This window comes from Somniosus microcephalus, chromosome 19, assembly GCF_052327205.1.
Source record: "Somniosus microcephalus isolate GS21.2 chromosome 19, FLI_Smic_1.0, whole genome shotgun sequence".
Taxonomy (NCBI): domain Eukaryota; kingdom Metazoa; phylum Chordata; class Chondrichthyes; order Squaliformes; family Somniosidae; genus Somniosus; species Somniosus microcephalus.
Window position 1 is genome coordinate 29,534,639 of NC_141005.1, and position 144,179 is coordinate 29,678,817.

Consider the following 144,179-nt stretch of genomic DNA (forward strand, 5'->3'; position numbering starts at 1 on the left):
GCTGGCCTTGTCAGCGATGCCCACATCCCTTGAATGAATAAAAATATAAAAATTTTAAAAATAGATTCTGAACAATTGTGACAGTTTGACAGTGGATATGGGGATCGGGCGGGAAAGTGGAGTTGAGGTAGAAGATCAGCCATGCTCTTTCTGAATGGCAGAGCAGGCTTGAGGGGCCGAATGGCCTACTCCTGCTCCTACTTCTTATGTACAGGAGTTGATGGGAAAAACAGGAATATATTTTGTGGTTACAGTTTCAAACTTTGTCACATGGCTTTCAGGACTATATGAGCTGCTCCCAGTCATATTCAGAAGAACAAATAGTGTGTGTGGAGCAGGGGGTAAAAATTCCTGCTTGTATGATGCCATCGCTCTGTGATTGTATGCCACTTGTGACTAGGATTTCCAGAATTTGAGTACAGCTACTGTTTGTTGCATTAGACACAACGCCTATGTAGTAGGCTGGATACAATGCAGCCCACTATGTACAGGCTTCCAAGAAGGAACCTGCATGCCTCATTTCAGATTTAGTCTGATTTTGGATATGGCCACTTGGGTTTTAGTAAAAAATACAAAGGCTAAATACTGCGGATGAAGGAAATCAGAAATAAAAACAGAGAATGCTGGAAATACTCAGCAGGTCAGGCAGCGTCTGCAGAGAGAGAGAAACAGAGTTCACGTTTCAGGTAGATGACCTTTCGTCAGAACTGGAAAAAGTTCTGACAAAAGGTCATCGACCTGAAACGTGAACTCAGTTTCTCTCTCCACAGATGCTGCCTGACCTGCTGAGTATTTCCAGCATTTTCTGTTTTTATTTTAGGTTTTAGTAAATGCTGGCTGTTTGAGGAGCTCAAAGCATTGAGTGTCAGTTTGTGAAGCTGACTGCAATGCTCACCATCTATGCTGCTGGCACCTTTTCAGATCCCAACAGTGAATTGGTAATCAGCAATGTACATGCCTATACTCTCAAGTCAATTGAGCTGTATTGTCTTCACAGCATGTCCGATCCAGAGGCCTTCACTGCCTTTGCTGACTTCCACGTATCATGTTTATCTATCATTCTTCTAAAAGCCCAAACAGTAACCATATGGGCCAGATTACCCACCCTTCCAGCTGGCAGGATGGATGCTGGAGTTTACAAGCATTTTCAAAAGCCATCAGTAACCAACTGAAGATATGATCCAATGTAAAACCGCTTGTATTGTACCTTTATTGCAGCAATGCACGTTAAAGCTTCAACAAAGGAGGTTGTAGCAAAGTGGAGGGGTTTATGAAGAAAACTCTTGGTGACTGAAGGTTTAGCCACTGATGAAAGGGCAGATGCACAGTCGTCTGGAGTTAGAAGAGCGAAGGATGCATTTGGCATGTGGAGCTGTAGCAGGTTCCAGAGGCAGGCGCAGCAAGGCTGAAGTGGGATTTGTGGATAAGGATTTTGAAATCGTTGCGATCAGCAAGGCCAAGTGTTAATAGCTGAGCAGGTTTTCAGTACAGGATAGGATGTGGGCAATTAATTCTGCATGAATTGGAGATTGGGAGAAGAGCATTGTAGAATTTGAACCTGGCGGGGGCCAAAGCATGTGTTAGGGTTCCAGGGGCGAGGAAGGAATGGAGATGGGCAGTAGTGTGGAAGTGGAGGCTCTGGATGGGATGTGGAGTTTGAAGCTCAGTTCTGGGTTGAACAGACACCGGTACCTGCTAGTACGATAGCAAAATACTGCAGATGTTGGAAATCCGAAATAACAACAGAAAATGCTGGAAAAACTCAGCAGGTCAGGCAACATCCGTGGAGAGAAATTTGAGTTGACGTTTCAGGTCGAACCCTTCTTCAAAACTGGAAAGAAAAGAAAATAGATCGAAGGCAGGGCTGCGATCGGACAAAAGAAGTGAAAGAAACAAAAGAAGTAAAAGAGACAATAAAAGGTATTAGAAGCTAGACGAGATGGTAATAGGCTGAGATTAGGTGTAAAGTGTACTGGCAGGGCAAGAGATAGCTGCCATGTGTGAGAGAGAAACAAAAGGAAAGGCGGGGGGGGGGGAAGGAGTGGAAAAATTACAAGAAAAAATGTAATAGGGGCCGAGGTTATGATCTGAAATTGTTGAACTCGATATTGAGTCCGGAAGGCTGCAGAGTGCCTAATTGGAAGATGAGGTGCTATTCCTCGAGTTTACGTTGAGCTTCCGTGGAACAATACAAGAGGCCAAGGACGGTGAGGTCCGAGTGGGAATGGAGCGGTGAATTAAAATGACAGGCGACCGGAAGCTCGGGGTCACCCTGCCTTTTCGTGGGCTATGTGGAACAATCTTTGTTTTAATCCTACTCGGGTCCCCTCCCTCACCTCTTCTTCCGATACATTGATGACTGTATCGGTGCCGTTTCCTGCACTCGCCCCAAACTTGACAATTTCATTCACTTTGCCTCCAATTTCCACCCTTCCCTCACCTTCACATGGTCCATCTCTGACTCTTCCCTTCCTTTCCTCAACTTCTCCATCTCCATCTCTGGGGATAGGTTATCGACCAATATTCACTACAAGCCCACTGACTCCCACAGCTACCTGGACTACACTTCCTCCCACCCCGCTTCCTGTGAGGACTCTATTCCATTCTCCCAGTTTCTCCGTCTCTGCCGTATCTGCTCTGACGATGCCACCTTCCACACCTGTGCTTCAGACATGTCTTCCTTTTTCCACAACCGAGGATTCCCCTCTCCCGTGGTTGACACTGCCCTCGACCGTGTCAGTTCTATCTCCCGCACTTCTGCCCTCACCCCTGCCCCTCCCTCCTGGAACCACGATAGGGTTCCCCTTGTCCTCACCTTTCACCCCACCAGCCTCCACATTCAACGGATCATCCTCCGCCATTTCCGCTACCTCCAAAGTGATCCCACCACCAAACGTATCTTCCCCTCCCCTCCCCTTTCAGCATTCCGTAGGGACCGCTCCCTCCGAGACACCCTAGTCCACTCCTCTATCACCCCAAACAGCCCTTCCCCTTTGCCTGGCACCTTCCTGTGCAAGCGGAGGAGATGTAACACCTGCCCCTATACCTCCCCCCTTCCCACTGTCCAGGGCCCCAAACACCCCTTCCAGGTGAAACAGCGATTTACTTGTACTTCTCGCAATCTAGTATACTGTATTCGCTGCTCACGATGTGGTCTCCTCTACATTGGGGAGACCAAACGCAGATTGGGTGACCGCTTTGCGGAACACCTCCGTTCAGTCCATAGGGGTGACCCCGAGCTTCCGGTCGCCTGTCATTTTAATTCACCGCTCCATTCCCACTCGGACCTCACCGTCCTTGGCCTCTTGTATTGTTCCACGGAAGCTCAACGTAAACTCGAGGAACAGCACCTCATCTTCCGATTAGGCACTCTGCAGCCTTACGGTCTCAATATCGAGTTCAACTATTTCAGATCATAACCTCGGCCCCTATTACATTTTTTCTTGTAATTTTTCCACTCCTTTCCCCCCCCCCCCCCGCCTTTCCTTTTGTTTCTCTCTCACACATGGCAGCTATCTCTTGCCCTGCCAGTACACTTTACACCTAATCTCAGCCTATTACCATCTCGTCTAGCTTCTAATACCTTTTATTGTCTCTTTTACTTCTTTTGTTTCTTTCACTTCTTTTGTCCGATCGCAGCCCTGCCTTCGATCTATTTTCCTTTCCAGTTTTGAAGAAGGGTTCGACCCGAAACGTCAACTCAAATTGCTCTCCATGGATGTTGCCTGACCTGCTGAGTTTTTCCAGCATTTTCTGTTGTTATTTCTGGTACCTGCTATCTGAGTCAGCCTGAGAAATCAGCTGTTTTGACAAAGTAATTTCTCTACTCATCTCTCCAGCCCTAAAAATGATTAAGTCCATTCAAATCTCTATTTGAAGTCTGGCTAAGAACCTTCAAAACCATTGGGGTAAGCAAGTTTGGACAACTTTGGGTCTTTGACGCAGTAATCCATCTTCTGGATGGGAGTCCAGCCTTCTCATATATCTTCCTCTTGCTGGGTATGTGTTGAAGCTGCAAAATGAAATAAATGAGATAAACCCTCCTCCGTGCTTCCAAAGCCCTGCTGTAAAATGGCACTGCCACATACAATATTCTAGATGTTCTGGAAGTTGTCAACTACACCCGCAATCTGAGCTGATGGAAGTCTTGAGCTTAAATGTTGAAATATTCTTGCAATAGAGCAGGACAGAGTTGGGAGCTTAGTAAAGCAGAATGGCATGTGAACCTTTTTGTACTTTGTCCACTTCAATTGTGTAAAACATAGGCACATTTGTAGATTCTGCCCTTACAGAACTGGGTTGTGAGGAGAGTGCCTTTGAGCTATATAACAGGGCGAAGTACTGGTGGTTACAGGTCTTGCTGGCAGGGCTGGAGCAATTCCAGGTCATGAATTGAAGAGCAAAGTATATTGGCTTTTCTCCTATAACTTATGACTAACAATATGCTACATCAACCTAGTGATAACACGTACAAGCTCTACGGGATAACTAGACTATTTTTTGGAAGGGAAAAGGGTCACATTCTAGTTCAACTCTGAATGGGCTTTCGACTCTTGTGAACTGGAAGTATTTATAGGAAAAGTGACTAATCTTAGTTTATAGGACAGTGTAACTGAGCATTTTATGTCAATTTTAAACTTGCTCAACCCTTTTGATTTTTACAAGTAGACTAACCACATTACTTTTGTTAAACTTGTGATTTTAAGCTGTGTGAGCAAATGGTTTTCTAAACCTAATTTGGCTGTTCCATTGACAGACAGTGGGAGCAAGAGAGGATGGCGCACATACTCTGTGCTTTGAGCATCTTGCTTGTGAGCTTCGGCTTATTTTAAATTTGGATTCATAAAATTCCTTTTCATGTTCAACCTCCTGGTAATGACACTGGGCATTTTCTACACTGTGGCACAGCTGAAGGGGAACCTGACATTCAGCAGATTCACCATACTTGCATCATGGTGCTCCTGCAAGAGCAATGGTGTCCATTGGGAAACTCAAAAGATAGAGGACCGCTGCTGCTAATGGCGTTGTGGAGGTTGGTAAGTTTATAGTTACCATTTGCAGTTGACTAAGTGAGACCTGCTGCATTTTGGAACTCGAGCACGCCATATAAAAGCACCTACTTTCACAGGACTAGTTTTTGCTGCTAATTCACTTTATTTTCTACATAGGAAGGACATGTTTTTCAGTTAAAGCAGCAAGTTGTTGTTGTGCAGTGACTGATAGTTTTCTGTCACTGCTTGTTTTAAGATAAGGAAATGTTGATGCAGAGCTTTTAAACTTCATAAGCACTGATTTTGTTGGCAGGTTTTCTACTGAAGAACAATTTTAAAGAACCCCTAGGTTTGTGTGACATTTCAATCTGATTGACGTCCTCGCCACACTAATCAGTGGTCGCTTCCAAAAATATTCACTATTGATTCTATTTCCCTGTGTAGATAGAATGAAAATGAACTTGAGCTTGGTATAGGAGTGGTGCGCTGTGTTAAATACAAGCTGTGTTGGAGCCTGTGTTTTCTTTTAATCCTTATTCTACTAAACAAATGGGAATTTCAGGTTACTAATGCTATGATTCCCTGCCCCTCCCAAATAGGGCCATTATCTTTTTGGTGATTACACACTAGTTCTCGTGATTGTCCGGATAACTGCAGAAGATCAGCAGAGACATGGGGCATTGATATAAGTGGCTGTTTCTCAGACGTTCTAATGATTAGAACCTAATTGAAGATATGGTGGAAGATTGGGGAAAGTCTGTGGAAATTCTACCCCATATTTCACTGTGGCAGGACTTGCAGCCATCATGTCCTTGCACTGCCATTCTCTTCTTTAAATGACTCTATTGGGGCGCTAACATCGCCTGGGCGCGAACTTTAGCACCTGATGCTAATTAGCGCCGGTGACCGCAAAATTGTGTTTTAGCACCCCAAGAGGGAAGTGGAGTGCTAAATCAAGTGCTCCACTTCCTTCTTAAGGCGCTAACGTCGGAGATCGGGGTGGAGACTTCAGCAGCGCTGCACACTGGGCCATGCAGCACTGCCGCGTTCAAAGGCTCCTTCCCTCCCTTAAAGGGAAGGGCCATCACTGCAAGCTCTGCAATTTAAAAAGTACATACCTGGACCACCAAGGCAGCCGCGATCCTGCGCGATCAGCTCAAGCAGAGTCCCGGGCTGATTGATCGCCGGCAGGAACCCGCGGAAAAAGACGGGATCAAGAAAGGTAAGGTTTTTTTAACTTACCTCGGCCACCTCACCTTTAATCATCGCCCCCGAAGCGGCCGGCCGCTCGCTGCACGCCTCCTGCAGCTGTCGGTGTTTTCGACCGGCACTGCTGTGGGGCGGAAGTCAACTTCGGGTCCGGGGCGCTACAGGGGCAATGTGCACGGCGATGACATCACGATCTCCGGGCAAAGGAGATCCGGGCACAGCACGGTAGCGTCGCCGCAAACCTCCCACCGAATATGGCGGGAGACGATGTCAGCACCGTGCCCGGTCGCAAAGCCATTTGCACCCCGTTAGCGCCAAGGCACCCAATTTCACCCCCTTTATTTTAAAACCTCATTTCCCATCCCCCCCCCCCAAACTATCTAAAAAAGGTGCTCTATTACTTCCCACTCCCTTAATTCTTCTAATCCTTGGTGTCAGATCTTCTTGCCCTCTTCCCCCCTTTTGTGAAGCACCTTGGGACACTTTGTTACATTGAAGATACTGATATAGTCAGGGTTTGAAGTTCCTTGTAGTTTTCCTCTCTTTTCCTTCCAGGACATGCTTTGTTTGCCATATACTTTTGTTTTCTATGGGTTACAGTAAGGAAACACTCTAATTTTTTTTAATAGTTTGAGCAAAATCCATTTTTCTATTTAAGCTTGGAGACAGAACCTTGGCTGGGCGATTAAGGATCCAACACAGCTTCTGATACAGTAAACTGTGTAGATTGCAAGAGTGGAAAGCAGTCATCAAAATCCCAAGAGCTTATCAGCTTTGAACACACTTCCAGTTTTGTTCAGCTTTTCCTTTGCGAGCTTCTGCGTATCTATTAGCATTATGAACAATATCGCCTGATGGGAGACGAAGATTATAACGGAGGTTGGGTGAGGATAATTGTGTTTTTGTTGGAAAAGTACACTCCTGAACAAATACTTTTTTTTTGTAGGTATGAATTTGATAGCCACTTGGAGGTTGTGGTTAAAAAAGTCGTTCTTGCAGATGAATAAATTGTACAAATGAACGGAATAATGCACTTTAACACCCACCGTCATCAAGTTTTATTGATTCTGGATTGATCTGTCAAGTTTCTGGATTTTTTGACTTTTTTCCACAGAAAAGAATCGAGGGGAAAAAGTTACTTTTAATGGTATTTTTTTTTATTTTTTTAAGTGTTCACAGAACCACAGAAACCCCACAGTGCAGATAGAGGCCATTTCGGCCCATCGAGCCTGCACCGACACATATCCCACCCGATCCCCGTAACCCCTACACCAACACATATCCCACCCTATCCCCGTAACCCCACGTATTTAATCCCCCTAACACTAAGGGTCAATTTATCATAGCCAATCAACCTAACCCGCACATCTTTGGACTGTGGGAGGAAACCGGAGCACCCGGCGGAAACCCACGCAAACACGGGGAGAATGTGCAAACTCCACACAGTCACCCGAGGCCGGATTCAAACCCGGGTCCCTGGCACTGTGATGTGTATTTGCACAAGTTTTAAAAAGGAAGCACCTAAACAAAAGATGGTTAATATGATAATTGGAAGTTGCTTCTCCTAGAGATTTAAACAATGAGTGATTGTGTTAATTTGTCAGTATATCTGGAAAGACTGCACTGTTTTGAAAAACTTCGCTCTCTGATCTGATGGACAGGCTTTTTGATGGAGTGAAGCTTTTCAGAACAGAATGCAGGCACCAAGCAAAGCATTTGGGCTAACAGAGCACTGCTTAAGTGAGCAGAAACAAGTTGTGGAGGATGAGGGACTGCAGGGAGAGTGCTTGGGCTCTGGGCTGTAGGATAGGATGTAGAGGAATTATTCTACTTAAGACGACCCACCAAAGTGGGAATAGCATTAGCTTTTCCTTATTTTGCATCATTACACAAAAATTCAGGCCCCTGAGCCTACTAATCTATTCTACTAGATTATGGTTGATCTGTACCTCAACTCCATTTCCCACCTTTGCTTCATATCCCTTAAATCCCTTAGGACCCCAGTTATTCACAATATATATTAATGATCTAGACGAGGGAACTAGATGTAATATCTCCAAGTTTGCAGACAACACAAAGCTTGGTGGGAATGTGTGCTGTGAGGAGGATGCAGAGAAACTCCAGTATGATTTGGACAGGTTGGGTGATTGGGCAGATGCATGGCAGACGCAGTATAATGTGGATAAATGCAAGGTTATCCACTTTGGTGGCAAAAGCAGGAAGGCAGATTATTATCTGAATGGCAATAGATTGGGAGAAGGGGAAGTGCAACAAGACCTGGGTGTCCTTGTGCACCAGTCGCTGAAGGTAAGCATGCAGGTGCAGCAGGCGGTTAAGAAGGCAAATGGTATGTTGGCCTTCATAGCGAGAGGGTTTGAGTACAGGAACAAGGATGTCTTGCTGCTGTTGTACAGGGCCTTGGTGAGACCACACCTTGAGTATTGTGTGCAGTTTTGGTCATCTTATCTGAGGAAGGATGTTTTTGCCATGGAGGGAGTGCAGCAAAGATTCACCAGACTGATACCTCAGATGGCAGGAATGACGTATGAGAGATTGGGTCGACTGGGCTTATATTCGCTGGAGTTTAGAAGAATGAGAGGGGATCTCATTGAAACTTATAACATTCTAACAGGACTAGACAGACTAGATGCAGGAAGGATGTTCCCGATGGCGGGGGAGTCCAGAACCAGGGGTCACAGTCTAAGGATAAGGGGTAAGGCATTTAGGACTGAGTTGAGGAGGAATTTCTTCACCCAGGGAGTGCTGAACCTGTGGAATTCTCTACCACAGAAGACAGTTGAGGCCAATTCATTAAATATATTCAAGAAGGAGTTGGATATATTTCTTAAGGCTAAAGGGATCAAGGGATATGGGGAGAAAGCAGGGACAGGGTACTGAATTTGGATGATCAGCCATGATCTCATTGAATGGCAGAGCAGGCTCGAGGGGCCAAATGGCCTACTCCTGCTCCTATCTTATATGTTTCTTAGAGAACAAAAATGAATCTAGCTTGATCTTGAAATTTTCAATTGACCCAGCACCCACAGCCTTTTGGAGGAGTGTATTCCACATTTCCACTAGTGTGAAGAAGTGGTCCTGATTTCACTCCTAACTGACCCAGCTCTAATTTTAAGATTATGCCCCTTTGTTTTGGATTCACTCGCCATGAGGAAATGATTCTCTGTATCTACCCTATCACATCCGTTTTATCATTTTAAACAGCTTAATTAGATCATCCCTTGACTTTTTAACTCAAGGGAATACTCCAGATGGGATACTCCAAAGCTGAATGCGGTACTCCAGATGTGGTCAGATCAAGGGTTTGTACAGCTGAAGCTTCACTTCAGTTTTTGTATTCCAACCCCCGTGAGATAAAGCCAATATTCCATTAGTCTTTCTGATATGGCACCCCATCCACCACCTTAAACATTCACTCCCTCCACCACTGGCGTATCATGCCTGCAGTGTGTACCAGCTACAAGATGCACTGCAGCAACTCGCCAAGGCTTCTTCGGCAGCACCTCCCAAACCCGCGACCTCTTCCACCGAGCAGGACAAGGGCAGCAGGTGCATGGGAACACCACCACCTCCAAGTTCCCCTCCAGGTCACACACCAGCCTGACTTAGAAGTATATCGTCGATGGGTCAAAATCCTGGAACTCCCTCCCTACCCACACTGTGGGAGTAGCTTCACCACACTGACTGCAGCGGTTCAAGAAGGCAGCTCACCACCACATTCTCAAGGGCAATTAAGGATGGGCAATAAATGCTGGCATTGCCAGCGACGCCCACATCCCAGAAAATGAATAAATTTTAAATTTACATTTTATACCTGTGCACTAGTTTTAGTGATTTGTGTACATGTGTAGGGTTCGAAAATCCACAACCACGTTTTACCAAAAATTGGATTGCCCTATACAGTTTAAAACCAACATTTTCGGCCAAGGCAGAGGTCCCGACAAGCAGGCTGGGATATGCCTGGGACATCCGAATACAGGGGACTGTGGCTCAGAGGCAAGCCATAGATGTCGGCCAATCGAAGCAGAGTGCATTCTCAAAGGCCAATCAGGGGACCGAGTCAGACCTGAAGCGAGGAAACCCCCGGCCAATGGAGACAACCCGGTCCGGGTTTGAATATGTGACTCACCCCTAATCAGGCTATGAATACAAGCCATCATCACCTTAATCAACTTGGACTAGGGACAATAGTCTTGGGATCACTGCAGTTAAGAGGTGGCCCAAACTAATCAAGTCCCAGGACTGACACAATGGGGCAGCAGACTTGGAGGAGCCGATGTGCACTCAAAACAATACCCCTGTCCTCACACCTACCTGTATAAATATGGAACACAAGAAGGACCAACGCTGAGAGAACTATTACCAGAAGAATGAACAGGAGAGCAAGTTAAGACACTGAGGGAAAAGACGAGCCCGGGAGGGACGAGCCGGGGCGAACTAACATCTAAAGAACTCCAACCGCGCTGAGGAGAAGATCCACCATCAGGCCCCAGGCTCAATCGGTATACTGAAGGTTTACTCCGCCACCAGACGGCGCAACATCACCGCAAGAAGCCGTACCGTATACCGACTCCCGTTCCGGGGACCTCGACAAGAAGACACCAACGACCGAAGTGGCTGTGGAAGACGGCATTCACTCCAGTAATTTCGGGAACCTTTTCCATCAAGCACAAACCAACCAACGACAACCGACCGAAAGCGCAATCAACAAAACCAAACTTCGAGAAAACCCGACTAGACGCAGCAAGGTCCTCTCCGAGGTTCGGGGTACGGCGAACCCCGAGGCACAGGTCGAATTCCGACGATGACAGCAACAACAACAACCCAACAACCACACTCAAAATTCCATCTGTCAAGGGAGGAGGCTGTGAGTATAATCCAAGGGCCTGCAACTGTCAGTCTAGTTTAGGTAGGAAAGTGGGTTGGTGGGATTGGACTTGGTAAAGATAAAACTGTGTAAACATTCTCGTTGTGTCCGTTCTCTCTCATTTTATTTATAGTTATAAATGTGTGTGTGTGTTTATTACGTTTGTGGTAGAACTTACCTTGGCAAATAAAATTGGTTGTCACCTGTTCTTTTTTTCCAAGGACTACTTGTCTCCGAGTGTCTATTTAAAGTGCATCGTTCTCCACCCAAATTCTGGAGTTAGAACCAGATAGGGGCATTAGGGCGCTTCGAATCTGCCAAACAAGGGAACAGCAGACTAGGGAAAAGAGAGAGGACTCCAGGAGCACTTGGGCTCAGGAGTACCCCACAGATTAGGTATAAACTGTGCGGGTCGCCACCGTATTTTAGTCCTCCTCTATAAGCTGCTGTTCTCTATCTCCGTAGAGGGTGTTTAGTGACACCCGACCTGCAGGCTAACATAAGCTGCAAGGGTATAAAGGAGACGGAGGCCCAATACATCAACAGGCACTAAAGACCCCTGCAATTGGGCAGAGCAGTGCCCCATCCCCCTACACAATGGCGACCGCGGCAGGACTCCAGTGGGAGAATGAATGCACGACCTTGGAAACAGTGGTTTTTGGTAAATCTAAGATGGAGAAGAGAATCTCCGCCTACGCTATTTCCAAGGTAAGGTTCACAAAAGAGTGGGTACAGAACCTAAGCAGGGCACCACGTCCCGTTGACGCGACGGCCCAGTGGACGGCAGGATCAAAGCATAATAGGAAGATAGAAAAGGCAATCTGGCTCATATGCCTGACAAGGCAGGTCCGGGCATCAGACTGCGAGATAGCCAGGATTAGTGAGGAGCTGCGAGAGGCGCTGCTCACCTCAGAAGCTAGGGAAGCCACAGGTCAGAGGATCATGTTAGAGCTGTTTGAGGAAAGGGAAAAAAAGGCTAAAGAGGAGGAAGCCTCCCGCAGCCAGTAACAATACCTGCAGGGGCAGGTGACCGAGGCTAAGGCTGGGGAGCGCAAGGTTAAGAAGTTGAACATTACTTATGCGCAGAAAATCGAAGAGCTGGAAGGCCAGCTGAAAGATTTGCAGGCGGCATATAGAGTTAACTGCAAGGAGGGTTTCGAGAAAACAGATCATGGGCCTTGCAGAGAACGGGTTCAGTCGCTGCTCCAATCTCTTGCTCAGGCGAAGGGCACGATCTGTTTGTTAGAGCCAAAGAGGGCTGACAACAGATCGGAGCATTAGGGAATAGTAGAGGACCCGGCTGCGAAGGACAGCCAACCGCCTCCCGAAGCACCGGTAGGTCCGGTCGAGCCACGGGGGGAACCAAGGGTGCAGACCAGGGAGCCCACAGGGCTGGGGACCGAACAGGGAGGCCCGGCCCAACCCAAGGGGTATGGGTCACCCACGGAAGGAGTTGGGCCTGTAGGATCGGAATCCGAGGCAGAGGAAGAGGAGGTAGAGGAAATAGGGACCCCAGCTACGGAGTCTGCGGTGGGACCTATGTGTCCAGTGGTCCAGAAAAAGCACGGGCCTCCACAAGGTGCACAGGCCCGTGGGCCACTGGACAGTGAGTTTGTAGTCCCGCACGCAGCTCCAGCTCTGAAGGCCATGATTGCACATATCCCCACGCTCACCAGAGCGGGGAGAGATCCATCTGTACATTTCTCTAACATTGCACAGGCGGTGGAAATGAACAATTGTGACGACCAAGAAGCAGTAAAGATGCTGCTGTTCTCAATAGAGGGGAGGGTGTACCAGGCCCTCCCAACAGCCTGTAGAAAGGGGCAGGTCACCCCAGAGCGGTTACAACGGGCCATCTTAGAAGCCCTGGGCTGTAACGATGGGAACCCCCTTGACAGGCTCAACAAGACCAGCCAGTTACCTGGGGAAGCCCCGCAGGTATACGTGGACAGGCTGTGGACGGTGTACCGTGCAGCCTGTGGCAATATCCTGGATAGAGAGGCTCTTACAGCGGACCAGCGTGAAGCATGGTTCCGGATGATTATCGCAAACAGTCTGCCCTGTATTAAGACCCGGGCAGACCTCTGGTTCAACCCCAGAGACCCTAACCTCACCGAAGAGGCGGTGGCGGAAAGGATGTCGGTTACCCAGCGTAACGGGGAAACCCCAGATGAAAAGCTGGATAAACCCACAAAGGGGCGAGTGCACGAAGTGCACTCAAACCCTAATCCAAAAAGGGAATGGTATCAGGAGGGCAAGCACCCGTCCGATAAGAGGGGAGTGTGTTACGGGTGTGGGAAGCCCGGCCACTACCGAAGTAGTTGTAGGAGCAATCCACCTCAGGCGCAGGGAGGAAGGAACCCTCCCGCGACTGCCCCGTCCGGAGGAAAGAAAGGACAGGCAAACGAAGTTTTTGAAAACGCAGTGGTAGCACTCCGACAGCTGATGGCAGGGACGGGACGGGACGCATAGATGTAGCCGTAGGAAGGGAAATCCCCACGGCTCCACAACCACGGGAACAATGACTACAGCTCACGCAGCCTGCTTACTTGTGCCCACTAGATTATGACTCATGGGGTAGACCGTGGGTGAAGATGGAGGTGGAGGGAGCACGGGGAACCTACCTGTTGGACACGAGTGCTTCCAACACCATCGTCCATGCGGAGGATCCGGGGGCTTCGCCTCTATCCAGCGGGGTGCCCCATGAACTAGTGGGATTCACGGGGAATGAGAAGACAGGGTACTTCTCACTCCCACTTACGCTTCAGTTAGGCGCACTTACTGCGAAGTGGAAGTGTGTCCTGATGAAGTGGGAGCAGGCTGGCAAGGGGATACTGGGGGCTGACTTTGTAATCGCCCACCAGATCCTGGTGGACTTGCGGAACCATTGTCTGTGGGGAACCGTAGACCCGGGGACCAAGAAGGGAGTTATGATGATTGACAAGGTGCAGGATAAGGGGACTCCCTGTACAGTGAAGCCAAAGGGTGGCTACGACCTGGAGCTTCTGGCCAGTGGCACCCCAGCCGAGTACAGGGCCTATGTGCGAGTCAATCTCGCAGCATTTGCCACCCACAAGCACGACTGTGGGAGAGTCACAGGTGTGGAGGTCAGAATAGATGGGGATCCCATGTCTAGGCCCCAAAGACAATACAACTTCCCGAGAGAGGCGGAAGCCGATTTAGAGGTGGCGCTGGGTTCGCTAGTCGAGGCCCATAGCCACCCACATAAACTCTACCCTTTGGCCGGTCAGGAAACCGGACAACTTGTGGAGAGCCACGGTGGACTATCGGGTGCTCAATAAGAACATCCCGGCTTGCGCTCTCACGGTGGCGGCGGTTGCAGACCTGATCCGAGAGATCCCTGCTTCAGCCACCACGTTTACGGTGCTAGACATTTCAAAAGGCTTCTGGTCAATCCCTGTGAGGAGAGAGGACCAATACAAGTTTGCTTTCACGTTCAGGGAGCAACAGTATACTTGGACCTGCCTCCCACAGGGATTCCACAATAGCCCTAGCATCTTCCACCAGTGCATGGCCAATTGTGTAAAGGGTTTCAGCCAGCCAGGACAGCTGGTGCAGTACGTAGACGACCTGCTGCTCTTCACAGAGAGCAGGGAACAACACGGTCCACTGCTGGCTGAGCTGTTGGCTGCGCTGAAAGACGGCGGGTTTAAAATAAACCCCAAAAAGGCCCAGATAGGGTTGAGGGAAGTCAAGTTCCTGGGTTTAACCTTAAGGGCAGGAGAAAGGGGCATTGATGAGGCCTGAAGGCGGACAGTGCAGGAACTCCCGATACCAACCAACGTGTCCGGAGTTCGATCCTTTCTGGGGATCACGGGCTATTGCAGGGACTTCATCGAGGATTATGCAGCCACGGCAGCCCCCCTGCTCAGGCTCCTCCACAAGGGGGTTGAGTGGGAATGGGACGACGGCTGTCAGGCTGCATTCCTTCGATTGAAGCAAGATTTGCAAAAAGCACCTGCACTGGGGGCAATTGATGGGGGTGAGGATTTCTTTTTGGAAGTGGCAGTCAGCGGGGACAGCCTGAGTGCCGTGCTTTTACAGGAAAGGCACGGACGGCTGAGACCGGTGGTGTACTCCTCTAGGGTCCTCATGGATGTGGAGAAAGGGTACTCAAACTGTGAGAGACATCTGTTGGCTACTCACTGGGGAGTGAAGAGGTCACAAGTCTTCACAGGAGTATCCCCTATCACACTCCTCACCCATCATACCCCGACCCAGATGCTGCTTGATGGGAGGATAAAAGATGGGACGGTCAGCAGTGCAAGGATCACTCGCTGGACCCTCCTCCTCTCCCAGATGGCGATCAGGGTCAGAGGCCTCTATGAGCCAAAGCTCGCAGCCAACCTTACTTATGCAGGGGAACCACATAGATGCTCAGTAGAGGGGATGTGGGACGTCGACTTCGGATTTCGGACAGGGATACATCCCACAGGCCGCGAGATCTACGTCGATGGGTCAAGTTCAGTGTCCGCTGGTACAAGACAAGGGTTGCGGAGTTTGGGACCCTAAGGCAGGCATAGCCTTGGCACTTAAACTCCCCAGCACCCTGAGCGCCCAGCAGGCTGAACTCTCGGCGGTGATATACGTGGTTACTCACCCCGAGGAATTCCCCACCCCGTACATGATTTGCTCGGACAGTATGTTCACATGCAATTCGTGTACAGAGTATCTGGCGATTTGGTCCCGCAGGGGGTACACCTCCGCGGATGGGAGACCCCTGGTCACCAAGCCCCTGCTAGTGAGGATAGTGGCAGCCCTAGGGCGTAGTAGGGACGTCTACATCCATAAAGTAAAAGCCCACTCTAAGACCGAGCCACGGGCAGAGGGTAACCAGCGAGCCGACCTGCTAGCCAGAGAGGGAGCACAGACCGGTCGCTTCTGGGACCCGTACGAGAAAGGCAGTGTAGTAGCTGTCAGAGGCCAGCCGAGGGCACCAGGGAGCGCAGGGGTAGGATTGGCCCTGGACCTGAGAATGGTCCAGGCGCAGGATCCCGTCCTCAAGGCGGCCATAACAACCATCCTCGATGGAGGAAAAGCAGAGGGCCCGTATGATATTGCGGATGTAGCTGTGAAGGAAGGGATGCTGTTCAAGGGGGACAAGTGGGTGGTCCCAGTGCAACACCAGCGGGAGTTCCTACAACTGGCCCATGAGGGCCCAGGTGCAGGACATCCCGGGCCAGAGTCCACCTGGCAGAAGGTGGAACAGGCAGCGTGGTGGCCAGATCTCCGGACTGACGTCCGCGACTTCTGTGCAGCCTGCCTGGTGTGTGCAGCAAACAACCCAGACCCCCAGAAAAGAAAGGCATCCATGGGGCACATAAGGCGGGTAGAGGGACCATGGCAGTCAATCCAGATCGATTACATAGGACCCCTACCGACCACCCAGGGAGGATACAAGTACTGCCTGGTGTTGGTAGACGTATTCTCCAAGTGGGTGGAGGCCTTCCCCTGCCGAACAGCCACCGCAATAGGGACGGCCAGGATCTTGGTCAGGGAGGTGTTTTCAAGGTGGGGATTGCCACAGTTTGTGGAATCCGACCAGGGGAGTCACTTCACTGGCCAGGTGATGCAGGCCACCCTAAAGGTACTGGGAATTAGGGCAAAATGGCATGTTGCTTACAACCCCCAGTCCTCAGGTCCAGTGGAACGCCTGAACCGCACCATTAAAGAAAGACTCTGCAAGGAGACGGGGGACTCACTGAACAAATGGGTAGAGGTCTTGCCTCTGGTCCTCATGGGAATTCGAGCCAGTCGATCGAAGAGCACAGGGTACTCGCCCCATGAGCTGATGACCGGACGGCCCATGAGGACCCCGGTACACGTATTGGTGCCCGGCCTCACCGAAGGACAGCTTCGGGAAACAGACCGGGACCACTTTGCTGGAAATCTGCTGGAACGACTGCAGCAGATTCACTGGCAAGCGGCCCCCAATATGGGGAAACAGCACCGCAGCAACAAACTGCTGCTGGAACCCCGCAAGCAGCAGGACTGGGAAGTCGGCGACCAGGTCATGGTCTGCAGCTTCGCCAGCGTGGGGGTGTTCGAACCATTGTACATGGGTCCTTATAGTATCGTCGATAAGGCCAGCCCAATGGTTTATGCGGTCCAATTACCCCGCCGGGTGAAGTGGTACCACATCAACCAATGTAAGCGGTTTGACCCCACTAGGGCAGGAAGGAAGAAGGTCCCCAAACCCAGAGAACCCCCAGAAGTGACAGAGGACGCCCCGGTGGAGGTGGCAACTTTGACAGAGGTCGATGTCGGCCCGAAGGCTGTGCCGCCCGGGATGGTCCTCTGCCACTGTGGAGACATCACACAACTTGACAGACAGGCAGGAAGGATAGGACAGGAAGCTCAAAGTCAAGGTCACAGGGAGGCTGGAGCTCAGTGTGAAACCGACGCGCAGCCGAGGGAAGCCCTGCGGCCCGCAGCAGAGAAGGGAATCGTGTTACGCATAGCAACCGGAAAAGCAAAGGAAGGGGAGGATCAGTGGGAGGACGAAGGGATACTGCCCATGATGTGGGACTTTGTGCCGCCGGTGAGGCGTAGTTCCCGGGCGGTCTGACCCAGGGTGACTTGGTCCCCCATGTATCCTTCCCCAAATACAAGGGTTCAAAAGCAGAGGAAGCGCCAGAAGGGTAAACTCTGTACTGTGAGGGGTAAGTCCCCATCACAATCCCCAAAACGAGCACCAGAAACAGGGGGACAGTTGAAGGAGGTCCTCCTGCAAGCCCTACGGAAGGGGGTATCTCGATCCCCTGGACAAGGTCAACAGGATGACCAGGAAAGGGGAGGCAGTTACAGAGACTGACCTGGCCACCCGGAGACGGGTGGCGTTGTACATAGCACCTTTTTGATAGTTGGGGTGATTTTGCAGTGAGGTGATGGTGTTTTGGTTAAGCAAGGAAAACAAAACTTGGTGCTACTCCAGTCGAGCCTGAAGAAGTCTCAGGCAAGACTGTGTTTTTCAATTTGTGTTCCAGAAGATGCTCCGGACCATCGTGATGATACTCACCTACATGGGGACCTGCACCGGACGCTGAGGGGACACCGAGAAGTCCCTGGTGTACGGGTGTTCCGGGGGCAGGGCGCCAACCGTAACCACGGGAGAAGGGATCATGGAGGCAGAAGACCAGGCCACCTACTTCCACGAAGGAAGATGGCCTGGGTGGTTGGGCTCGAATTCCACCCGGTATTTGAGCCACAAGAGCTTTACTTATGGAGAGGCCTCCATCCCCTGTCCGAACATCGAGGTGGCCACTTCCCGGGTTAGGGTGACAGAGGGGAAAAGGGTGTGTTTGACGTGTAAGGGGGGCGTACCTTTACGACGCTGGTGGTGGCTCAGGAAATTGAGCATGGACATCGAGGACAGGAGCTCAGACTGGGAACGTCTGAGCAATGATACCTACCGGACCATCACGGGGTCACCGGGGGAAGTCACTGTGTGTTGGGAAAAATGGTGGGCCTACGACGAAGGGATGTATGTATGCCTATGGGGATCAGCCCAAGTATGCCCAGCGGGGCTGTCCATCGCCTTTGCCAGGTGGTGGCAGGACATGGGGTACGGGATGGAGTGGGATAGAAGCGGGGAAGCTTGCGTCACCCCTCGTATCCGAGTGCCCATCAATGCCACCGAGCTCCTGGCTCAGGTGAGGAAACCCCTACCCACACCCAAACACACTGACGCCCACGGATGTCCGACCACCACTAGGGGCCTGGGAATGGGTTGGTATTAGTACCGACGGGTAAGTTGGTGTACCAGGGAGTGCACTACGCAGTTGCATCTGTGGTCCTTAACCTAACAGAAGTTCGCCTACCTGTGTTCTGCCCCCGGAAAACCAAGTTGCTGTATCGGGCTCTGCTGAGGGAGATGTTCCGAAGCTTCTATGAGCTGGATTTCGGGGACATCAGTGTGGCAGACCTGTACACAAAAGAAGACACGACCGAGAGGGGCAGACAGCGCAGGGGGGTTATGAACGATGTTTTCACTGGGTTTAATATCGGGGCCTCAGTTATGAACAGCCTGGATGATGTGCAGCTGGCCCTACAGATTAATGGGCTAAAGTCTCAGCTGCGCAGCATCCTAGGGAAGGAGAATGATGTTTTGGGCTCCACGCTTCACGAGGGGGTGGCTATGACTGTGCACCTGAAGGAGATTGTCGCCCAGCTAGAGGCTCATGCTCAGACGATAAACACCTTGATTGAGGACCGGCTGGCCTCCGATCAGGCGGCACAGAATGAGGTGTGTGTGCTCTATGGGGCCTGGTTGCTGGGAGAGGGTCGCAGTAACTTGGAAGACCTTAGGCAAGGTCGGGTCCCCTCCTGGATCAGCAACCGGCACCTGGAGGCACTACACCCCTATAGCCGCACCCTCAGCCCATGCCAGCTCCGAGTGGCGTCGGAGGCCTATCCTGTCCCGGTTGACTGTGGGAAATCCAACCACACGATTATGGGTGTGGTTGTGCGAATGCCAGTGATGGGGTCATCCGCCAGACCAGCACCCCTGTATCGTGTGGAGAATGTCGGGGTCATTCGTGGGGGGTTCACGTCCATTTCACAACGGTCCCACCCTATGTCATTGTGCGGGAGCACACAGTGACAGGTACTGAGCTGTCTGGTTGCCGTAGCCGGGGAGCACAGGTGATACTGTGTCCCCAGCACTTGAACGCCTTCAGGAGGTCACAATGCGGGTTTAGCGCTGCTGGGGCAGAACCTATAAATTGCACGATGGAGGTAATGGCGCCTGGCCATGTGCCTCCACAGATAGCATATGTAGGTGGTGGGACATATTGTGTCGCCACGACTGCCCACCGGTATAGGCACGGCCCGAGTGAGTGGTGTGATATACCGGACGGCAGCTTTTGCTTTAAACCTAGGGCAGAAGTTCAAGTGGCCCAGGAAAGGATCATTCCAATCCCAGAACCCTCCACAATTCACCTCACGGTACAGCACAATGTAAGTGACTTGCAGAACTATGTTGCCCGGTTTGGGTACTCTATACCACTCTTACCTGAGAAACTCACTGCCTTATTGAAGGCAGTGGACCTCAGTCAAAAACATTACTTCACCCTTGAACAGAAAAACAAAGACATAGCTCTTGGGATTGCAGACATACAGTCACCCGCGTGGTGGGAATGGGGAACAAGGGTAGATATCCCTGTCTGGCTTCGCGTGGCCTCCCACACGCTGGTAATTGTACAACTGGTCATTGTAGTGTATCTCATTATAAACACCTGCAAAGCCAGAAGAGTCCTCAAAGCACACCGGTATCTGAAATTATTCAACAAGCAGTAACAGAAGGACAGCCTAGTATAACCATGAGAAGAATGCCATTTTGTTTCCAGGCATTCTTTCCTTGTCGGAAACAAAGAGGACCATTCTGATGCACTGTATCACAGCAATACTCGCACCCGGAGCTGGCTAATACCATACACTACGTAAGCTGTCAAAACTTATGTACGGCAGATCACACAGTACGAACTTACGCCATCACAGATATATATCTTATACTGTATGGATATGGTGAAAGCTGTACAACTTTGCAGGAAAGGACACAAGGAACACACGCGGCATGGGGTATTTTGTTATATTCTATGTAACGGAAAAATGTAATACCTTGTTTTGATGTATACCTGAAAGGGAATATGATTATTTTTTGTTTTTTTTGTTTTTACACTAACTTTGTAAGGGTTATTAGTTAGAGTAAACAACGGGGATGACTGACACTTGGTAGGCCTTTGGATTTTCTTACTTGCCAATTGACACATCCCAGCTATACCCAGTTGTGTCAAGATGGGAGACTGTAGGGTTCGAAAATCCACAACCACATTTTACCAAAAATTGGATTGCCCTATACAGTTTAAAACCAACATTTTCGGCCAAGGCAGAGGTCCCGACAAGCAGGCTGGGACATGCCTGGGACATCCGAATACAGGGGACTGTGGCTCAGAGGCGAGCCATAGATGTTGGCCAATCGAAGCAGAGTGCATTCTCAAAGGCCAATCAGGGGACTGAGTCAGACCTGAAGCGAGGAAACCCCCGGCCAATGGGGACCACCCGGTCCGGGTTTGAATATGTGACTCACCCCTAATCGGGCTATGAATACAAGCCATCATCACCTTAATCAACTCGGACTAGGGACAATAGTCTTGGGATCACTACAGTTAAGAGGTGGCCCAAACTAATCAAGTCCCAGGGCTGACACAATGGGGCAGCAGACTTGGAGGAGCCGATGTGCACTCAAAACAATACCCCTGTCCTCACACCTACCTGTATAAATATGGAACACAAGAAGGACCAATGCTGAGAGAGAACTATTACCAGAAGAACGAACAGGAGAGCGAGTTAAGACGCTGAGGGAAAAGACGAGCCCGGGAGGGACGAGCCGGGGCGAACTAACATCTAAAGAACTCCAACCGCGCTGAGGAGAAGATCCACCATCAGGCCCCAGGCTCAATCGGTATACTGAAGGTTTACTCCGCCACCAGACGGCGCAACATCGCCGCAAGAAGCCGTACCGTATACCGACTCCCGTTCCGGGGACCTCGACAAGAAGACACCAACAACCGAAGTGGCTGTGGAAGATGGCATTCACTCCAGTAATTTCAGGAACCTTTTCCATCAAGCACAAACCAACCAACGACAACCGACTGAAAGCGCAATCAACAAAACCAAACTTTGAGAAAACCCGACCAGAGGCAGCAAGGTCCTCTCCGAGGTCCGGGGTACGGCGAACCCCGAGGCACAGGTCGAATTCCGACGATGACAGCAACAACAACAACCCAACAACTGCACTCAAAATTCCATCTGTCAAGGGAGGAGGCTGTGAGTATAATCCAAGGGCCTGCAACTGTCAGTCTAGTTTAGGTAGGAAAGTGGGTTGGTGGGATTGGACTTGGTAAAGATAAAACTGTGTAAACATTCTCGTTGTGTCCGTTTTCTCTCATATTTTATTTATAGTTATAAATGTGTGTGTGTGTTTATTACGTTTGTGGTAGAACTTACCTTGGCAAATAAAATTGGTTGTCACCTGTTCTTTTTTTCCAAGGACTACTTGTCTCCGAGTGTCTATTTAAAGTGCATCGTTCTCCACCCAAATTCTGGAGTTAGAACCAGATAGGGGAATTAGGGCAATTCGAACCCGCCAAACAAGGGAACAGCAGACTAGGGAAAAGAGAGAGGACTCCAGGAGCACTTGGGCTCAGGAGTACCCCACAGATTAGGTATAAACTGGGTGGGTCGCCACCGTATTTTAGTCCTCCTCTATAAGCTGCTGTTCTCTATCTCCTTAGAGGGTGTTTAGTGACACCCGACCTGCAGGCTAACATAAGCTGCAAGGGTATAAAGGAGACGGAGGCCCAATACATCAACAGGCACTAAAGACCCCTGCAATTGGGCAGAGCAGAGCCCCATCCCCTTAAGCATGGACACCTAAATCCCTTTGATCCTCCACAGCTCCTAGTCTCTCACCACTAGAAAATATTCTGATTTGTCTTTCTCGGATCAGTGAATGATCTCACACTTCCCCACGTTGGACTCAAATTGACATAGTTTTGCCCCCTCACTTAGTCTGTCTATGTCCCTTTGTAACTTTCTGTTCCCATTCACACAACTTACTGTGCCTCCCAACTCGGTGTTAGCTGCAACTTTGCACATACAAATCTCTCCTCCTTCATCGAAGTAATCAACGAATATGGTGAAAAGCTGTGGCCCCGGTACAGATCCCTGGGGAACACCACTTGTCACATCCCAACAATCTCACCAACCTCGGCTGATTTTTGCTGCCCAGTGGGAGTGAAAGAAGCAAAAGATCCATTTATAACATTCAGAATTGTGCGACTTGAGCAGAATGCAATTCCGTTTTAAGTGGCGAGCCGCCCTTGACTGATTTTCAGTGTGGAAATGTCTAAATGAACAGTGTTGCGTTCAGGATTTGAGTTGGAGGGGGTGCACTGTGGCTGTCAGTAGAGAATTTTTTTCCTCTTGTATTCTGTTTGGTAATGTCGCCCGGAATTTGCGGTCGGGATGACGGTGAACTGGCAGTGTCCGCCGTCATTCCGCCTTTGAAACTGACTGTAACTTCGGGATTTGGCGCACGTGCCAAAATCCTGAAATGACGGTCTGCCATTGACAGCTCCAAAACAGGCTGCACTGTGCCGCGTCCCGCTTCCCCCCACAGAGCCGGCAATCTGTGTAATCATCCCAAATCAGGGAAAATGACAAGAACTTCGGCTCTTCCGCAGAAAGTACGTTGTTAAATTCCCCACTAAAAGTTAGACCCAAAGGGATTGGGTGTAACTGGAGTTTTGACAGCGTTATTACTGCTAAACAAATGTTAAGGGCCTAGAAAACTAATTTAAATTTTGTGCATATATGTTATTGGAAAAATGTCAGTGGCCATTAAATTGAAGCGCTCACCTGAGATTTTGTGGGGGGGATGGAAAGATGTTTAACAAATCAGTTCGCTAACTGGGAGCTTGAGACCGGAGCACCTGGTTTAAAAATACATGGTGCATGGTGAGCTAACACATTGTCACCTCAGTTCAAGTTCAGCCCAGACTGACGGTGTTTGACAAACACGGCGGTGGGGGGGTGGTTGTTACACCCTCCTCTTGCAGTAGGAGGAACTGTGCCGAGACTGGCTGGAGCAGTGTTCAGAGAGCTTTACGCTGCTAGTATATCTTCCATACTTTACTCGGGTCAGCTACAGCACAGGCAGGTGCAAAGCTTCCCTACACTCTCAGGCTCTCCCAGGTTGAGAAGTGACAAGTGCCCCTATTCTCCAGCGCTGTTAGTGAATCACGTTGAGCACAACATTTAATGGGACAATAAACCATTTCTGTTACTTCAAGTGAAAAGTCTTGGCTGTTTCATGCGCAGCGGCCTTTGAGACTTTGATTTGCTGTGAAGTGGTTTCTGCTTGTTGGAATTATTGAATTGAATATAGAAACATAGAAGATAGAAGATAGGAATTATGCACCTTGTGTTTTTTTTTAATCAACTAACGGTATTGTAAGTACTTTTTGTGTTTGAAGTCTGCAAAATGTTTCTTTTTTAGTGCTTGTTCCATTTACTACAGTCACTCCGATGAGTGGTTGCATTAACTAACTTCATTTGATTCTGCGATAATAGTAAATGTACGAACATTTCTGCTGCTGATTATCTATGTGCATTTCGGCCAGTTGTGTGTAAGGTTGTTCCTACAGCATGCCACAGACTGCAGAAGGATCAGGTTGACCAACCACTTTTTAGCTGAGTCCAAGTATTCCCTTAACCCTTACTGCCGCATTCCTCCCTATTCCTTGCGTTATTAACGTTGCGGCGCCTGCGTGGGCAGATGCAGTTTGTATTCCGCTCTCTACTAGTGCAACTCTTGCCCTCTGCTAGGAGTTGCTAAGGAGTGCTCTGGGGTTATTGTCCCATCTGCTCGTTCCTTTTACCCCTATATAAAGAGGCGACTGGCCTTTGCTTGGCACTTTAGTCTACTGGAGATCAGCAACTTGTCATGGGGAATTTGGTTGCAAGTGTTATTCCCGTTTATAATGTGTATATTTTGGCAAAATGGCCTCGTGAGGGGTGAAAGCTGGCTCGTATTTACGTTTTTGTTTTACTCACAGCTGTTGCTGATTGTGTTGCGTATTGACTCTAAAACGGTTCCAGATAAATGAAATTCATCGCCGCTTGAAAGAGTTCCATTTTTTAATCTTTCCATATTTGGTTGTATTTGCAATTACTTTTTTTATTGTATCAATGACAGCAATAATGTCCTCACTAGGTTAGAAATAATTAATAGCAAGTGAGGATCACCAATGTTTGAGTCGATAGTATGAAAGATCAGATAAAAATAATGTTGCTCTATATATAGGATTCGTTACCTGTTCTGTCACTGCAGTAAACTGGACAGCAAACCTATTGAATACCAACATGATTAGCAAATAGGTTGTAAAGAGCTGTGGGATGTGAATTGTAACCCACAAGTGGGCTGATTTGATATTTAGCAAACCATTGCAAGCAAGTTGTCAGTGGGTTATAATTCATTGTGCATAATGTGTTCTGTCAAGATAATAGTGTAGAAAATTGGATTAAAATTAATTTTAATGCTGCGGTGTCCCTTTTGTGTTGTAATTCCAGTGGAAATTCCGGCAATGTGAATATTAGTTTTGAACGTTTGTACTAGAAACATCTTCAAATGAGAGAAGGAAAAATAGAATTTGGATGATACTGGAAATAAATGGGTTAATCAGCATCTTGAAGGGGTGAACATTTCAGGTGTAGCCCTTCATTATAACAGATTTGAAAAGTATCAGTTTTGGTCTACTTACCTTCTTGGTCGAAGTGAATAAGCTTTCTGTAAAGTCAGCCTGTCTTGTATAAAATCTGATGGAGATGTGACTTATCTTTTTAATGCTTCTTGTACTCCACTATAGCACTTTTTATTTTTTAATGCTGAATGAATATCTGAAGGAAAATGTATTCATTCAAATTGAGATTTGGGCAATACGGAAAACGTAAGTGTGTTTCCACCCAGAAGGAGCCTTGGGAGGGATAGGATACGAAGAAGGGCATGTGTAATGGGTTGCAGAATTTCTCGGTGATCTGACTGCAAATTATATCTGGATAAAGCTGCAGTGATCAACTAATGAAGTTTGTGGCAGCCTGGCACTGGATCAGCTTATCCAACTTTTAAAGCAGTTTGCTTTAGCAATTAAATTTTTCTATGCAAAGGTTCATGCGTATGAACTGGTTAAGTACTGAAGGATTTTCAGCTTTTCAAACGGGTGCCTTTTCCTTTCGAAGTGCCGTATTTTGGATTCAGTCGCTTCCCTTGAAGTCTAATATCGCCCTTTATAATGTGGTGTGTCTGATCCTCTAAATGTTCTGGTCACCGTTATATTTGAAAGCTTACGCTCAATTTGCATTGTCCCTCTAGCAATTTCTGAAATTCTGATTTGAACATTTTTGAACCCACTTGGGCTTCAGTTGGTGTCAGTTATTGTAGTTCTCGCTCTGTGTGGCTCATGATTCCTTGTGTTTAAACCGTGGGATTCAGTGACGCCTCTGCATTCCTGCAGGTTGTGTTACATCATCTTAAAGATAAAGCAACAGATGGGTGCTGCTATTTTAAACCGTCGGTGGCTATCCCTGGCTTTGTTTAGCCAGATCAGTTGCTGCTGTTTTGAAGTGAATGTATTTTTACAGGCAGCAATTTTTTGTAGTTGGCAGCAGATGCCTTTTATCAAAAAAATAAGAGGGCTAAACTTCAATTCAGACAACTGAACTTGTAGAAATAAAGAATTGGCACCTGCCCACAGGAAACAGACTGAATTATAGTTTGCCCTCTAACTGTTAGAGACGTCCTTGATGATGAGTATTACCAGTGGAACTGATGTGGCTTGAGTCCAGATGCACTGAGCAATCTGCTGTCGGTACTGTGCCTAGGGAGGGAGGGAGGAGGGATAGTTTAAAATGGTGGGAGCAGAGATTGCTGAATAAGGTGACAGGCCATGTGGGAGGGGCTGTGCACAGATGTTGAACAGTAAATTGCAATGTGCTTGCGCATAAAGGGTAGTCCCAAGGGTAACCGTTTCAGAAAAGTATCAAGTCTGTGGAACCAGGCTCCCTTGCTCATCTTGCTTTGGCCGGGAGTGTGCCACTGTTAACACCGAGACCCAGAGAGCAAGCACCGAGACCCAGAGAGCAACCACTGGATTGGCTCCGAATCTTCACATGACAAGAACCCAGCAGCCTTATCCCGATAGAAGATTCTCGTGCGTATAACATAGCAAAATGTCACTGATGTTTCAGAGTTGAAGGCCAGACCCTAGCGGGAGGAAAATTTAGGCCTGCATTTTCATAGGTTTACAATACCATCCATTCCTGGAACCTCTGCTTATTTACATTAAGAACTATAGCTGACAGAGGCACACATTAGCAGTTGGCTGCTCCTCCTTAGGGTAAAACTGCCAAACTTGCACTTGTATAGGTGGGACTTACTGAGTACTGAAGGCTTGCACTTCCATGATCGTAGTTTCATCTGTATATAGTTGTATGGAGAAGTGGGGCGATGACCACCCTCGGGTCAGTAGACTTTGTGTGAGGATGTTAAGATTTTTCAGCCACTGATACTGTATTGCATGCATTTTATTTTCAGGTGAAGGAAGCAAGAAGCAAGCAAAGAGGGCAGCTGCCACTAAGAACCCACAACTGCCAAATAAAAACTTGTCACAATCTGGACCTTGATGGAAGAGTCGCTCCCCTGATGTTTTGTTGGTAAAAGCATTGGCCAGTGTGTAACAGACTCGGAGAATGGCCCACATTCCATGTCTGGTCTGTGCTGGTTAGCTGATCTCGGCTAGGGCATTTGGATATTACAGTAGAGGAAGGGAAAAATAGCCAGGGTTCCCACTTGTGATCACTATCCAAAGACCCCTACTGGACAGTGTATGTGATGTGGATGTTCAAAGAATCCTAGAATGTTACAGCTTAGAAACAAAACACTTGACCCAGCAAGTCTGTGCTGTTGTCTTTCTCTGAGTCACCGAGTGTAATCTCACCTACCCGCGCACACCCCTCTCTAACTCCCTTTTAAATGAATTTATATATTCTGCTTCTACTCTTTGAGGACAAAATTAAGGATTGGCAATAATGCCTCCACAGCTAGCAATCGGCATCTGGCTCGTGTTTGCAAAATCACTAGTTGAACTGGTTGAACAGCACATGAGAAAACTGGCGAGGGAGCGTACAATGAGGTGTTCACAATGGGGGTTCGGGTGACCTGAAGGGTGAAGCTGGAACCTTGGTCGTCAGAGCCCGAAGACTGAGTGTTGTAAAGATGTATATAGTCTTATACCATCTGTTTTTGAGCTTCACCATATGTGCTTGTACCTTGTGTTTTAGGTGCACAAATTGGATCCAGAGACATAGGAGTGTGGATGTGGTTCATATTGACATCGCAGATCGGAGCCATGTAGAGCCTACAGTGAGTACATTTCAGCTTTAAAAAAAACCCGCTAGCTCAGTTCCTTGGTCTCGCTGCAGCATAAGGTATTGGGGGTGGCGGGTAGAGGGGAGATGTGGGTATAACGCGTCATTTACTTAGCGACGGATTTATTTATAATAATTATTAAGGGCAGTCGAAAGAAACAAACGTGCAGCTCCCGGTACATTGGCAAGTGACAAGACGTTGAAATGTATTAATATCTTGATGTTTCTGCTCCAGAATGTTCATAGAATCATGGAAATGTTATCACAGGCCCATCCACCTCTGAAGTGTCAGCCTAGATTATGGGCTCGTTTCTGGAGTGGGGCTTAAACCTACGACTTTCTCACTCGGGCGAGAGTGCTACCATTGAGCCACTTATAAAGTCCAGGATCTCATTTATTCTTTCCCCTATCTGAAATCTGGTTTTTAAAGAGCCTTTTTTAAGCCAGTTTTTATTTACTAACTAATTTTTACATAGAGGTGGCATAAATAAATAAATAACTAATTGAAAACATTGCTATCCGGGAAGCATCCAGGAAGGCGCCGAACACCTCGAGTCTCTTCGCCGGGAGCAAGCGGAAGCCAGGCGCAAACAGCAGAAGGAGCGCACGTCAACCCAAGCACCCCACCCACCTGCCCCTTCAACCACCGTCTGCCCCACCTGTGACAGAGACTGTAGGTCCTGCATTGGACTCATCAGTCACCTGCGAACTCATTTTTAATGTGGAAGCAAATCATCCTCGGTTCCGAGGGACTGCCTAAGAAGAAGAAGAAGATCCCGCCCTTGTGATCCCTTATCCAATATGTTGTCTCTTTCAACAACTGTTGGCACATCTATTGTCCTTTCAAGGTCGTAAAACAACCCAAGTAAAGGTTGAAGGCTGTGTCACTAATGGTGGCATGGAGGAGGAAATGCACAGCAGTGAATACTCGGTGCAGAGGTTGTGAGCTAGGGCACAAGGCTGGAGGAGATTGCTAATGGAAGCACTGGGGGACAGGGAGCCAGTGAAGGACGCTGAGGATAAATGAGCAGGATTTTATGAGATAAGACATAGGCAGCAGAGCCCCAGATGAGTTGAAGTTTATACAGGGTTGAGCTCGAGAGCCTGACTGTGAGGGCATTGGAAAACTTTGAGGTTGGAAGTGACACAGGAATAGAGGAGCAACCAAGTGGGTGATAGAAGGTGGACAGACATCAAGGCTATCTGGTTCAGCCTGGGAGAAGGATGGCATTAGAGACAAGGGTGTCCAGTTTCTGGAGAGAATATTGGATTGCTGGAGGAGGCTTGGCTTATCCACAACTTGATGTCAAAGGCAGTCAGAAAGCACAAGAACATAAGAAATAGGAGCAGGAGTAGGCCATACGGCTCTTCGAGCCTGCTCCGCCATTCAGTAAGATTATGGCTGATCTTCGACCTCAACTCCACTTTCCCACCTGATCCCATATCCCTTGATTTACTTAAGAGTCCAAAAATCTATCGATTTCAGCCTTGAATATACTCAATGACTGAGCATTCACAGCCCTTTGGGGCAGAGAATTCCAAAGCTTCACAACCCTCAGTGAAGAAATTTCTCCTCATCTCAGTCCTAAATGGCTGACCCCTTTTCCTGAGATTATGCCCCCTAGTTCTAGACTCTCCAGCCGGGGGAAACAACCTCTCAGCATCTACCCTGTCAATCCCCCTCAGAATCTTGTATGTTGCAATGAGATCACCTCTCATTCTTCTAAACTCCAGAGAGTATAGGCCCATTCTATTCAATCTCTCATCATAGGACAGCCCTCTCATCCCAGGAATCAATCCAGCAGAACAGCAGTTATAGTTTTGAGGAATAGCTGGGCGTCGGGATACATTTTGACCAATATATTACCGTTAAACTTCGGAAATCCACTATAGGCAGAGATTAGCTGTCAGACCCAGCCATTGAAAACAGTGAAAGTGAAACGAAGCAGATGTGTTTTTTGTAATATTGATCTTGATTGTTATCCAGGACCTGCAATTGCTGTCTTTTTTTCAACAGTGTAGTTGACGTTGACTGAAATCAAGTGTGATTCCTGTCTCCCCACCCACCATCTTAAACTGGTCCTTTTTTGACTTGTGTTCAGTTTTGTGTGGCTGTTTTTGTTCTGGTAGCTATCATTTGTCTGACTTATACTGTTCAAGGCTAATTCTCTTGGGCTTAAAATGTGTTGCTGTGTTGCCACCTTCTGGTAAGGTTCTATAATATGAAACAGTAGGGTTCTTTTTGTTTATACTTTTGAATACTATGTGTGTTTATTTTAATTTTAAAGCTGTCTCTTGTTTGTTTCTGGGGAGGAAATATTAATCAAAAATAGGATTTTAGGCTCTGTGCTTAACCTGCCCAGGCACAATTTTTAATTTAGTTCTGTACAGGAGTGCTACAGAAGTCTCAAAGCACTGGAGGAGATCAAAGGTGGGGTTGGTCACACTGGAGGAGATCAGAGGTGGGGTTGGTCACATTGGAGGAGATCAGAGGTGGGGTTGGTCACATTGGAGGAGATCAGAGGTGGGGTTGGTCACACTGGAGAAGATGAGCACTTGAAACGCCATAGCATACCAGGCTACAGACCAAGTGCTGGAAAATGGGATTAGAATAGACAGGGCTTGATGGCTGGCGTGGACACGATGGGCCGAAGGGCCTCTTTCTGTGCTGTATACCTCTATATGACTAAGATAAGAGGTGGGGTTGGTTGCACTGGAGGAGATCAGAGATAGGTTTGGTTGCACTGGAGGAGATCAGAGGTGGGGTTTATCATGGTCATGAGCAATTTGGAAGTAATCACAAGGATCTTGAAATCATGCTGGGTCACAACAAACCTGAGCTTGACGAGGGCAGGAATGATGGGAATGCAGGAGAGGATAGGCAGCCACCTTCTTGTTAAATTGCAGTTTGTGGAAGAGGAGGCCAGGCAAGAGGATATTGGAGAAGTTGAGTTTGAAGGTGAACAGTGTCTGGATCAGGGCTTTTGCAGTGGTAGAGATGGGTAACATTAGAGATGGAACAAAGTAGTCTTTAGTAACGAAACAAATGTGAAGAAGGAAGCTGAGCTTGGAGTTGAACAATATGCCATGGTTCTACATCTCTGGATTTGGCCTGAGACAACAACTAGGAGTTGAGGTCAGAGGCATGTCGGTGCTCATGGTAACCGAAGAGGGTGGGTTGCCAACATGAAATGGAAGGAAATTTGGGCTCATACAGGTCTTGTTGTCGACCGGGAGCTGGAGAGGTAAATCTGTGCAGAAGTTGATCCTGTGTTTCTCGATGATGAAGCAATAGAATACTGAGCGGAATACCCAAATCCGAGTAAAGCTTGAGACTGTGATGCTAGGATTCTAGTGCTCTGATCAGGCCACTGCTGTGTGCTGTGTCCAGTTTGGTGACGAGGAAAACATTTTAACCCTTGAAGAGGTGCAGAGAACAGCCAGTAAGCTGTTGCGAATGTGAGGACTGAGTTATGAAGAATGACTGCTGCAACTTGGGCAGTTTAGAAAGAAGGCAACCAGGGGGGAACCTTGTAGAGGTAAGTACAGAAGATAGTAAATAGGGTAGAAGTGGTCAATCTGGAGCTCTGTCAAGCTAAACTGATGGTAGGGCAGGGACTCACTGGTTCAAACTGGCCAGGCAGATTTGGGACTGATGAGTTTTTCAGTCAGCTGGACAGATGAGCTAGAATAGGGTGATGGTCTTCCTTACCCGTTCGTCGTGAGTGTAGGATTTGGACCTGCAAGTATAACGCTCCACCAACCACAGAGTGCTGTTGTAATTGCTTTCAGATCAGTTACCAAGTAAATGGAAGTTTTCACCAGAACTTTTGCCACATGCTATGTTGTTCCAAACTGAATAAAATGTAATTGCTGCCTTCTTTCTGCACCTCCATTGTTCTTCTCTCTGCACTCAACAATCAGCCTAATTATATGCCTGACTGTCCTCAAATGTGAGTGAATCTAGACCTTTTCTTCATCTTCAGCACTAATTTTTACTCAGTGTCTGTCCCCTCACTGGGCTCTTCTGACTACTATCCTACCCACTTGCAGATTACCCTAGAATAAATTATGCTTTGTGCCAAACAAGCCAAGACTGGTTTACAGTCAGTCAGCTGGATTAAGCAGATTCGAATCCTGTGCTTGGCACACAACAGGTGTCATGGGAAAAGCACGAACACAGTGGAAAGATATTGGACAAGTGAATTATTTCATTCCTGCTCTTTTCTCTTCCCTAATTCAGAAGGGTCGTGCAATGCAGTGAGATGTTAACCAGTTTACACTCCAGCAACTGCCAAAACCACAATGCTTTGGAGCCTGTATACAAGTAGGTACTGAAGTTAATGGAATGAGCGTAAAAGACTGCTGGAGGAGGGTCACATTTCATACACAGTAGGAAGACTGTGATTAATCTGGCTTTTAAAAAAAAAACTTTGCTGCCTTGGTCCAACTGCTTTTGCCGAGTCTTCTGTCTGTGGTAGTGAATTGACTGATGATCCAGCTGGCATGGAAGATTTCAGACTCCCCTCCTCACCTTGTGGGCAGATCCAGTAGTACAGTTTGGTGCAATCTTGCCTGTCATTATGCTGTTTGTAAAAAAAAAAATTGCCTCATCCCACCTGACTCCTTGATCAGTCTGAAGCATCCTGAACTAACTTTGGTAACTGTTAGGAATAGAGTAGTGCTATGGCTTTTGGATTCATTTAACTTTGCGCATGGAAGCTTAGCTTGCATTCCCCTTTTTCTACCATTTTTGTCCTGCAATTCAGCGGAGCCTTGACTGGATCAATCCTTTCGGCCTTTGTGGTCAGACTTCTGGATTCAATTTCTTTTTTTGACTAATTTAGTTTTGCTGTTAGATTGCGATTCGTGTGTTAGAAATCTACACAAAGACGGGCGGTGTTGTACAAGTTCACGGCAAAATTTTGCATGTAAGAGCTCGAGTATGCTACAGAACTTGTTTTAGAAACAAAGCGTGTGAATCGTGCACTGGTCAATCCTCCTCAGTTCTGAACAGACTTTTAAATTCTCCAGGTACCACTTCACCCCAATCCGTAGCCAGAGTCTAATTTGTGTGCTTTTGGAACTCGTATTGCAGTTGCTGATTGAAAGAAAGAAATGCATTTATATAGCGCCTTTCACGACCACTGGATGTCTCAAAGTGCTTTACAGCCAATGAAGTATTTTTTGAGATAACAACAGAAAATGCTGGAAATACTCAGCAGGCCAGGCAGCATCCGTGGAGAGAGAAACAGGTCTGTTTCAGGTCTGGGATCCTTCATCAGAACTCAGTGTTTTTTGAATGTAGTCACTGTCGTAATGTAGGAAACACGGCAACCAATTTGCGCACAGCTCCCTCAAACAGCAATGCGATAATCCCCCGCTCTTCTTCGAAATAGTGCCGCGGGATCTTTTACGTCCATCTGAGAGAGAGCAGGCAGGGCCTCGGTTTAACGTCTCATCCGAAAGACGGCACCTCAGATAGTGCAGCACTCCCTCAACACCGCACTGGAGAGTCAGCCTAGATTCATGTGCTCAAGTCCCTGGAGTGGGATTTGAACCCACAACCTACTGACTCAGAAGGCGAGTGTGCTACCCACTGAGCCACAGCTGACACACCGGGGATAACTCCCCTGCTCTACTTCGAAATAGTGCCATGGGATCTTTTACGTCCACCTGATTGAGCGTAAACTTGTTAAAATCTCATTGAGTTGTTCAGCCTTTCAGAATTAGGGGAAGGGTAAACAGCAAGAATGAAAGGCATAATTTTCCAAAAATCTTTCATCTGGGAGACAGCTTTCCAATATTGTGCATTGCTGGTGACTCCTGTTGGAATCCAGCGTCACCATTCGAATGTTCCAGTACTGATGGTGTCTCGAGTGTTTTTGTTTTTATGTTGCGTGCTAGCTCCGGTACACTACATCGGGGGGAAGAAATCTGTAGCTACTTCACATCTGGACACCGTGTGCAAGTGTATGTGGGGCACGCACAGTAGTTTTAAGACTTTTAAGGAGGGCATTTTATCTGGAGAAATGCGTGTGTTTTATGAAGTTGCTGTGTATTTTTAATAGAATCTAGCAGTGCTGCAGGTTATTGCGACAAGAGGGGAAGCACCAACAGACAGAGGCCTGGAGTTTTTAGCTTGATTTTCCAGCTGCCATTTTATAATGTTGAGCAGGCACAAATTAGCAAAAACTTTAGACTTGCCTGTTGAGGTGGGTGCCAATGGCTCTGCTGATTGGGAGTAGGTTGTTCAGTTCTCCACAGATGGAGAGCAGCCTACAATATGGATCCGGTCCTCGGGACTTCTCAAATATAGTTTTGATTTCTAGAATGCTTGTGCTCGGAAGCCAATTGTCAGAAGTATACAGTAATAGGTTTGGGGGTAGATGGGGAAGGAGAGTCATAGAGTCATAGATAGAATCATAGAGTTATACAGCACAGAAAGAGGCCCTTCGGCCCATCGTGTCTGCGCCGGCCATCAAGCCCTATCTATTCTAATCCCATTTTCCAGCACTTGGTCCGTAGCCTTGTATGCTATGGAGTTTCAAGTGCTCATCTAAATGCTTCTTGAATGTTGTGAGGGTTCCTGCCTCTACCACCCTTTCAGGCAATGAGTTCCAGATTCCAACCACCCTCTGGGTGAAAAAGTTTTTCCTCAAATTCCCTCTAAACCACCTGCCCCTTACCTTGAAAAATGCCCCCTGGTTATTGACCCCTCTACTAAAGGGAAAAGTTCCTTTCTATCTACCCTATCTATACCCCTCATAATTTTGTACACCTCAATCAGGTCCCCCCTCAGCCTTCTCTACTCTAAGGAAAACATCCCCAGACTGTCCAGTCTCTCTTCATAGCTGAAACACTCCAGCCCAGGTAACATCCTGGTGAATCTCCTCTGCACCCTCTCCAATGCAATCATATCCTTCCTATAGTGTGGCGACCAGAACTGCACACAGTATTTCAGCTGTGGCCTAACTAGCGTTTTCTACAGCTCCATCATAACCTCCCTGCTCTTATATTCTATGCCTCAGCTAATGAAGGCAAGTATCCCATATGCCTTCTTAACCACCTTATCTACCTGTCCTGCTGCCTTCAGGGATCTATGTACATGCACACCAAGGTCCCTCTGATCCTCTGTCCTTCCTAGGGTCCTACCATTCATTGTGTATTCCCTTGCTTTGTTAGTCCTCCCAAAATGCATCACCTCACACACTTTTCAGGGTTAAATTCCATCTGCCCATCTGACCAACCTGTCTATATCGTCCTGTAGCCTGAGGCTTCCCTCCTCGCTGTTTACTGAGGGAGAAGGAAAGGGAGGAAAACAGATGGTGTAGAAGACTGACCTTCACCCATGCAGGCTATTTTTAGGGCAGTGCTTTTCAAACTAAGGGGTTCCTCCCTCCTCAGTATTGATGCACTCCAGGGACCCCACCCTAACTTCTGAGACATGGTCAGCTGTTCAAATGAGAAGAGAGGTATTATTGCAGAAAGCTTTTATTCTGCTAATAGCAATGTAAGTAATATGCTAGTAATTTAAAAAAGTACAGGATGATATAGAAATGTGACCTGGAGGACGCCTGGGATTCCTTATTGGGTCGCAGATAGAAAGTCTATATTTTAAGGAATGGAGAAAACGATGTAAGATTTTGGAAAAACAGCATTCTAAATTATGAATATTGAGCTATTTAGTTCTTAAAATAGCATTGTGGCTTCTTTAGTTGCCCTAGTGAAAGTTCCTCATTATGTTGAGTGATCTTTGGTATTTTTAGACCTCAGTTCCCCAGAGCAGAACCATTAGAAGTATCTAAAATATGACCTTCAATTAAAATGTGGTTCAACGGAAAAGTTTTAAATGGAGTTGTACTGAAAATGTCTGCATATCTAGGCAAACTTTTAAGACAAACTTGCACGTTGAGCTCAAATCCTGTGAATTCTTAGCCAGTGACCTACTTGCAAATAAGAAAAGCAGGATGCTGGGACACATTTAACTGCTGCTCTGATGGGTCCTAATGTCCTTTACAACAACAACATGCATTTACGTTGCGCCTTTAACGTAGTAAAACGTCCCCAAGGCACTTCACAGTTGCATTATTAAACAAAATTTGACACCGAGCCACATTAGGAGATGTTGGTACAGGTGACCAAAAAACTTGGTTTTAATGAGCGTCTTAAAGGAAGAAAGGGAGGTGGAGAGGTTTACGGAGGGAATTCCAGAGCTTAGGGCCTTCGGCAGCTGAAGGCATGGCTGCCAATGGTGGAGCGATGAAAAATCAGCTGCTGATCTGATTTTTGTTTGGTATGGACTGTACCTTCAAGCTTATATAAGGTGGTCTAGATCTAGCAATGTTTAATGATTTGCAAACCGACAGTTAATGCCAGACTGAATCTTGGGACACCTCTGCAGTGATCTTGCCAAGGAGGAGGGACAGTCAAGCCCACAACACTTCTACTAGCTAATTTTCAGTAGAGGTCTGCTGCACAATGCTTGATGCAAAGGGTGAAAAGGAGGTGGACGGTAGGAACGTGGCTTGGGGGGTGAGAGAAAGGCTGTGGGAGAAAATGGGGAATGTCATTGTGAAAGTAGAGGTGCTGGCTGATGTAATGTAGGTGACTGTAAGCCTTTCTCTATATAAATATTGCATCACTCTCATAATTAAAGGAGGCATAAAAGAATTATTTGACATGGTGATGTATGACCAGCCTACCCCACACCAGGAGCTTCTAAGCCATCCATCTCCAGTGACTTCTAAGATTATGCTGTTCACTGTGGGTATGGTCTATTAAAATGCATCTGCAGTCTTTGTAGTGTGTGTAAAGTTTTGCCTTAGGCATTGTAATTATACGCCTCACACTAATAAATTATGCAATACATAAAATAATTGGGTACCGCCAGCATTTAGGGGGACTGTATTTTTCATTTGGAATTTGCAAGAAGCACTCACTTTCTTTTCCTCTAAGCATAGCTGGTTGTACGAATTCTTAGATTTGTACATTGCCTGTGGTCCAGGGTTGTAATTGCAGCATATTTGGCTTTTGTTGGCTTTCTCTGCTGAGGCTATTGCATTACTTGTTCGAACCAGAACTATTTAGGGGCAAGCTAATTGGTGCAGTGGGTTAGTGCGCTGTCTTTTCAACCGAGTTGCAATTCAAGTCAGGCTGATGTGATAGAAGCGATGCCGCTGTCACCTGTTGTAAATTAAATGTGTCTGGTGGGGTCAACCTAGTTCTCCGTGGCGCGAGGTCCATAAGCATGAAATGGCCCAGAAATTCCTCCTTTCTCGTTCAGGCCACAAGAGATGGGAAGATTCACGTTGTATATGTTGCTCTTTTGTGGGTTCAAATCCCGCTCCAGAGACTTGAGCACAATTTCTAGCCTGACACTTTAGTGCAGCACTGAGGGAGCTCTGCACTGTTTTTTGGAAGAGATGTTAAACCAAGGACCCATCTGCCCTCTTGGGTAGATGTAAAAGATCCCAATCCACTATTTTGAAGAAGAGCAGGGCAGTTCTTCCTGGTGTCTTGGCCAATATTTTTCCTTCAACTAACAGCACTAAAAAAAAAATTGGATTATCTGGTCATTATCACATTGCTGTTTGTGGGAGCTTGCTGTGCACAAATTGGCTGCCCCGTTTCCTACTTTACAACAGTGGCTACATTTCCAAATAATTCATTGGCTGTAAAGCGGCTTTGGGACGTCCTGAGGTCGTGAAAGGCGCTGTATAAATGCACGTCTGTTTTCTTTTTGGGGTAGGACCTGATTCAGGCTATAAGAGATTATCTGGCCATCCATTCATTTGCTTTTGTGGAACCTTACTGTGCACAAATTGGCTGCTGCATTTCTCTGCATAGGGAACTGCACTTCACAAATAATGCATTGGCTGTAAAGCACTTTGAGATGTCTTGAGGGTGTGATAAGGCACTGTATAAACTTGTGTGTTCTGGGCATGCTTGGTGCCTCCGAGGAAAATTTGACCTGAGGACTTGCTGTGACACTGGATGGCAAAAAGGAACAATTTTCCTTTTGCCACCACTGTCATTTGCATCTGCCTAACGATGAAGGGATTATTTTTCAATCCTTCCCTTACATTTTGAGAGTGCAAACTGATATGAAAGGAACCTGTAACGTTCTTCTGTTAAATTATGCGTACTTTTTTTGTTGTTGAGAAATCCGAGTGATTGCCAAGGCCTATAGTGCACCAATAGGGCTGAACAGACTCAGAGAAGACAAGGTATATGGGAAGTAATGATTAGGTGATGCCAAAATCAGTTCTGATGAAAGGTCATCGACCTGAAACATTGGGGTCGATTTTCCTGGAGCCGTCGGGCGGGGTTTCAGGCGTGTGGGGGGGGGGGGGGGGAAATCCCGAATTCAGGGGTCCCGACACCATCCCGCCCAAAACTCCGCTCCACGCAAGTTTCAGAGGAGGCGGGTACCTGCCCCGCACTGGGACCCGCCGACCCCAGGCGGGAAGGGATTAGTGCCAATTAACTGCCTGTTAACAGGTAGTTAACAGGCAGCTTTTAGCCTAATCCCTATTTTGAGGGGTGTCGTGTGGGATTCCCGACAGCTCCAAACCATGCCAGGTTAGAGCAGGCGGGCCGTCGGGTTGAAGGAGTTGGAGGGGTCGCGATGTCGGTGTTCAGGTGAGTGATGGGTGCATGAGTGCAAAGGTAAGTGTGTTTGGTGAGTCTAAAGTGTGTAAAGAACTTTTACTTACCTGTACTTACCTTAACAGCCTTTCTTCCTCTAGGCGTCAGGAGCGCATCACTCAGCCGGCACTTAAAGCTGAATGGCTGCGATCTGTGAAAAGTGACAGCCTTTAGCTTTGAGTGCTGCTGAGAGTTCTAACTGAGTCTGAGCAGAAGGACCCATGTTAGAACTCAGACTGTCAGTGTTTGGCAGCTTCAAACAGCTGTGAAACACTGATATTTCATCTGTCAAGAACTCTTGACAGATGAACTTGCAGTCTGTGACGTCACCTGTTGCCGGGTGGCCCTTAATTGGCCTGCTGAGCCCGCTGGGCGGGCTTAACAAGGTCAATCAAGGGAAAATCGCATGGATTGGCCGGACGTCGATGTAGGCGGGACTAAAACCCGAAAGTTGTAGTCCCGCCTTCTTCCTGACAGCTTCGGGAAAATCGACCCCATTAACTCTGTTTCTCTCTCCACAGATGCTGCCTGACCTGAATATTTCCAGCATTTTCTGTGTTTATTTCAGATTTCCAGCATCCGCAGTATTTTGTTTCTTGATTAGGTGATACCCTTTGGATTTCAAAAATGCATGATTGTAGGAAGAAGGAAAAACTGAGGGGGCGATGAAGCGTTCCCTACTTTCAATGCCCTTGGAATCGATGAGTTAAAGTAGTAGACTGACATCAACAGTGAGGAAGAGTGTGTAGGATTGCTTTTTTAGATCTTAAAAGGAACAAGAGAGAAAACTGCTTGCTATATCAATAAAATAGACAGAAGGTTATGAAGGGAGAAGTTGGATGCTGGAGTGGGGGAAGTGGGGAAGGGATTGCCAAACTGAGTTTTGGCCCAGGAACATGAGGAAAGCTGGAGGAAACTCTCCAGATGTTGGAGCAACATTCAAGCCTTTGACTGCAGTGAATCAATCCCATTTAAATTGATTCTTAAAATTATTCCCTGATGCACTGGAACAGGCCATTAATATAATTGTTTTTTCAACGAGATTGACAAAAGAAACTCCACTCTATGTTCCCCTCTTTTAATTGTTCTATTGCATAAAATGTCTGGGAGCAATTTGAATAGTGTTTGTTCTTAATAATTGCAAGGGTGGTTAGAGCACAGTTCATTGTGGAGATGTTTACAACAATGTAATTGTGCTATGGACACTAACTCGTGGTTTTGAGCCAACAAATGAGCATCAAAACTACCATTATATCTACACATTACAGCTACACATATCTTACTGTGCTTCAGCTAGAAATTAAGCACACAAACTCAATTCTAACTCCGACATGTCTTCCTTTTTCCGCAACTGAGGAGTCCCCTCTACCGTGGTCGACACGGCCCTCGACCGTGTCCGTTCTATCTCACGCACTTCTGCCCTCACCCCTGCCCCTCCCTCCCGGAACCACGATAGGGTTCCCCTTGTCCTCACCTTTCACCCCACCAGCCTTCACATTCAACGGATCATCCTCCGCCATTTCCGCTATCTCCAAAGTGATCCCACTACCAAACACATCTTCCCCTCCCCTCCCCTTTCAGCATTCCGTAGGGACCACTCCCTCCGAGACACCCTAGTCCACTCCTCTTATCACCCCCAACAGCCCTTCCCCTTCGCCTGGCACCTTCCCGTGCAAGCGCAGGAGATGTAACACCTGCCCCGATACCTCCCCCCTTCCCACTGTCCAGGGCCCCAAACACCCCTTCCAGGTGAAACAGTGATTCACTTGTACTTCTTGCAATCTAGTATACTGTATTCGCTGCTCACGATGCAGTCTCCTCTACATTGGGGAGACTAAACGCAGATTGGGTGACCGCTTTGCGGAACACCTCCGTTCAGTCCGTAAGGGTGACCCCGAGCTTCCGGTCGCCTGTCATTTTAATTCACCGCTCCATTCCCACTCGGACCTCACCGTCCTTGGCCTCTTGTATTGTTCCACGGAAGATCAACGTAAACTCGAGGAACAGCAAATCATCTTCTGATTAGGCACTTTGCAGCCTTCCGGACTCAATATCGAGTTCAATAATTTCAGATCATAACCTCAGCCCCTATTACTTTTTTCCTTTTAATTTTTTCCACCCCTTTGTTTTGGGTCCTCCTTTCCACCCCCCTCCTTTCCTTCTGTTTCTCTCTCTCACCTGGCAGCTGTCCTTATCCTGCCAGTACACTTCACACCTAATCTCAGCTGCCTTTTATCTCCACGGGCCCATTACCATCTCATCTGGCTTCTTATTGCCTTTTATTGTCTCCCTTTCTTCTTTTGTTCGATCGCAGCTTTGCCTTCGATCTTTTTATTTTCTTTCCAGTTTTGAAGAAGGGTTTCAACCCGAAATGTCAACTCAAATTTCTCTCCACGGATGTTGCCTGACCTGCTGAGTTTTTCCAGCATTCTCTGTTGTTATTTTGGATTTCCAGCATCTGCAGTATTTTGCTATCGTCTAAGTTAAGTGTATTACAAATAGACATAGACATGACTCATACTTTTAGTTGAGTGGCTTTGCAGGACATATAAAACAGGAGCCAAAACTGATTAAACAAAGCATGTCCTTGTAGGGCATCATTTTGAATGACTCACTAACTAATTTGGACCAAAACACTTCCACATAATCAATTCATCAATGCCCTCTCCATCCCAAGATGTGGTACCACCCACCCCAATTGTCTCTCTGCCTCTCAGTCTGACTCTCTCTCACTCTTGGTCTGTCTTACTCTCTTTCTCTCATTCTGACTGCCTTGTATCAGCCTTGGCTCTGGTAGCACTCTCGCCTCAGAGTCAGAAGGTCATGGGTTCAAGCTCCACGCTAGAAACTTGACCTCATAATCTAGGCTGACAATTCAGTGTGGTACTGAGGGAGTTCTACACTATCAAAGGTGCCATTTTTCAGATGAGACATTAGCGCAAGTCCCTGTCTGTCCTCTGAGGTGCCCGTGTCCTAACTCGCGCCAAGTCCCGTTCACCCATCACCCCTGTGCTCGCTGACCTCGATTGGCTCCCGGTTAAACAACACCTCAATTTTAAAATTCTCATCCTTGTTTTCCAATCCCTCCATGGCCTCGCCCCTCCCTATCTCTGTAATCTCCTTCAGCCCCACAACCCCCTGAGATATCTGCGCTCCTCTAATTCTGCCCTCTTGAGCATTCCTGATTATAATCACTCAATCATCGGTGGCCGTGCCTTCTGTTGCCTAGGCCCTAAGCTCTGGAATTCCCTCTCTAAATCTCTCCACCTCTCTACCCTCGCTTTCCTCCTTTAAGACGCTCCTTAAAACCTACCTCTTTGACTAAGCTTTTGGTCATCTGCCCTAATTTCTTCCTATGTGACTTGGTGCCAAATTCTCCTGTGAAACGCCGTGGGACATTTTACTATGTTAAAGGTGCTATATAAATACAAGTTGTTGTTGTTGAGGTGTCCTGGCCAACGGCTAACCCCCAACCAACATCACTAAAAAGATTTTCAGTCATTTAACTTGCGCTGTTTGTAGGAACCCGCTGTGCGCAAATTGTCTGCTGCATTTCCTTACAGCAGTGACTACATTTCAAAAATACTTCATCGGCTGTGAAGCACTTTGGGACATCCTGAATTCATGAGATGTGCTATATAAATGCATGTTCAGGAGGGATATAATCTTAAAATTGGAGCCATGCCATTTAGGAGTGAAATCAGGAAGCACATTTTCACACACAGGCTTTAGAAAACTAGAAATCCCTGCCCCCAAAAGGCTGCGGATGCTGGGTCAATTGAAATGCTCAAGACTGAAATTGCTAGGTTTGCTAGGTACGGGTATCAAGGGATATGGAGCAAAGGTGGATAAATGGAGTTGAGGTACTGATCAGCGATGATCTAACTGAATGGCAGAACATGCTTGAATGGCCTACTCCTATTCCTATGTCTCTCTCTTCATAAGGTGCACATTTAATTATGAGCTCCATTTTAAAAAAATCAAACCTGTCAACTATTCCATGGGAGATCGACTATTCTATAAGATTCTCAGGTGGGAACTGAAGCAGCGACTGGTATTAAAAATAGTGGAGAATGGCATCCACACCAAATCTAACCAAGACAATCTTTTCAATCATCCAGAGGTATTGACTAAGCCAAAAGTAAAAAATATTGTTTTAGTGAGAACTCCCTATCAAGCTGCGTCTGACTTTATAATATCCAATACTTGTGTATTAAGTGAGCAGTTTAACTTAACTCAGTTCAAATAATGTAGGTGCAGTGGTAATTTACTGTTAAACAGAGACTAGGCCATTCCGAGCAGGAAGGGGAAGTAATCAAGCTCGTCCCTGGTTTGTTTGCATGCCATCTAGTGGCTGACTGGTGTCTTCCTGCTATTTTCCTCAGTGGCTGATGTATGGCCTTGGGGGAGGGGGAAATGCACGTAAGAGAACAAACGTCTGCATCTAAAATAGTGCTACAGTGGGAGCAGCTGTGCATGATGCAACATGGTAATGATTGTGTTAATAGACGTCTCTGTTCTAGTTATGCGTTAATATGTGGCTGCTTTTAGCTACTTGGGAGTGGGCACAATTCTGACGCACATCGGGGACCTTTTAGCTGTTGAGATTTGAAGTGGATGCTGGGCTGAGGAATCAAAGTCTTTCAGATTGAGTATATTTTTGCCTGTGGGTTGAAGTCTGTCGTGCACAGTATTGGAGCCTGCAGCCTGTGACTCAGTCATTCTGCACCTAAGGAGGAGTACAGGATTTAAAAATAAACAGACAAAACAAACTAGTTGTTTTCTTCCTCCGTGTTTTCTCTTCCCTTTTGAAGACCTTTCCATGCCATGTCCTATTAAAGTGGCCCAGTTACCATTAACTTTATCGGCAGGGTAGTCTGTCAATGACATAGGCAGTTCTGATTTTTTGTCACTAGTGCATTTTATCAATTATTTCTACCTATCGTTTATAAATGTGTATGTGACTTGCACATACCACACGTTTCTTGTTTAGTCGCAGCCTCGCAGTCATGATTTTGCCAACCCTACCAGTTGCTTGCAGGAAAGCTGCACGCCATGGAATAAATTTGCCAATCACATAATTGACTGCAAAATTTTTGCATAAGTGGGGCTTGAATATTCAAGATTATAGTTGCATGTTTTGTCTGCCACACTACAATTCCTATGTCTCTATTCAGGTGCCACACATACATATGCAACTTTATTCCAGTTAATGAGCTTAAATCCTTTTCATAAAACAGCAATAAATCAGAACTGGACAGTAAAGAGCATGCCTATAAAATGCAAGGAAAAGCAGCTAAATAAACCCCCAATGAACTACTGAGAAAAGCAAATCGAATATGAGCAGCCAACAAATTAATAGAAGCTGAACCAGTCAAACAGCTTTTAAAAATCCTTTTGCTGTTCTCTTGCTTTCTCCACTAAACTGAGCGCTGATGAGAGGAAGTAAGGATTGTAGCAACAGTATTTACAGTACCTGTGACGGTGCTTCTAATCTGAAGTCTGTGCCTGTGCGAGAAGTTGAGCCTTGAGTTCATACAGGCTCTTGGACCCATCAATGTGGGGTGAGGAAACTGATGCTAGTAGGCTAGTTCACAGCCAACTCGTTGAATACAAAAGCAGTAGAAACACCTGGCTGTTAAGAGATATATTAGCATGGTTTTTCACATGGTAAGTTGGATGATACAAGAGCAGGAACTTTATACCATGTAATGCAGAATGCCGTATTCTGCTAAGTTGAAGTTGTGTTTTTAAGTCCGCAAAGCCGAATTGTTAAATACAGCGTGAGGGCGGTCCGTTTAGTTGCTCTTGGTGAGGGAAGTTTGCAAATTGGAAGCTTCTTGGAAATTTCAGGTTGAAGGTCAGAACCCAGGATGCAATGCCAGACTTTTATTTTTAAAGTGTGCTTGCTAAGATCCGTCAGGGCTAGTCATTCCAGCTCCTGTGTCAAGGTAACTGAAGTTGCTGCAGGAGGTCTTGTGTACACTGTAGAGGATTGGGTTTCTTGCACTCTGTCTTTGAAGTGTCAACAACAAATTGCATCCAACTATTTATGTGGATCTTACATTTTCTACGTGTGCATGTCCTGATTGTCTCAAATTTTAATCTCAGCAGAGCAACGAATCATCTCGGATGATGGACACATGAATCGAAAACCGGCAAAATGACTAGAAAGCTAGAAATGTGGAAGTACATAATGCAAGAAAGCAACGAATTCAGGAAGAGCAGTGAGGAAAATGTACAAAGGGTACTGTGGAGGAGGATGGAATGATCAACATGCCCCAGGGAGATTAAACATCAAGGAGGGATAGTGCACCATGGTTGTAGGCAGAAAGGCTGTTGGTGGCTTTAACCAGGGCCGTCTTGGTGATCTGCATTGGGTAGAAACCAGAAGAAGCAAGTTTGAACAGGGAGAGTGAAGTGTGGGGCTGAGTAATGAGGTTGCATTCAAGGACCTTGACGAGGAATGGGAAGTTAGAGATGGGGTGATATTTAGAGAGGGTGGAGGACAGACTTTATTAGGAGGGAGATGATAATACAGGTTGACTATCCCTTATCCGAAAACCTTGGGACAAGCTGTGTTTTGGTTTTTGGAAATTTTCGGATTTCAGAAAGTATTATTTCAGACTGGGAAACTCTGAACATTAAATTAATTTGGTAATTAGTATTTGTATTTAATATAAATTTTAAAAGTTCAGGCTACCTCTTGTGACAGTTGCGTGTCTCATTCCCCTTCCTGCTTCTCTGTGCTGCCGCTCCCAGTCTGTTTACAGCTCCCCCTGCTCCGTATCTGAATTCCTTGACTTAGCGGGGGTCTGGGGCTCGACTGCTGCCGCCAGTTGTGGGAAAGCCGGATATCGGCTGACTCCTACGCTAAGCTGGCCCGCAAATCAGGTCAGAAAAGCATCGGCCGTGTCGGGTCATGTTTGGCACCACTCGGGTTATGTCGTGCGCACGACTTACACTCCACAAAAAAACTTTCGGTTTTCAGAGGTTTTCGGTTTTCAGAAGTGCGGATAAAGGATAGTCTACCTGTAGCAGCTATGAGGGCAGGAAACAGTTTGTGAGGAAAGAGAATATTTATTGCCAATAAAAGTAGTTGTGTGATCATGAGTTGGGTGGCAGTGGGGATCATTAGTGATGTAAGAAAACTACTAGGCACTTGGTCAGAGTATTAAACAAGGCTTTAATCGACTGTTTCACAACATGGAAGTCTAGTTATCTTTCACTAGTTCCTGTTTACAAAATGCCCCTGAGCAAGCTGGGCCCGTGCCCGAGTATTTATACTCTCCCTGGACAGCGCCACCAGCAGGCCGCCCAGTATATTTCATAAGTCAGTTCTACATGAATGGCAAGATTTATGACAATTAGCCTGACGAGGGATGAGAGAAGCTTCTGAGTGAGTTTTAGAATTAGGTGAGAGTTTGCGTGGAGAATGCTACAGCCACTACGTATCTTAATCTTGGCGACAATACTTCTCAGTAGAGTGTAGGATGGACATCTACCGCATTCCCTTTTATTTAATTGTTTTTTCAAAAAAAAAACTCTTAAATTTGTCAAATATAACTTGCCTTTACAAAATCCGTGCTAGCTGTCCTTGAAGAGCAGAAATTTCCTTCAACTAAATATTGGAAAGACCGAAGACATTGTCTTTGACTCCTGCAACAAAATTCGTTCCTAGTCACTGATTCCATTCCCCTTCCTCGCCACTGTCTCGGGCTGAACCAAACTGTTCACAACCCCGGCATCCTATTTGACCCTGAGTTGAGCTTCCAACCCCATATCCTTTCAATGACTAAGACCGCCTACTTCCACCTCCGTAATATCGCCGGCCTCAGCCCATCTGCTGCTGACACCCTCATCCATGCTTTTGTTACCTCCAGACTTGACTATTCCAATCCTCTCCTGGCCGGCCTCCCATCTTCCACCCTCCATAAACTAGAGCTCATCCAACGCTCTGCTGCTCGTATCCTAACTCTCACCAAGCCCCGTTCACCCCTCACCCCTGTGCTCACTGACCTACAATGGATTGTTTTGGTTGTCTTAAATTTCACTGCAACAATTTAATTGCTTAGCTCATGTAGAAAGACTTTCAGGAGGAGTAACTCCAGTGTTCTGCCGAGTGTGTGGGACTGCAGACTGCATTGTGGAAGGAGGTAGGCATCACAGTAACCCAACCAGAGAACGTAACAGCAAGCTTGTAGCCTTTCATCTTGCTGAATGTACAAATCCAACTAATAATTTTTATGTCAGAACCCAAGTATAGTTGGATTTTCTCATTCTCTGCTACTTGGTTTATTGTAGAACACAACTTGCAACAAAACCCTATTTGTTACTGAACTTGCTGATATTGATCCTGCTGAATTTGCTTGATGTAATACATGCTGCAGAGCTGTTTAACATAGGCCAGGCTGAAAGAAAACTGCATGGAGCTAACGGGCAGCAAATGGGAATAAACAACCAGAATTGAAACTGTGCTTCACTGCAAATTGTGGCCCAAACATCTGAGTTAACAAGACAAGTCTGCTCGATTAACAAAATGGTGGAGAACTTGAATCATTGCCTGGTTTTCTTCCTGCCCACTGCAGATTAGAATCAGTGGACTTCTAGCTGTGGGTTGATGGAAAATATTGAAGTATAGAAACATAGAAACATAGATAGGAGCAGGAGTAGGCCATTTGGCCCCTTGAGCCCGCTCCACCATTTAATGAGATCATGGCTGATCATCCAAATTCAGTACCCTGTCCCTGCTTTCTCCCCATATCTCTTGATCCCTTTAGCCTCAAGAAATATATCCAACTCCTTCTTGAATATATTTAATGAATTGGCTTCAACTGCCCTATGTGGCAGAGAATTCCACAGGTTCACCACTCTCTGGGTGAAGAAATTCCTCCTCATCTCAGTCCTAAATGGCTTACCCCTTATCCTTAGACTGTGACCCCTGGTTCTGGACTCCCCCGCCATCGGGAACAGCCTTCCTGCATCTAGTCTGTCTAGTCCTGTTAAAATTTTATAAGTTTCAATGAGATCCCCTCTCATTCTTTTAAACTCCAGCGAATATAAGCCTAATCGACCCAATCTCTCCTCATACGTCATTCCTGCCATCCCAGGTATCAGTCTGATAGGCAACAGATAGCAAGATGGATGGCAATATTTGCTGATAATGGGATATGTACATTTTAAACATGCATGTTCCACTGGGCACATTGAATATGGCAGGCCCCACATTTTGATTCAGAAACTGGTCATGGAATGAGGACAAATGAGGCCCAAGAAAATAAGTGTGTGTCTGTTTCAGGGATAATTCCAGGTTGTGCTGCCTAATGTATACAGTTTGTAATATAGCTTTCAAGACCCTGCATGATATTGTGTGGTGGTCCTGTAGCCGAGCTCAGCTGTTTTTTTCTGCTCTGGGTTACGGGGGGCACGCAGCGCATTAGCCTCTGAGCACTCGCTGGCTGAGGAGTTGGAAATGTTGCAGCTGTCTCCTCTGCCACGGCTCCAAGAGGGATAATGAGATGGGATGTCTGCAGCTGGTGGCAGGCACGATGAACCATGAGCCGCAGGCAGCTCGCACCCAGAACCCTGGGTCCGCTCAGAGAATAAGTGTTAACGAAGCCAGCGGGCTGCCTCCTTCTGTGCTGCTGCTCATTCGCAGTAATAATTAGGAGTTTGGGTGCATCTCTGTTTACTGCAACCGTCAAACATCAAGAAGTATTATGTCCTTGGCTGGATGTAGGACATTTGTTTCCAGGTGTATGTTTGTCAATAACTATTTGTGAACCAAAGCACAATTGCTGGCAGCTGGCTATTGCAGGCTACTTCTCCGAATTTCACTCATTGCTTTGATTTTTGTTTCTCCTTCCCCTCCCGTTTGCATTACACAGGATTAGAAAGCTGATGGAGACCCATAATTATTTAAGTCAGTGAAGACTGGCAGAGGACCTTTTGAGGCCAGACTGAAAAGTGTTGCGATACAACTTAAGCGCATTAATAGTAGACAGGAATTTGGACAGCTCAGGGGGGAGTGGGGGAGAGCGAGGGGGTGGGGGTGGGGGGGGTGGTTGTGGGTGGGGGGTTGGTCGGAGGGGAGGGTGCTTAAGGAGTTTGTATGTTGGTAAAGCAGCTATCATATTCTCGACAGTGTGTGTATATTTTTTGACTGTGTTTAACACAACTGGTCACTGTGCCATGTCATTCGTGCATGCAGTAAATGCTTTTCTGTTTTGTATCAGGACTTTGTGCCATTAGTGGCTTCCTTCAAGCTGAAGTTTGGTCTGGTATCAGAATTGAATGTCTCAACATGCCCTTCTGTGTAGATTGTACCAAAGAACAGTGATTTGTTTGCTCTGGGGTCCATGCTACTTGTGGTGCGAGGAAGTGAGAGGCTGTTCTTGCGGGCTCCGTGCATACCAGGCAGCTAAGTGTCCTTTGCTGCTTGGTGCGCTCGGCTCGTTAAGAAAAAAGCATTTCACTGACTGGATTTCACTTGTTGTATTTGGTGATGTGACAAATAAAAATTGAAATTGAAAATTGTTATCTGCATCCAGGCTGCCTCCAAAGCTGCTGTCAGCTAGTCACTAGAAGACATGAGTAACCCAGGGATGAGCATGTCTTTTATTGTGGTCCCCATAGTAACGTAGCTGGAATTGACGGTTCTTTATTCAGGTCATCTATACACCAATGAGGTGGTCTGGACTGGACATGCTCAATTTTGGAATGGAACATATTGGAAACCTATTTAATATATTTTTGATGTCACCAATGTGTATTGTTCATGTGATCCCTGCTCTTTATTCAATATGGGCCCCACTTGAATAGTAATCCCCACCTCCCCAAAATAAAATAGAACCTATCAGCACTCCGGTTGTACTCCAGTTTTTCAAAGCTCTTCAGTTGCTTATTTCAGTTTATTTTCTTGTATTTGGTGTAGATGCCAGTTTCTCAAGATGTTTTCCATGATAAGATTTACAAGGATGATACCAGAAATGCGAGGGTATACATATCAGAAAAGGATGAACAGGCTGGGTCTCTTTTCGCTTGAAAAAAGAAGGCTGAGGGGTGACCGAATAGAGGTCTTTAAAATTATGAAAGGTTTTGATAGAGTGGATACAGAGAGAATGTTTCCACTTGTGGGGAAGAGCATAACTAGAGGCCATCAATATAAGATAGTCACCAAGAAATCCAATAGGGAATTCAGAAGAAACTTCTTCACCCAAAGAGTGGTGAGAATGTGGAACTCGCTACCACAGGGAGTAGTTGAGGCAAATACTATAGATACATTTAAGGGGCGGTTAAATAAGCATATGAGGGAGAAGGGAATAGAGGGTTATGCTGACAGAGTTAGATGAGGAAAGATGAGAGGACGCTCGAGTGGAGCATAAACACCGGCATGAACTGGTTGGGCCGAATGGCCTGTTTCTGTGCCGTATATCCTATGTAATCCTATGATAGCTTTGACTGCTTCAACAGGTGCTAATTTTGTGTGTTAACAGTGGCCTCTGCAAGCATCAAACAGAGCATCAAATGTTCCTTGGCATTTTTAATTATTGCTGATGCCTCAGATGCCTTGTCATGACTTGATGCCCAACTTGTTTGGTGTTAACCAGCACTAAGTAAAACTGATTCTAGTGCATGGTACGAATCCTTTCCAGAGAAATTAAAGGAGCATTCAAAAGCAAAAGCCTTGTATCGCTTTGAGGGAATAGTAGAATTAAGCAGTAGTTGGGGTTGATGGTGTCTGCTCTAGAGTAAGCTCTGATCCACACATTGCCTACTGCTAACTTAGGTTTGGTAACCTGCCAGCTGCACCAAGAACTAATCAGCAGGGTGAACCCTGTTCCTGGAAACCAGCTGACACTATCCGTATGCCAGTCTTCCCTCTTGTGTCCGAATCATTGGAGTACTCTCCAGCACTGTATTGTCTTGCTGCTAACTTCAAAGTGTGTGGCTGACACCATTTCCCCAGTACCGGGAGAGACTGGCATTCATTCAAGCCAAATGGGCTCAGCCAGACCCAAAGTATTTGACTGCCTTGGAAACCATTCTGGCTCCTGAGGTGATTCAGTTGGCTCTGGCCTCTAAGGAGGACTGTTCCCCCCCCCCCCCATTTAAATAAGCTCCTGCATGATCTTTCCTTAAGGACATCCAACCCCTTCATTGGGTGGGCCTGAGCTTGGATCTGGTAGCTCTGGATACACAGGTCCAGGTGTGGGGCCTTTGGTTCTGAATATAGTAAATTTGCCTGAATTAACTCTTGCGGATTTCCTTTTGTCATCCTCCCTTTCAGTTGTGACCAAGGGGATATGAGTGTGCAATAGCAGCCCGAGACCAGACTGTACAGGGTTCACAGTAGTCACCCTGAATTCTTTTATACTGTCTAGTTCCATCATGAAATGACCCAACCCCAAACGCGAACTTTATTTGTCCAGACCATGGACCCAAATGAGTTGAATTGCAGAGCAAGTTATTTATTGTGTAACAATTGGCCGTAGTATCAATAGCTTGTTAACTGTCATCTGATCTACTGGTCTATTTTCACTTATCACAGAATCACAGAATCTACAGTGCAGATAGAGGCCATTTCGGCCCATCGAGCCTGCACCAACACATATCCCACCCTATCCCTGTAACCCCACGTATTTAACCCCCTAACACTAAGGGTCAATTTATCATAGCCAAATCAACCTAACCTGCACATCTTTGGACTGTGGGAGGAAACCGGAGCACCCGGAGAAAACCCACGCAGACACAGGGAGAATGTGCAAACTCCACACAAACAGTCGCCCGAGGCCAGATTTGAACCCGGGTCCCTGGCGCTGTGAGGCAACAGTGCTAACCACTATGCCACTGTGCAGACTTCCTAGATTCAGCCTGTTGTGTAGACATCTGCAAGACCCTGTCAGGGTGCCCTGTTAACTGCTGTTGGCGAATCTCTTATAGACCACTGAATGATAGGTATGCTCTATAGCCCAAGGGATCTGTTGCACTGCGGTGCTTGGCTTTGTACTGTGGTCTTATCACAGGAGCTTTAACAGAAGCCTCTTCAGTGCTCCGGACTACTTTCTCCTATATCTGCCAAGCACCTCAGCAGGGCACTGTTAAGTACAAGTCACAGGAAACTGGGGAATCAAAATAGATGTGTAGCTTTGAGAAAACACCAGCTAAGCTTAGCCTCCCCACTGTAAGTGACACCTCCACACTAAGGTGTGCAACAAACTGAGCACTTGTAGGTTCCTGAGCTAGTAACCATTAACTCTTACAGAGCTTTGACTGCATGAATTGTTAAGTTGCCATTAGTACGATTGATTCTGGGAATAGAACACAGAGATTACCCACCTTTTGGGCACCATCTTGGTTCTTCAAGCAAATATACTGTTGTTAACGTCTAAGAGCCCTGCTAATTAAGACTTTGTTCAGTATTTGATTTCTGCCACTAGGTGTTGCAATGATGTAGTTATAAAGCACGCTGAGGGCATCTTGTGACTGTTGTAAAGTATTGCACAAATGTTTTTTTTTCCCCCCTCAGAGTAAGTGGTAGACAAATCACCTACTGGATAAAAGAATGAGAGTCCTCTATGGTCACGAAAGGTATGATTTTATTCTTGAGCAATATAGGTAAATGGTGCCTCGAATTAATATGAAGCTGAACTAGGAGAATATTCTAAACTAGTTTTTTTTTTAAATAGGGAAAAGCCAATAGGACCAAGTCACTGAACACTTTTTATAGGTTAGCCTCACTTACCCTGTGTCTCCTCGTATTCCTCAATCCCTTTCCTCTTCAGAAGTGCAGTCAAATGCCCTGAAACTTTGATATACTGTCCATTCCAATGCTGTTCCTGGTAACTTATTGTGTATTTGCAATATTGAACGCGGCTTGCACTGTGAGCCTAGATGCAGTTGTCTCCAACGACACCCTTCTAATATGTAACGTTTGAACACTTTGGTCTCGTGGTGCACCAGTTCCAGTACTAGAAAAATAGTCTTGCGGGGAAAAGAACTGAGATACATATTTAATTGCTTAGCATGAACTTAAACTTAATCAGCACACTTCCAGAAGTTAATGTTTTTCAAACGAATGGATGTGTGGTTAGATTCTCATTTAATACTTTGTCTTGTGGTGAAATATCTGGTTCTGAAAGGAATTGAATGCTACAGAAATAAGTCTGGATGTTTGTGAAATGCAGCTTCAGTTCCACTGGGATCATGGGAATGTATTTGTGGCATGTAACTGAGCTGAATAATCTACTTTTATAATGTTTGGTATCCTGCAGCTTTAGTCTTTTTGAAGTTGGAGAGAAATTTCACTTTTGTTGCAGGTTTTACCTGTGATAGTCACATCTGTCAAGATCAAATAGGTTCATGAGGGTCTGCTGGTGCAATTATACGTGGTGTGTTGGAAAGAGCAAACTCTGCCAAAGGGGCTTCAACGTTGCATACTTTGTTCTTACCTGACACTCCTCTAGAGACCACAACAGTGAATTAATATGACATCTGTGGTGGCTAGGCATGCATACGCAAACTATTTAGTGTTGAGGAGAGAGAAAAAGAGGAGAAACTATGGTGCTGTACATTTAAGGAGAGTCCCCAGCAACTTGAGTCTACAAGGCGTTAGTCGTGGCTCAGTGATAGCACTGTTGCCTCAGTCAGGAGGTTGTGGGCTCAAGCTCCACTTCAGGGACTTGAGCACACTATCGAGGCTGACACTCCAGTGCAGTACTGAGGGAGTGCTGCACTGACGGAGGTGCCATCTTGGATGAGGCGTTAAACCGAAGCCCCGTCTGTCCTCTCAGGTGGACGTAGATCCCATGGCATTATTTGAATAAGAGCAGGGGAGCTCGCCCGGTGTCCTGGCCGCATTTATCCCTCAACCAACACCTATTAAATAGATTATCTGGTCATTTATTTCATTGTAGTTTGTGGGAGCTTGCTGTGTGCAAATTGGCTGCCATGTTTCCTACATTACAACAGTGACTACACTTCAAAGGTACTTCATTGGCTGCAAAGTGCTTTGGGACATCCTGCGCTATATAAATGCAATTTCTTTCTTTTGCATAGATGTTCAGTGAGCTTTCTCTGAATCTGAAGCTTCAGCTGAAGGTGGTTGTTCCTACTGGTTTGAATAGCTGGCGTTTCCTTCATATTCAGAATGAATGGTCGATGAGGATGAGCATTACATATATTTATAGGAAGGAAACCCCAGCAAATCTTGGTTGGAGCAATGTATTGCTTTTCTCTTTCTTTCCCCTTGCCACAATTTAAGATGTTTCCCTTTATCTCTTGGGGTCATCAACGACATTGAAGAGCAGCCCATGGGTGGACTTGTTCACCTTTCTTCCTCCTTTTCCTTTGTTCTCTTCCTCTCCTATCTCAAAAGATGGGGAATGCCAGATATCCACACTGTGCTCCCTACTAGCAGGAAATAAGACAGATCTGTGCCCTACTCCTCTGCACTGGTGTCTTGAACCAACATGCGCTCTGCACAGTAATATTTTTGACTCCCTCCTACTCAGCTCTGTCCCCATGCCCACACTACTGTTTTTTTAAAGGTTGTCACCAGCTGCTGTTGTACTGTTTTACAAGCACATTTGGGAATGAATCCTTGTTGTCTGACATCCCTGAAGAGTTGAAATCTGATGGGTGACATATTTGTGTTCCTATCTGATCCAAAACCAAAATATAATCTGTCACAGAAAAACTTCCTTGCCTGTTGAGCTCTAATTTTGCTCATACATAGAAGATAGGAGCAGGAGTAGGCCATTCAGCCCCTCGACCCTGCTCCGCCATTCAATGAGATCATTCCCATGATCCCAATGGAACTGAAGCTGCATTTCACAAACATCCATGCCAGCTGGAACTACACTGTTAGCAGATAAAGCTTCCAAGTCCAAAAAATGACATTGCCTTAGTCTTCGAGTTGAGGTTCCGATGTGGCTTTCAAAATCTTACAAGACACCGAGACACACTTTTTTTTTTAAAACTAAGTAGAGATATTTTAAATTGCTGAAATATTCATTCACTGAATGAAAATGTCAGAACGTTAATGTTTTGAAGCAGAGATTTTTTGAAGCCCATTTCTTTTTCTTTTTATTGTAGATAAATTTACTGCACCATGCAGATTTTTTTTTATCGAAACTTCAAACAGTGTCCTTGTCAAATGAAGTGTTTGAGGCCTGGCAGTTATCCAAACCGAACATTTTTAATGTTTAATTCATCTTGCCTTCTGCAGTTGAGGAAGGTGAGCAAGTGGTATATTAATGGCAGAATTATACAGAGGTATTGTAGGCTGGTTTAGGGGATTAAATGCAAAATGTTTTTCGGTAAACTTGCAAAAAAGCAGGTGCTGAACTAAACACTTTTTGCTATGAAAATCTGTCTGTCTGAAGTGTGTATATCTATAAAATTCCGTTTCCTCATTCAGTACCATGTAATGGTGCTTTTCACAGGCTGATGATGTCTCTGTAACCAGTGAGAAAATGTTTTACAAGACTTCACATCTCAGTCATTTCAGTGGGAAACAGACAATTAAAAAAAAATTATGAAACATTTTATTTAACTTCGAGATACCTGTTTTATTTTGGATCAAACTCCATCGCTGAAGACGTGACCTAGTTAGAGGATTTAATCCATTTTAAAATCTCAAATGTTAAAATTTTTAGTGATGTCTTTTTAAAAAAATATATTCCATAACGCAAGCTGAAATCTGCACACTAGACTATGTTACTGCTCAATAGGTCTTGAAGGCACTCTGTTGAAGACACTTTTGCATGCTGGAGTCCAGTTCCACGGATGCTGCTAGTTTTCAAATACTTTGGCAAGTGTTCATTCTTCACATGAGCCGAGATGATTTGTGTTTTCAGATTATTCAGTGTGTGTGTGGTTGCTCGTGCACATATATTGTACGTATGTGCATCTATCAATAATAAGTTTTGTGACTGCACGCATTTCCTGTTGTCACACTTCCACTCCGCACCATGATTTTTTGCACGTCTGTCACACTTTCTGAATGCCAGCTTTTAACTATGCTAAACTAAGCTATCTATGCTTACCGCAATGACTTGGCTCTCAGTCCTCCCACTCGAGGTGACGTTGTCACTGTTACAAATTTGCTTCCCACCTTAATTCTTCTAGGTGGCAATGGAGGAAGGTTACATTCTCAGTTTGCTTTCTGCTTTTCTGGATCTGTTGTCTCACTCTCCAGCTTGCTGCCTCCCTCTTTAGCTGGGCTGCTGCCAAATCTGCTTTCCTTTCCAAACCTACCACTTTCAGCGACCACCTGCCCCGTGCCTTGAACTCGGAACACTTCCAGTGGCATGTAAACCTCCCATGCTGGAATCTTTGGCAATTAAACTTGCTGGCCCATGTTCATTTTCAAAATCACGCAAACTGAAATGCTGTTGTACCCAGACACAATAGAAGAATAAATATTTTTAGGGATTCAAACATAACTCCAAAGCGGCCACAGGTGTGTAATCATTACTGTCGGTCCTATTTGAAATGGGTATCTGTTTCTTTCTCTTTCTCCGTCAGTCTCTTCAAAAAGCACACTGGAAATTTTTGTGAATGAAGCTTTTCAGATTTCTCCTGGAAGTTTAATTCAAGTAATCACGGCAACACAACTGTTAGAAGCTGAAGAGCCAATCAGCAATGTGATGGCAAAAGTGTAACAGGAAGTAATTGTGACCCGTACAGAAAATGGGCAAGGCTTTTTGATGGATAGTAGATGCTAGTTGATCACCTGTCATGTTGCTGATGGAAAATCTGAGGAAGTAATGTTTCATTAGAAAGTGGTGTGGCGATGATGTGGTGGTGATGGGGAGTGAGAGCATTAATTAATTGGCTGTGCTGCTATCCCTGAAGCCAATCTCATCTATTCAGTGGCCATTCATTTAATTAATTTATGGCGGGCTCACTACCCCCGAAGGCCAATTTTCATTTATTCACCATATATTTAATTAATTGGCTGGCCTGTTCCTCTCCTTCCTTCCCTCCTCTCGCTTCTTCCCTGCTCCCCCGAAGCCCGAGTCTATGTATTGAAGGCAGATTTTGTTATCTACTGAATTTCTGGCTGGAGCGCACTCCCCCTGAAGCCTGATCTGATTTATTTAGGTAGCTTCATTTAATTACTGCATCTTTCGTCCTCTCGCCCCCCCCGCCTCCCCCCACCCCGCCCAGAAGCCTGAGTACATCTATTTGCAATATTTATTTACCTAATTACTGGCCGGCCTGCTGGCATTGAAGCCCAGTTGCATCGTAAGACCACATTTGTCCAGAAATTAAAAGTTAAGTTAATAAAACATTATAAAGTTCCAAAACGCCTTACTCCTAATGACTGGAGAGCTGGTTCCGGTTCTAGCTGGGAGGTGCAGTTTGAGGCACAACAGTGCCACCTAACGGTGGAAAGAATGAAACAAGAAAAGAAAGAAAGACTTTCTTACAGCGCCTTTAACACCCTCAGGACATCCTGAAGCGCTTTACAGTCAATGAAGTACGTTTTGGAGTGCAGTCACTGTTGTAGGAAAAGCAGCAGCCAATTTGCACACAGCAAGCTCCTACTAACAGCAATGTGATAATGACCAGATAATCTGTTTTTTAGGTGTTGATTGAGGGATAAATATTGGCCAGGACACCGGGGATAACTCCCCTGTTCTTCTTCAAAATAGTGCCGTGGGATCTTTTACTTCCACCTGAGAGAGCAGACGGGGCCTCGGTTTAACGTCTCATCCGAAAGACGGCACCTCCGACAGTGCGGCACTCCCTCAGTACTGCCCTGGAGTGTCAGCCTAGATTTTTGTACTCAAGTCTCTGGAGTGGGACTTGAACCCACAACCTTCTGACTCAGGTGAGGGTGCTACCCGCTGAGCCACAGCTGACACTTACAAAGGTGAAAATAAGTGACCCCTCAAAGTCCTGGCCAGAATAGAGATGATTGGGTAATTTCCCCGGTCAATTGCACCTGGAGACCCTGCTGCTGTAAGTAACTGGCATTGATTTTACGCACATATGTCGCTATCCTCCACTCACTAAATTTTGCTGGAGAAATAATCCTGCTGTACTCGGGAGACTCTGCTGTAGTTTCGGTCATGAGTTTGGATACTCTGTGGCTGCATTAAAATAAAACACAAGTCCCGCCCCACCTCCAACTCATTGGGTGACACAGTGGTGTCAATATTCACTCTGTAAATAATAATGGCTAGTTTAGTACTTGTAGTTATATCAGCAGTCTTTACTCGGGTGAGATAAGCTTGAGCAAAGTGTGAGGTGGGATATAACAGTAATACAGTGTGTGTAGCCACAAGACTCTTTTTTAATATATTATAGATATATGTTTTTGTATGTGTCTGCGTGCGAGTAATTTAAAACCTTTTTGCTTAACTAGGGAGCGGGGGAAGCAATCATTAATTGAATTTGAGTTCAAGATGTTGAGCAAGTTGCTAGGATCTTGGGTAAACTAAACGAGATGAATCACGCTTTGTAATGCAACTTAATTTTTAAAATTGCTTCCAATAACCTAGTTTTACAAATTCTTGACAGTGACAAGTATTGGGTTTCATTGGGCTTGGGGTTCCAAACATATGGATATTATTTCCGTCACCCTCAGGGTTGGGAACTGTTGCAGTGAACACCACACCCTGACATGCCTTCTCTGCCAGCACAGGCCTGCTCTGACAGCTAGAGATGACACTTGCTTGACCTATAGTTTGCTAAATGATTGTGATGGGTGTAGCTAGCATCCTTTCATGAGGATTATAGTACTGCAACAACGGCTCGTTACTTTTGCTGTCAGGCACTTATGTTAAAGTTGCTACAGTTACATTTCTAGCTGAGCAGACTGATTCCTTACGTTTATGTCATTTTCGTGAAATTTTTCGACACCTCATCAACGAGGGTTATGGTTTTGGTTCAGCACTGTTTTTCCTTCAAAAGCCTGACAGTCTCCACTGACAGACTCTCATTCCTTACGATCTGAAATCCTGTTGCTTTGCTTTCTGCTCTTTCTTTTTGCCTCTGCATAGCCTATGGCACTGGGCATTAACACAGTTATCCCAACTTGTGATACTGCTACTGGATTGAGTAGCCTCTTGCTAGGCTCCTACCTACCCTCATCAAGTAGACAAAGCATCACCCACAGACTATAGAGATTTGATTTTCTAAAAAAACAATCTGAATGTATTTATAAAATTGTGCAGGGTTATAAAATACAGCAAGCTAGGCTTCTACGTACAAGGCAACTAGGATTTATAACCTATAATTTATCGGAGCTCTCACCAGCCCTTATCCAGCAGTTGGAATAGTCTCTTGGAATTGAAACATAGTCCAGAGGACCGGCACAGTGAATAGTAACAGTCTAACCATCTTGTGCCCCTTGGTTAGTGTTATCTCAAGCCACATCTCTCAAGTGGTGAGTTTCATCGAAATAGAATCGTCGAAATTTACAGCACAGAAGGTGGTCATTCGGCCCATCGTGTCTGTGCCGGTCAAAAAAGAACTACCCAGCCTAATCCCACTTTCCAGCTCTTGGTCCGTAGCCCTGTAGGTTACGACACTTCAAGTGCATATCCAAGTACTTTTAAATGCGGTGAGGGTTCCTGCCTCTACCACTCTTTTTCAGGCAGTGAGTTCCAGACCCCCACCACCCTCTGGGTGAAAAAAATTCTCCTCAACTCCCCTTTAATCCTTCTACCAATTACTTTAAATCTATGCCTCCTGGTTATTGACTTCTTTGCTAAGGGAAATAGGCCCTTCCTAGTCACTCTATCTAGGCCCCTCATAATTTTATACACCTCATCTAACATGTGTCTGAACACTTTTCAAAATCCAGTGAGGAATTTGCAGATGTTCCCTGCTTTTAGCTACTTAATTTTCTTGAAGAAAGAAAGCAGACAAATTTTAAAGCTATTACCAAACAAGAAATACAGCGGCGTCCTACTTTATAACATTAGGATAGGCCACAATCGCTTTTACACATATGGTTTTAACACACAAATACATTAGAGCCTGAAGTTGCATTAAGTTAGTTTGAAATACTGAGAACAAAGGTAGTAGCTCTCTAACAACCCCCTTTTAATTCACAGTCACCTCCTTTGGAAGAATACTGCTGTGTTTTTTGTTCAGGAACATGAACAATTCATCCTTGTATCTCTCCTCTCATCACCCCAGCCACCTCCACAACTTACAAACAATTGTTCAGAGCAAGCTATGAACTTAGTGGGGGGGGGGGGGGGGGGGGGAAGATGAGATGAAAAAACCCATGCAATACTGGAAATTGGTTTATGTGCAAATTTGGGCTTATGTTCTTTTTCCAGAAAGGAGCTGTTCAAAGAATGCACACAATTTGAAGACTTGCCTGGACCAGACAACCCGGAAAAAAAGTAAATTTTTTTAGCTGGTGTTAATTTCAAGGATTTGATGTCTCTTCAATTTAACAATAGTCACAATGCTCCTAATTGTTCAGGAACCATTTGCTGACTTCATGCACTCGCCCACCAGGTATGCTTAGCAAATGTTCGAGCACTAGAGGAGAACGTATTAAAGGCATGCAATGTAAAGGCAAATGCTTCCAAAGAGAAGCCACAAAGTGTTAGAATTAGTTTGATCACGTTTACTTCTCACTTAAAGAAAACATTCTTAGTACAGTACTGCCTAAAACTAATATAAGCTCCATTCCACCTGATATCCCAACTTGACAGACGCTGGGAAGGATCTCCACAAAGATTTGTATATCTATTTTGATTTGTTGCTGTAATAATATGTGCTCCAGTCATTTGTCAATTCTCCAGAAATGACACTTATGGTTAAAACATGATCTACTGAGTATTGTCCAACCCCAATATGGTGACACTATGTAGGTTGATTTTCCTTCTCTTGCTCCACTTTCCCTCCTATCTCTCTCCTCTTCCCAAAAAAACAAGAGCGTAAACCTGTTGTACACAAAATGGAGGGCTTGGTACAATTTGTGGAGTTGCCACATTTAGGAACATAGGAACAGGGGTTAGCCTGCTCCGTCATTTCATTAGATCAGGGTTGATCTCTATCTCAACTCCATTTACCCACCTCAGCTCCCTGTCCCTTGATACCCTTACCTAACAAAAATCTATCGATCCCAGTCTTGAAAGCTCCAATTGTCCCAGCATCCACAGCCTTTGAAGGAAGAAAATTCCAGATTTCTACGACCCTTTGTGTGAAAAAGTGCATCCTGATTTCCCTCCTAAATGGGTTAGCTCTAATTTTAAACTTGTGTCCCCTCACTCCTGATTCCACCATTAGAGGAAATAGTTTCTCTATCTACCCCTATCGAATCCTTTTAACATTTTAAACACCTCGATCAGATTACCCCTCAATCTTTTATACTCGAGGAAATAAAAGCCAAATTTATGCAATCTGTTTTCATAATTAAATCCTCTTGGCCCCCAAATCATTCTGGCGAATCTGCACTGCACCCGCTTCAGATAAATTGTGAAAGGGAGAGGTGTGAAGAATTATTATAAGATTGAGAAATAAGGGGAGGGAAAAGATGGAAACTGGAGGAATGCAAAATTTTAGAGTACTCCTTTCAGACCAGGGATGGGGAAACTTGCATTTTATTCAGGTATTTAAATTTGAGAAGGTGTCAAGTTTACAGTTTTGGGGCTAAAAATTGAGTAGCGCTAACTTCGCTTTTCCCTGCGTTTACCAGGCGCAAGAATTGTAAGGATTTTCTGCGGGCGGAGGGTCTCCAAAAAGTGGAACTATCCGCCCACAGAGGCCCTTCTCCAGGGCAACCGGACGATCTGTCGAGCTTTCTTGACAGATCGGAAATGTCGGTTTCCAGCGCATTTCCAGCATTTCCGATGTCCCTACGGGTGGGTACACAGTGCGTACCCGCCTGTAGGGATCGGAATATCTGGCCCAATGAGTTTTGATTTCCAGACAGTGGTGCTATAAGGAGGAGGAGAATGTATATATAAGATGGTATCAGCAGGCTAGAATTTCCTGGATTGCACTTATGCAGAAAGTACGCTGAAATATACACTGGTTTCTGCGCTGATCTTGTCAATGGGAATTTACGCCCAAATTCTCCTGTGGATCTCATTTACCTATGCCGGAAGGTAAAAACACGTGTAAGGAAATGCAGCACCACCAACAGGGGAAATATATCAGGCTGCTGTCTTCTGCCATGGCACCTCACTTACAGAGCCTTGCTGCTCCTCTCCCGCTTGTGTTATTATGCAGAACAGGAATAGTCCCATTGGAAAGGCCATTCCAGCTACTTAATCCTTCTGAATGCCTGGTGGGGAGGGGAAGTCAAAAAATATTTTGGTGCACTGAGACAGACAGCACTTTGGTTAAGTGTAGTGCAGGTCTCGGTAAGAATTTTTTTTAAACAAAGAAAATTGCTGTCAAACTCCAGGAAGCTTAGTTATTGATGTAATAAAACTCACTACACACTTGGTTTGAGTATAAAGCAAGGCTTTAATCAACTTGTTTCAGAACATGGAGGTCTAGTTGTACTTCACTAGTTCCTGCCTTACAAAATGTCCGTGGGCAAGCTGGGCCCACGCCCGAGTATTTATACACCTTGGACGGCGCCACCAGCTGGCCGTCCAGTGTTATTTCACGAGTAGTTTCTTTATGATGATGAGATTTATAACATTCTTCCTGCCTAAAAGATTTGGAAGTCCGACGACTTCCTCTTAACGGATTAGGCGGACCACGAATAGCCGCAGTCTTTTAGATCTTTGTTTATGGCTAGAAGGCACGTCTCCCCAGACTGTGTCTTGGTCCCTGGGCCACTTGATCCGTACCGGTGGATCGAGAGGGCCCGTGTTGCCCTGATCGACCCGAGGGAGGCTGGGGAGATTGTGACTCCGGGTGTGGGTCCCCACAGGCGCAGAGCTGGCTTCATCCTGTTTGATAGCCGGGGATTGACCGGCGTCCTGGCCTCGGGTGACCATCCCATGGGGAGCGCTTGGCTCCCCGAGTGGATCTGGTGGGGCAGCCGGCAGATCTCTCGATGTCCCAGGTAGGGCGTCATCTTTGGGGGAGCGCAGAGTGTCGGCATCATCACCATGGGTCCCTCTATCAGTTGGGTCCATGGAACCAGCTGGACAGGGAGCCAGGTCCCGGAGTGAAACAGTGGACTCCCGGCCATCGGGGTACCACACGTGCACGTACGTGGGATTGACTTCAGTGAGTTCTACCTCGTCGACGAGGGGATCATTTTTGGAAGATCGGACGAATCTTCGGAGCAGCACGGGACCAGGAGCTGCCAACCATGACGGTAGGGACGTCCCATGGGTGGAGCAATGCTGGAAGCTGAAGACTCGCTCGTGAGGTGTGACATTGGTGGACGTAGAAAGAAGAGACCTGATGGAATGCAACACGTCAGGGAGCATAGTTTCCCACTGCTGGTCTGGTAGGTTGTGTGACCTCAGCGCAAGATGAACAACGTTCCAAATGATAGCGTTGTATCTCTCAACCTGTCCGTTACCGATGGGATGGTACGGTGTCGTTTTACTTGTGGCAATTCCCCGTTGGGAGAGAGAACTTTTGAGTTCACTTGACATGAAGGAGGGACCCCGATCAGAGTGGATGAAATTGGCCGTACCGCAAAGGGAAAAGACTTGATCAAGGCATTTGATCACTGTGGAAGTAAGCATATTGGGACAGGGGAAAGCAAAGGGAAAGCGTGAATATTCGTCCATCATAGTAAGTAAGTAGGTGTTTCGCGTTGAGGAAGGCAATGGCCCTTTAAAGTCAATGCTGAGTCGCTGCATAGCGTGTATGAGCGAGCCATCCGACGGATGGAAGAATTGCAGTTTTAATTTCGCACAAATTCTGCAGGAGGAGCATGCTCTTTTCACATCTTCTGTAGAAAATGGGAGATTTTTAGATCGCACAAAGTGCAACATACAGGTAACGCCAGGATGGCGTAAGTCAGTATGAAGATCCGCAAGAGTCGAAGTTGACATAGAAGAGCAGAATGCACGCGTGAGGGTATCCAGGGCCACATTCTCTTTGCCGGGTCGATAATGTATGGTGTATCCAAAGGTGGCCAATTCCATCCTCCAATGTTGTATTTTGTTATTCTTGATCTTAGTGCGTTTCCGGTTATCCAGCATAAAGGCCACGGAGCGCTGATCAGTTATAAGTGTGAAATGGCGACGATCGAGAAAATGACTCCATTTATGTACAGCTTCGATGATAGCCGTAGCCTCCTTCTCGACAGGAGGATAGTGGAGCTCGCTACCCTGCAAAGTTCTGGACAGAAATGCAGCGGGTCGACCACCTTGATTCAAGGTAGCCGAGATCGCCACATCGATGCATCGCACTCGACCATGAAAGGAAGATTGTCATCAATGGAACGAAGCGTGGCTTTTTCCAGTAGTCGCGTGAGGAAGTTGAAAGCTGAAATAGCCATTGCCTCCAATGGAAATGACTTTGCGTGAAGCAGGGGCTGGATCTTGTCGGAGAAGTGGGGTATCCATTTCGCATAATAGGCAAACATGCCGAGTGCCCGACGAAGAGAGCCAAGATTCGTAGGGGGAGGGAGCTCCTGAAGTGGACAAAGTCGCTCCGGATCCGGTTTGATGACACCGTTGCCCACCTAGTCGCCAAGATGTTGACTGATGGTACTGATTTCACAGATTTGGACTTATTTAAGGTTAAGTTACGACGACGAAGAACGTCAAAACATTTCTGGAGATTGGCATCATGCTCCCTCTGGTCATGACCAGCAATGGTGATATTATCCAGATATGGAAAAGTGTCCATTAAGTTCTCCTGTTTGACTAGGCTATCCATTGCCCGTTGAAAGACGGCCACCCCATTGGTGACCCCAAATGGAAGGCAACAAAACTGGTAAAGCCGACCATTGGCCTCAAAGGCCGTATACTTTTTGTCAGAGTCCTTTAACGGTACTTGATGATATGCGCTCTTTAAATCAAAAGTTGAAAATACCTTGTAGTTGGCAAGGTTATTGACCATGTCATCGATGCGTGGTAGTGGGTAGGCATCCAGGTTGGTATACTGGTTAATAGTTTGCGAGTAATCGATGCAAAGACGTTTCTTGTGTTGCTTCAGAGGATTTTTAACAACGACGACTTGAGCCCGCCAGGAAGATGAACATGGCTCAATGATACCGTCAGCTAGAAGGCGAGAGATTTCTGCCTCGATAAAGGATCGAACATCTTGGCTGAAACGTCATGATTTAGTGACTATGGGCTTACATCAGGGGGAAAGATTGGCAAACGAGGAGGGCTCGTCGAGCGAAGCTGCCAAAAGCGCACAGAATGGTACTTTGGAAATAGTAAGCTCCGACTTTGACCCTCCAAACTCGAAAGTGAGTCTTTTGTGTTGTTTCTGGAAATCCTGTCCCAGGAGCACATCACTGCATAGGTTTTTGAGCACACCGAGCCGGGTGGAGAAATAAGTGCGGCCATTGAGAATAAGGTCGACAAGACAAAAGCCGGAAGAATTGGTGGTCAGTGTCGTCAGAGCCATTGCAATTTCCCTATCCGATGGGTAAATACGCAGTTTTAACTTACTGACAGCCTGCTCACTAATGAAGCTGTCAGAGCTGCATGAGTCGATTAGTGCGCTCAAAATGTGTCCATTTACAGAAACCTTCATGGCTGCATGGGACAAACTTTGGGGGAAAACAGCTGTGATGAGAGGAGGGGCAATTTTACCCTTGACAGCTGTAACCTTAGTAGTGGTTCTTGGGGGAAGAGCAGTTTCATAGATAGCAGCTGTAACCTTAGTAGTGGCTCTTGGGGGAGGAGCAGTATTATAGATAGTAGCTGCAAAGCTAACAGGAGCTCTCGACCGGTATACCTTAGAAAAGTGGCCTTTCTTACTAACCGGCTCTTGACTGGCATACCTTAGAAAAGTGACCTTTCTTGCTGCAATGATTGCAGGTTGCGTTACGAGCAGGACAAAATTTCCTATAATGGAATGCAACTCCACAGAAGAAACACTTCCTTCCAGATTGCCAAGATGCCGCTAGGGCGGGGTCGTCATCAGTGAAGGTTTCTAGGGTAGGGTTTTCATCAGCCAGGTTGGAGTCGTCATCCGTGAGGGCTTCCGCCCAAGGCCTATCGAAGGAGTCACTAAAAGTGATAGCAGCAGCCCGTGCACGTGGTGAAAGATAGGTATCTGCATTCCTCTTTGCTACGTCCAGAGAACATGCCTGGTCATAGGCAGCCTGTAACTTGAGGGTTTTATTTTCCAACAGATGCTGACGTATGAAGGGAGATGCAATTCCATTAATAAAGGAATCACGAATTAACTCCTCCTGGTACTGCTCAGCTGTAACAGCTTTAAGATTACAATCCTTGCTGAGCCTGCGAAGTTTCTGAAGGAATTCGTCAAGTGATTCCCCGGGTTGTTGTCGAGTTGTGGCCAGTAGATGCCGAGCAAAAATTTCGTTTGGGGACTTGACATATAGCTGCTGTAGTATTTGGATAGCGGTGTCATAGTCTACACAGTCTTCAATATAATCAAACATATGAGGGGATACATAATTAGCAAGCATTCGTAACTTATTAGGAACATTCTCACCACACTCCTCAAGGAAGTTGCTAAAGGTATGATACCAGTGTTTCCATACCTTAGCAGCTGTAAGTGAATTCGGCTCCAGGTCGAGACGGGCGGGTCTGAGTAGTTTCTCCATGATGGATCAATTACTTGTCTGAGTTCCCTTCTATGGTTCGAGTTGTAGCTGGCTGTTCCCGAAATCACTCAAAGCGTGGAGTCGATATCAAGTTGATTAAATTGACGTAATAAAACTCACTACGCACTTGGTTTGAGAATAAAGCAAGGCTTTAATCAATGTTTCAGAACATGGAGGTCTAGTTGTACTTCACTAGTTCCTGACTTACAAAATGTCCCTGAGCAAGCTGGGCCCACGCCCGAGTATTTATACTCCTTGGATGGCGCCACCAGCTGGCCATCCAGCATTATTTCATGAGTAGTTTCTTTATGATGATGAGATTTATAACAGTTATGCCAATATCAGGATGACTTCAGCCATGCCTAACTCTTTGGGCATAAATCTATGGCAGCACATTATTTTCATAAATGCAGGAAACTCCTGCAAGCTGGCCTTATGCATGGGGGGATGGAGCGGCAGAGGATTACAGCAAACGTATCTTGCAATCGGTGCAAACGATTGAGGAAATTCGCCCCAACCAATGTTACATCATCAGACCGGCATTAATCAGTTACACACAAATTTCCTCGGAGAGTAATGAAGGTGGAACTCTGCTCTTATGCCGTAATTATACATTGCAAACTGCTGGCAGTCAGCTGACTTTTACAGTAAGTGCCCATTGCAAGTATCGGGTGTTACTCTCCCTGGGTATTTTGCTGGTATTGGTGGGTGAAGAGGGAGTTAGTGAGATTGTCTTATCTTATTGATAACTAAGCAAACCTTTACATACCAATCACGTATGTTGAAACTTTACAGGACACTCACAGGCAGCTTGTTGAACGGTGACCTGTTTAAATATTGGGAAGAAGAATTGGATGACTATTAAAACTTTATAGCTTGTGAGTAATAGTGAAAGGTATAAAGTTAATCCACGTTCTGATCTTGCAGACAGGGGCACAGAGCGAGAACTGGAAAAGGGGGCAGGGAAGAACGGTAGAGAGAACACCTGGACAGAATATAACGTGGTAGGACTGGAGATGGATTGTCTTGCTAGTACAAGAGACTGTCTTTTTGTTCCTCTTTTGCCATTGTGAAAAAGCCCATTCCCTTGCTTGGGGCTTATTTTCATATTATGCTAAGCAACTTGATCCCTGCAGTAAAATCAAAACATGAACCACTTCTTTGAATTCCAGGTGAAAGTGAGAGGCATAAACAGCAGGAAACAATCTGATTACCGAGGGGAGGTGTGACCCTTTTAGGGGTATATTGCCCTCTGTCTGGGGCACAAAGCTCAAAAGTGCACTTGTACTGAAAACTGAGATGGGTTTCAGTTTGGGAATGTTGAATCACTGCAAAGGAGATGTCTGGTCTTCCATCATATGTGTAATCTTTATCATTTGTGGTATAATTATCTTGAAACTGCTGCAAAGGAACCTGCCTTAACAGTCCACCCACATCTTATTCTGTGTGGATGTAATGTAATTATGGTAGATTTCATTTATTGCCACATAGTGCCGTCACTGGTACAAACATAGGGCTATTGTGAAGTACAAGGCCATTGAACCCATCAGAGGGTCACTCAAACAGACCTGTACTATGTATTTGTTGACTGTGTTGCTATCGCAGCATTTAAAACTATTTCTCCCATCCACTTCCATGTTGCAGGACTTGCGCTTCTTGGGGATTAGATTCTAGTTTGAATCTGGAGTAAATAGCAGCCCAGACTGGTGCTGGAGCACTATTGCCACAATAACAAAAACGCGTTAGTGGCAACACTATTGCCAAGCGTGGCTGAGTGCTGACGCTGTTGGGCTAAGTGGTAGTACTCTTGCCTCTGAGGCAGAAAGTTGTGGGTTTGAGCCCCATTCCAGAACGAGAGCACAATTTAGGCTGATATTGCAAAACTGAGGGAGTACGGCATTTTTGGAGGTGCCATAATTTGCCTGTTGTGGTTGATCCTATGGCAGTATTTTAAAATGGAGATCAGGGAGTCGTCTAATGTTCTGACCAACATTCATCCCCCAACCAACACCACCAAACAGGTGTCAGCCGTGACTTAGTGGGTAGCACTCTCGCCTCTGAGTCAGAAGGGTGCGGATTCAAGTCCCACTCCAGAGACTTGAGCCCATAATCCAGGCCGACACTCCAGTGCAGTGCTGAATCATAGAAACTTATGGCACAGAAGAAGGCCATTCGGCCCATCGTGTCTACGCCGGTTGAAAAGGAGCTATCCAGCCTAATCCCACTTTCCAGCACCACCCTTTCAGGCAGTGTGTTCCAGACCCCCACCGCCCTCTGGGTGAAAACATTTCTCAACTCCCCTCTAATCCTTCTACAATTACTTAAAATCTATGACCCCTGGTTATTGACCTCTCTGTTAAGGGAAATAGATCCTTCCTATTCACTCTATCTAGGCCCCTCATAATTTTATACACCTCAATTAAGTCTCCCCTCAGCCTCCTCTGTTTCAAAGAAAACAATCCCAGCCTATCCAATCTTTCCTCATAGCTAAAATTCTCCAGTCCTGGCAACATCCTCATAAATCTCTTCTGCACCCTCTCTAGTGCAATCACATCCTTCCTGTAATGTGGTGACCAGAACTGCACGCAGTATTCTAGCTGTGGCCTAACTAGTGTTTTATACAGTTCAAGCATAACCTCTCTGCTCTTATATTCTATGCCTCGGCTAATAAAGGAAAGTATCCCATATGCCTTCTTAACCACCTTATCTACCTGCCCTGCTACCTTCCGGGACTGAGGGAGTGCTGCACTGTCGGAGATGCCATCTTTCAGATGAGACATTAAACTGAGGCCCCGTCTGCCCCCTCAGGTGGAAGTAAAAGACCCCACGGCACTATTTTGAAGCAGAACAGGGGAGTTCTCCCTGGTGTCCAAGTCAATATTTATCCCTTATTTCAAATCAGATTATCTGGTCATTATCACTTTGCTGTTTGTGGGACCTCGCTGTGCCCAAATTGGCTGCCGTGTTTCTTACATTACAACAGTGACTACACTTCAAAAGTATTCCATGGGCTGTCCTAAGGTTGTGAAAGGTGCTATATAAATGTAAGTCTGCCTTTCTTTTATTTGCAGGATCTTGCTGCATGCTAATTAGCTGCTGTGTTTGCCTACCCAACAGTAGTGATTACACTTCAAAAGTAATTCATGGACTGTGAAGCATTTTGGGACCTCCTGAGGATATGAGCTGTGCTGTATGAATGCAACTTATTTCTTATGAGGGGTTGGGGAAAAGAGGGAACAGGCAATCAAGAGAAAGAACAGACTTATGGAAAACCTGCAATTGGTTTATTTATTTTTCAGTAATGTGAAAATGCTTAGCACCAGGTTTAGTTCAGAGTTCATCCTTACCACCAATGTCATCAGATTATTGGTGGACATGTTGGGATCGGTAGAAAACAACAGGCAGAGACTTTTGTTTAAGCCAAAACAAAACGTGTCTTTAATCACTCTCCACGAGGGCTGAAGGGCTCAGCCCCGTGCAGGGGCTATGACGTCATCACGCTACCGACGCTCTTAAAGGGACCCTGCACCGATAACCCAACCCAGCATGTACATATCACAACATTGCTATACATAGTGAATTGTGTTTTTAGGTACATATAACAGCATTGGCTATACATTGTGTTATTGTCCCTATGTGGTCTCCGCCACAGACACCAGATTAATAGTCAGCCAGTGCAGGTAATGGGTGTCTCGGTTAAGATCACTTTATTTGTTCTTGTTTTAAAATATCTTGGTATTGTGCCCTGTGTGAGCTGATTTTTCCCATAGAGTAATTAAGTATTTCTGCTTTATTAGGCTCTGGAGTCATGGGAACTGTCTGTTGTATTTTGTTGTGCTTTTCTCAGGGTCTCTTGTTGGCTAACTGCCAGGTAAGGTGTAGACATGAGACTACAGTCAGGACAGGATGTTGTGTGGACTGTGTACAAAGTGCTCTCCACGTCTAGAATTTGTGTTGGTTTACTGCCTTAGAGTGCTTGCTCAGACAGGTCATTGTGATATGGCTAGCGAGTGTTTTTTCACCTATGTTTTAAGCTGAAATGAAAGGACTGATCAAATGGATTGCAGGAAGCTATGTACTTCTACTTGCTAATCGTACATTTTCAGGTGATAAGTCAATAAATCACCAACTGTAATACCATGATTAACTTTTCATCAAATTGCAGCTTCTGCTTTGGACTTCACTCACATTTGCACCAAATGCCGTTTGGACCACTCAAGTTTGTATTTTTTTATTTTTACCCTTGCTTAACTGGATCCTGTGCAGTTTCCCAGCAGAGTGGATAGGGAGGAAGCCGGTCCCAGGTCTGGACCAATGCTGAACTGTAGCCAAAAGAGGCTTGCTTGCTTTTAAATTGTCTGTCTTATCGTATCTCTCAAACCTCTCGCTATGCTTCACGTTCAGTGAATCGCTTCTTAAGTATAGTGGCTGTTATGTTGGTAAACCCTGCAGCATCTTTTGTGAACAGCAGGATCTCACAAACAACAATGAGATAAAAGACCATTTAATCTGTTAGTGAGCAGTGCACAAGGGTGATCTGTAGGGAGTCGACTTTTCTATTTTTTTGTGTGTGGATAAGTGCCCAGGAGTTGTTTAACCCCCGCAACAGCACGATCAAGATTGGGAATGTTGGTCATGAATTTGCAGCCGTTCATGGTCTGTCGCATTCATAGATTATGTTGCACCAACCTTTTTTCCACTTCTTTCAGTGAGAATACACCTACAGTGCTAAATATTTTTCATAAACACAACAACAACAACTTGTATTTATATACCAACAAAAAATAGGTACAGTGTGACAGCATGCTTAGCAAAATGTAACAAATGTCTTTATTAAGATTTGATTTCTTTCTTGCTCCTGAAATATGCTGGAGTGCCAACGAAAGGCAGGAACTGAGAATGCTTGGCTGTAACTTAGTTTAAAAGGACAAATTATGCCGGAATTCTTCATATTCAAATTACTGCTAATGTTTGAAATTAAAACTGAAAATGCTGGAAATACTCAGCAGGTCAGGCAGCATCTGTGGAGAGAGAAACAGAGTTAATGTTTCAGGTCAATTCTGACAAAAGGTCATCGACCTGAAACCATGGGGGCGATTTTGCCAGCCCTGGGGAGGCGGGACTGCCGGGAAAATGGCAGAATCTGGGAGGGGTTACCCATCCCGCCCCCAACCCGCCTCTGTGCCATCTTCCCAGGAGGCGGGTACCCGACCCGCGCCGAGTCCCGTCTCCGTGCCATTTTCCCAGGAGGCGGGTACCCAACCAGTGCCAGGTCCCGTCTCCTCGAGGTGGGAGGGAGATTAGTGCCAATTAACTGCCTGTTAACAGGTAGTTAACGGGCAGTTTTTTGGCTAATCCCTATTTTGAGCCCTAAAGTGTGGGCTTCCCGACGGCTCTGAACCTCGCCAGGGTCAGCGAGGCGAGCCGTGGGTCTGCGGGGGTCGGAGGGGCTGAAATATCCGGTGTGCAGGTGAGTGATGAGTGCAAGTGTGGAGAGGTAAGTGTGTGAGGTGAGTCTAATCTGTTTTAATAAGATGACTTACCTCTGCTTCTGCCTCCAGGCTTTGTCTCTTTAGGCTGCGGAGCTGCCTCATCTCAGCGGCAGAGAAAGCAGAATGGCCGCTGCGTTCTCAGATACAGCAGCCTTCTGCTTTGGAAAGCTTTCTAAGTGAGCCTTGAGTAAAGGACTCACCTTAGAAGACAGATTGTCAGTGTGACAGCTTCACAGAGCTGTCAAACACTGACAATATGGCCTAGAAATTCGGTTTTGGCGCAGCGAGGGCTTTAGCGCCGGAAGTTAGTGCCGGCGCTAAGTCCCCCTGCGCGCGCCAAAAATTCAGTAGCGCCACGCCCAAACGGCTGCCGGCGCTACTGAGGGGTCTCAGCGCCTCAAAACTGGCGCCGCATTGCGGCGCTATTCCGGCGCTGCGGCGCCCGCTGCGGTGCGGCAGGCTCGGGAAGTGCAGGCCTCCTCCTTCCGTTAAGGAGGAGCTGCCTGCACCCGGCCGTGGCCCGTGATAATCTTTTTAAAAATGAGCCCGGCACCTCGGACAAGTGCCGGGCTTGCTTCTGTTTCGGGGGGGGGGGGGGGGGAAGTCCGGGGAGGGAGCTGCGGCCAGGCGGCCGGCGGGAAAGCGGCCGGCCGCCGCGGGGCCTTTAATGCGCCGGCGCAAAGTTCTGTAAGGCACCTCTGCCAGAACGTTGCTTGCGGCTGCCACGGGCGAGGCGGCCGCAACTCAATTTCCGAGTTCGGGCGGGTTACCATGGCAACCGGGACGCTGCGCACACCGATGACGTCATCGGTGCCGGCGCAGCGCTACCGGCCTAACGCCGATTTAGGGCCCCTGTCAATTTCTAAACTGGCCATAACTTCGGCGCTAGGCCCTCTAGTGCCTCAAAAGCGGCGCTAAGGCCAGTGAATTTCTAGGCCTATATCTGTCAAAAAACCTTGACAGATGAAATGTCACACACTGACGTTTTCTGTCACCGGCTTTCCCTTAATTGGCCTGCTAAGCCCACTGGGCGGGCTTAACAAGGTCAATCAAGGGAAAATAGCGCGGGTTGGCCGGACGTCAATGGAGGCGGGACTAAAACCCGACAAGCTGCAGTCCCGCCTCCATCACGTCCCCATTGATAAAATCACCCCCATTAACTTTGATTCTTTCTCTCTCCACAGATGCTGCCTGACCTGCTGAGTATTTCCAGCATTTTCCCTTTTTATTTCAGATTTTCAGCCTCCACAGTATTTTGCTTTTGTGCAGCTAATATTGGTTGGGTCAAAAAATGGGCATGGAGGTGCGTTAGGAGAAACAGCTTTACAGTGGGTTGTACTTTCTATCGTTTGAAACGTGCAGCCCATGGAATTCCTGAGGCTTCGTTATCGAGTTGGCAATTTAATTGTTTTTTTCCTTTTGCATTGATTCCCTTGAGACCCAGAGTTTTTGCTGGGAGCCAAATGGCCTGGATTTTCCGGGGCCTGTGACCGTCGCATATGCACAACGCGGCCGTAAGTGCCCCGCAAGTTCCGGGTCTCTGAATGCGCTGCGCTCGCGCGAAACCCCGGAACTTGCGATCTGTCAAGTTTCAGCTCGACAGATCATCCACATCCCTGGGAAATGGACATTTGCTGGCGGAGAGTTTGCCCAACTACTGCCCAGCGAATGCCCACCAAACCCTCACGCCTGGTAGAAGCATAAGGGTGAAAATCAATATTTAAATTAAAAGTTTTAAAATCATTTAAACATTCAAAAATCTTTAAAATTAGTTTAGGTTATTTTTGGACCCTTTAAAAATGTTTAAATTTGTTTTTCAAAAAATTAAATTTTTCTTTTAAATGTTTAATTTAAATTGTATTTTTTAAATTAATTTTAAACATGTGATATTTTTATTTAGGTTGTGTGAAAGTGTGTTTTTTATGTCATTTCTAGTAAGATTATGGGAATTCCGTACGTAAATGGAATCCCCATAAGCAGAATGGGAATCCCCCTTTGTGATTGGTTGGGCTGGCCCATGTGATCGCAGGGACACTGGATAACAGTGTGTGTCCTTGGGATACGTGGGCCTTTACGCAGGCATACATCTGCAGGCCCAGGACTGCAAGAGTCCGAAGATACGGTGGCACCAGGTAGGTCCATAATTTTCTTGCGGATCGGAGGCATTCGCTCGCGAGAAGTCTCCGACCGCAATTTCAGGTCCATTAGCTTTGGTCCTCCCAAAATTTACGTGGGGGAAATTGCCACATATCCAAAGCTGGTGATGGACAAACAGTCTGACAAGATAGCAGCAGTGGAGGTATTGCGAGAAGTTGTGGAGCGGTAGAGCTGGGTGTTGTCAACATATATATGGAAGATGACCGCATATATGGATGATGACAATGCTGCCAAGGGGTAGTATTTAGATGAGGAAGAGGAGTGTTGCAAGGATAGATACATGGAGGATTCCAGAAGTAGTAGGGCTGGAAGAAAAAGCCATTGCTGGAAGTGGTCTGGATAACTGAGAGTGTAACCACGTGCGAGCAGTCCCACTGAGCTGGACAATGGAAGAGAGGCATCGGAGGAGGATAGTGTGGTTGACCGTGTCAATGGCTGCAGGGAGGACGAGAAGGGGTAATGCATCAGAGTCACAAAGACACTAATTTGTGACTGGTTAGGGCCATTTTGGTACTGTGGCAGGGGCTGAAACCTGGTTGGGAGTTGCGAGAAAGATGGATTTGGGAGGCAACAGCACACGTTCAAGGACTTTGGAGAGAAAAGGGAGATTGGAGAGGGGGGGGGAAGGGAGGGAGGGGGGTGCTAGTTTGCAAGGATAGAGGGTCAAGAATGTTTTTTTTTTGAGGAGGGTGGTGATGGCAGTTTTGAAAGGCCAGGAAGGGAAGTTGGATAGTTAGTTTAGTGGGAATGTGGTCAAGGGAGCAAGATATGGGTCTCATGGACAAGATGAGCGCGAAGAGGAGATGGGAGAAAACTCGAGACACAAGGGTCAGCACTAGAGCACAGGGGAACCTGGGGGATGGTTTTGCTTAGTGGGCAAGGGAAATAAGTCGGGGGGGGGGGGTGGAGTTGAAGCAGTAGAGGTAGTCAAATGACTGATCTCAATCTTAGTGACAGGAGTCCATGAGCACCTTGCACTTGTTGGAGGTCAGGGTGGAGGGAACAGGAGAGAAGAGTTTAAGGAGCTGGTTGGTAATGGAAGAAAAAAGTCAGGGGTTATATTTTATCTTGAGAATGATCCTCGAGTAATGGGTGGTTTCGGCAAAGGAGAGTGAGGCCTGATGGGGACTGATGTGGTCCAGACAAATCTGGTGATGGATGGCTAAACCAGTTGTGTGCTAGACATGTTCAGGGCTGCATCCTTTAGACTTGAGGAGGCAAAGAGGGCGATCATACTGGCGTTATGACCGGGATGGGAGAGAATAAATGCTTTATTAGGGACATCAAGGGCATCAAAGGTGGAGGTGTGTTGAGTGATCGATCAACTTGACAGCTGCACAGGTATCATGGTGAATGGAGGGCCAGAGGTTAGGCAGTTGGGAGTTTGAAAGTACAGAATTGGGGGACAATTTTTGTTCCCGGAGACAGACACAGAAGGAAATGGGGTTTGAAGGGGGTAGGGGGATGTGGGTGGTGATGGATACAATTAAGTTGTTCGAGATGACTGTGTAAGTGATCAAGACCATTGGAGTAAAGATGCCACAGGGGCTGGCATGGTCAAGTGGCTATCTGTGACTATGGGTAGGGGAGTTTGTAAGGAGGGCGTGGGTTAGGTCAGGTAGTGAATTCATAGGAGATTGAAATCACCGAAGATAAGGAGTCACTCTGTGCAGAGGCTGGGGGAGGTTATCTTGGGGAGAAACTGGTGGCGAGGCTTAGGTTGAGAGGCAGTAGACGATGACAATTTTAAAGAAGGGGCAGCCCGGGGTTGAACAAGGTGAGGATGCTCAAAGGAGGAGAAGGTATCAGAGGAAAAAGGAGAGAGATAATGGTGTGACTTGTTGATGAGGGCCACACCACCACTGTGGCAGTTTGGGCAGGGCAAGTGGTGGAACCTATAGCCAATAATGTTGTGGATGGCAAGGGTCTTGTTTGTGATTGGAATAGATGTTCTGGAGGGAAGTGCAGAGAACTCCAGGTGCCTTGTACCAGATGGATTAAAAATTGTTACACTCGTTACTGTAATGTTGGAATAAATATTACAATTTCTAATTAACCAACTGTCACCCCATGCATGTTAAATTTCACTCGATCAGCAACCTCACCAAATACTGAGGAACGTTACAAATTCAACAGAAGTTATCCTTAGGGTGAGTCACATTCAGTCCCCAATTCTTCAGTGAGTCTCCCCCTCTGTCAGCTATTTAAAACCCATGGGAGCAGCTAGTATGCATTCATCGGCCGACCTGTTAAAAAATATGAAAAATAATTGGTGGAGCTGAAATTGTTAAAAAATATGAAAAATAATTGGTGGAGCTGAAATTGAAAATTTGAAATAAAGATGGAAAATACTGACAATTTCTGCCAGTTTAAAAAAAAAGATGTGTTAATATTTGGATAGAGACCCATTGTCACACCTGAAATGTTACCACTTTTTCAACAAAGGTTGAGGGGATATGCCGTTCACTTGCAGAAATATTTGCCTGATTGTGCAGAATTCGATGTGTGCGCAAACTGCTTTTGCTTTGTGGGTACTTGAGTTATTTGTGATTTAACGTAAGGAAGTTGTTGAAGTGAATTGAATTGGAATCAAATGGGTGGATGGTTGTGCTGTACCGTAAAATTGATATCGGATGTGCAAATTTACCAGCCACCTACCTTATGCATTCAGCCACCCAGAGTGGAGATCCTCAGGAGATGGATATGGGCTGATGAGCGAGGAAATATTGCAGTATGCGTGACGACCAGGACCTTGTTTTGCCTGTTCGTTTTTCATGTTTCAATCCAATACAAAAACTCCTCTGAACAGTTTGTGGGGGACAAATTTGAAACAGATTATATCTGTTAATGTCCGTTGTTTTAACATTTACTGATTTAGTGTTCAAGGGTTTAAGTCGCTTTTCATTTCTTTGTTAGCATTGTTGTCATGCTTAGTGAGTTATTTCACTGCCTGGGTTTGCCACAAGGAATGCCTCTGCGTAGGAATGACTGCATTTCATGAGCTTTCTCGAATAGAAGGTAGTACTTCCAGAACGCCTGCGAGCAACTGAGCAACTGATCTAATGGCCTTTCTGGAGCCATGGAACCTATTGAAATGACAGCTGAGAATCAGATTAGCAGTAGGCTTATGTTGCTGCTTCGGATCCGAGCCGTTCACTTCTATTTCCAATTCTTTCTCCCCCTTTTTCTTTTCTATCTCTCAGTCGCCTCCCAAATCCGTGCCCATCTTTCCTGCAACTCCACGTTTGAATCCCTCCAATCTGGTTTCCGCACCTGCCACAGTACCGAAACGGCTCTCATCAAAGTCACGAATGACATCCTTTGTGACTGTGATGAAGGTAAACTATCCCTCCTCGTCCTTCTCGACCTGTCTGCAGCCTTCGACACGGTTGATCACTCTATCTTTCTCCAACGCCTCTCCACTGTCGTCCAGCTGGGAGGGACTGCACTCGCCTGGTTCCATTCTTATCTATCTAATCATAGCCAGAGAACCACCTGCAACTGCTTCTCTCCCCGCTCCCACATCGTTACCTCTGGTGTCCCCCAAGGATCTATCCTTGGCCCCCTCCTATTTCTCATCTACATGCTGCCCCTTGGCGACATCATCCAAAAACACAGCGTCAGTTTCCACATGTACGCTGATGACACCCAGCTCTACCTCACTACCACTTCACTCGACCCCTCCACGGTCTCTAAATTGACAGACTGCTTGTCCGACATCCAGTTCTGGATGAGCAGAAATTTTCTCCAATTAAATATTGGGAAGACCGAAGCCATTGTCTTCGGTCCCCGCTACAATCTCTGTTCCCTAGACACTGACTCCATCCCTCTGACTGCCAACTCTCTGAGGCTGAACCAGACTGTTTGCAACCTTGGTGTCATATTTGACCCTGAAATGAGCTTCCGCCCACATATCCATGGCATAACTAAGACCGCCTATTTACACCTCCGTAACATTGCCCGTCTCTGCCCTTGCCTCAGCCCATCTGCTACTGAAACCCTCATCCATGCCATTGTTACCTCTAGACTTGACTATTCCAACGCACTCCTGGTTGGCCTCCCACGTTCAAATTCAAATTCAAATTCAAATCGCTTTATTGGCATGATAAGGTACATCTTATGTTGCCAAAGCATCAAAATACATTTATGGTTGAACACATAAACGCAGTTCTATTCATACAGTGTATAAACAGGTATATCCCTGAGTGTATAAATATACATTCGCATTGTTTATATATACTCTTTTCTTAGTTTACTGGTTGTCCCTCTGTTCATGGCAAGCTGTAACATAGTGTGCCGCCAGTGTTACACAGCTTCTCTCCTCCCCCAGTAGGAATGGGAGTTTTTGGTTGTCATTCAGATTTCTGAATTCAGGGCATATTTGTGAGAATTTTTGGTAGAAATTCTCCCTGATGCCCTGATATTTTCCACAGGCTGTGAGGAAGTGCATCTCTGTCTCCACTACTCCCTGACTGCAGTGAGAGCATATCCTGTCTTCTCTTGGCAGCCTGGTCTGCCTGTGTCTGCCTTTTTCGATCGCTAGGCTATGTTCGCTAAGTCTGTACCTTGTCAAGGTTCTTCTCAGTTTGTTATCCTTTACCATGGTCAGGTAATCAGCTATGTTGTATTGTCTGTTTAGGGCCAAGTAGCAATTGAGTTTGCTTTGGGTTTTTGTTGTTTCTGCCCAATATGTCAGATATTTTTCCTTTTGCTTAGCGACGATTGTGTTGGGTCGAATTCTTTGTGTTACCCTGTCACTGTCCTGGGGCTGGTTATTGTTAGTATTGTTAGTAGTTACTTCACTGAGCCCCAGGACTAGTTGACTGAGGGTATTCTTCTTTATGGTCAGCTCTTGGCATTTCAGGGCGTCATAGTGATAGCATTGGGGGTTGCTCATTTGTAGGTGATTCCAAAATTTGGTGGCTCTTTTTTGGATAGTGATTATTAATGGATAGTGGCCTAGTTCCGCCCTGCATGCATTGTTTACTGTTTTCCTTTAAGTCCGGAGGATACTTTTACAGAATTCTGCATGTAGGATCTCAATTGGGTGTTTGTCCCATTTTCCAAATTCTTGTTGTGTTAGTGGTCCCCATACCTCACTGCCATAGAGCGCAATTGGTTCAATTACTGATTTGAAAATTTTGAGCCAAATGCTAATTGGGATTTCTATTACTTGAGGTCATCCAAAACTCGTCTGCCCGTGTCCTAACTCGCACCAAGTCCCGTTCACCCATCACCCCTGTGCTTGCTGACCTCCATTGGCTCCTGGTTAAACGACACCTCAATTTCAAAATTCTCATCCTTGTTTTCAAATCCCTCCATGGCCTCGCCCCTCCCTATCTCTATAATCTCCTTCAGCCCCACAACTCCCCCGAGATATCTGCGCTCCTCAAATTCTGCCCACTTGAGCATCCCTGATTATAATCGCTCAACCATCGGTGGCCGTGCCTTCTGTTGCCTAGGCCCTAAGCTCTGGAATTCCCTCCCTAAACCTCTCCGCCTCTTTACCTCACTTTCCTCCTTTAAGATGCTCCTTAAAACCTACTACTTTGACCAAGCTTTTGGTCACCTGCCCTAATTTCTTCTTATGTGGATCGGTGTCAATTTTTTTGTCTTATAACACTCCTGTGAAGCACCTTGGGATGTTTTACTACATTAAAGGCGCTATATAAATACAAGTTGTTGTTGTTGTTGCTTCTGACAATATTTGGGGCAGCAGGAACTCTGAATATCAGAAGGAAAAGAGAGGAGGCAGAGAGAGGCGGAGAAACCAACCAAAAGAAACGTGTCAAACAACAGAGACTAGGTAGAGACACAAGCTGAGAATCAATGAGTTTGTTTCTAATTTAGTAGAATATTAAGATTGAGAGTTTTTACTGCAGCCACCAAAGGCATTCCTTAAGGATAAACAGGACTGTGAAGAGTTATCGGTACCTTACAACTTGATTCTGTGCTTTAAAGTTCAGAGTTGTGCAGATGGAATAAAATACAAGAAAATAAATTGAGTTTGATGTGCAAGACTCAATACTGGTGCTCTGGGAATTTAGTGAAATAGTTCAGACCAAAAGATATATTTTTTAAACACAGCGAATTGTAAGGTTTGGGTGTTGAAATTATGGCTCAAAATACTAAGGAGGTTTCAGTTGCTGGAATCTAGTCTGTGAAATTGCACCTTTTGCTTCAATAAAATATGATGGCCTAGAAATTCAGTTGGGCGCGCCAGCCGTTAGCGCCTTAGGAGGAGTAGATATCGAGCGCTAGGCGCTTAGCGCCCGGGCGCAGCGCGATCTGCGCCTCGCCCCAACTTCAGTACACATTTAGCGCCGGCGCACAGTCTTAGCGCGCGCCCTGCTGCGCGCGCAGATCATGACGTCATTTCCTAGTGCAACGCCCTTTGTGCGACCCGAACCGGAACTTCACTCGCGCCGGCCCATTGTGCGCCGGGCGGCCCTAACGACTGTGAAGTGGAACGGTACACTGCCGAGGCGGGCCACGGGGAGCGCTAATTAAAGGGCACTTACCCTGCACTATAAAGGCCAGCCATTTTGCAGCATTCACTCTTGTGCAACGGTTTTTTGGAGAGAGGCCAAGGAGGAGAGCTTACTGCTTTGGCCCAACACTAGGACAGGTATTTTTGGCTCAGGCCAGAGCTTAGCAATTATCTTTGCCTTCATTGAGAGCTCAGTGTTTGCCAGCATATAATGGGGGCTGTATTGGGTGCCAACGCTGACTTTCAGCCTTATGCCAGAAGGGCTTACAGACGCCGTGAGAGAGTGGCAGCCCTGACTAGACGCAGAGGGGGCAACAGGCGTCGCCAACTGAGGCCTTACCCACCCAGGGTATACCGCCAGCAGTCCTCCTATCTGACCATGTCTGCCGCGAAGTGTGTTAGGAGGCTGCGATTCAGAAGGGAGGTGGTTGCAGACATCTGCCAGCTGCTTCACAGAGATCTACAGCCACAGCTGATGCGCAGGACGTCTCTGTCGGTGGCAGTGAAGGTGACGGTGGCTCTCAACTTCTATGCCACCGGCTCCTTCCAATTCGCTGCTGGGGACATCGCTAACATCTCCCAGTTCGCCGTGCATTGCTGCATCCGCCAGGTGACCGATGCCCTTTTCAGAAGAAGACATCAATTCATCTCCTTCCCCATGACCCTGGACAAACAGCAGCAGCGTGCAGTGGGATTTGCAAGAATAGCGGGCTTCCCCATGGTGCAGGGCGCCATTGACTGTATGCATGTGGCTTTGCGGGCACCTCTGGAGCATGCCGAGGATTACCGCAACCGGAAGGGCTACCATTCCCTCAACGTACAGCTGGTGTGTGACCACAGGCAGTGCATCCTAGCTGTCAATGCCCGCTTTCCAGGCAGCAGCCACGATGCCTTTATCCTGCGACAGACAACTGTGGCTGACATGTTCCAGGCACAGCCTCACCCAAGAGGATGGCTTATCGGAGACAAAGGCTATCCTTTGTGTACCTGGCTCATGACCCCGCTCCGCGCGCCCACGACCCCTGCTGAAGAGGCATACAACGAGAGCCATCAAGCGACTAGGAACATCATAGAACAAACAATCGGCGTCCTCAAGCAATGGTTCCGCTGTCTCGATCGCTCCGGGGGAGCCCTCCAGTATTCGCAGGAGCGAGTCTCCCAATTCGTTGTCGTTTGCTGCATGCTGCACAACCTGGCTATCCGCAGGACTCGGGCACTGCCACCTCACGTTGGACCACCACCTCAGGAGGAGGAGCAGGAGGACGAGGAGTACCAGCCCAGGAGGGAGGCAGAAGGTCCAAGGGCCGCCCGTCGGCGGCTTATTGAACGTCACTTCTAGGCCCCCTGTCAGGGAATGGCTTGTGCCAATGAAAGAACATGATTGCAGCCGCTCCGCAAGCCCTCAGCCGGTTAAGGCAACAAACACTTCAAAGATCAAACATGGACAATGTTAATAAATAAAATGCTTTATTGTACAAACTCAGGGCCCCTCCTACATGAAAACCAAAAACAGACGAAACCCCCAAAAAACACTCAAACACATTACTCGCTCCCACAACCTGGAGAGGATTAACAAAACAGTGCAACTAAAATGGCCGTCATCCTCGGCCTTCGTAAAAAACAAACATCACATCCTCGGCCTTCAAAAAACAAACATCCAATTCTCGGCCTCAAAAAACAAACATCCAATTCTCGGCCTCAAAAAACAAACACAACTGGCCACACATTCGACTTTTTGGCCCGCTAGGGCGATGCCTTGGCCATCTTTGTGTGGGCCCTGCCCGCCCTGCTGCTCCTCCTCAAAGTAAGGCCATTGGCTGCTGCAAGGCTGGGGGCAGGCTCCTGAGGGGCACATGTCGTGACGGCAGATGCCCTTGGGGGTCGGCCTAGTCGAGGTCTGGCCGTCGAGCGGGCGGCTGTTGCATGCTGCAGCTGTGGCTGGCCAGCATCAGTCGCTGCAGCAGCTCCTGGCAGCTCCACTGGGGGAGTGGCAGTGGCGGCTGGAGGAATGGGGGCAAGCTGGCGGATGGCAGGCGCTCGCTGGTCGCCTGAGACACTGGCACTCGCCCGGGCCAGCACTGCAGCATGCGCACCAATCTGCCGAGGGACAGACCGCTGTGCTGCTGCAGCGCGCTGGGTGCCCTGGCGATGCCTGGCTGACACAGCGAGTGTGGCAGCAGTGAGTGCCCGTGTTGCCCTGTTCAGTGACCTCATCAGAGCACCCAGTGACTGCACGGCACCACTGATCAGCTGCCCACTCGCTGCCTGAGCTGCCCCGAATGCCGCCCGACTCGCTGCCTGCTCTGCCCCGAATTCCGCCAAACTGATGGCCTGTGAGGCCCCGACGCCGGTCACACTCCGAGAGAGGGACTCGATGGCCTCAGGCAACCGTGCCACTACCCCCATGAGCTCCGTGTGCCGGCGCTCCGAGTCCGCGGACAAGTCCTCGAGGCATCCCATCTCCTCGGCGAAGACCATCTCCGGACTGGAGGCCGGACTCTCCCTCTGGGGAGAAGGCCGCTGAGCTGGCCGACCCTTCCTGCGTTGCTGGACGCCGCTGGGCCCAGCAATTGGACTCCCCTCCGACCCTTCCCCCCTCTGGGGAGAAGGCCGCTGAGCTTCCACCCCCCTCCCGCGTTTCTGCAGGCCGCAGGTCCCATGAGCTCCCCTCCCCTCCGACACTTCCGCCACGCTCCCCTCCAGGGAAGACGTGTCCCCTACATTGGCATGGGTTGCCGCGGCTGAGGGTTCCCCTGATGGGCTGCCTTCCTCTTGCTCCTCCTCCTCCTCCTCCTCCTCTTCTGAGGGGCTGTCACTGGCAAGTTCAGGGACCTCCTCCTCACCATCTGAAAGCAGGAAGGCACAAGAGTAGCTTTAGAGTGAGGAGAGGGCGTCAGCGAGGGATGCATGAGTGGTGGCATTCAGCGCATTGGTCGGACAGTGGCAAAGGATGTAGATCTGATGCGCAAGTGGGACGAGAGAGGTCCAAAAGGTGATGTCCTTACCATTGGTGCCCAGAACAGGGTCGGCTTCTCCACATGCAACGGGGCCAATCACCCGGCCACCCATGATGCGCTCCACGCGATGTTGCAGCTCGGTGAGCGGCTGGATCTGGGGTCGGCCTCCCCGGTCGCAGTCCGGCTCTTCTTATTATTGGCCAGCTTGGCCTGCAAGAGAAAGGACGGCCTCTAAGTACAGTGTGTAGCCCTGATCTTGTGTGCACTGCCTCCCATGGTGGAATAGCCTGGCCAGTGTGTCGCCCTGATCTTGTGTGCACTGCCTCCCATGGTGGAATAGCCTGGCCAGTGTGTAGCCCTGATCTTGTGTGCACTGCCTCCCATGGTGGACTAGCTTGGCCAGTGTGTTAAGTGCAGAATGTGCAATTGATGTTCATGCCTGTCCCATAGCTGCTGCATGAGGGCTGGCCATTAGGGCTTTCAGGTCCCTTTGCCCATAATGTGAGGTGCACATGCAAGGATGAGGAGGACACTGGAAAGGGTACTCACCCTGACAATCCGAGTGAGGTCATTAAACTTTTTGCGGCATTGGACACCGCTCCTGGGGACCTCGCTGTTGGCTGACACCTTGCTGGCGACATGCCTCCAGGCTCTCCGGTAGACACGGCCCGGCGCCTTCCTGCCATTGTCCGGGTACAAAATATGGCGCCTCTTCTCCACAGCACCAACCAGCACACTCAGATCACGCTCTGAGAAGCGCTGCGCTCGTTCACGGGCCTTCTGCATGGCTTCAGGCGCTATTTGGGTCCAGCAGCAGTGTTCAGGCCTAGCTGGAGGGCTCCACTATCCAGGGCGTGGCAGCAGACCAAGTCGACCCTTCCCCCTTAAGAGCTGGCCGGTGCCAGGGTGTCTGCTGTCAATCACGAGATGGCCGCACCTGCGCTGCGCCCGGCCTCGGCGCTCTCGCTCAGCACCTCCGGCTTAGCGCCTAAAGAGAGGCGTGCAGCGCCAGTTTTAGCGCTCGAGCAAACTCTTAGGGCGAAGCTAATGAATATCGGAGAAGTGGCCTCGATTTTGCGCCGGGCGCAAACTTTAGCGGCCGCCCGACTTTACCGCCCCAAAAGTGGCTACAATGAATTTCTAGGCCGATGTATTTCCAACCTGACTATTCCACAAATGTAGTTTGGCTTTCTCTCGACCTACTGCATTATAATTGGGTTTTTTCTGGCACTGATACTTGTGACATTAATCCACTTTTTTAAAATGTTGGGGGTTTTTTTTAATCAACAGAAGGAACTGGCCAATGACCCTGAAGTCCTCGGATGCGCGCTTACAGACTGGTGACTGACCGTATAATTAAAATGGTTGAACTTGCAGAATGAAGTAGAAGACTTTATTCACAAGGTACTGCTTAACTTTGAGAACAAATGTTGTTAAACCACTCAATTAATCAATAGCTGCCCTCGTCTAGATGGCAAGCAGGTGACCTAAACAGGGCTCTGCTAATGCTGCTCCATAACTGGCTGCTAGGAGGGTCATGACTGGACTAATGACTTTCTTGTAGATGAGTAATCTGAATCTGTCTGCCCCTCCCTTTCTTTCCTCTTGGGAATTACCTCACTTCTGCTTAGTATTGTACTTGGCAGTCCATTGGAGATCAGGAACTTACTACATTGGCAAAATGAAGGCACAATCACAGAACTTTCAATTCCCACTTTTATGCTGGTAAAATAATCTTTTGTAAATAGCAGGGCTGCAGAAAGAGAGGATTTAAATGCTTGCAATTGAATTTGGTATTTAACCAAGTTTTGTCTTGGGTTTAACAACAAAGATTAAGTTTGGAACACTGGACCATCCACCCCCTCCCCTTCACAAAGTCTTTGGAGTGGGATTTGAACCCACAACCCTCTGATTCAGGCGAGAGTGCTACCAACTGGGCCATGGCTGACATCGTCCACCTCTGCCCTGCCTCAGCCCATATTCTGCTGAAACCCTTCTCTATGACTTTGTCATCTCCAGACTTGACTATTTCAGTGCTCTCTTGGATAACCTCCCAGTCGTCATTCTCTAAACTTCAGCTCATCCAAAACTCTGCTCCCTATATCCTATCCTGCACCAAGTCTACCTCACCCATCACCACTGTCCTCATTGACCTTCATTGGCTCCCAATCCCTGAATACCCCAAATTTAAAATTGGCATTATGCTTAGCTCCCTTCATGGCCTTTCCCGTCCCTATATCTAACCTCCTGCACTCCGACATTAACCCCCCCTCCTGAACTCTCCATTCCTCTGACTCTGGATTTTTGTGCATCTTCTCATCCATTTGCCCCACCGTTGGTGTCCGTGCCTTCAGCTGTCTCAGCCCCGTGCTATGGAATTACCTCCCTAGAGCCCTCCACATCTTCACTTCCCTCTTCTCCTTCTTTACCCTCTTTAAACCCCACCTCTTTGGCTAAGCTTTTGGTCACCCATCCAATTACCTTCTCCTTTGTCTCACGTCCATTTTTGTCCGATTATGTGTCTGTAAAGTGCCTTGGGGCGTTTTGCTATGTTAAAGGCACTATATGAATGCAAATTGTTGTTGATCTTGTTTTACAAAGTTTGCGTCAAGCTATTGGAAGTTTTACAGGGCCACCTCTGAGCATAGGATCTTCACTGAGTGTCTCTGTTAGCCATTGTCATAACGTAGCTGAAATTGGAGCAGCCAACTGTTATGCTTTCAGCCAAGCCCAAGGATCTAGCTAAAGTTGGAATTGCGAGGCTGCGTTGCACATTTCAGTCCCAGCAGAAAATCCAGATCGCACACATGGGATAAATGCCTCAAGTCTGCAAGAGTCCAGAGTGCACAATTGAGGCTGTCTATGCATCGCACCACAAGAAGGATATAATGGCCTTGGAGGGGATGCAGTACCTATTCACCAGAATGATAGTGGGCTAAAAGGGTTAAATTATGAGGACAGGTTGCATAGACTAGGCTTATATTCCCTTGAGTATAGTAGGTTAAGAAATGATCTAATTGAGATGTTTAAGATGATTAAAGGAGCTGGTACGGTAGAGAAACTATTTCCTCTGGTGGGGGGAGTCCAGAACAAGGGGGCATAATTCTAAAATTAGAGCCAGGCCATTCAGGGGTGATGTCAGGAAGCACTTCTTCACACACAGGGTAGTGGAAATCTGGAACTCTCTCCCCCAAAAAGCTGTTGAGGCTGGGGGGGATGTCAATCAACCATTTCAAAACTGAGATTGATAGATTTTTGTTAGGCAAGGGTAGTAAGAGATACGGAACCAAGGTGGTTAGATGGAGTTAAGATACAGATCAGCCATCATCTATTTGAATGGCGGAACAGGCTCGAGGGGCTGAATGGTGTACTCCTGTTCCTATGCAATTTCTAATGGGCAAAGGTCACTAATTGGTGTTTAAAACAGTAATCCTCAGGGGAGCTGGTATGGAGAATGGACAAATTGCACTATTGCAGTAGGGGTTTCAGTTCTGAGGCTGGGTTAAAACATTGCTTGCAATTTCAATGAAGCTTTAGTCCATATCTGATCAGTGCCGTACCTCACGTAAGAGTTGCGGTATAGAGAATTCACTCTTTGATTTGAATTTATATGATGCCGTTTTCAAACAATAGGTACAATTCCTGACTCTGGAAAGCTTAGGAAAATTATGACTAATGCATCTGCAATTTCCTCCCCTATTTCTTTTAATACCCTGGGGTGGAAACCATCAGGTCCTGGAGATTTGTCGATCTTTATTTCCATTATTTTGTCCATTACCATTTTTAAAAATTATGTTAAATCCACTAAGTTCCCTCCCCTTGAGTTATTTTAGGTTCCCTTCTATGGCTGGTGTTTTGTTTTCTTTCTCGACTGTAAAAATGGATACAAAGTTCTCATTTAACAGGTCTGACAGTTCCTTATTGCCTGTTATAGTCTCATCTGTTTTTAATGGGCTCACATTCCTTTATACCACTCTCTTTCTCTTAATATATTTGCTTTTGCTGTTAACTTTGATATCGCGTGCAAGTTATTTTTCATATTTCCTTTTTGCCCTAATTTTTTGTTTTGCACCCTTTGTTGCTTTTTATAGCTCTGCCAGTCTGCTGGATTTTCACTTTTCCTTGCAGTTGTGCAAGGCTTTTCTTTTAGCTTGCTACTGTCTCTTACTCATTTGTTGACCATGCTTAACTACACAAGTGGAACCCTTTGCTTTTTTAGGAGTATGTACTGGTTTTGTATTGTACCAAATCCTTTGAATACTTCCCACTGCTTGTAGGTTTAACCACCAATAGTTCAGCCCAGTTTACTGGACTCAATTCATTTCTCATCCCTTCGATGTTTGCCTTATTTAAATTTAGAACACTGGTTTGTGACCCTCCCTTCCTCCTCCTCAAATCTAATATCAAATTCAATCATATTATGGTCTCTGTTCCCTAGCTGTTCCTTTACTGTCAAATAGTAAACTAAATCTGGAATGTTACTCATCACTAAATGTTATGTGGCTTATTCCCTTGGTGGTTCTACATAGGAACATTTAAGAATAGCAGTAGGTCATTCAACCCCTCGAGCCTGTTCCGTCATTCAATTAGACCATGGTTGATCTGTACCTCAACTCCGTACCTGCCTTTGGTCCGTATCCCTCGATACCCTTACCTAATAACAATCTGTCGGTCTCCGTCTTGAAAATTCTAGTTGACCCAGTACCCACAGCCATTTGGGGAGAGAGTTCCAGATTTCCACTACCCTTAGTGTGAAAAAGTGCTTCCTGATTTCACTCCTGAAAGGCCTAGCTCTAACTTTAAGATTGTTCTGGAAAACTGTCCTGAAAACTTTCTAGAAATTCATTGGGCTGGATTTTGCGGGGGTCAGTGGCGATCGGTGGCGGATCGGGTGGGAAAGTGTTTTTTTTCCTCAGCCACACGCCTTTCCCCGATATCGGGTCTGTCAGCGCTGAGCAGACCCGACACACAGTGGTGGGTTCACAGCGGGGGCCCAATTCAGGTAATTTGTGGCTTCTTTAGAGCCACTTAAGAATGAATTTCAGCTCATCTTCTGCATTTCACAGCTCGCGCACAGGGTCCACGCTGGTAGTGGACCATGTCTGTCAAGCTGAGACAGGAGTTCAGTGGCCATTGAATCAGCTGTTGAGTTGACAGCTTCATATGTACAGTAAAAGCTCCCACCTTACAGAGATATCTTCCCTCAGCCACAAACTCTTCCTCGCTGCATTTGCACAACAGATTCACCATGCTGCCAAGTCTTTACACAAGTCTCCATCCAGTCTGACCTCATTACCTCTCTCATCATTGACAGATCTCTTCTGTCATCTCTACTTCACTTGCCATCTATTCCATCAGCATGAGTGCCCTTTATACTGTCTCACCTTGGTCCTCAGAATCCCACCACGATCAGCCCCAGCACCAGCAGCACCACACACACCAGCAGCACCAACAATAACACCAACCTTCTCCGTAATCAACTGATGCTGCACAGGACAGAGGGCATCAGCACCCGAGCACATTGCTGCCTGGGAGGCCAGGGATGGCCTCACCATGGCCAGATTTGCTTCACTTGATGCGCCAGGTTGGCACCACCCCACACCAACACCATAAAGCATCCCTACAATGCCCAGGCCATTCCTTTCACACTCATCACCATTGCGGGGGGTACCGTTATGTCTCACCATTCACTGCAACTGTCTAAGCCACTTCCAAAGGTGCACACAAATCTGTCCAAGAATGCAAAGTGTTGAAAATAAAGATTTCAATGTTTGACACCAGATGAACAGAAACTTTACATGAACATTGCATAAAACACCCAAGTGCCTACCCTTGTGTGTTGTTAGTTGGTATGATTGCACTAGGATGAAGGTGAGTGTGAGGGGTGGCTAGTGAGATGGGGAAGTGATAATGTAGATAGAGAGGGATGGGTGGAGGTGCAAGGTAAGTTGGTGAGAGTAAGAATGTGCAGGAGTAAGGTAGGGAAGGCAGAGTGATGGGGATGTGATGAGAGGCACAGCAGGATGAGGTTGAGCGCGGCTTTGTACTAATGTTTCATGATCTACTGAGATAATTGAAACGTTTGCGGCACTGCACCCAGGTCCTCCTGACCACACCCCTGCTTATGCCCTCCTCTGCAATGTGCAACCAGGCTGTGTTGATCTCCTGGGGAGGTCTCTGCCCATGGGAAGGGAAGAGAACCTCCCTGTGTGCTGTGACTCCCTCCATAAGCATATGGAGGGAGTCATGGGAGAACCTGGGTGCAGCTGTGCACTTCTGTGCAGTGCTTGTCAGTGTTTGCAGCACCTCAATGCTGTAGAACACTGACAGCACAAATGTCAAAAGAAAGTTGGCCATGGTCCCTTTAAGGAAACCGGCTGATGATGCGTCATCAAATGATGTCACCAGACCTGCTTCCTCTAATTGGCCGGGAAACACGTGGCAGGGCTTAACAAGCCCAATGAAGGGAAATTCCGTCTCCCGCCACGGACCTGCCGAGGTTCGTAAAATCGCGGCCTTTGTCTTTACTACTTGAACTGTAAAGTAGTTCTGTTTCTCCTCTGTGAAAATGTAACATCTCCCATTATAACCACATTGTTTTTGCTGCATGCTTCCCTGATCTCCATAGTTATACATCCCACCACCCCATCTCCCCCACTGCCTACTAAATCACTACGATCAAGAGGTCTGTAGACAACTCAACAACAACTTCCATTTATACAGCATTTATACAACTCCTACCAGAGTCTTGTGTCCTTTGCTGTTCCTTAATTCTACCCATAGTGTGTTCACTGCCTGATCACCCCTAATTGAAACCCTTTCTTTCCATTGCTGCAATTGTCTTTTTATCAATATTGCCACTCCTCATTCTCTTTAAATTTCCCTGTCCTTTCTAAAGATCCTATACCCTGGAATATTCCCATCTTGTAGCCAGGTCTCTGTAATGGCTACTACATCATACCCTTTAAGCTGAATTTTTGTGCTTTGAACTCACTTGTTTCATTCCTTATGCTATGTGCATTTGTGTACAGAACTCTTATTTGGGTAACTATCCCCATCCTGTCTTGCTGGTCTTTTTCTCACACTTGTTAATCTAGTGCGGATTTTCCCCACCTACATCCCCCAACTAGTTTAAATCTAACCCCATTACTCTTATTTACCCTTTCTGCAAGGACTGGAGTGTCTCTCCCGTTTAAGTGACGGCCATCCCATCTGTACAGCCTTCCCTGGCCCCAAAAGTGGTCCCAGTGTCCACATTTTAGTAATTGAATAACTTTTTTCTCCAGCATGTTTTTGTTCAGAACTTCCTATATTTATGCTGAAATGCAGTGTGATTAAATGGGAAAAAGTTACAAATTGGATCTTGTTTAACTTCAGTTTAAAGGAATACTGATTGAAGCATAACATTTCTTGGCAGACTCCATTATGCATTTATCAGGACTGGAATGCAGCAAATGTTAACATGTAGTGTGGGGGCTTTTGCGTTTTTCAGGGTAAATGCTTTGTTTTTAATTACGTCTGACACATTCTGCCTATTCTGTTTGACCTTTGAGATGTTTCTGCAACTTTGATCACTTATGAATGTTTCTTTTTTGTTTGAAAAGTTTTGCTCTGTTTCTAAACATTTCCAAAAGTCCAAGGCTCCTTTTTTGTGTGGTTGTGGATTGATGAATTTCAACCAGCGCTCACTGTACAGCGGGTCTAACTCCAATAGAATCATAGAGCATATATTATGGAATAAAGGAAAATAACTGTGGTGGGTGGTGACAAAGAGACACATTGGTATAACATATACCAACAATGGCTTTTAAAAAATGTATTCATTCACAGGTGTCGCTGGCAAGGCCGGCATTTATTGCTCCTCCCGAATTGCCCTCACGAAGGTGGTGGAGAGTCACCTTCTTGAACTGCTGCATAAGAACATAAGAAGTAGGAGCAGGAGTAGGCCATACGGCCCCTCGGGCCTGCTCCGCCATTCAATAGGATCATGGCTGATCCGAATCTAGACTCACGTCCACTTCCCTGCCCTCTCCCCGTAACCCCTAATTCCCTTATCTGCTAGGAAACTGTCTATCTCCATTTTAAATTTATTTAATGTCCTTGGGGTGAAGGTACTCCCACAATGCTGACTTTTTTGTAGCGGTTTGCTGGGCCATTTCAGAGGGGCAGTTTAAGATTCAACCACATTGCTGTGGGTCTGATGTCACATATAGGCCAGACCGGGTGAGGGCGGCAGATTTCCTTCCCTGAACGACATTAGTGAACCAGATGGGTTTGTACGACAATTCGGTAGTTTCACGGTCACCATTACTGATACTAGCTTTTTTCTTTAATTCCAGATTTATTTAATTAACTGAATTTCAATTAGTCCAGATTATTAATCCAGGCCTCTGGATTACTAGTCCAGTAACATAACCACTGTGCTACTGTAACCTCAGTTGGCCAGATGAGGAGAGTCATTCCTGCTCGTCCGTAAGATAAAGCTGCACGTGCTTAAATTGAATATTCATGCCATGTTTTTGATACCTGCTGTGAATGATGAAAACTTGAAATGGTGGACCCAGTGCTTGTGCTCGTCAGTAAGCCCCAATAGATGTGTAACGATACAATAAGATGGGAGGGGAAATGGAGCAGGCCCACGGGAACACTCAGTTGTAATACTGTGCAAATGACCAATGCAGGTGGCACAGCCTCTAATTAATGTAGGTTAGTATTCCTTGTGTCTCTACCTGATGCAGAAACAGGTGGGACTGGTTGGATTAGTGGTTTAGCAGACCACAGTATTTAATAAATAGCATTCTTTGGAGCAATTAACTTATATTTTACCCTTCTAAATCTTTCTTTTGTAAACAGTGCAGCCCTCTCAAATTTTTAAATGTCTGCCTGATAGTCCACCTGTAAAGTGGATAAGTGTGGGATCAGAATTTGCACACAAAAGAGCATCTCATATCACTAAAAAAAATCCACTGGATGTTGTTAAAGCCTTTAAACAATTTTTGAATATTAACAAATGCTTGAGCATGCTGAAACCCTCCCTACACACTCGAGCTTTTGTTTCTTGAGGGCTGGGAATGGAAGAGCAGGTCCAGTTCACATCTACACTGATTTTACATTTGTTTTGCACTTTTTAAAAAAAAATCACCAAATAGTGAAAATTGCTGCAATGTAGCTTTAAGATTCACAAACAAAATTACACAAATCAGTATTTAGAACTGGTTAATGTACCTTAAAATGTGACTTTTGCTGTTGTCTTTTTAATGTAGCGTGTAGCATGTGTGTTACCAGTCTGCAGTTGAACTGGACCATGTGTTCATAAGTGTATTTATACCCTGTTTCTGGTATTGTGCACTCAACAGCTTTTTCTTTCATGTTTTTGTTCATAGTTATTCTCAAGTACATTGCATCTTGAATATGGGGGAGAAATTCGGTTGGTAGCGCCACCGATTAATGCCTAAAGAGGCAGAGAAGTGGGGCGCTAGCCAATTTCCGGGCGGGTGCAGGGTGCCTAGCGCCTCGCCCCATATTGACCATGCATTTAGCGCCGGCGCAAACTCGTAGTGCCCGCTCATGGGCGCAGGCAGATTATGACGTCATTTCAGTGTGCAACGCCTTTTGGGCGCCCCGGACTGGAAATTCAGTGGCGCCTCCCTCCGTAGCACCTGGTGCTATTAGTGACAGCTTACAGGGAACCTTACCCAATTGCTCTCGGCCTGGGGGGGCGTTATTTAAAGGGGACTGGTGTGTTTAAAAACGGCAGCCATTTCTGGAGCACAACTTCCTCGAGAGCTACAAAGGGTTGCTGAGCTGCACACTGAGAGCCATTTGACCACTGAGCCAGCGCAGGCAGATGATCTTCAGCCTTCTGACCATCACCTTGCTGTTGGTGAACCTTAACAATGGGGAACCTTCCTGTGGGCACTTATTATGGGGGCTGCATTGGAGGGGAACATCCTGCTGCTGAATCATCTGGAAAGGGCACTGAGACGCTGGGAGAGGGGGGTGGGCATGGCCAGACGGAGGAGGGCCAACAGACGTCGCCACAGCAGACCTTACGCTGGCAGGGTTTTCTGACAGCAATTTTCCTACATTAACATGTCGGAGGAGCAGTGTGTCAGAAGGCTGCGATTTAGAAAGTTGGTGGTGACTGAGCTGTGCCAGCTGCTTCAGCTAGATCTGCAGCCTCAGATAAGGTGCAGGACATCTCTGTTGGTGGTTGAGAAGATGCCTGCTGGCCTGAACTTCTACGCGAGCGGCTCTTCTCGGGCTGCGCGTCAGAGGCTGATCAGAAGTAGCTTCTAGGTCCCTCTCACGGAATGCTTGCTGCCATTCCAAGAACAGGAATGGAACCGGTCTGATACCCCCAAGCCTGTGAAGGGCAAGATGCATGTAAATAGCAGGCATGGCCATTGTAAATGAAGAAAGTGTTTCATTACACAAAATGTAATTCCTTCAAACATGAGAAAGCTATGGCAACAGAAAGCGAAACTAATACACTGACACATAACTGCCTCTCACATCCGGGAGACTGTCCAAAACAAAAATCACATTCCGACCATCTTCCTTGGCCTTGATTCCACTGCGCCAACCAAAGCATCCAATGCCCCATCAGTGAGGCGTTCTGCCCTCTGCCTCACCCTTTCCATGTCTTGCTAGGCTGGTGCGCCACAGGTAGGCTCCCACCGCTTTGAAGGCCTACAAGTGTGTCTGGTGATGCCAATTGACCTGCCCCTTTAAGAGCTGGCCGGCGCCAGTGTGTCTCAGGGAAAGTGATTATTGAGAGCACCTGCGCTGCGCCCCGCCGCCGCTAAATTGGGTTGCGTCGCCGGGTTAGCACCTTAAGAGCCTTGTGCAGCGCCTGATTTAGCGCCGCAATCACCCTCAGGGGCGCAATGACCCAATATCGCGCCAGGTGGCGCTAAATCGTGACTGGCGCTAGGCTTTGCGCTTCGCCAGAACTAGCGCCCCAAACGGGGCTATACCCAATTTCTCCCCCTATATGTTTATAATTTGTGTGTGTGCTAGGCCGTTGTAGCAGAGCCTGGTCTCCAATCGTCTTGGATCCCCTTGCCATTGGACCAAGACCATGCTCTGTCAGGCCCGTGTGGTAGCTGGTGTGCAACGGCCACCCCACGTTAAAAGAATTCACACACAGGCATCTTCCACCCTTTAAAATGAAGTTCAGGACCTGGAACGTCAGAACCCTCATGGCAACGCAAGGAGTGCACGTCATCCCAAGCACCCCATCCACCCACCCCTTCAACCACCGTCTGCCCCACCTGTGACAGAGACTGTGGGCTGGATTTTCATTGAGGGGTCAGGTAGGAGGCGGGACTACAACTTTCGGGGTTGTAGTCCCGCCTCCATCGAGTTGTGGTCAACCCACGCGATTTTGACTTGATTGACCTTGTTGCGGGCTCAGCAGGCCAATTAAGGGCCACCCGGCAACAGGTGACGTCACAGATTGATATTTCATCTGTCAAGACCTTTTGACAGATGAAATATCAGCATTTCACAGGTGTTTGAAGCTGTCAAACACTGACAATCTGTATTCTAAGTTAATTCCTTCCTCTCAGGATGATTTAGAGATCTCCCCGGAACGGAACGCTGAATGCTGCAATTTTTGACAGCTCGCAGCCATTCTGCTTTCTGTGCCGGTGAGATGAGGGACTCCTGAGACCTGAAGGAAGGAAGGCTGTAAAGGTAAGTAAAGGTATGTAAAACTTCTTTAAACACTTTACACACACCAAACACACTTACCTTTGCACTCATGCACCCATTACTCACCTGAACACCGGACATCTCGACCCCTCCAAGCCCTTCATCCCGACGGTCCGCCTCCTCTAACTTGGCGTGGTTTGGAGCCGTCGGGAATCCCACACTTCAGCATTAAAAATAGGGATTAGGCTAAAAACTGCCTGTTAACTACCAGTTAATCGGCACTAATCCCCTTCCCGCCTCGGGGAGGCGGGTCCCAGTGCGGGGCAGGTACCCGCCTCCTTTGAAACTGGCATGGGGTCGGGACCCCCCCAATTTTGGGATTTTAACCCCCCCGCACGCCTCCAATCCTGCCTCCACGGCCCATTGAAAATCCTGCCCTGTAGGTCCCGCATTGGACTCATCAGTCAGCTGAGAACTCATTCTTAATGTGGAAGCAAGTCATCCTCCGTTCTGAGGGACTGCCTAAGAAGAAGAAGAATTTGTGCTCCAAGATATTTTTAGATCTCACTATTACGTTTTCAGTTAAAGCTCAATTGCCATGTTTTTATGCAGGATCCTCAACTGCCTCCTCGTTGGCACTTTAGACAACTTCTGATTAGAATTGCCATTATGAGCATTAGTTATAGATGGATTAGTACAGTTTGTACCAACACTGTGTACCACAGTGTAGTAAGGGTGGATTTGGAATCCTAATTTCCTGTTTGATGAATTACATATCTTGATCTTCAGAGAGGTCTGGGTGCTAGCTTGCTTCCTGGACTTTTAGCCAGGAAGCCAAGCATAACATCAGGAGAGTAGATAGTAAATAAACTGTCAACAGAAGAAACTGGAGGTGGGCACCATAAAGGATGTCTTCAAATGAATACCGGAAAGTGAATTACCGAATGTAGCCACCTACTGAAAGTGCCATTTTTTTTTTTATCAGGCAATAAATTTTTGGTTGAAATTGATTTTTTGGATCCCGAGCTTGAAAGATATGTTCCCATTGAAAGTGAAATGATTTTGTCAAAAAACTTGGCACAAGAACTTTAAAGGTGATGAGATTTGAGAAGCACTGAAATACAGTTGAGCTGAAAAATAATAAACTTGACACTAGGGTTATCGCATTGTATATGGGATCAGACATTGCAGCACAAGAGGAGGCCATTTAGGCTGTTGTTGTGCCACGTCCGAGCTATCAAATCTATTTTGTTGCTCTTTCCCTGAGCCTTTGAATATGTTCCTTCAAGTGCTTTTCTAATTTCTCTTGTGAATACAAACGTAGCTTTTTAAATCTCTTCTAACTATATTTTCTTACTGCACTATCATTCTAATTAACTTACAATGCACATTTCCCATGGGTTCTGTAAAAGGATTTGTGCATGTTCTGGTTTGGAATTGACCATAGAATCATAGAACTTTACAACACAGAAGGCCTCTCTGCTCATCATGCCTGCTCTTTCTCTCCACTTTCCATTGAGTCCCATACCCTTTTAAATATTTGTTTTTTCAAATTTATCCACTTCCCTTTTGAAAACGATTACAGATTCTGCTTCCACCACTGTTTCTGGTTGGACATTTGTGTACTAACAAGTAACAACCCTCTTTGTTTAAAAAAATAAATCTCCTAATCTCTCACTTCATTCTTTTGGTGATCTCTGGTTACCGACTTGCTGACCAGCGGAAATAGTTTTTCCCTATTTGCTTTTTCAAAATCATGTTATTTTGAGCACCTCTGTCAGATCTGCTGTCTTCTCTACACTCATTATAAAAAAAGGCCAATTTGCTCTGGTCTTTCTTCATAACTAAAACCTTTTATCCCTGATATTATCTTAGTAAATCTCTTCTGTATTCTCTCCATGGCCTTGACATTCTTCCTAAAGTAGGGTGCTCACAACTGGACACCGTTTTGTAACTGCAGTTTAGCATTACCTCATTGCTTTTGTACTCTATGCCCCATTCATAAAATCCAGAATTCTGTATGTATTTATTTTAATCAACTTGTCCTCCCACTTTTAATTTCTTTTGGTATCTGAATCCCTCTATGTCTTTGCTCAGTTAATGGATGTTTTTGGACAGGAGAGATGTAAACAGCGGTGCCCCCAAGGAAACATGTGAGGAACTATGATGGAAGAGATGAGTCCTCAATCAGGCTATGTGTTTTCCCCCCCCAGAAATAACCTCTTTTTTGCTAATCACAGTGGGAATTAATTTACCTGTTCTGCTTCCATTCCAATTACTGAGATCTTGGTGTAAAATGTGTTGAGATGTCTGGGGTCATGGTATATTTTTTCTTCTCTATGGGTGTACGTCTCTCTCCATTTTGGTGAAATGATCTTCAGTGTACCAAGTGGACACTAGACAATTTCTCTCTTCCCCTTCCCCCAAGGATAAGTGGGAGGACTGCTGTCCATTTACCGCTGGGAAAGTGATGAAAGTATATGCCCTGGCAAAATGCAGAGACCTTCTGGATGTATCTGTACACTGCAGATTGACTGATGTTCCAAGGTAGCTTAGGAATGAGCTGGAGAAAATAAGGTTCAGGGATATGGTGCCACTGCCCCTCTGATTCTTTCATGCAGGGATAGGTGGAGGTCGCCTGCAGATGAGATTTCAACACATGCCGTCTCCCTAGTGAAGTGGACACCGAGAAGGAAGTTGTCTTCAGACCTTCCTAAGTAGGTGCGTGTCTGTACACAAGGTTGCAAGTGCAGGGGAAGGTACAGTCTGCCTCTGGTGCAAACTCTTTTTTTTGCTTGCAAAAAAACATTTCCCATAGGAATTTTCATATTCTGACTTTTAATTGCAGAAATCCAAAACAAAAATGGAGCAAAAAACAATCGCATCAAAAGTGCCGCTATAAAAAATCCACAAAGAATTCCGCAGCTCATGCTTGAACTAACTTCCTCAAAGGCCAGAAGGTGCCTGGCCTTTATCGCTCATTCCATGTGGGTGATCTGAGTGCACAGAGCCCAAGAAAGAAAAAAAAAGTAAAGGGGAAAAATAATTTGGAGAATCATGCACAGCCTCATTTAAATATAACTTGTATTGAGCTGCATAAATGATGGAGCTAATTGAGCTAAAAAGATGGCCAGAAGATTAAGCATTGTGCTACTCACGTGGGAGTCTGGCAAATATGCATCTCCGCTTGCCCTGTCTTTGCTGATTGCACTGGCCAAAAAAAAAATCCTATATAGTAAATGGAAGCCATTAAATAATTCTCAAGATGGTCAGCAGAAGACTTCAAATGATTTTTTCCTGAATGAATGCATAGGAATGCTTCTGTTCTAGATGTTTCCCTTGCTGTTGTTTTGCCTACTGCTGATGATGTATATTTTGGAAGACATCTACTGCCTTTGCTTGACTTCAGTCTACAAAGCAATGTGCAATTGTTCAGCATAGCAGGTTTCCTTCAAGTACTGTGTAGTATTGATGGCTTCCACGTGGTTGTTTGGGTCCCTGTGCATCATCCCATGCCTTTCCATGGACCATGAGATGTTCCACTCCATCAATGTCCAGATCATCAGTGATGAACAACACAGAATCAAGCATGTAGCAGTCATAATTCCTTTACTCTAAGGCAATCCTCTGAGTAAGCAGCTTATATGTGTGCCCTGCTAGAGCATGGATGTGTATGGTGATCAGGGAAAGAACTGTGCAAAGTTGTCTGAGAGCTTGGCATGGGCTAGCACTAAATGTGCAAAGGTTTGATGGGCAACATCTTGTCATGCATACATGGGTCATCTACTGGTATGTGGTACTGTAGGGTAGTTTTGCTGTAACAGCTTCCTTAAGATCTGCATATTTTTCCTCATCTGCTCCTAGGTTCTGTAATTAGTATAAAGAGTACTGACACTGGCAAACACCACCTGCCATGCATGCGACACTGCTTTCCTTTTGATCATAGGGGCAGAGAAGAGTGCCCTTAAGTGCTAAACAGGACCACCCTCCTCCCACTAAACACATGCAGCAGCACTTCAACTTTGCCATCCATCAAATGGGGGACTCTGTTCTGGGGCCACCATCGATTACCCAGACTCCTTGTCTTGTCTCCACCAATTTGTGGCCATCCAGGGCTGTGCCAGACCCTCTTTGCCACCTGCATTATTTTGTCAGGCAGCAATAACTCTTTTAAGTGGTCACCTTCCCTTCAAATGGCAGCTGCATCCTCTTAAGAGCTGCAGCTGCACTAGATTCTCCTCTACTTCCCCTACCAATTGAATGAGTAGGTTCCTGGCTAGAGGCCCAAATGAGGCAGGGAGACTGTATTGAGTGTATAACTTGGCCAACCTAAGAAGATCCAATAGCAACCATTCCTAGCAATGCAGCAGCACCTCAACCTTGCTATCCATTAAATGGAGGACTCTCTGGTTGGGTCACCATCAATTACTAAGACCAAGCCAACAGCCTGTGTGTAGGGACAGGAAAGTCTACCCTTATACTATTGACTTGAAAGAAAACTAGTGACTTTTTGTGTTGGTGGGGCAAAGGAGGAAAAAGAATATTAGTTGTTGACCAGGCCAAAATGAGCAATTTACCACCACCAGTGAGTTCAATGCAATAGATTGTTTCCTTCAACTAGTGGCTACACCTATCCAAAGATCTTTGGATTCAAGTTTTGTAGTACTAGATATGGAGAACTGGTGTAACCAGGTACTCAATGACCCACATCTTCCTAAAATGCATGGAAAATCCAAATATCTGTGTAGGTCCAAGAAAATGAATTGGGTGTTGAATATGTAAAGCTTTTTTAACGTGCATCTACTAATCCATATTTAATTTTATATATAGCTCTGAATACACAATGAGATTAGGGCCCAATGTTCACTTTCAAATCTTTATTAGGAATAATTTGAATAAGGGTAATCATCCGAGACTATGCTTTTAATTCATCACTGCTGAATAAATTGTATTTATTTGGGTTTTTTAAAAACTTGCTGAATTCTATTTATAGTTACTGTATATAACGTGGACCAAATCATTAGGAAAAAAATTGATCAAAGCTAAATTACTGTCTATTACTCTTGGAATCTGGATATTTTCTTATTCCATTCACTAGATTATGCAAGTGTTCTGAGGACACAGCTGGGACCAGAGAGCGAGAGAGAGGGAAACAATTCCTCCCAACTTGGTCAACCTGCTTACCCCAGATTTAGATTATGTTAATTGCAGGCACATTTTATTTGTAGCAGGGAAATGCCTGCTTGCACAGGGTAGGTGAATTGTGCTTGGCAGTAACTCAATCCCCTGTTTAGTTCCATCTGACTAGCTGCAGAGTGTCTGAAATTTCCAAATGAGTGCTACATTCTCTGGTAAAGCAGCTGCACCTAATGATAAGCTCTGTCTGGTGTAACTTCCTTGGTAATGTAACTTGTAAAACAGAAGGAATCCTGGCCATAAATAAATTGAAGTTAAGATCTCTGGTCTTCTGGTCTTGACTAATTCTAAAACTTGGTGACGCAAAATCTTCCAGCCGGATTCTCGTACAATTTTTAAAAAAATTCATTCACGGGATGTGGGCATCGCTGGCAAGGCCAGCATTTATTGCCCATCCCTAATTGCACTTGAGAAGGTGGTGGTGAACCGCCTTCTTGAACTGCTGCAGTCCATGTGGTAAAGGTACTTCCACAGTGCTGTTAGGTAGTGACGATGAAGGAATGGCAATATATTTCCAAGTCAGGATGGTGTGTGACTTGGAGGGGAACTTGGAGGTGGTGGTGTTCCCATGCGCTTGCTGCCCTTGTCCTTCTAGGTGGTAGAGGTCGCGGGTTTGGGAGGTGCTGTCGAAGAAGCCTTAGCGAGTTGCTGCAGTGCATCTTGTAGATGGTACACACTGCAGCCATGGTGTGCTGGTGGTGGAGGGAGTGAATGTTTAAGGTGGTGGGTGGGGTGCCAATCAAGCAGGCTGCTTTGTCCTGGATGGTGTCGAGCTTCTTGAGTGTTGTTGGAGCTGCACTCATCCAGGCAAGTGGAGAGTATTCCATCACACTCCTGACTTGTGCCTTATAGGTGGTGGAAGTTGTAGCCACAGTATTTATGTGGCTGGTCCAGTTAAGTTTCTACATAAGAACATAAGAAATAGGAGCAGGAGTAGGCCAATCGGCTCCTCGAGCCTGCTCCACCATTCAATAAGATCATGGCTGATCTGATCCTAACCTCAAATCTACTATTACTCTACAACCCACCTGAACCCATGTGATCTCCTGGGAGAGGCGAAAAACCAGGTAAAAAACCCAATGGCCAATTTGGGAGAAAAAATCTGGGAAATTCCTCTCCGACCCATCTAGGCGATCGAAACTCGTCCAGGAGATCACTCTGTCCCTACATTTTCTACAGTACTTACCTTCTGTAAAAGGTGATCTCCACCCCAGCCAGGAACAGGAATAGAACCATCTCCTGAAATCTAACACAGAATTACAACACAAGAAGTAGGAGCAGAACCAGGCTACACGACCCCTGGGCCTGCTCCGCTACCCACAGGGCCATGACCGTTCCGAACCTAGACTCATGTCCAATTTCCTGCCTGCTCCCCGTAACCCCTAATTCCCTTTACTTCTGGGAAACTGTCTATTTCTGTTTTAAATTTATTTAATGATGTAGCTTCCACAGCTTTCTGGGGCAGCAAATTCCACAGACCTACTACCCTCTGAGTGAAGAAGTTTCTCCTCATCTCAGTTTTGAAAGAGCAGCCCCTTATTCTAAGATTATGCCCCCTAGTTCTAGTTTCACCCATCATTGGGAACATCCTCACCGCATCCACCCGATCAAGCCATTTCACAATCTTGTATGTTTCAATAAGATCGCCTCTCATTCTTCTGAACTCCAATGAGTAGAGTCCCAATCTACTCAACCTCTCCTCATATGTCCACCCCCTCATCCCCGGGATTAACTGAGTGAACCTTCTTTGTACTGACTCGAGAGCAAGTATGTCTTTTCTTAAGTATGGACACCAAAACTGTATGCAGTATTCCAGGTGCGGTCTCACCAATACCTTGTACAACTGCAACAATACCTCCCTGTTTTTATATTCTATCCCCCTAGCAATAAAAGCCAACATTCCATTGGCCTTCTTGATCACTTGCTGCACCTGCATACTAACTTTTTGAGTTTCGTGCACCAGGACCCCCAGATCCCTTTGTACTACAGTACTTTCCAGTTTCTTGCCATTAAGATAATAACTTGCTCTATGATTTTTCCTGCCAAAGTGCATAACCTCACACTTTCCAGTATTGTATTCCATCTGCCAAATCTCTGCCCACTTACTTAGCCTGTCTATGCCCCTTTGCAGGTTTTTTATGTCCTCCTCACTCACTACTTTCCCTCCCATCTTTGTATCATCTGCAAACTTTGATATGTTACACTCGGTCCCCTCTTCCAAATCGTTAATGTAGATTGTAAAGAGTTGGGGACCCAGCACTGACCCCTGCGGAACACCACTAGTTACTGATTGCCAGTCTGAGAATAAACCATTTATCCCAACTCTCTGCTTTCTGTTAGATAGCCAATCCTGCATCCATGCCAGAATATTACCCCTAATCCCGTGATTTTTTATCTTGTGCAATAACCTTTTGTGTGGCACCTTGTCAAATGCCTTTTGGAAGTCTAAATACACTACATCCACTGGTTCCCCTTTATCCACCCTGTATGTTACTTCCTCAAAGAACTCAAGCAAATTTGTCAAACATGACTTCCCCTTCATAAAACCACGCTGACTTTGTCCTATTAAATTATGTTTATCCAAATGTCCCGTTACTGTCTCCTTAATAATGGACTCTAAAATTTTACCAACCACAGATGTTAGGCTAACAGGTCTATAGTTTCCAGCCTTCTGCCTACTACCCTTTTTAAATAAGGGTGTTACATTAGCAGTTTTCCAATCTGCCGGGAGCTTTGCTGAGTCCAGGGAGTTTTGGAAAATTATTACCAATGCATCCACAATCCCTACCGCCACTTCCCTCAAGACTCTAGGATGTAAGCCATCAAGTCCAGGGGATTTATCCGCCTTGAGTCCCATTATTTTACCAAGTACCACTTCCTTAGTGATTTTAATTGTATTGAGCTCCTCCCCTCCTAGAGCCCCCTGTTTGTCCAGTGTTGGGATATTTTTAGTGTCCTCTACCGTAAAGACTGAGACAAAATATTTGTTCAGCGTTTTTGCCATCTCCATGTTTCCCACCATTAATTTCCCGGTCTCATCCTCTAAGGGACCAACATTCACTTTAGCCACCCTTTTTCTTTTTATATAACTATAGAAACTTTTGCTATCTGTTTTTATATTTTTTGCTAATTTACTTTCATAATCAATCTTCCCTTTCTTAATCAATCTTTTAGTTATTTTTTGCTGCCTTTTAAAGACTTCCCAATCTTCTATCCTCCCACTAGATTTGGCTACCTTATATGCCCTTGTTTTTAGTCGGATACTATCCTTAATTACTTTACTTAGCCACGGATGGCTATCTTTTCTTTTACACCCTTTTTTCCTCAGTGGAATATATATTTTTTGGAAGTTGTAAAATAACTCCTTAAATGTACACCACTGATCATGTACCATCTTACCCTTTAATCTATTTTCCCAGTCCACTCTAATCAATTCCGCTCTCATATCTTCATAGTCTCTTTTATTCAAGCTCAGCACGCTTGTTTGAGATCCAACCTTCTCACCCTCTAATTGAACATGGAATGCAACCATGTTATGGTCACTCATTCCAAGGGGATCCTTTACTAGGACATTTTTAATTAATCCTGTCTCATTACACAGGACCAAATCTAAGGTTGCTTGCCCCCTGGTCGGTTCAGTTACATACTGCTCAAGAAACCCATCCCTAATACACTCAATGAACTCATCCTCAAGGCTGCCCTGCCCAATTTGATTTGTCCAATTAATATGATAGTTAAAATCCCCCATAATTATAGCTGTTCCCTTATTACAAGCCTCAACTATTTCCTGATTAATACTCCGTCCAACAGAGTTGCAACTGTTTGGAGGTCTATAGACTACACCCACTAGTGTTTCTTTCCCCTTATTATTCCTTATCTCCACCCAAACTGTTTCACTATCCTGATCCTTTGACCCAATATCATTTCTCTGTATTACAGTGATTCCTTCCTTTATTAACATAGCCACCCCACCTCCCCTTCCTTCCTGCCTGTCCTTCCTGATTGTTAAATAATCTGGTATGTTTAATTCCCAGTCATGGTCACCCTGCAGCCATGTTTCTGTAATGGCCGCAAGATCATACCCATATGTAGTTATTTGTGCCGTTAACTCGTCCATTTTGTTACGAATGCTACGTGCATTCAGATAAAGAACTTTCAAATATGTTTTGTGACACTTAGTTCCTGTTTTTTCCCCTTTTACTACTTTACCTTTTATTCCATACCTTCTGGTCAATGGTGACCCCCCAGGGTGTTGATGGTGGGGGATTCGGTGATGGTAATGCTGCTGAATGACAAGGGAGGTGGTGGTTAGACTCTCTTGTTGGAGATGGTCATTGCCTGGCATTTGTGTGGCGGGAATGTTACTTGCCACTTATCAGTCCAAGTCTAAATGTTGTCTAGGTCTTGCTGCATGCGGGCATGGACTGCTTCATTATCTGAGGAGTTGCAAATGGCATTGAACACTGTGCAGTCATCAGCGAACATCCCCATTTCTGACCTTATGATGGAGGGAAGGTCAAAAGACCAGCTGGTCCATCAAGCTTGCCCCACACTTATAATGTCTGGAGCTTTGTGACTAGACACTTTCTACTCCCCAGCAGCCATGTAACCCCCTGGGAGAAGCAAAAAACCCATAGCCAAAAAGAGAAAAAAATCTGGAAAATTCCTCTCTGACCCCTTCACGCGATTAAAACCAATCCAGGAGATCACATTGATTATGGGCTGGATTTTGTCAGCCCCGAGGAGGCGGGCATGGAGGCGGGACTGCCGGTAAAGCTGCAGAATGTGGGGGCGGCTGGCAAACCCGCCCCCATCCTGCCTCCATGCCCTTTAGCCAGGAGGCGGGAAGCCCTCCTGCCCCGGGTCCCGTCTCCTCGAGGTGGGAAAGGGATTAAATCATTTTAACTGCCTGTTAACAGGTAGTTAACAGGCAGAAAAAAGGATTAGTCCCATCTTACCTTTTCAATTGCAGGCTTCCCAACCTCGGAGAACCCCGCCAGGGTGGAGGAGGCGTGAAGGAGGTCGGCGGGGGTCGGAGGAGTCTGAAAGTGAGATGTAGAGGTGAGTGATGGGTGCAAGTGTGGAGTGATAAGTATGTAAGGTGAGTGTTAAGTGTTATAAAATGTTCACTTACCTTTGTTTCTGCCTACAGCCGCTCTGGATCCAGAGTCCCGACATCTTCATTGTAGATTTCACAGACTGGCTGTTGGATCCTCTGAACTTCTGCAAAGTTGAAAAGTTTGATGAGTCCTAAACACAAGGACTTATCAAACTACACAGAATGTCAGTGTTTGACAGCTGTCAAACGCTGACATTTCTTCTTTCAAGAAATCTTGACCGATGGCACGTCAGACGTTGACGTGCTCTGTCAGTGACTTCCCCTAATTGGCCTGCTGAGCCCGCAGGGCGGGCTTAATCAGGGGAAAATCCCGCTGGTTGGCCAGAGGCTGATGGAGGCGGGACAGAGACCCGGCAAGCAGCAATCCCACCTCCATCACGTCTCCATTGAGAAAATCCAGCCCATATGTGTGTGTTAACTGTTAAACCACTTACCTTTTCATATGATGTGATCTCTGCTGCAGCCCATTACCAGTCCAGCTCTGTTTTGAAATTATGCAACGAGTCAGCACACATCACACACGCCTTCCAGAGGCTCGTTACTCTCTGGGAAAAGACGAACTGCCTAACATCCAGCCTGTTCCAACTCTTGTGTAATTTAAATGCATTGTAATTGTAAAATTTTATACAAATGTTTGCACATTCTGGATTAGGATGTATATAGTCTGGCAATTGTTGACCAAGCAAACTCATAAATTCTGCTGGGAACTGAACATTCCTGCACCATTTTGCATCCAATGTCTGCGTCTGCAGGTAAAAATTAATTTCCCCCAGCTGGTCACCCTGTAAACCACTGTGGGTCAGCTGCAGTGATCCTGCTCCTTCCCAGCTCCACCCCTCCGCTTGATGGTAATTGGAAACAAAAGATGGAAACCAGAAGTGACGTTGAGTGAAAGCAGCCCATCTGCCTGCGCTAAATTATGTAATAGATGTTGACATCTGAGATTGAGGGGGGCCGGAAATGTGATTTTTTTTTTTCAGCTTTGCAAGACGAGGAATTCCTCCACAGAGTGAGCAGCAGTGTAGGATCCCCAAGCAAAGCAGCACGTAAGAGTTGGGAGGGGTGAGTAGAAGTTGGAAGAAGCCTGCTGAGCAGGAAGGCAATTAGTAGTGGGAATTTTGCCGAACTGCTTTGGGAGTTGATGATAAGTGGCCACTCATCACTAAGAGCGAGCAGAAGGGTTTGGAACTTTTTTATGCAGAGTGTTAAAATGTGGAATGTTCTGCCACATTGAGTAGTTGAGTTGCAGGCCATTGCAACTTTTAAGGGACATGTAGATAAACATCTTGAAGCAAATAATGATATAGGGCTATGGGGAGAGCAGTGCAATTTGTTTCTTATTGCTCTGGCAAAGAGCCAGCGCAAGCAATGGACTGAATGGCCTGCTTCTGTGCTGCAAACTTCAATGGGCTATAAATTGAGTAGCGCCCCTTAACTTCGCCGGGGCGCTACATTTAGCCGGAAAAATTAGCGCCCCGTGACACAAATTGAGTGGTAGCGCCCCAAGAGGGAAGCGGGGCGCTACGCACTGCGGCACGTCGCACCGTGGTATTGCAGGCCTTCCTCCCCTTCATAAAGGGGAGTGGCCTTGCGCAGCGCCACCCAGGGCCCAGCTGGGCCACCCGGGGATTGGGAGTGCCAGCAAAAGAGCCCGGCACTCGAGAGAAGTGCCGGGCTCATGGAGTGCAGCCGGCACTCTGCGGGGGGGGCGGGTAAGGAGGCCGTGGACGGGAGCGGAGGCAGGTGCTGGCAGGCGGCCAGCAACAAAAATGGCCACTCCGCACCTCGCCTTTAAATAGCGCCTCCTCGGCCGCAGGTCCCGTCGGACATAGCGTCTGGCGGTAAGTCAAGAGACGCTCCCGAAGTTTGTGAACGGGGCGCTGCGCACGGCGATGACGTCATCGCCGATGGTGCAGCGCCATGGCGCGCTACCGCCACCGCTAACCTCCCACTGAATTTCGCGGGAGGCATTGGCGCTGCTGCGCCCGGGTGCTAGTTGCTTTGTGCCCCGTTAGCGCCTGACAGGAGGCGCAAAGGAACCTAATTTTTCCCCCCTATGATTTCTATAGCATATATTGCAGGGGCAGTCATCCCACAGCTAGAGAGCAGTAATGAGGCAGGTGACTGGCAATGGGAGACCATCTGCTGGTGAGGCTGGACTGCAAAATTAGCTCATTTCGGTAAAATGAAAATGAACCTAGTCCAGATTAACTGGATGGAAGAAGTGGTAGATGACACAGCACACTAACAGTGGAGGATATATTTTTTTAAAAGATGGGGAAGGTACAAGTTAAATACATTCTGCTTACAGTAAAGGAAGCATGTCAAAGGAAGAGTTTCCTTTCAGAGGGTAGAGAAAACATCAGCTTTACAAAAGAAAGACATAATATATGAATAATATACAGAAGAAAGCCATGAGAATTATAAAAGAAGCTAAAAGAAAGGCTGAGGGTTTTGTAAACCTGGAAGGGTTGTCAAAGAAGGGGTGAAGCCACTTGGGGATATATGATGTCACCTTGTTTTTGAGAGTGAAGGAAAGACAGAGTTGCTGAAATATTTTGCATCTGTTTTTTCAGAGGATGGTGAATGTAGCACTGTAGAATACATGAGAAGGATGTGGAAGAGTCACTGGAGATAAGTATTTTTAGCCCCATTAACTTTCTTAATACAGAATCCTTGAATAGAGATGTCACACATGGAATGAATCCCAGCATATTGAAGGAGGTTGGGGAAGACATAGTGAAGGCACTGAACTAATTTTCCAAAAATCTTTGGAATAGTGCCAAAGAACTGGACGGTGACAAATGTTGCACTTCTGTTCAAGAAAGAGGAAAAGGATGAGCCAGGAAATTATAGGCCAATTAGTCTTGCCTCAATTGGATGAAATTAGTGAGCACTTAGAAAGACATGGGCTAATCAGCCAGACAAACTGAATTTGTAAATGTTAGGTTGCGTTCGACTAACTTCATTTTTTTGAGGAAATTACTGTGTTTTATATGCAACATATGTCGGGGTAAATAGATGCATTTTGGATTGGTCGGATGTGGGTAGTGTTGTGCCCCAGGATCAGTTAGGACTTTTCTTTTTGTTTTTCATTTTTATAAATGATTTGAGCATTTTGTTTACAAAAAGAAAATACTGCAGATGTTGGAAATCTGAAATAAAAACAGAAAATGCTGGAGAAACTCAGCAGGTCAGGCAGCATCTGTGAAGAGAGAAACAGAGTTAACGTTTCAGGTCGATGACCTTTCGTCAGAACTGGGGAAAAAAACAGGAAATGGAACAGGTTTTTAAGCAAGGGTAGGGGCTGGGAAAGGGGGGAGGGGATGAAAGAACAAAAGGAAAGGTCTGTGATAGGATGGAAGGCGGAAGAGGTTAAGAGACATTAAGAGATATTCAATGCAAAAGGAGATGGTAATGGGACAGGTTAAGAAACAAAGGATGGCTCTAGATGAAGTGTAAATTGCGCTGGCAGAATGAAAGACAGCTGCCATGTGGGAGAGAAGAAAAAACGACAGACAAAGAGTAGGGATAAAATATATATATATATATATATATAGGGGCCGAGGTTATGATCTGAAATTGTTGAGCTCTATGTTGAGTCCGGAAGGCTGTAAAGTGCCTAATCGGAAGATGAGGTGCTGTTCCTCGAGCTTACGTTGAGCTTCCGTGGAACAATGCAAGAGGCCGAGGACGGTGAGGTCTGAGTGGGAGTGGAGCGGTGAATTAAAGTGACAGGCGACCGGAAGCTCGGGGTCCCCCTTACGGACTGAATGGAGGTGTTCCGCAAAGCGGTCACCCAATCTGCATTTGGTCTCCCCAATGTAGAGGAGACCACATCGTGAGCAGCGAATACAGTATACTAAATTGCGAGAAGTACAAGTAAATCGCTGATTCACCTGGAAGGGGTGTTTGGGGCCCTGGACAGTGGGAAGGGGGGAGGTAAAAGGGCATGTGTTGCATCTCCTGCGCTTGCACGGGAAGATGCCAGGCGAAGGGATAGGGGTGTTGGGGGTGATAGAGGAGTGGACAAGGGTGTTGCGGCGGGAGCGGTCCCTATGGAATGCTGAAAGGGGAGGTGAGGGGAAGATGCGTTTGGTGGTGGGATCACGCTGGAGGTGGTGGAAATGGCAGAGGATGATCCATTGAATGTGGAGGCTGGTGGGGTGAAAGGTGAGGACAAGGAGAACTCTGTCGTGGTTCCGGGAGGGAGGGGCAGGGGTGAGGGCAGAAGTGCGGGAGATAGAACAGACACGGTCAAGGGCCGTGTCAACCACTGTAGAGGGGAATCCTCGGTTGAGGAAAAAGGAAGACATGTCGGAAGCACTGGTATGGAAATATTGTTTGTTTTTCACACCCCTAATCTGGCATCAGCAAATGGAATACAGCAGATTGCAGAAGGACATTGATTAGTGAAGTGAATGCAGATGCAATTCAGAGAAATGTAGAGTAGTACATTTTTGGGGGGAAATGAACAATGGAAGTATACAATAACCATACTTTTTTATTAAAGAGTGAAGGAACATAGATCTTTGCAACTTAGATCTTCAAAGGTGGCAATCCATGTAAAAAAAAGGCCACGAAAAATTAAATAGAATTCTGGGTTTTATATTTGGTGTGTAGAATTCAAAAAAGGAAATAATGGCTATGAATTTGTACAAGATATTGGCCTGTATTTTCCGATAGGAGGCTTCCTGTGTGCGGATGCCTTCTGTCAGGAAAAAATCTACGCCCTTACCTGAGGTGTGGCCACTTCCGATGCTGGGCCTCTCCACGATGAAATGCGCAGGGCCCAGGTATCCCAGGGGCGCATGCGGTTCGCAAGCATCCCTGGGATCACGTGGGCTATGGCAAGCCAATGGGAGAAGGGAATCTCCCTCATACTTTTGACAGATAGACCCGCCAAAAGTATGAATGGGGATCACTGAAAAAAGGCATCAGAACATTAAATAAATTTTTTTTAAATCACGTTTTTAAATTGAGTTTAAATTACATTAAATTAAATATTTTAAACAAAAATGTAATTTAAAAAAAAATTAAAGTTTTTTACGGGTCTAAAAATAAACTTAAAAGTATTTAAAAATTATAAATGAGTGGGGGAAAAAAAAAATTTTTGTTTACTTTTTTAAACTCATGCTGGTTAAAGCAGGCATAAGATTTTTAAGTGATTTCAGCAGGCGGAGGTTCTGCAGAAAGTGGAACTCTCCCCCCGCAGAGGCTCTTCTCCAGGGCAGGCGGAGGATCTGTCGGAAATGCTGGTTTTCAGCGCATGCGCTTCGCATGCCTGAAACCGACATTTCCGATGTCCCTACGGGTGTGTACACAGCTCGCACACACCCGTGGGGATCGGAATATACAGCCCATTGGTTATGCCACAGCTGGAATATTTTTTTTGCAATTCTGGAAATCCCATTGTAGGAAGGATATTAAAACTATGGAAGGGGAACCGCGAAGATTCACTTGTGATAACAGAAACGTGAGTGTATGGTTATGAAGAAAGGCTGACAATTTGAGCTTTTTTTTCCTGTAGAACAGAAGATGTTAAGCGGAGGGTGGGGACAATCTGAGGTTTTCAAAATGGTGAAAGGTTTTGAGAGGGTAAAAAGTGAAAGATTGTTCCCACTGGTTGAAAATGGGTATAATTTGGGATGGGCGCAGCAGCGATTCCGGTAATGGGGAAAGTTGTGGGCTGGTGCTTGGGATGGGGACCCCATGCTGCCTGACCTGCTGACTGTTTCCAGCATTTTCTGGTTTTTATTTCAGATTTCCAGCATCTGCTGTATTTTGCTTTTTGGGAAGTTAAAATAACTTTTTGTTTTCCCCACAGGTGGTTCTTGGAACATGGAAAGCTATACCACAAATGGCTGTTGAGGAAGCGGTAACATTTAACTTGGAACTGGATAAGTATTTGAAAAGGAAAGAGAGATCATGAATAAGTGTTGGGGAAATGCAATTGGATAGCCTCAAATGAAGAGTTACACTGGCACAGAAGTGATGGGCTCCTCCTGTGCTGTGAATTCTATAATGAATGCATCTGTACTGGTGTGTGAGGAAGGGTTCTTCTGAACTGGAATCAAAGGCCTCGATGTTTACTCAGGGTCATGAAGAGAGCGGTGGGTGGGGAGGATGATTGATTGGATGCGATGGCAAAATACTGCGGATGCTGGAAATCCGAAATAACAACAGAAGACGCTGGAAAAACTCAGCAGGCCAGGCAACATCCATGGAGAGAGAAATAGAGTCAACGTTTCAGGTCGAAACCCTTCTTCAGAACTGAGGGAAAAAAGGCAGGAAATGAAACAGATTAAAAGGCAGTTTGGGGGCTGGGAAATGGGGGAGGGGATGAAAGAAGAGACAATAAGAGATATTCAAGGCGAGACGAGATGGTAATAGAACAGGTAAAGAAACAAACAATGGCTCTTGATGAAGTGTGAAATGCGCTGGCAGAGTGAAAGACAGCTGCCATGTGGGAGAGAAAAAAAGGGAAAGGCACAAACCAAAAGTGTGGATAAAAAATATGAAAATATAATAGGGGCCGAGGTTATGATCTGAAATTGTTGAACTCGATATTGAGTCCGGAAGACTGTAAAGTGATTGACAGGCTGGCTGCTTGTTGGGTGGGAAATGAGCCGAGGAGCAGATGTGAGGTAAGTAGGAGATTAAGCGGGGGTTCGGGGGGCAGTTGGCCGATTTGTGGGGTGGAGGGAGTCGGAGATTGGGGGGTGTGAAGATCGTGGGGGGAGAGTCGGAGACGGGTGGTGAGCATTCGGAGATCGCGGGGGTTGGGGAAGTCAGAGATAAGAACATAAGAAGCAGGAGTAGGCCATACGGCCCCTTGGGCCTGCTCCGCCATTCAATAGGATCATGGCTGATCCGAACCTAGACTCACGTCCACTTCCCTGCCCGCTCCCCGTAACCCCTAATTCCCTTATCAGCTAGGAAACTGTCCATCTCCGTTTTAAATTTATTTAATGTCGCAGCTTCCACAGCTCTCTGGGGTAGCAAATTCCATAGATTTACTACCCTCTGAGTGAAGAAGTTTCTCCTCATCTCAGTTTTGAAAGGGCAGCCCCTTATTCTAAGATTATGCCCCCTAGTTCTAGTCTCACCCATCAGTGGAAACATCCTCGCCGCATCCGCCCGATCAAGCCCCCTCACAATCTTATGTTTCGACAAGATCGCCTCTCATTCTTCTGAATTCCAATGAATAGAGGCCCAACCTACTCAACCTTTCCTCATAAGTCAACCCCCTCATCTCCGGAATCAACCGAGTGAACCTTCTCTGAACTGCCTCGAGAGCAAGTATATCTTTTCTTAAATATGGAAACCAAAACACTTAAAACCTCTCTTAAAACTGGAAGTAGGCGGGTTGGAGGCGGGTTAGGGTCAGGTTTGAGATCTTAATATTTTTTTACTTCCCACCTGCGTACAACCAACCCGTCCTTGGGGTTCAATTTCCCCCAAAGCGTCTTTATGACATTAACAACTGTAGAAATAAGGGCCTAGAAATTCAGTATAGCCACTTTTGGGGTGGTAAAGTCGGGCGGCCGCTAAAGTTTGCGCCCGGCGCAAAGTCGAGCCCCCTTCGCCGATATTCAGTTGCATCGCCCTAAGAGGTTGCTGCTGCGCTAAAACAGGCGATGCACGACTATCATTAGGCGCTAAGCCGGCAGCCCGGGGTGCTAACACCGGAAGTTGGGCGCAGGGCAGGTGCGGCGAGCTGCTGATTGCCGGCAGACACTCTGGCTCCGGTGAGCTCTTAAAGGGGGAGGGTGGATTTGTTTTTTTGAAAGGCTGAGACTAGTGTATTTGTGTTTTTGGGGAGGGCTTCTCTCCATCAGTTTGTTATGTGGTACCGGTCTTCTTCTTCTGCTTCTTCTCCTTCTTCTTCTCCTGCTCCTCCTCCTCCTCCTCCTCCTCCTCCTCTATCATCATCTACTCACAAAGAAGGAGTGTTGCAAAACGGCTGCCTTTTCTACTGCAGGAGTGCCCTTTAATTTGCGCTCCCCGCAGCCCGCATCGGCTGAGCACCGTTCGACTCAACAGTCGCTAGGGCCGCCAGGCGCACAATTGGCCGGCGCGACTGAAGATCCGGTTGGGGGCGCACAAAGGGCGTTGCACGAGGAAATGACGTCATGATCTGCGCGCGCAGCTGAGCACGCGCAAAGACTTTGCGCCGGCGCTAAATGTCTACTGAAGTTGGGGCGAGGCGCAGATCGCGCTGCGCCCGGGCGCTAAGCGCCTAGCGCTCGACATCTACTCCTCCTAAGGCGCTAACGGTTGGCACAGCCAACTGAATTTCTAGCCCCAGGCGTTTTAGTCAGAGTGCCAATAAATGTCCACAATAGCCCGCAATTCCTTTGCAAGAAATAAGGGAGAATCCCTGCAATTGTTGCCATGGTTGTCTCAAACAAGTAATTGGGTATACCTTAAGCTCAACTCAGGGCAAGCCTGTACCCCACTACACTTTGAATGCGTCCGTATGTGGTAAGCCTGTATTTTGAGTTGTCACTGATATTTGGGGCCATCAGCGTTTCTGAAGCTGTTAGCCTACTTTTGCTAGTTTTGTTTGGGTTGGTATGTACGTGTCCTTACAGAGTTGCTGATATTGCTGCCCATCGTGCTGGTGACAGCGCAGACTATTTCACTTCACTGGCTGAATTGGGTTCGTCAAGGGCGGTTAGCAAATTTTAGACCCTTGTGGCAGCTGGGGAATTTTCTGCAATAACATTGTGGGGAAAAAATACAAAAACTGATTGGAACCACAGTCCTGATTTTGTTGGGCTTGTTTTGAGGGCAGCTAAGTTATTGGAATGACCTGATACCTTTCAGTTCCCTGTTGTGTATATATATATTTTTTGGAATTGGGGAAACGTCCTAAGCAGTTGCCAATTGATCTGGAAAACTTAAAAATCTGAATGAATGGCAATAATTTCTATTGGTACATGCTTTCCACTTGCTAAATGGGAGAGAAGGTTTGATCTGTTGCTTGTTTGATTCCAACTGGCCTCACTTTGGTAAGGCAGGCATCAGTTGTACTGAAAAGGTTTCACTTACTTTTAATACGTACTTACATAGAAACATAGAAGATAGGAGCAGGAGTAGGCCTTTCGGCCCCTCGAGCCTGTTCCGCCATTTAATGAGATCATGGCTGATCATCCAAATTCAGTACCCTGTCCCTGCCTTCTCCCCATATCCCTTGATCCCTTTAGCCTTAAGAAATACATCTAACTCCTTTTTGAATATATTTAATGAATTTGCCTCAACTACCTTCTGTGGTAGAGAATTCCACAGGTTCACCACTCTCTGGGTGAAGAAATTCCTCCTCATCTCAGTCCTAAATGGCTTACCCCTTATCCTTAGACTGTGACCCCTGGTTCTGGACTCCCCCCGCCACTGGGAACATCCTTCCTGCATCTAGTCTGTCTAGTCCTGTTAGAATTTTATAAGTTTCAATGAGATCCCCTCTCATTCTTCTAAACTCTAGCTAATATAAGCCTAATCGACCCAATCTCTCCTCATACGTCATTCCTACCATCCCAGGTATCAGTCTGGTGAATCTTTGCTGCACTCCCCCCATGGCAAGAACATCCTTCCTCAGATAAGGTGACCAAAACTGCACACAATACTCGAGGTGTGGTCTCACCAAGGCCCTGTACAACTGCAGCAAGACATCCTTGCTCCTGTATTCGAATCCTCTCGCTATGAAGGCCAACATACCATTTGCCTTCTTAACCGCCTGCTGCACCTGCATGCTTACCTTCAGCGACTGGTGCACAAGGACACCCAGGTCTCGTTGCACTTCCCCTTTTCCCAATCTATTGCTGTTCAGATAATATTCTGTCTTCCTGTTTTTGCCACCGAAGTGGATAACCTCGCATTTATCCACATTGGCAGATGCATGGCAAATGCAGTATAATCACCCAACCTGTCCAAATCATACTGGAGTTTCTCTGCATCCTCCTCACAGCACACACGCCCACCCAGCTTTGTGTCATCTGCAAACTTGGAGATATTACATCTAGTTCCCTCATCTCTTAACCTGTAAAATCCAAACTTGTAAAGTCTGTGGGTTGTTTAGTTAATTAATACACAGACTCCAAGAGTAACTTAAAACAGGACTTTACTATTCGAAGGTCAGGGTGAATCTGCCCAATAACTCCTGGCACAACACTTATATACTGGTGTGGTCACCATCGGTATTACCGTATACAGAAGCCAAACAAAGTAGTGCCACACCTAAAATAGTTCTCTTAAAGGTGAACGGTTACATACAATAGTTCTCTTAAAGGTAGACGGGTACATACACTACAATCCTCCCTTTTTAGCTTACAACATACTTATTCCCCATTAAACATAACATATAATCAACTTCATGTAAAACAATTCACAGATATAGTCTCTGCGGGAAATAGTTCACAGATTCAGTCTCTGCGGGAACAGTTCACAGATTCAGTCTCTGGTCTTGACTCGGTCCGAACAACATCTCTGTGGTGTAGCCGGTTCACATTTCTAGCGTGACTCATCCAATAGTCTTTCCCTTGGCTTAACAGCTTGAACTTCCGTCCTGCTGAACCAGCAGTGCTGACCTTTACAAACAGCTGGACTGCCTTGGTAATTTTTCCTACTTTCCAACTGAATTGGCCCCCTTCGTAGGGCCCACGTGCATGATCTGATAGAAGTGATAATGATTTAGATGGTTATCGTCTTCTGCTTCGTCTTTTTCTTTTCTGCTTCTTGGAGACTCTCGAGGCTCCCTTATCCGCTGCCAGCTGTAGCGCCACCATCTCCCTATGTTCCTTAGACTTTAAGTGCTTCATCCTGATTTCTGCACTTTGGGAGTTTTCATCACAAGCTGGGCAGACCAAGTCATCGTAATATTCCGTGTCACTCAACAGGTCATGGTAATATTCGGTGTCGTCCTGAGCTAGTCTAGCGAGAGGGCCTGCTACTTCTTCCGTACCCAACTGGACGTTAGCCAACTGTTGGTCCCTCCCTAGACATCTTTCCTGAAGAGACTTCTTCATGCGTTCATATTCATCCCGCTCTTCCTGGGTTTCCTGCAAATCCTTCACTAATGACCTCGTTTGTGATTTCAATACTTCCCCTTCCCTCGGGGATTGATTGATCAGGCTATTCAATCCTTCTACTGGAGCAGCTGTTTCAACATTCTGCTGTTCACATTGACGTGATTCAGCGTACTTTTGGCATCCCTGTAAAATCTGTGTTGCAACCTCAGCTATTTCCATAACTTTTGAGAGCTCCGAACTCCTTCCCTTTGAAGATTGAAGCTCGTGTTCAGATTGTTCCCATTGTAGAGTCTTGTCCTTCAGCATATGAAGGAGTTGGCTGACCGTTAACTCTTCCACGGGAACACTGTGGGTCAGAGTCTTCTCCATTTCATCCACCTTTTCCTCCAATGCTTTCACCTTTTCCTCTTGTACTTTGGCTTCCAGCGCTCGGAGAAGTTGCGCATTGATGCTCTCTAGCTCATGTTCAGAGGCCATTCTTACAGTCTCTGTGTTTCTTACAGTTCCCTTTTCTTCCACTGAACGGATTCCCAGTTGAATCTGTTCTTCAAGTTGTTGAATCTCGGTCATTGCCGCCCCATATTTGTCTTGGGTTTCCTTTAATATTTTTATGAGTTCTTGTACATCTTGTCTTTCATGTTCTGCCATGTCTTTCACCTCTAATTTCTCATCTATGGATGGAACTTCTACCGATGAGTCTGTCTTGGCCTTGAGCTCATCAAGAATTTCCTGCAGCCTTTGGACTTCTTGCTCATGTTCAACCTTCAGTTGCTCATATGCTTCCACTGAAACTAGCTTTTCGGAGGTTGCCGAGTTAACCCCTTCCAGAATTGTAGCCTGGGCCTGTTCATACTGTTCTTTCAACTTCTCACACTCTGCTTGTAAGGAGTCGTAGAGAAGAACTGGAATAAAATCCTGGCTTCCTGAAGATTCCTCTTCATTTGCTTCTTCCTGCAAATATTCTAACTCCTGTACAGCATAAGGGAGATGTGATCAGTAATTGGTCACGATGGCTCTATGGTCGCTCTCTGCTTGAGCTAGCTGCTTCTGTTGTCTTTCCAGATTCTCCCATTCGGTGTCATAGAACTTTTTCATTGTTTTCATCTCTTGTACGAGACGGTAACTCAATTGTTCTAATTGTTGTCGTAATTTGAAATAAGTTTGAGTCCGAGCTCGGTGTTCTTCCGTCATGGATATGTCCGTAACTTGAACAGGCTCAGAATTTTCTGTCAAACTAGGTTGCCGTTGTTCGGTGGAGTTCTGCTCTGAAACTTTGTTCTTCTCTGGAGCATAAGCCTTTATGCATGCCTTCGTTTTTCCAACCTTCGTCGGCAAGTCCATTTCAGCCTTGTCTTTCATATTTGGGTTGGTCTTATCGTCATCCGTTTCAGAATCTGAGCTGATTGTCTGCACCGAGTCCTCACTCGTTATGGCTTTTAGATAGTGCCATTCCATGTCTATTTTCTTGATCCACTCCCGTCCCAGAAGTGGTGGTCCTCCCTCATGTAGTACGTATAAGTTCATTCTTGGGTGTTCTTTACCCCTATCTCTCACTTTGACTCTTATCTTTCCCATGGGGTATACTTTATGCCCCGTGTATGTCTGCAATACGAACTTGGTATCTCTTAAGGGTATATGTGAGAATAGCCGGTGGTAATCCCTTCGATTTATGACTGATAGAGCTGATCCAGTGTCCAACTCCATTTTCACTTGGATTCCAGCTATTTTTAGCATGACCCAGATAGTTTGTAGGTCAGCTTCCTTACTCACATTGTGAATTCTCAGACTACCCAGCTCCTGGCCGTTTGGGTCTGAGTCTGAATTCTGTTCGTCTGAACTCTTCTCAGCCACCTTGTGTACCTTGTTGTACTTTTCCTGTGATGGCTTCCTTTGGTTGTTGGTCCTTTGGTTGTTGGTCTTCTTCCCTGACCGGCATACCTTAGCTATGTGACCCAGTTTGCCACATTTCCTACATTCCTGGTTCTTAAACCAGCATTGGTTCTGGTCGTGTGTTGTCTTCCCACAATGATAGCATTTTGTTGTTGTCGAGGTAATTTGATCCACACTTAGTGCTGCTGTCTTTAGCTGCATTTCCGCAGTTCCCTTCGCTGCGGCTTCGTGCGATGCTGCAATAAGGACAGCCCTGTCAAGTGTAAGGTCGTTCTCTTCGAGTAGTCGCTTTTGCGTTCCTTCCTTTGCCAACCCGCACACGAACTTGTCTCGCAATGCCTCTGTCAGATTCCCTCCAAACTGGCAGTATTTCGCTAGTCTACGCAGTTCGACCAAGTATTCTGCGTTGCTTTCGTCTTTCCGTTGCGTTCTCGCATAGAATTTGAATCGTTCCGCCAACATCAACGGTGTGGGGTTCAAGTGATCCTTCAGAACAGCCACAATATCATCGAAAGTCTGATCCGCCGGTTTAGCTGGTGATAGTAGATGCTTCAAGAGCCCGTATGTCTTCGCGCCCATCGAGTTTAGCAAGGTTATAGCTTTGTCATCTTCTTCTATTTTATTGGCCTCACAATAGATCTCGATGCGTTCCACGTACGTGGCCCAGTCTTCTACCTCGGCATTAAAATCGTTGATGTTACCACGCTTAGGCATCTTCCTCTCTTTCTGATAACACCCCGAATTATTTCTTTAACTTATTTTTTTTTTCTAAGATGGCGGTTTTCCCGCGAAAATGGCGGTTTCCCGCGCTTATCTTCTCTCCCCGCCCACTTCAATGGCGGTTTCCCGCTTCTGTCTTCTTCCCCGCCTAATGGCGGCTTCCCGCGTTTCTTCCCTAGCGGGAGGGGTACACTTTCCCCCACAGGCGACGGCCGCTGGCTTTCAGGTTCACAGCCTGCGCGTCGGCTTCAGGGCTTTCCCTTTTCTTGGCAGGGCAACCGGCGCTGGGTACCCCGTTGACGGCGAACAGGTTCAGCCGCTGGGCTGGCTCTCGCTCAGTTCCCCTTGCTCGGGCTCGGTCTCTCTCCCGCTCTCTCGGCTCTACCGGCGCTGGGTACACCCCGTTGACGGCGAACAGTTTCAGCCGCTGGACTGGCTCTCGCGCAGTCTCCCTTGGTCGGCTCTGCCTCTCCCGCTCGCTCGGCTCCCAAACGCCTCTCCCAGCCGTCTCGCAGTCCGGTGCTTCCCTCCCCAGCTGCGGCTGAGTTTATCTCTTCCCGCGCCTACGCTCCCGGTCGCAGCGCTTCGTGGCTTCGGTCGCTGCCCGGCTTTTCCCGCCGGTCGCGGTCTAGCTGTCTCACGACGCCGTTGCGTCCCCCAGCCTATTAGTACCGCGGCTTCCTTGCTCCACGCTGCCCCCGTCTCAGCGCCTCTGGGCCCGACTTCTGTCCGGCTCCTTTCCCCCTCGACCGTGGTCGAGTGCACCGCCCTTATCCTCCGGTTATTCTTTTTACTTTTCCGTTACTCACAGTCACCGTGGCTGCCTTGCTTCTCGTGCTGATCGGCTCACTCCTCACCGTGGCAGAAGGGACAGTCAGTGCCTGTTGCTGATGGAAGTCTTTGTCTCTGAATTCTTCCTCCTTTCCAGCTCTGTAGACTCGAGTTTTCTCCCAGCAGAATGACGAGGGCGGTTGCCTCTTCTCGACGCTCGTTAACTGCTTCGGAAGTATTGTTGCCGCAGGGTACGATCGGACTCGTCGCCACTGTAAAGTCTGTGGGTTGTTTAGTTAATTAATGCACAGACTCCAAGAGTAACTTAAAACAGGACTTTACTATTCGAAGGTCAGGGCGAATCTGCCCAATAACTCCTGGCATAACACTTATATACTGGTGTGGTCACCGTCGGTATTACCGTATACAGAAGCCAAACAAAGTAGTGCCACACCTAAAATAGTTCTCTTAAAGGTGAACGGTTACATACAATAGTTCTCTTAAAGGTAGACGGGTACATACACTACAAAACTGAGACAACAGTCAGTTTCAATTGAAACCATAAACGTCAGCACGATCTGGTTTTAAATTTGGAGTGAAATAGCCTAAGCTTAACTGCATTGCTTTAGCATTGCAACTGGCTATAGTCGGTTATTTGTGCCGGCTCAAACCTGCAGCTACTCTGGATTCCCTTGAGCTGCATCACAGACCAATATCACACTTAAGAGTTTAATAAAAGAAAATCATATTAAGGGAAGGTGAAGGAATTTGGACTGTTTACTTTTGCAGAGACTTTGAGATGATCTGATTTACGTTTTCAAGATCGTAATTGACTGATCCAGGCGGATTGTTCGCTATGGTGAAGGCTTCAATTTCCAGGGAACACCAGTTATAATCGGTCGTTAGGAAGCAGGGAAGCCAGGTGGAATGTTTTTGCCCAAAGGGTAACTGTTGTGGAGTAATTTACTGAGAAAGGCCTTTGAAGGAGACCGTATAATTGAATGATATATAGATATAGTGAGAAGGCAGGTCAGTTCTGTTGACATAACAACAGAAAACGCTGGAAATACTCAGCAGGCCAGGCAGCATCCGTGGAGAGAGAAACAGAGTTAACGTTTCAGGTCGAAGACCCAAGGTTAACTCTGTTTCTCTCTCCACAGATGCTGCCTGGCCTGCTGAGTTTTTCCAGTGTTTTCTGTTGTAATTTCAGATTTCCAGCATCCGCAGTATTTTGCTATTGTATAAGTTCTGTTGATCCCTGAAAAGGGTCTAATTGCTTTTTCTTCCTAAAGTGGTTTCGCTCGTTTATGATTGTAATATAGCTGTCGTGAAGGATTCAGCATTCCTCTCACTCAGTGCTGCTTGTGGAAGCTTTCTGGAAGTGGAATGGGAAAATCAGAAGTCTTGAGATGGTGAGAGTGCATTTTCTTTTGAACATTTATAAACAGTATAAACTCTTCAATATTTACGATCCTGAAACTCATGTTCCTCTACCATGCTCATTTATGCCCATTTTAACTCGATTCTGTTCCGCTGCACAAGTTATGGTTGAGGTGGGATGAGTCCTGTGCTCCTTGCATTTTCTGTTCTACACATGACGATCCTCCCAGTGGAATTTTCCGTGCGAGATGTGGGAGAGAATCATTTTGGCTATTGGGATGTAGGATTTTGTTTCAGCATTTTGAACATTTGAGGTTTATAATCAGCCACCTGTTGATGCCATAAAGGATTAACTTTAAAATACATTAGCAGGGGGCAGATTGTGACTTTTGTAATTTTCCTAGCTGAATTGTACAAACATGACAGAATTTATTCAAACATTTTAGTGAAATGTAGGTTAAAAGCAACCAGCAACTTTAATTCTACTGGAAGAAGCTAATTTTTCTTTGCTTCACTCCGCAGTTATTTAATAAAAGTGAAGTGCGAGGAGTGAGTGCTGTCACTTTGGAGCGAGGTAATAACCAGCAAAAACATACCTGGCATCATAAGAACATAAGAACATAAATAGGAGCAGGAGTAGGCCATTCGGCCCCTCCAATAAGATCATGGCTGATCTTCTACCTCATCTCCACTTTCCTGAACTATCCACATATCCCTTGATTCCCTTAATATTCAAAAATCTATTGATCTCTGTCTTGAATATACTCAGTGACAGAGCCTCCACAGCCCTCTGGGGTAAGAAATTTCAAAGATTCACCAGCCTCTGAGTGAAAAAATTTCTCCTCATCTCAGTCCTAAATGGCCGACCCCTTATTCTGAGACTGTGTCCCCTGGTTCTAGACTCCCCAGCCAGGGGGAAACATCCTCCCTGCATCTACCCTGTCAAGCCCTGTAAGAATTTTGTATGTTTCAATGAGATCACCTCTCATTCTTCTAAACTCTAAAGAATATAGGCCTAGTCTACTCAATCTGGAATCCCCCCATCCCAGGAACCAGTCTGGTGAACCTTTGTTGCACTCCCTCTGTGGCAAATAAATCCTTCCTTAGGTAAGGAGACCAAAATTGTACACATTACTCTAGGTGTGGTCTCACCAGGGCCCTATATAATTGCAGTAGGACGCCTTTACTCTTATACTCAAATCCTCTTGCAATAAAGGCCAATACACCATTTGCTTGCTGTACCTGCTCTTCAACTGATTATTTTATATATTTATATGTGCATAATTTGACAGTACTGTACTCGGGCTTCTAAAGTTGAAATATTGGCCTGGAATTTGTGGTGGGTAACGACAGCAAACTGTCAGTGTTCGCCCTCTGAAACTGACCGCAACTTCAGGATTTAGCGCATGCGCATCTAAACGCAGAAATCCTGAAGTTGCGATCAGTCATTCACTGCTCCGACATTGGCTGTGCTGTGGAAGCCCTCCCCCATCCATAGCCGGCAATCCGTGAAATCAATTAAATCAGTGAAACTGACACAAACTTGGGCTTTTCCACGGTAATATCACTGTTAAATACCCCATTAACTGTTAAGCCTTATTTAATTAGGTGTAACTCGGGTTTTAACAGCGTATTGACTGCTAAACAAACGTTCTGGCCCTGAAAAACTATTTTTTATATTTGCAGTGTCAAATTTCTCCATTATGATAAAAATTACTTTTTTTTTTAACTAACATTTTTTTAAAGTTTGTTTGCGATATTTCAGCGTCTACCCTATCCCCATGTAAAAGTCCCAATCTTTATTTCGCTCTCTAACATTTTGTAAACAGTCCGCATAAAAGCAACTTCTCATTTCCTGGTTTCCTGTCGGTGAGAATTCTTCAGTGTGATTGGCTGCTTAGACAGCTTGTTGCCGTCGCAGCAGCCTCGCCATAGGAATCCCCCTATTGACAGCGCTGCAATCAACTGAACGTCAAAAAAGCAAACTTCTCGTCACAGAGATTGCGAGATCTCTGCGGGCAGCTTTCTTCGGGGCGAGCGCCTTTGCTTTGCTGCTGACTTCAAATTATGGGCCATTATAAATAAATTGAGCAATTTTAGGATGGTGGGGGGGGGGTCGAGAAGTTCTATATAGGAAGAAAATAAATGTAATCTAGGAAAATCGGTATTGAATTTATTCAGTGACTTTATTTTTGAATTTGATCTGAGATTTTTGTTTTGCACTGCAGTCTGTTGTGCTAGTTTAAACTTTTCAATCCTCTCTTTCCTTGCTCATTCTCCACTTTTTAAAAAAAAGAAGACTTCTGCATCTTATATCTATCTTATCTTCTATCTTGCATCTATCCATACTCTGTCAAATGCCTCTGGCATCACTGCCATGTATACTGTTAAAGTGATGGAGAGCCATACTGTTATCTACTTGTCTGAAGTTTACTTGATATCGGAATCAATGTTTACTTTATTCTGTACAGTAAATTGTGACTGCAGGAGTTTGATGTGTAGATTTAAATCACTGGTTTAAAAAAAATACATTTGCATGAATTGCTGATCCTGATTTCTTTACACTACAGCTGTTTAATGTCTGACTTCTTGATTCTGGAAATTGGGGAAGTTGTAGTGAATGTGTATGTTGTTAAACTTTGTATCAACTGTATTATAGACCATGGAACAGAACTGAAAAGATCTAATAAATACTGTTAGATCCGTGTATTTTTGATGTAGTGTGTCCTTCAATAACTAGACACGAGACTGCAGGAACAATCAACAGGTATTTACTGGATGAGGGTTACTCTAAAACTAAACGTACAGATCCCTACTCAGGGTTTATATACAGGTGTGGTCACTGCCGGTACTACAGTCTACAGGAGCTGTAAAAAGTAGTTCTCCCCTTAAAGGTACATACACTACAATTCCTCCCCTTTTAGATTGACAGTACCATAACATTCATTTAACAATTAACACTTTTAACATGCACATTAACTGAAAATAGTCCATTTATAAATTCAGTCTTGGGGCGGCTTCCTGATCCTTTCTGGATAGCGCCTTTCCTGAGTGTCTTGTTCTTGGTGCAGAGGCCCCCTGTCGTCAGTTGGTTCATCAGCTTCCGATGCTACTGTTTCTGGGGTAGATGCTACCTGTATGTCGGGTTCATCACCAGGTGTGCGAAACATGGGGTTGACTCGTTCCTGTGACTCCAGGATCTGGTCGACATGGCGTCTCACAATGTTCTCCCCAACATCCACTGTGTATATTAGTGGCCCCTGCCGTGTGCATATCGTTCCTGGTTGCCATTTCTCTGTTCGGTAGTCGCGGGCCAAGACTGGTTGCCCTACATTGAAGCTCCTTGTCGGCTTCTCATTGATGTGCTGGAATTGCTTATTCTCAACATCTCTTCGTACATTTGGTCTGAGCAAATCCAGACGAGATCTCAACCTTCGGTTAAAGAACATCATGGCCGGGGTCTGGTTGGTGACTGCATGTGTCGCATTTCTGTAGGCTAACAGGAAATTGTCCACCTTATGCTGCAGTGGAATGTCGTCATCGCACATGGCCCTTACTGCTTTCTTAAAGGTTTGTACGAACCTCTCAGCCAATCCATTTGTGGCTGGATGATACGGGGCGGATGTGTAATGCCTTACCCCATTCCTTTTCATGAATCTTCGAAACTCTTCGGACACAAACTGTGGTCCGTTATCAGAGCAAATCTGCTCTGGCAAGCTGTTCCTGGCAAATATGGTCCGTAGGACTGCAATAGTTTTCTCCGTGGTGGTGGATGACATTTTGATCACCTCAGGCCATTTCGAGTGCGCATCCACGGCTATTAGAAACATTGAGTCCATGAATGGACCAGCAAAATCAATATGCACCCGTTGCCATGGAGATGAGGGCCACTCCCATGGGTGTAGAGGGGCATGTGGTGGTGCATTTTGGACCTTCTGGCATCCTGAGCAGCTCTTTGTCAGGTCCTCGATTTGCTGATCGATCCCCGGCCACCACACATAAGCCCTAGCAAGGCTTTTCATTTTCACCCCTCCCAGATGGCCTTCATGAAGCTCATTGAGCACTCTCTCCCTTAACTTGGGTGGAATTACCACTCGGGATCCACACATCAAGGTCCCCTGGCATACTGACAGCTGTTCTCTTCTGGATGAGAATGCTGGCAACAGTGAGTCACCATGTGTTGGCCATCCCTTCACCGTCAAGTCATATACCCGAGACAGTGTCGGGTCATTTCGGGTCTCCTTCTCTATTTCAGCGTTAGTTACTGGCAAGCGTTCAATTATAGTCGAATGAAATATTTCGACAGGGTCCACCGCTGGTGCTTCCTCCGTAGTAGGCAGTGGCAGGCGTGATAGCCCATCAGTGTTTCCATGCTGTTTCGTGCCCTTATACTCGATTTCATAATGGTTCGCCCCTAGAAAAAGCGACCATCTTTGTAGCCGTTGCGCTGTCATCACCGGCACGCCCTTCTTTGGATTAAAGATGGAGACTAGTGGTTGGTGGTCCGTCAGCAAGGTGAACTTCTGCCCGTGCAGATAGTGGTTGAACTTTTTCACTCCCCACAGTAGGCTGAGGGCCTCCCTGTCAATCTGGGCGTAGTTACGCTCGGCTGAGGTTAGTGACCGAGACGCAAAGGCTACCGGCCTCTCCGAGCCACCCGGGAACTTGTGCGACAGCGCCGCTCCAATGCCATAGGGTGATGCATCACACGCCAACCGAATTGGTAGTGCTGGGTTGAAATGAGCCAACACCTCTTTTGATGTGATCAATTCTTTGCACTTCTGGAAAGCTCATTTACATTCGTCATTCCACTTCCATGGTACCCCCGTTTGCAGTAGGGTGTTCAGTAGGTGTAGTACTGTAGACAAATTCAGCAAGAACTTATGGTAGTAGTTCACCAGCCCGAGGAACGACCTCAGTTGTGACACATTTTCCGGTGCTGGAGCCTTGACTACTGCCTCAATCTTTTCAGGGGACTTATGTAACCCCTCTTCATCAATAACGTGGCCACAATACGAGATCTGCTTCTGGAAAAACTCACATTTGTGGCGATTTGCTCGGAGCCCATATTCCTTCAATCTAGTGAGCACCTGCTCCAGGTTGGCAAGGTGAGCACTGTCATTTTCACCCGTGACCAGGATGTCGTCCAAATAACACTGGGTCCCTGGAATCCCTTGCAGGACTTGATCCATCGCACTTTGCCAAATAGCCGGAGCTGATGCTACCCCGAACACCAGCCGGTTGTATTGGTAGAGACCTTTATGAGTGTTGATCGTGAGGTACTGTTTTGAGGCGGCTTCTACCTCCATTTGCAGGTACGCCTGGGCCAGATCAATCTTAGTGAAGCGTTTCCCTCCAGATAGCGAGGCGAAAATATCTTCAATCCGCAGAAGCGGATATTGTACCGTGTGAAGGACTAGGTTCACTGTCACCTTAAAGTCCCCACAGATGCGAACTTTCTTTGGTTCCCCAGGCGTATTACTCAACGACCTCTTCATTACAGGAACGATGGGTGTGGCCCACTCGCTCCAGTCCACTTTGGACAGTACTCCTGAACGTTCCAAACCTTCCAGCTCTGCTTCGACGGCTGGGCGGATCGCATAAGGCACCGGTCTGGCCTTAAAAAAACTTTGGGCTTACATTTTCCTCTATTTTGATCGTCGTTGTTATGCCTTTTAGTGTTCCAAGTCCCTCCTGGAACACTTCTTGTGCGTCAGTTAGCATTTTTGACAGTCGTCCAGGTGTGGCGTCGTCATCCTTTTTGGCATCTACAGTCAGTGCTTGTATGGAATGCCAATCTAGCTGTATCTTCCGGATCCATTCACGTCCTAGTAGTGGTGGTCCTCCATCTGGCAATACATATAGGTCCATTTTTGGTGTTTCCTTACCATTATATACAACATTCACCCTTATTTTTCCTTTGGGGTAGACTTTTTGCCCCGTGTACGTCTTCAAGACAATCTCTGTATCTCTCAAGGGTATATGTGAGAATAGCCGCTTGTAGTCCCTTCGGTTTATGACTGTTAGGGCTGATCCTGTGTCCAATTGCATTTTCACTTGGACTCCAGCTATCTTGAGCGTGACCCAGATAGTTTGATGATCCTCCATTTGGATTACCTTATGTAGTTTCAGACAACCCAGCTCCTTGCTTCCGGAGTCTGTATCACTTTTCTGTTCATCTGAACTACTCTCCGTCACCTTATGTACCTTCTTGTACTTCTCCTGTGGAGATTTCTTGCTGCTGGTTTTCTTTCCCGACCTGCAGACTCTTGCTATGTGTCCTACTTTTCCACACTGTCTGCACACTTTGTCCTTAAACCAGCAATCATTATGGTTGTGTGTTGTTCTGCCGCAGTGATAACACTTCACTTTTCCGTATGACATTTCATTTGTGCCATATTCTTGTGGTCTCCGTTGTATCTCTGCAGCGCCCCGTGCGGCTGCTTCATGTGATACTGCCATGCTGAAAGCCTTTTCCAGCGTAAGGTCCTTTTCAGATAAAAGCCGTTTCTGGGTTCCTTCACTTTGAAGCCCACACACAAACTTGTCCCTTAAGGTATGTGCCAGTCCCGCTCCAAACTGGCAGTGTTTCGATAGCTTACGCAGTTCCGTTAAATACTCAGCATTACTTTCATCTTTATGCTGGTTCCTTTTGTGAAACTTAAATCTTTCTGCTATCAGCAGCGGTGTGGGGTTTAAGTGGTTCTGTAGGGTTGACACTATGTTTCCAAAATCCTTGTCCACTGGCTTCTCTGGGGTTACTAGGTTTCGCAGTAAGCCATATGTTTTTGCACCCATGGAATTCAACAATACCAGCGCTTTCCTCTCATCTGGCACTTCATTTGCCTTGCAGTACACTTCTATGTGTTCGACATATATCGTCCAATCTTCGACTTCATTGTCGAATGCTGTGATACTGCCACTCTTCGGCATCCCTGGGTGTGGTTAGACTGGCTCAAAATGGCGTTTTCCCGCGCTTCCCTTCTTCTCCGCTGTGGCTCAAAATGGCGTTTTCCCGCGCTCTCCCTTCTTCTCCGCTGCGGCTCAAAATGGCGTTTTCCCGCACTCTCCCTTCTCCGCTGCGGCTGCTCGGCCCTTGAACACCAGCTGCGCTCTGCACGTTTCCCTTTCTTCCCCGCTGACGCTGCTCGTCCCTTGAACACCGGCTGCGCTCTGCGCATTTTCTTTCATGCCTCTCTCTCTTCTCCTGTCGACGCTGTTCGGTCCTGAACACTGGCTGCGCCCTGTGCGCTCTACCCTCTCTCTTCTGCCATCGACGCCGTTCGGTCCTGAACACCGGCTGCGCCCTGTGCGCTCTACCCTCTCCTCCCGTCGACGCCGCTCGGTCCTGAACACCGGCTGCGCCCTGTGCGCTCTACCCTCTCTTTTCTCCCGTCGACGCTGCTCAGCCTTTTCTGTGCAGTCAGTCGGCTCTAGCCGCCGCTGTCCGGGAAGGGTCTGCGCCGTACCTGTTGCCAGCCCGTTTTGCTGGACCATCGTGACTGGAGAACCAAGCCCAGCTCTCAACAGCCTCCCCTGCGATGCTCAATCTCTGCTGGATGACTGGGCGGTTACTCGTGGTCGACGCCCGTGCTTCTGGCCTCAACTTTCTTCCAGTGTTCTCCAGGAGCGAATCCCTGGGAGGTAATGCAGAGTTGCAGGTAGGTTCGAATCTGCCTCGTCGCCACTGTTAGATCCGTGTATTTTTGATGTAGTGTGTCCTTCAATAACTAGACACGAGACTGCAGGAACAATCAACAGGTATTTACTGGATGAAGGTTACTCTAAAACTAAACGTACAGATCCCTACTCAGGGTTTATATACAGGTGTGGTCACTGCCGGTACTACAGTATACAGGAGCTGTAAAAAGTAGTTCTCCCCTTAAAGGTACATACACTACAAATACGACATCAAGTAATTTTTTTGAACCTTTCTTCATGTGATTGTGTCCAAGTTAAAGCAACGTTGCGTTTGTTACTCAAATGACATTTTGCCTGAGTGTGAGCACGCTTGAACGTCTGCATGAGAACTGAGATTTTCTGTCATTCATCTGATTCCTCGAAAGGTATTTTTATGTTGTTGCAAGTGCAACGGTGTTCAAGCAAGATCCTTGATCTACAAGTGCTGCTCTCCCCTTTTTTGTTTTGTCAATGTACAGCTGGTCCCTATTGGCCCATTAGAGGGCCAATCAAAAAGAGACATGCGTTTTCCAAGAGTCACTCTTGGAACCCACTAAAATTTGAGACCTGGAGGCACAGAGTTCACCTGTTTACATTGTTACAAGTACTGTGCTCTTGCAGTGACGAGTTATCATAGGATTACATATGATATACGGCACAGAAACAGGCCATTCGGTCCAACCAGTCCATGCCGGTGTTTATGCTCCACTCGAGCCTCCTCCCGTCTTTCCTCATCTAACTCTGTCAGCATAACCCTCTATTCCCTTCTCCCTTAAATGCATCTATACTATTCGCTTCAACCACTCCCTGTGGTAGCGAGTTCCACATTCTCACCACTCTTTGGGTAAAGAAGTTTCTGCTGAATTTCCTATTTGATTTCTTGGTGACTATCTTATATTGATAGCCTCTAGTTTTACTCTTCCCCACAAGTGGAAACACGCTCTCTGTATCTACTCTCTCAAAACCTTTCAGGGGTTTAAAGACCTCTATTAGGTCACCCCTCAGCCTTCATTTTTCAAGAGAAAAGAGTTCATTCTTTCCTGATGCGTATACCCTCGCATTTCTGGTATCATCCTTGTAAATCTTCTCTGCACCCTCTCCAGTGCCTCTATCCTTTTTATAATATGGCAACCAGAACTGCACGCAGTACTCTTAAGTGTGGTCTAACCAAGGTGCGATACAAGTTTAGCATAACTTCACTACTTTTCAATTCCATCCCTCTAGAAATAAACCCTAGTGCTTGGTTTGCTTTTTTAATGGCCTTGTTAACCTGTGTTGATACTTTTAGTGATTTGTGTATTTGTACTCCTAGATCCCTTTTTTCCTCTCCCACATTTAGATCCTTATTATCCAAGTAATATGTGACCTCCCTATTTTACTTACCAAAATGTAATACCTCACATTTATCTGTGTTGAATTTCATTTGCCAATTATATGCCCATTTTGCAAGTTTATTCATGTCTTCTTGTAATTTGTTGCAGTCCTCCTCAGTATTGACTATCCCCCCAATTTGGTGTCGTCCACAAATTTAGAAATTGTGTTTTTGATTCCAAGGTCTAAATCGTTAATATAAATTGTGAACAACAGTGATCCCAGCACTGATCCTTGTGAACACCACTTCCCAACTTCTGCCACTTTGAATAGCAACCCTTTGCCCCATCTCTCTGCTTTCTGTCTTGAAGCCAGTTAGCTATCCATTCTGCTACTTGTCCCCTGACTCCGCATTCCCTGACCTTATTCATTATTCTATTATGTGGTACCTTATCGAATGTCTTTTGAAAATCTAGATACATTACATCTACTGCATTACCCTTGTCTACTCTCTCTCTTAACCCTTCAAAAAATTCAATAGGTTGGTCAAGCAAGACTTTCCCTTTTGAAATCCATGCTGACTATTTATTATTTTTTTCATTTCTAGATGTTCTTCCATTTTCTCCTTTAGTAGGGATTCCATTATTTTTCCTACCATCGATGTTAAGCTGACTGGCCTATAGTTCCCTGGGCATGTTCTATCCCCCTTCTTAAATATAACTATCCACCAGTCCTCTGGCACTACATCTTTTTCAAATGAATTACTAAATATGTGTAGTAATGCCTCTGCTATTTCTTCCCTAGATTCTTTTAAAATGCGCGGATGTAATCCGTCCGGACCAGGGGATTTATCCTCTGAGTTTCATTAGTTTAGTATATCTCCTCATTTTATTTTAAATGCAATTAACTCATTACTAATCTCATCATCCAATGTCATCTCCACCTGTTCTATCTCCCTGGTAAATACTGAAGCAAAGTAATTATTTACTATCTCTGTCATCTCTCTATTGCTGCCTGTGGCATTATCCTCTCCATCCCTTAGTGGCCCTATTCCCATCAATTATAAAGAAACTTTCAATTTAAAAAACACATTTTGGAGGGGTTGATGCGTGTTATCTAGTATTTGTAAAGAGAATACTGTTAATTTGACATCTGAATAAAGAGCAGTACTGCGCAAATGACAGGTTAGCAAAACCATTAAATACAAATGAATGTGTCCCTCACTAAAGAGAATGAGGAAATGGGAGAAATCAACTGATAAAGTAATCAGCTCTCTATCGTTTTGGTGAAAATTATCTTGTTCTTTGTTAAAGCTGAGGGTTAAAACCATTTAAACACTATGCTTACTTGTTCTTTTTAAACCTGGTCTATAGAAACAGTAGACCTGAAATGAAACCGGATTAATTGTTGTAAAAAGCTATTATATCTATAACGCCTTGGCACATCATCAATGTCTCAAAGCTCTTAGTGACTCTTGGGGTGCAGTGACTGGTACGTTTTTAAAAAAGCCATCATAACATCTCCAGCTCTCCTCAATAAACAGCGAGATGTGTGTATTGATGCACCTTCTGTGCTACTCTGCATTCCTGACTCAACATTAGTCTTAATCGTGTTGCTTGGTGAAGTTGGGAGAGGAAAAAGGAGGCGTTGAGTTGAGATAGATGTATTCTGCCAGCAACAGCCAAAAATTCTGGTTCCAAATGCATAAGATGATGGCAGAGGAAAGTTGCCAAGCTAAGGCTGCATCAAAGCTTCCTACGCCAAATGCAGGAATGCATGCCACAAGTGTTTCTGCATAACTGGTTAGTCTTTTACTGATGCGCCATTCATACAATCTCTCAATCCTTTGAATACTTACCATATAGGGCCATACTGCAGCAAGGCACAAACTGAAGCTGCAACTTTATGTTGAAATCTTAAGTTTCACACAGCCAACTCTTCTGACCGAACCTAGCTGCACAATGCATATTCATCTACTATGTGCAAGATGGAACTTGTTTGCCAGTCTATGCGGTGTTGAAATTTGCAACATCCCAATATTATTACTCTGGTTGCAGGACAACATCTTGCATAACAGAAGGGAATAGGCCTGAAATGGAGGGGAGCCTAGAAATGTCAAGACCTTGATTTCTTTTGAGGAGGCCACGCTGCAGCTCACTGGCTATTTTTATTTATTTTTGTTAATCAAAGGTATTAAGGGATATGGAGCAAGGGCGGGTATACGGAGTTAGGTCACAGATCAGCCATGAGCGCATTGAATGGCAGAACACTCTCGAGGGGCTCAATGGCCTACTCCTGTTCCTATGCTGAGAGTGCAGAAAGGGTCAAGCCAGAACTCTTCCCCAATCTCAGGGCTTTCCTCCTGCTTTGTCCAAACGTTTAGTTATCTGTCCTAATATCTCCTTAGGTGGCTCGGTGTCAAATTTTTGTCTTGCTCCAGTGAAGTGCCTGGAGACATTTTATTACATTAAAGGCGCTATGTAAATACAGGTTGTTGTGTATTGTCTCTTCATCTCTCGCTCTCAACCATGGGCATTGCCTTATCACATACAATATGTTGCACTATAAGCCCTGTTTGAAGGTATCTCTAGCTTCCAGCATTATACAGGAAACTTTGTGATATCCGGCACTGACGGGACCGGCGTGTTGCCGATCTATCAAAACTGCTGGACATACAAAGTTAATGTTGAAGCATACGGAGGTTTTCATCTCCGTATCTGACAACAAACACTGTTGCTTAGCAAAAGCTTCTAAAGAGTCAGCTGCAGCTGCTAGCGTCTCTAGCTGAAGCTGTTGCTATAGCTACAGACCTTGCAGTGTCTGACTGGGAAAAAAAAGAACGAGATCTAAAAAAACTTATAGAAAACGGCTCCTGATTTTTGCCGTTAGATCGAGTATTCCGGACATACAACCTCCGGATAAACCAAAGTTTCCTGTATTGTGTTCCTTTTATTGTTTGTTCGCCTGGGCGAACAGCTTGCCAGCACCTCCCAGTACTCTGTGTTATTCTCACCAATTGTCACAAGGAGCAACACAGCTACACTTAACCCGGAGGCTGTAGGTCGTGAGCTTAGGCAATAGCACCTGGTGAGTCAGTACACCTGTGAAGAGCAGGAATCACTGGGCAGAGGGCCAACTCGGTTCCTTCATCAGCTACAGTGCCGAATGATTTGGACCTCACAGAGATTAAATAGAAAACAAAGATTCTGTCTAAGTAATATCATCGACAGAAGTCACTTGAGCCTGTCTGAAATGCCCTTCCGTATCAGGCAAGGAGTCTGGAAGAGTACACCAGCCAAGTTGTGCAGCAAGACTTCTCTGCACTACAGTCCAGCATGGAGTGTGTGGTGATTCCAGGGGCATAGATACTAAGGCCAGTTGGAATGTCACAGGATGCTTGTTACAAAACAACATTGAGGTGTATGCTGTAAAAGGAATGAGGCAGCACAGACATACAGATGGTTGACGGGCAGGAAACTAGGTGTTGCTTGGGCTCAAATGGTTGGAAGTGGTGTACCCCAGGTGTCGATGCTGGATCTGTTTTTGTTCTTGGTATTTAGTGATTATTTGGATTTTGGGCATAGGGAGCACAATCTCCAAATTTGCTGATAACATGAAAAATAGGGAGTTCGGCAAACAGCGAGATGTAAAAGATTGCAGAAAATAGATTCGCGGAAAGGTGGCAGATGCACTTTAACGTGGATAAGTGTAAGGTAATATATTTTGAAAAACAAGGATTGGGAGTATGCGCAATGGAAAGACGCTGAAGGATGTGGATGAACAGAGACCTGGGAGTTCGAACCCACAATTCCCTGAAAGAGAAACTGGTAATAGATAGATAAAGCCAAAGAAGAGGCCAAAAGCATCTTGGGTTTTATAAATCAGGGCATAGAAGTAACGATAAAATTGTACTCGGCAGTGGTTAGGGCACTGTTAGATATTAGCTATTCTATTGCTGGAATGCCACCATCTAAAGGAGTTAGGAGCAAAACATTTGATTAAAGGTCAGCTTGGTTGATGGTACCCTTGCTGCTGAGTTCGAAGGTTGTGGGTTCTAAAGCCCCACTCCAAAACCTCAGCACATAATCCAAGCTGATACTCAGTGCAGTACTGAGAGAGTGCTGTTCTATTACTGGAATGGCAACCGTTGCCTCCAGTTTCATTAATGACCGAACAAGTGTGCTGTCTTTCCCTGTTTTACAGGCAGTAGTAAAAATCCTGCCTTTTCCGCTCTCCCATGAAAAAAGTTACTGAAATCTCCAGAGAAGAATTCTTAATTTTTTTCTTTGAAATTAGTGCACGATCTCAGGCTTTTTCAACTTCCGTTTACAGCTGTAGCTTTAACACTGTGGCTGTAGTGGGGTTCAAAAATCTTGGCTGACCCTCACAATCCATTGCACATTGGGCGGCTGCCAGAATACCAAGACATCCCTGATAAATGTATCGGTTTCTGGTTCGGGCCATATATGTTGGCGATATTACATTTATTTCCAGTTTTACCCATTGCCCTCACTATTCTAATATTTTCACCTGTTTTGGATGCGACGTTGGCTGTTGAGAGATTTTTGCCCTAACAATCAATCACTGTGCTGCGTGTGTTGGAATTTAAAGCTCTCCCCACACCCAACCCAGGTCTCCCTGAGCTTTCTGCTCCTCGCGATCGTTTGAACAAGAGCTACGTCCCATCTCTCTCTAGTCAAGTATGACAGAGCTCCTTGCTCTTTTGACCGGCCCATTGATTTCCTTGCACATTGCAGGATAATATTTTAATGTTTTTAACCTGCATTGCACCACATTACTTCCCTGGTAATTGAAGCATTTTTGTAAATCGAAATATTCTGCGTGGAAGAAATAATCTTTAATGGTTTTATTTGACTGCTGATCATGTTAGTTAATTGAATTGAATTGGATTGCATCTCTATGCACACCATGCTTCTGGATTTGTATCCCATTAACCCTCCTTCCCCAGGGGAGTAAAACTGCAAATGAATAAACCCATCAGAATAAAACTCTGGATTTTAAGTGGATAAATCTCAGTGCATATGTAGCTTTTAAAATAAAATTAACGCATTTTAATAGGACAGTTTTACACAAATGATGAAGCCATGGGTCTGGTATGTACCTCAAATCACCCATGACCTTGTGCCTTATGTGATCCTCATGAAGAAGCTGGAAGCTATGGAAGTACATGGCCAAATCATAGATTTTATCTGGAATCTGAACTCCAGTTTCAAGATCCATATAAAGTTTTATAGGAGTCTAATTTAAACCTGTCTACCTCAGAACAGATTGTACTCTGTAATTTTAAACCTGTCTACCTCAGAACAGATTGTACACTGTAGCCTTTGTTATTTGATATTTTCAGCAATGTTGTGTTGGATGACATCGTAAGGGATTGCCTCGGCATGTCTGCCTTAACTCTGTGGGAGCACTCTCACCTCTGAGTCAGTAGGTCGTGGGTTCAAGCCTCACTCCAAAGACTTGAGCACATAATCCAGGTCGACACTTCAGTGCAGTACTGAGGGAGTGCTGCACTGTCAGAGGTGCCGTCTTTCGGATGAGACATTAAACCCATCTGCCTTCGCAGGCGGACATATGAGATCCCATGATACTATTCGAAGAGGAGCAGGGGAGTTCTCTTGGTGTCCTGGTCAATATTTATCCCTCAAACAATATTAAAACAAAGGTTCACTAGATTGATTTCTGGGATGAGAGGGTTGTCCTTTGAGGAGAGATTGGAAATTAGAAGAATGAAAGGTGATCTCATTGAAATATGTAAGATTCTGAGAGTGCTTGACAGGGTAGATGCTGAAAGGCTGTTTCCCCTGGCTGTAGAGTGTAGTAATAGGGGGCATAGTCTCAGGATAAAGGGTAGGCCATTTAGGACCGAGATGAGGAGAAATTTCTTCACTCAGAGGGTTGTAAATCTCTGGAATTTGCTACCTTAAAGGGCTGTGGATGCTCAGTCGTTGAGTATATTCAAGGCTGAGATCGATAGATTTTTGGACTCTAGGGAAATCAAGGGATATGGGATCGGGCAGGAAAGTGGAGTTGAGGTCGAAGATCAGCCGTGATCTTATTGAATGGTGGAGCAGGCCCGAGGGGCCGAATGGCCTCCTCCTGCTCCTATTTCTTATGTTCTTATCTTATATGTTCATGGATCACATTGCTGTTTGTGGGGCTGTGCCGTGTGCAAATTGGCTGCTGCGTTTCCCTCCATTACAACATTGACTACACTTCCAAAGTACTCCATTGGCTGTAAAATGCTTTGGGCTGTCCTGAGGTCGTGAAAGGTGTTATATAAATGCAAGTCCTTCCTTCTGAGCCTTTCTGCAAGAACTGTTACCTGGGAATCTAGTTCACTCTACCTATCATCTTAAATAATGGCCTAAAGTGTGGGATATCATAATGGATCACAAAGTTATTGATTAGAGAATAAAAGTTTTTTTGTTCCAGTTGTTTATATCCGTTTCGCGGGGGGAGGAGGTGTGGTGGGTCCTACTGGATGCCAACAGCACCAATGTCCTAATGTAGGTTAATGTGTCCAAACAGTTCTCCTTCATTGCTCAGAACATCTAGGTGTGCAGTGGAATGGCTTCCTCTAGCCTCTGTGAGCCTTGAGACCAAGTTGAAATGGAGTGCTTCCATTTCCCACCGATTTCTGATTTTAACGCCGCTCTGTTTGGCAGTTTCTGGCAGGAGCCTAATGTTAATCAGGGTCCAAAATGTCCCTGGGAACCCAATAGTATTTTAACACGCTCCTGAGTGAGGCACCTGCAGCAGCAATCCCGCCGGGTAAAGCTGTCGGGAGAACAGCGAAGCCATTGAAGGGGTTTCAGCGCACATCGATATTCTTTGGCTAGAAGCAACGTTTGTGAAAAAAGACTTGTAGCAGGTTGGGGATTTCTACTCAGTGTGTTCAACATGTTGCACCTCCTCTCAGTTTGTGTGCTCTGCTTATACTGCTAGATAGACTGACAATATGTTTTAACTTGGTAAATGACTGATTATTTCTAAAGTGATGATGTCACGATTGTTGATTATGCAGTGGGATTATAATTGACGGAGTGTGGGAGCTGATGAGCAGGGCACTCGGGGCTGTTGCCTGTGTGGAAATGCAAGCTCAAGTCAATCAAATCGTTCGAAGTTCAACGTTGCACTGTGTGCATGGCCCTGATTTTAAAGGGGGTGGGTGGGTACGGTGCGTGTGAGCCCCGAAGTGGGTGGTGCACCAGCGAAGCCATTGAAGGCAAGTGGAAAAACCTTCCTTCGTGGGGCCAGGAGGAGAAGGAGTGTTCCTCCGGGCTCCACAACTTACCTTGTTGCCGACAGCCTTCACTTGGAGAAGCTGGATTTGTTTTCATTGGAGCAAAAGAGGTCACGGGGTGATTTGATAGAGGTGTACAAGATTATAAGGGTTTGGATAGGCTAGACGGGGAAAGGCTGTTCCCACTAGTTGATGGTATAAGGACTAGGGGACACAGATTTAAGGTTTTGGGCAAGAGATACAGAGGGGATGTAAGGAAAAACTTTTTTACGCAGCGACTGGTGAGGGCCTGGAACTTGCTGCCGATGGAAGGGGAGACTGGATAGGCACTTGAGGGAAATAAAGTTGCAGGGCTATGGGGATAGAGTGGGGGAATGGGACTGACTGGATTGCTCTACAGAGAGCTGGCATGGACTCAATGGGCTGAATGGCCTCCTTCTGTGCCATTTTAACTCTATGGGTGCGATCTTGCCAGCCTAGGGAGGTGGGTATGAAGGCGGGACTGCTGGGAAAATGGCAGAATCTGGGGGCGGGTGCTCATCCTGCCCCCATCCCACCTCCGTGCCATCTTGCCAGGAGGCGGGTAGCCGACCCGCGCCGGGTCCCGTCTCCCTGGAGGCGGGAAGGGGATTAGTGCCCCATTTTACCCACACAAGTGTGGGTTTCCCGAAGGCTGCGAACCCCGCCAGGGTCAGCGAGGCGAGCAGTGGGTCTGCGGGGGTCGGAGGGGTGCAAAAGTGCGCTGTGAAGGTAAGTGATGGGTGCAAATGTGAAAGGTGAGTGTGTGAGGTAAGTGGAAAGTGTTAGTAAAAGTTTACTTACCTTTGTTTTTTCCTGCAGGCTTCAAGAGTTGGGGATGAGGAGAGTCTTGCATCTCCGTGGCACAGATGGCCGTTACATTTTCCAATGCAGCAACCATCTAATTTCTGCTAAAGAAAGAAGTTTGATGAGTCTTGAATTCAAGAACTCATCAAACTACAGAGAATATCAGTATTTGACAGCTTCACAGAGCTGTCAAACGATGACAATTCATCTGAAAAAAATCACCAATAACCTGCTCACTGATGCCCAGTTTGGGTTCCACCAAGACCACTCGGCTCCCGACCTCATTACAGCCTTGGTTCAAACATGGACAAAGGAGCTGAATTCCAGAGGTGAGGTGAGAGTGACTGCCCTTGACATCAAGGCAGCATTTGACCGAGTGTGGCATCAAGGAGCCCTAGTAAAATTGAAGTCAATGGGAACCGGGGAAAATGCTCCACTGGCTGGAGTCATACCTAGCACAAAGGAAGATAGTTGTGGTGATTGAAAGTCAATCATCACAGCCCCAGGACATCGCTGCAGGAGTTCCTCAGGGCAGTGTCCTAGGCCCAACCATCTTCAGCTGCTTCATCAATGACCTTCCCTCCAGCATAAGGTCAGAAATGGGGATGTTCGCTGATGACTGCACAGTGTTCAGTGCCATTCACAACTCCTCAGATAATGAAGCACTCTATGCCTGCATGCAACAAGACATGGATGACATTCAGGCTTGGGCTGATAAGTGGCAGGTAACATTCGCGCCACAGAAGTGCCAGACAATGACTATCTCCAACAAACGAGGGTCTAACCACCTCCCCATGACATTCAACAGCATTACCATTGCCGAATCCCCACCATCAACATCCTGGGGGGTCACCATTGATCAGAAACTTAACTGGACCAGCCACATAAATACTGTAGTGACAAGAGCAGGTCAGAGGCCAGGTATTCTGCGGCGAGTGACTCCCCAAAGCCTTTCCACCATCTACAAGGCACAAGTAAGGAGTGTGATGGAATACTCTCCACTTTCTTGGATGAGTGCAGCTCCAACAACACTCAAGAAGCTTGACACCATCCAGGACAAAGCAGCCCACTTGATTGGCACCCCATCCACCACCTTAACCATTCACTCCCTCCACTGCCAGTGTACCGTGGCTGCAGTGTGTACCCTCTACAAAATGCACTGCAGCAACTCGCCAAGGCTTCTTCGGCAGCGCCTCCCAAACCCGCAACCTCTTCCACCTAGAAGGATAAGGGCAGCAGGAGCATGGCAACACCACCACCTCCAAGTTCCCCCCCAAGCCACACACCATCCTGACTTAGAAGTATATCGCCGATCCTTCATCGTCGCTGGGTCATAATCCTGGAACTCCCTACCGAACAGCACTGTGGGAGTACCCTCACCACACGGACTGCAGCAGTTCAAGGCGGTGGCTCACCACCACCTTCTCAAGGGCAACTAGTGATGGGCAATAAATGCTGGTCTTGCCAGCGATGCCCAGATCCCATGAACGAACAAAAAAAAACGCTGACGTTCTCTGTAACCGGCTTTCCCTTAATTGGCCTGCTAAGCCCGCTGGACGGGCTTAACAAGGGAAAATAGCGTGGGTTGGCCAGTAGTCGATGGAGGCGGAACTAAAACCCAACAAGTGGGAGACCCGCCTGCAAAAGCTCCCCATTGGCAAAATCCAGCCTAATGACTCTATGACTTGTTGTCGTCCCACCCAATCTTCATCACTCACTCACTGGCCAGCTGCCACTTTCCCACCCAAAATGGGAGAACAGCTGACCCGGAGGTATTCAAATGAGGTCCAGCCATTAAAATCTGCTGGGCCTCTGACTCAAACTCCCAGACGGGATTGCCGTCCACTCCTGCTAGGAGATAAAATCGACCTTTAGGTGCGTGTATTTCTCAATCGCTTGATTTGGAGATTTTTTAAACATGGTGAAGGGCGACTGTCAGGCACTTAACAGAACATTGTTTTTCAAGTGCAGTGATGCTTTTGCAAGAGAAAATGGTAGCTATTCTGTGCCTGTGATGTTCCGCAAATAGCAAAACCAATTGCCCAGTTAATCTGTGCTTGTGGTGCCATTGGTTGAGGGAGGAATGTTAGCCAGAACATCAGGGGACCTCCTTGCTCTCTGTACTCAAGTCCTGGTGTGGGACCTCAACCTTCTAACCAAGAGCACCACCAACTGAACCAAGAAAACACAGGCTTATTGTTAAAACTTGATAAATTAAATGTATGAATATTGCTCTCCATCCCAATTAGAATTATGAGCATTCAGTAGAATACATGCCTGCTTTAAGCAAAAATCCAGTTAGAATGAAGGCCACAATTTGAATATCTAATGCAGCTTTTTGATTTTATCTATTCATTAGCCTTGCCAACGTGCCTTGTACCCTGGTTACCTCACTGCTGCGAGGCTATTACATGGGTGCCTCAAATTACCTTCCATTTCTGCATCACATCAGTGTTGCAGGCCACACTCCTGCACAAAGGTTTAAAGCCTTCATTCTGTAACATATCAGCACATAAAACTTGCCCTTTATAAAATACTGCAAACCCACTTGCCTCCAAGGCAACAGGAAACTAACTAATAAATTAGACTGTGAGGAGGGTCCTTTCATGCAGCTGAATGACAAGGTTGGCACGAGGGGTTTCAGCGCACATCGATATTCTTTGGCTCGAGGCAACGTTTGTGAATAAAGACTTGTAGCAGGTTGGGGATTTCTACTCCGTGTGTTCAACATGTTGCACCTCCTCTCAGTTTGTGTGCTCTGCTTATACTGCTAGATAGACTGACAATATGTTTTAACTTGGTAAATGACTGATTATTTCTAAAGTGATGATGTCACGATTGTTGATTATACCAGTGGGATTATAATTGACGGAGTGTGGGAGCTGATGAGCAGGGCACTCGGGGCTGCTGCCTGTGTGGAAATGCAAGCTCAAGTCAATCAACTCGTTCGAAGTTCAACATTGCACTGTGTGCATGGCCCTGATTTTAAAGGGATGGGGAGGAGGGTAAAGGTGAGTGTGAGCCCCAAAGTGGGTGGTGCACCCGGGGGACGTGGAGCCCCGGCCGATCATGACAGCCGGAGCTGATTACCATAACTTTCATCGGAGTCCTGTGCCAACCCTACACTACCTGGCGGGAGCGGAAGATTGCAGGCTGGCCACAGCCAGGGATGTGCGGCTTTGGTCCCTGCAGTCTGGTGAGGGGTGAGGGGTCAAAGGTGATCAAGGGAAGGAGGTGAAGCCCTGGGTAAGGGAGGCCCAAGGCTTCCTTGTGAGGCCCGCAGGAGCACTTCAGAAACCTAAAATAAAATTTCAGAGCTTACCTCCTGGGCGCCTTCTGGCCCACAATCCCCCCTCCCAGCAGGGGTGAGGGGAGTTAAAATCGAGGCCTATGTGTCGGGCTTATCTCTAACACTTTCATACATGCTGAAGACAGACATACAACAACGTGTATTTATATGGCGCCTTTAACGTAGTAAAATGTCCCAAGGCGCTGCACAGGAGTATTTAACAAAAAATTTGACATAAGGATAAATTCGGGCAGGTGACCAAAAGCTTGGTCAAAGAGGTAGGTTTTAAGGAGCGTCTTAAAGGAGGAAAGAGAGGTTTAGGCAGGGAATTCCAGAGCTTAGGGCCCAGGCAACAGAAGGCACGGCCACCAATAGTTGAGCGATTATAATCAGGGATGCTCAAGAAGCCAGAATTAGAGGAGCGCAGATATCTCTGGCGCGGGAGGCAGTTGTGGGGTTGGAGGAGATTACAGAGATAGGGAGGCGTGAGGCCATGGAGGGATTTGAAAACAATGATGAGATACAGACCTCCTTCAGCTGCATTTCATAGTGTAAGAAACCCAATGGTCAAGGACTGCCAGCATTGCAGACCCGTGACGACGTGGGTCTGCAAGCCTGCCTTCAGGTTAAGGATGCCGGTTTCAGTAAACACCGGGAGCCAGAGCTAGGTGTTTGCTCACTAGGTCTCTGCCTTTACCAGTGGAATCCAGCACGCCTACAGTGATCGGCACCTGACTTGAGTGCAAAAGTATGAGACAGAGGTTGCTCTTCTGAAACAGGAGCCGAGACGGATTTAGGGGTACACATTCACAAATCATTAAAAGTAGTGACACAGGTTAATAAGTCCATTAAAAAAACAAAGCACTGGGGTTCATTTCTAGAGGGATAGAATTTAAAAGCAGAGAGGTTATGTTAAAATTGTATAGGGCCAGAAATTCGGGTCCCCACGGGTGAGTACGCGCTGGGTACTCACATGTAGGCCCAACGAAAGTGCCGGTTTCATGCATGCACTGCGCATGCGCGGGAAACCGGAACTTCCGTTCCCTTAAAGGAAGGGGTTTACAGGTCGAACGCGTGTGCCGGAGAGGCAGCGCGCACGCCTGGAACTTCCGGTTGTTTTGCAGCTGTCTCCAGGAGTTACTCTTGTAAAAAGCAGTCGCAAGGCCTGCTTTTAACAAGGTAAGTGGTGAATTAAGTTAAAATAATACATTTTTTCTACAGGTTTATTATTTTTAAATACTTTAAAGAAAGGCAAGTTTATTTTTAGCCCTGTTAGAAACTGTAATTAATTTTTTCAAAAATTTAAATTATTGTTTAAAATAATTATTTTATGTAATTTATAGTTATTTTAAAAATGTGATTTTTAAAAAAAAATTATTTGAAGTTTTAGTGATGTTTTGGGGCTGAATTGTATTCATAGATTTGACAGCTCTTCCTGTCAAATCTATGAATACAGATTCCCTGCTACCATTGGCTCTCCGTGGCCCACGTGATCCCAGGGGATGCGTCGAACTAACTGCGCCTCTGGGATACGCAAGCACTGCGCGCCGGCAGTTGGAGGAGGCCCAGGATCGGAATCCCACGCAGGCCCACAGCTCAACGGCCGGCGCGCTAGGTAAGTGCAGGTCGGAGGCTTGCACCCACAGGAAGCCCCCGACCCGAATTTCTGGGCCATTGAATGAACCTTGGTTCGACCACACTTTGAGTACTGTGCACAATTCTGGTCTCCATATTATAAAAAGGATAAAGAGGCACTGGAGAAGGTGCAAAAATGATTTACAAGGATGATACCAGAACTGAGCGGTTCTACCTATCAGGCTGGAGCTCTTTTCTCTAGAAGGCAAGGGTTTGTTAGGGTAGATTTAGAGAAGATGTTTCTACTTGTGGGGAGACCAAAACTAAAGGCCGTAAATATACGATAGTCACTAATAAATCGAATAGGGAGTTCAGGAGAAACTTCTTTACCCAGAGAGTGGTTAGAATGTGAAAGTCGCTACCACAAGGTGGAGTTGAGAATAGCATAGACGCATTTAAGGGGAAGCTAGATAAGCACATGAGGGAGAAAGGAAAAGAAGGATATGCTGATAGCGTTAGATGATGTAGGGTGGGAGGAGGCTCGTGTGGAGCATAAACAGTGGCATGGACCTGTTGGGCTGAATGACCTGTTTCTGTGCTATATATTCTGTATAATTCTATGTAATTCTATGTGATGGGTTGCTCCAGGTGTCATAAATGTCTGTGTTGGGGAATTGTGTGCTGCTGCAGGATTTAATGTTTTGCACCAACTTAAAGGGGTAGGTGTTGTGGTGCTGCTTTAGTTATAAATGTATTTTTAGAAACACAGAAAAATAGGAGCAGGAGTCGGCCCTTTGAGCCTGCTCCGCCATTCAATATGATCATGGCTGATCCTCTATCCCAATACCATATTCCCGCTCTCTCCCCATACCCCTTGATGCCTTGCAATACAATATTGCCTATACGCCAAGAATGAGTTCATTGACATGAAGTAAAACACATGCAGCTTATTAAAGATTAAGGGGGAGAAATTCGGTT

General features: G+C 46.2%; 2 long non-coding RNA genes and 1 pseudogene across 5 annotated transcripts; all 3 read left to right on the forward strand.

Moving 5' to 3' along the window:
• Positions 1-18,979: 18,979 nt before the first annotated feature.
• Positions 18,980-22,097, forward strand: LOC147104281 (uncharacterized; annotated as a pseudogene).
• Positions 22,098-23,717: 1,620 nt separating this feature from the next.
• Positions 23,718-109,600, forward strand: LOC147104282 (uncharacterized). 4 transcript variants are annotated; one of them, XR_015072298.1, is made up of 7 exons: positions 23,718-24,120; positions 27,260-27,378; positions 28,006-28,087; positions 32,336-32,419; positions 84,781-84,894; positions 105,317-105,405; positions 108,040-109,600. It is a non-coding gene; the product is annotated as an uncharacterized LOC147104282 (long non-coding RNA). The 4 variants fall into 4 exon arrangements; XR_015072300.1 differs by lacking the exon at positions 32,336-32,419 and having other exon boundaries at positions 23,719-24,120; XR_015072299.1 differs by lacking the exon at positions 105,317-105,405 and having other exon boundaries at positions 23,721-24,120.
• An 11,420-nt stretch (positions 109,601-121,020) lies between these two features.
• On the forward strand, positions 121,021-123,961 carry LOC147104283 (uncharacterized). The gene is made up of 2 exons (XR_015072301.1): positions 121,021-121,286; positions 121,777-123,961. It is a non-coding gene; the product is annotated as an uncharacterized LOC147104283 (long non-coding RNA).
• Positions 123,962-144,179: the final 20,218 nt, after the last annotated feature.